The 144179-nt window shown below is 43.5% G+C and overlaps 1 protein-coding gene across 1 annotated transcript; it reads left to right on the top strand.

Moving 5' to 3' along the window:
• Positions 1-56186: 56186 nt before the first annotated feature.
• LOC132820771 (RING finger protein 175-like) lies at positions 56187-116465 on the top strand. The gene is made up of 9 exons (XM_060833067.1): positions 56187-56288; positions 65259-65299; positions 69987-70128; positions 73258-73412; positions 101780-101887; positions 102485-102605; positions 102705-102838; positions 111760-111861; positions 115133-116465. Exons 1-9 carry the CDS (start codon positions 56238-56240, stop codon positions 115251-115253), a joined length of 975 nt encoding a protein of 324 aa, XP_060689050.1. The 5' UTR covers positions 56187-56237; the 3' UTR covers positions 115254-116465.
• Positions 116466-144179: the final 27714 nt, after the last annotated feature.

Raw genomic sequence — 144179 nt, 5'->3', positions numbered from 1 at the left:
CACAGATCTGAAGTACCCATTTAATTCTTCTGCCATTTCTTTGTTCCCTGTAATATATTCCCCTGTTTCTGTCTTCAAGGGCCCAATTTTAGTCCTAACCATTTTTTTGCCTTGCACATACTTGAAAAAGCTTTTACTATCCTCCTTTATATTATTGGCCAGTTTACCTTGGTACCTCATTTTTCCTCTGCGTATTTCCTTCTTAGTAATCCTCTGTTGTTCTTTAAAAGCTTCCCAGTCCTCTGTTTTCCCACTTATCTTTGCTATGTTATACTTTTTCTCTTTTAACTTTATATGTTTCTTAACTTCCCTCGTCAGCCATGGCTGCCCATGCCTCCTCCTGGGATCTTTCTTCCTTTTAGGAATGAACTGATCCTGCAACTTCTGCATTATACACAGAAATATCTGCCATTGCCCCACCACGGTCATCCCTGCTAAGGTATTGCACCATTGAACTTTGGCTAGCTCCTCCCTCATAGCTCCATAGTTCCCTTTATTCAACAGAAGTACTGTCACTTCCGACTGTACCCGCTCCCTCTCAAATTGCAGATTGAAGCTTAATGTATTATGGTCACTACTTCCCAGTGGCTCCTTCACTTCGAGGTCTCTGACCAATTCTGGTTCGTTGCACAATACCAGATCCAGAATTGCCTTCTCCCTGGTCGGCTCCAGCACCAGCTGCTCTAAGAATCCATCTCTGAGGCACTCCACAAAGTCTCTTTCTTGAGGTCCAGTACCATCCTGATTCTCCCAGTCTACCTGCATGTTAAAATACCCCATAACAACTGTAGTAACATCTTTACCACAGGCCAATTTCAGCTCCTGATTCAACTTACATCCGACATCCAGACTACTGTTTGGGGGCCTGTAGATGACTCCCAAGAGGGTCTTTTTACCCTTAGTATTTCGCAGCTCTATCCACACTGACTCTACATCCCCTGACTCTAGGTCCCCCCGCGCAAGGGACTGAATATCCTCCCTTACCAACAAGGCCACTCCACCCCCTCTGCCCGTCAGTCTGTCCTTACGATAGCACGGGTAGCCTTGAATATTCATTTCCCAGGCCCTGTCCCCTTGAAGCCATGTCTCAGTTATCCCCACAATATTGTATCTGCCAATTTCCAAAAGAGCCTCAAGCTCATCCATCTTATTTCTAATGCTTCATGCGTCCATATATAGTATTTTTAATTTGTTACTGTCCTCACCCTTCCCATCAACTCCTATTTCACTCAACCTTACAGCATGATCCCTTTTCGAGTTTTCTGCCTCATTGATACAGTTTCTTTCTTGACTTCTCTTGTCCTAACTTTCCCTTCAATTTCCTTTTTATATATCCAGTTTGTCCCCTCCCCCCCGCTACTTAGTTTAAATGTAGCAGTGTTGCAGTAGAAAACCTGCCTGCCAGAATGCTGGTCCCTAACCTATTAAGGTGCAAACCGTCTCTCTTGTAGAATTTATGTTTACCACAAAATATACCCCTGTGATTCAAGAACTTAAATCCTTGCTTCCTGCACCAGTTTCCCAACCACACGTTCAAGTCCGTTATCTCCCTGTTTCTGGCCTCACCAGCCTGAGGAACTGGAAGCAAACCAGAGATAACCACCTTGGACGTCCTGCTTTTCAGCCGCCTTCCTAGTTCTCCAAAGTCCCGCTGTAGTATGTTCCTCCTCTTCTTTCCGACATCATTTGTGCCGACATGTACCACCACCTCTAGCTCTTCACTCTCGTCCTTGAGGATTTCCTGCACTATGTCCGCGATGTCTTTCACCCTGGCACCAGGAAGGCAACACACCATCCTTAAATCCCATCTGCTGCCACAAAAACCCTGGTCAGTTCCTCTCACGATGGAGTCCCCTATTCCCACGGCTCTGTGCGATGTCCGACTCTTCCCCTCTGCCTCTGCGCCAACTTTTGATTGACAGACCTGGCCGCCTCACTGACTGGCAGTGTCATCACTCTCTACTGTTTCCAAAAGCTTCAACTTGTTCCTGACAGGTACTTCTCCCAGGGTCTCTTGCGCCTGTCTCCTCTCTGCCTTCCTCATCGTCTACTCTCTTCTGCTCTCTTCTGGCATGATTGGTGTAATAACCTCGCTGAAGGTCTTGTCCAGAATGATCTCGTTCTCTCGGATGAGCCTAAGGTCCTCGAGTTCTTTCATCAGTGCTGCAATATGCTCGGTCAATAGCTGAATGTGCACACACTTTCCACACATATACGAGCCAGACACACCAGAGTCGTTGACCTCCCCCATCAAGCATGTAGTGCATTGAACCAGCTTGGCAGTTATGTCTTCACCCTCTTCAACTGTGGCGTAATCACTTCACTCAACCTCCTTGTCAAAGACTCCTGAGCTGAAGCCTCACTCTTCGATTAAAAACTTCCTTAGACCCTCGTTTTGTAGCAAGTCTGTGGACTCTTAATTTAGGTTAGAGGAGGAGGGAGGGAGGGAGACCCTACTTTGTAGGACCTGGGGTTTAGAACACACCCACTCTAATAGCAATTACTTACCTTCCCGACCGGCTTTGCGCTCCACCTGAACTTCCGCCCAGCTCCCGCTGCTCTCTGGTGCGAAAAGCTTTAGCATGGCCAATTCACCTAACCTGCACATTTTTGGACTGTGGGAGGAAACCGGAGCACCCGGAGGAAACCCATGCAGTCAGTCGCCTGAGGCAGGAATTGAACCCGGGTCTCAGGCACTGTGAGGCAGCAGTGCTAACCACTGTGCCACCCACCTATCACTGTGCCACTGTGCCACCCCAGTGGCACATATTCTCATATCCTCAGGATGACCGTAAGTTTTTTGTAGCCCTTAATTTGGGCTGCAGGTGAATGCATAAACCAATTATACAGCAGGGTCCCCAAATAACAATGAAATTTATTATCTTTGGTGGCATGATGGAATAGTTAGTGCTGATGAGAACAGGAAATGTCCTATGATCTTCTTTGGAAAATGCCATAGAATCCTTTGCAGCTACTTGGTTTAACATCTCAACCTAAAATGGCAATGCAGCAAATCCTCAGTATCACATTCAATTATCATCTTATATCGTGTACTCAAGCCTGGGAATGAGCTTTGAACACACAATTAGACTTGTATGAAAACGATAGAAGACACTGTACAAGTATGCTCATAAGTGAAAACTCTTATTAATAGATAAAATTTCAGTCCATAGCAGTGATAAAAAATTAATACTTTGAATTACATCATCAATATCTATATAGTTAAATTGTCATGAATACAACTTACAATAAATGTTCCAACTGTCCCATCCAATTAAAGCCCATCCTTATCTCTACAGATGTAATGTCGGTGCCTTTTCTAAATGGGAAATCATTTGTTTGGCAGTCATCTGGGAGATTTTAGTTATCAAAGCTTCCTACTGCTTTATCATCTTTACAAATGGATACAATAGCAAAGGAAGTGCAAAGATGGGTGATGGAGAGGCCAACATCTGTGAGGAGAACATCTCTGAATTCGTGGGACAGGATCAAGACTGCAAACGTGGGGAACCAAGATCTCCACGTCCACGTAACCAAATGAGCTTCAGTGGGTAGTGCTGAGCTGCTCTCCCATTACCATCACTGTGGACATATTTGGAACATGTCCAGGTTTCTACCTCTATCGCACAGCCAATTCCCTGTCTTGTCTTCTACTAGCACCAATATCACCCACACAGCTGCTGCCTGAAGTGGCCAGCCCCTTGACCACCACCTCTTTGTCCACACTCAAAGGATACACATACAAAATTCCCGCTGCACCTTCCACCAGGTCAGAAACTTTCATCATGCTGGGTTTCGTAATAATCATTAGTTTAATTTGCAGATTTTTGATGAAATCAAATTCCAAATCTGCCATGGTGAGATTTGAACTCAGGTCCCCAGAAGAATACTCGGGTGTCTGGATTAATAGTCAAGTGAAAATACCATGAGACCATCACCTGCTGTAACACTGTAACACTGCTCCAGATGGACCCAACCAATTTAAACTCACGTTGAGGATCCCTATTGTTTAGATTAGATTACCTACAGCGTGGAAACAGGCCTTTTTTCCCGAGAAGTCCACACTGACCCTCCGAAGAGTAATCCACCCAGACCCATTTGCCTTCCCTGTATTTACCTCTGACTAATTGACTAATGCATCTAACACTATGGGCAATTTAGTATGGCTAATTCACCTAACCTACACATCTTTGCATTGTGGAGGTAACCAGTGCACCCAGAGGAAACCCACGGGGAGAATGTGTGAACTCCACACAGACAGTCGCCCGAGGCAGGAATCGAATCCGGTTCCCTGGTGCTGTGAGGCAGAAGTGCAAACCACTGAGCCACTGTGCTGGTATCACGATGGCCTTGGTGAGAGAGTGAGCTGTATCATATCTTTGTTCTGCATCTGCCAGTGGGTTCTTAAAGGAGTCATAAGACATGGCAGGAGGAGGCAGCAACCATCTCCTGGCAGCCTACTTCATATGACATTTGGCGCTTTGAATGAGGCAGGAACTTGTGAATGATCAAGAACATAGGCATCATAGCAGCTTCCAGGATACCTGGAACAGGCCTTTAAGATTTGGCAGTGATAATCAGACTGGAGTTAGACATAAACTGAATGGATCACTCTGTTGTTATTGAGCCATATTGTAATGTGGCACTCTCAACGTGATGTGCATATAATTCCACAGAGCCCTGCATGTGGGGGAAACCAATGATGTTTGCAAATCGCACCACCCAGACTAGAGCACTGTGCTTTCCTCTTGTCATGGGATGAAGAGATGAAGAGGTATGATCATGTGCAAATTGAATTTGTAACATTCTTGGTCCTATTGATGGTTGAGGATTAGGAGATGGAGCACAGGTCCCCAGTGGATGTTTGCAATGAGGCAGTCACAAAAACATTAAATACTGCTGCCCTCTTTGGTGGTCATCTCATCTTCAGATCGCAAGCCTTCCTTATTTTTTATGTTATTATTTTATCCCTCTTCACATTCATTATCTCCTCTGAGTCACAGATTAATGGCTCAAATTCCCACACTTGAGTCTCCCACTATCCCCAAAGCAGCACAAATTAACCTCCGATAGTCCCATTGATGTCTACTGCTGAATCCCTGGACTGACTATTAGGCAGACTTAATTGAAGATGGCCCAGCCCCTGACTGATGTCTCCACAGCACCCAACCAACTCGCCTGTGATACTTGGATTGGTTGGACCTGGCCTCCAGGACAGAACACGGCCCAAGCCCCAGACTGGAAGGGCACAAGTCCCCAAATCCTGGTTAAACCAGCACTAGATTGACCAACATCCCTAACTGAGATCAGGCAATACCCCTGACCTAGCGTGTCAGTCTCCCTGACTGACAATTGTCTACCTTCACTCGACGAAGGGCTACTTCCTTCAGACATTCAGGCATAGCCATTTAGTTGAAGCTCATACAGTGCATATGGAGGCTGATGGCACAACTGTAGGTTTGACATTAACATACCATGGTGCCTCACAGCAACATGCCCAGTCCCTTAACTGTTTAGTGCAGACAGCATGACAAACTGCCTGTGCTGAAAGGTAACGTAAAACAGAGACGTTGTGAATATCCAAGTAAGTGCTGATAAAGCAAACTAAAAGCCTTGAGCTGCATCCTCTGCAGATGGTTGGGATAGGAGCATGCCCCTATCCGCAAAGCAATCTAACGGGAGCATAGCAACATAAGCGGTCGTTGAGCTCCAAAGTTCAGTGGTAAAGTGTTGAAGTGCCTTCTGAGACAGTCTGAGATGGGCCATGATGATGTGTTGAGATGTTTTGCCAATGCCAAATTCTGAGGATGAGAAGTGGAGACAGTTACTGCCCTTACAGTATGCCATGAAATGAAAGGGAATGATGGTTAAAATGGGGGCTGGAGCACACATTGGTGTGCTGTTGCTGCTGGGTAACTGCTTGGCTTTTCAAGCCAGGAATTGACATTGTGCAGTTTCTCACTGGTTCCTGAGAGAACCACGCACTACCTAGAAATAAACTGAGATCAGCCAATATTGAGATGGTATAACATAAGCAAAAAGGATCCTCACCATTCACTAATGAGATTCTCATCCAGTCACCTGAACCTTGAGGGGAAAACCAGACTTTCTTTTCTGGACATCGTGAATCTCATTTTTCAGTTTTGCTATATTTTTCAGATTTATCACTGCTTATGGGCTCAAGTTCTTGGATCTCAGTTAGTTAAGTATTTCTTCATTAACAGATTTAAAGTTGTACTCTCTCGTTTGCAGGGCTCTCTCTCCCATCTTGAAAACTCCTCCAAACCTCTCTTGTATGGTTTATTCTTTCTTGAATTCTCCTGCTTCCTTATATCCCTCTTGCAACTGCCATTTCCCCACATCATCCACCTCTTGCAGCTTCCTCTACCCCTTCTCATCTCTTGCTGTCTGTTTTGCTGCTCATGCACCTCTTCCAGCCTCCTTTTCCACCCACACTCTTTTTGGAGTTTGCTTCTAACCCCACCCAACATTGCAACCTCTCCCCAATCCTCCAGCCATCCCTGCCCCACTCTGACTAATGCTCTGCACCAGACCCAAGTCAGTGGAACTCTTGGAGCTGGCAAAAGACACCACTTGCTCTTGACTCCCCTGCTCTTGGTCTTCATCTATCCCACACATTATCCCCCACCTCACAGGCCCTCAGCCTCTTTAGATCTAGCTCACAGCCTCCAGTATCCAGACCCCAACCCTTGTATCTTCATCCCAAGCTTTCAGATCCACTGCAACCCCAGTAAATCCCTCAGTGCTGGCACTGACTTTCTGAACTGCTCACGGCTCCTCCAATCACAGCTTGTTCCTGCCCCACATTTGTTACTGAGCCTGAGCCTATCAGCATTAGGAGAGGACTGGCCTCTGATTGGTGGAGAAGCTTCTCCCCATTCAATTTACAGGAAGGCTTTTCTCTGGTTGGTCATTCCCCATGAATGAATTTTCCTGCAGTCTGGGACCTTCTGATAGTGGATCCACCCAGTATCCCCATGAATTTTGAGCATTGCACAATCTCCATCCGATCTCTTCATCAAGCGTCTTTGTTCCTGCATCAAAATACTCTTTAGATCAATCAATTACAATCTTCCTTTTACAAGTCTCTGCTGGTTCACTTTAAATTAACTCGAATGTCTCATATTGATGTTTTTCTCTCATGAGTAGGCATTCCAAAACCTGACCAATCACAGGTCCGAACTGGCCTGGAGTTGTTCGGTCTGTCCTTGCAGGCTTTCCTCACGGTGTCAAATCTGCCATTCTCCAGTTCTCGGGCACCTTTCCAATAACTAGAGAAGCTTAAAAAAAAACCAAGGTAATCTAGTTCCGCCCCTACTTCCTTTATCAACCTTGGACACATGTCATGTGGGACACGTGGGAGGCTGGAGCTGACTGCCTAAAAGGCTGGGAGAAGCAGAAACCCTGAACACATTTACATTTTGGATTTGCACTTGAAGGAACATAATTCACAGGGCTAAGGAACCCAAAGTTGAACATGGGATAAGGCTGGATAGCTTTATTGCTGACATTGACATGATTTGTCAAATGGCCTCCTTCCGCAACATGAATATTCTATATTTCTATTTTTACACAAATCCTACAATATCTGGAACTCAACCAGACTCAATAATCACTGCAGCTGAAGGCACTCCTATCTTGATCAAGCTACACAGGCAGCTACTTTCAAATGCAAACAAAACATGCATTTATAGTTACTTCAACATAGAAAAAATATCTCAAGGCACTTTACAAAGAAATAAGACAAAGCAGATGCTGAGCAAAAGGAAATATTATCAATGGTAACTGCAAGATTAGTTAGAGAGGTATGTTTTAGGGAGAAGAAAGAGAAGAAATTAAGGTTAATATATTTAGGAAGGGAATTCCAAAAAATTAGACTGGTGGACTGAAGGGGTGACCAGCAACTGTGAGTTGGAGGTAAGATTGTATTGTGCAGGAGGAACGTTTAATGGTGTGGTCACTGCCTCAGTATGAAAGATTATGGCAGTTAGAGGCATAGCAAATAGACAACATTTCATGTTTGTGATCTGCGAACAACTGGACATCCATTAAGTAAAATCCTTTATTGTTAATGAAGTTGTTTACATTCTGAAAAGGGAGATATAGTGCACAGCAAATGTTATGGTTGTTGTGTTGAGCAATGGACAATCATGACCTTTTAGTACCAGCCAGGATTCGGAGAGGAGTCAAGTGACTGCAAAAATTTTGCAAATCTCTGCTTTCATCTTACCGCCAGGCATTTTCCAGAAGGCAGGGAGGAGAGAGGTCTGGGCTGGACTTGGGAAGCTGTTAGTTAACTGAACCAATGAAAGGCCTATTGAACCTTGTTGTGAGAAGCTACCTGGATTTCAAGCCTGCCTCCAAGCTCCTGCATGCTATGGCAGACAGTCCAGCTGTCAGAAGACCGCCTCCTAGTGGAGAGATGGGGAGATGTGTCCTACATTTCCAGGTTCAGCAATGGATATAGGCAAAAATCGCAAAAGTACTTTTTTATTTTGAAATTTGAAAAAAGATGAAGAGAGGTTACCTTAGATTTAGGCATTATCTGGGCCACTTACTTGCCACAGCGTTCTGTTGCTGCTTTCAAGTCTGGATGCCTCCAGTCTAGTTCCAATAGCCTGCATGCCATCCTTAATTTAAAAGCTAGCCTACCCTTTGGCTATGATTTAGCATATTTGGGAAAAACCACGAGTGAATAACAGTGACTTCTGACCATCGTTTGAACCTGAAGGCAAACTCTGAAGCCCAGGGGTAAATCCTGCCCCATGTCACATGGTAAAAATGGACATTTCTCTCATGCCAAACAATGTCGGTACTCAACTTGTAGAAGACCTGTGTTAACAGATGGTTATTATTACAATAAAAAAATCAAGACATGTTTGTTTTAACACTTAGCTTTTGAGATTGGAATCTAGTAAAACTGGATGAAATCTTAAACTGAGTTGCTACCTGCCTCTCAGGAGGATATAATTACATCCCTTTGTATTAAATGGGTAACAAGAAATGTCTACTGGTGCCTTAACCAACATCTAGGCCTCAAACAACTTAGCTGAAAACCAAAAATCTGGTCTACAAAGACCTCAACTGGGACAATAAACCAGGAGAAATCTGAAAGACTATTTCCTGTGTTGTTAGTAAAGCATTGAGACAATCACCTGAATTCAAGCGTTGGGAAGAGAACATTAAAATCAAGCCACCCTGAGTCAGGAGCTATGGCTAAGCTAAGTTATGCAGACGTGAACTATCTATTCAAACGTACCATGGATTTTTGGACTTCTGATGACTCTTCACGAGAGGTCATGTGACCAGCCAAACATTTTGTAGGTACACTTGGACTTAGTCTGGGAGAATCAGCAGCAGTAGTGAGGAAACGTTGCTCTTCCTATCGCGACAATCCAACAGCTAGGGTTTGAGTTTGTTGAGCTTTGAACTATCTACATGCCTGCTAATGTAAAGCCTCTGGATATCTGCAGCAAAACCTCAAGAAGAAAAGGAACACATCAGCCACTCGAAAACCATCATCTTAGAATCAATAGCCTTTGAATTTTACAACTGACCCAGACTCTCAGCTCTAAAATTGTGAGTGGATTGTTTTATTTTTCCATGGTGACCATACTTACCATCTGTGTTTTAATTGTAATTATGTTCATGGAAGAATGCTTGTGTTGTATTTTTGGAGGATGTGTATTATCTTTTTAAAGTTATCCCCAGGTTAGATTAAGAATAATAAAACCTGATCTCTCACTTTGTTAAAATCTCAAGCAAAGTGCTCTAGCTAATCTTTACAACTTGCACGTAACAAGTCAATCCCCACAGTTGAATACTTCAGCTTCCCTCCCATAGCAGTGCCATCGATAATCCTCTTTGACTTTTAATAGACAGACTCTTAATACTCATCATGGCCCATTCTTCGAACGATCTGAACAGACAATCCTGACTCAAGAGTGAACAGATTGCTGACTGATCTCTGTGCAGCCCCTGACTGACTTCCCCTGACTCCCCAGACTGGTTACACTGGACCTGCAGGAGTGATCATGGCCCACTTCCCAAACTATAGAAGTACAGAGCCCGACTACTCCAAGTGGCCGACTGACTATGCCCAAGCCCCCAAACTGATGTTGACTGTTGCCTTAGACTTATTGTGCCAGAACCAGCAGATTGAAGGCTGTCTCCATTGGCCTGATTGAGGACTATTCCCCTTAGACTTTGGGCTATGGCCAATTTGTTGAAGCACAAGTAGTAGGTTTTCCACGTAAGCTGCTGGCACATGTTACAGGTGTGAGATTGGCATTGTGCCTGGTCATACAGCAATATGTTCACCTGGTTGACTGATCACTGCTGACAACCATGTTAGACTGCCTGGCTTAGTGTTTTAGCCAGACAGAAATATTGTGAGCTTCAATCTCAGGTTGAGGTTGCAAAGTGGGTAAAAGGCCAGGCTAGGCAGAGATGCTGTGACCATTGAGCTAGGTACAAAATGAGCGAACACAAAGAGAGTTGTCCAGGATGTTGATGAGGCCTCCTCTGGAGTACTGTGTGTAGTTCTGGTTGCCTTTCTATTGGAAGGATATTATTAAATTGAAGAGGGTTCAGAAAAGATTTACCAGGATTTTGCCAGTTATGGAGGGTTTGAGTTACAAAAATAGGTTGGGACATTTTTTGCAGGAGTGTCAGAGGCTAAGGGGTGACCTTATAGAGGTTTATAAAATCATGAGGGGCATGGGTAGAATAAATAGATGAGGGTGGGAGAGTTGAAAGCTAGGGGGCATATTTTTAAGGCAAGAGGAGAATGTTTTGAAAAGGATCTAAGGGGCAATTTGCTTGCACAGATAGTAGTTTGTTTGTGGAATGAACTGCAAGAGGAAGTGGTGGATGCAAGTACAGTTATAATATTTAAAACTCATCTGGAGAAGTATATGAATAGGAAAGGTTTTGAAGGACATGGGCAAAATACAAGCAAGTGGACTAGTTTAGTTTGGGAACGTGGACTAGTTGGTCCGAAAAATCTGAATCCATGATATATGACTCTACGACTCTATTAGTGAGGATACCTGGGCGAACCCTGCTCCAATCCATGAATTGGTGTCTGTTCCTGTGCACAAAGTGACCTGACAGTATTACAATGAAAGCTATCAGCACATTCTAATGTGCAGCATTAAATAGCTCAACTATATTGTCTGTAGTTCAGAAATAGGTTGTGGATCAGTGGTGCTGGAAGAGCGCAACAGTTCAGGCAGCATCCAAAGTGCAACGAAATTGACGTTTCGGGCAAAAGCCCTTCATCAGGAATAAAGGCAGAGAGACTGAAGCATGGAGAGATAAGCTTGGGGAGGTTGGGGGTGGGGAGAGAGTATAGAGTACAATGGGTGATGGGGGGAGGAGATGAAGGTGATAGGTCAGGGAGGAAAGGGTGGAGTGGATAGGTGGAAAAGGAGCTAGGCAGGTCGGACAAGTCATGGTGACAGTGCTGAGCTGGAAGTTTGAAACTAGGATGAGGTGGGGGAAGGGGAAATGAGGAAACTGTTGAAGTCCACATTGATGCCCTGGGGTTGAAGTGTTCCGAGGTGGAAGATGAGGCGTTCTTCCTCCAGGCGTCTGGTGGTGAGGGAGCAGCGGTGAAGGAGGCCCAGGACCTCCATGTCCTCGGCAGAGTGGGAGGGGGAGTTGAAATGTTGGGCCACAGGGCGGTGTGGTTGATTGGTGCGGGTGTCTCGGAGATGTTCCCTAAAGCGCTCTGCTAGGAGGCACCCAGTCTCCCCAATGTAGAGGAGACCGCATCGGGAGCAACGGATACAATAAATGGTATGAGTGGATGTGCAGGTAAAACTTTGATGGATGTGGAAGGCTCCTGTCGGGCCTTGGATAAAGGTGAGGGAGGAGGTGTGGGCATAGGTTTTACAGTTCCTGCGGTGGCAGGGGAAAGTGCCAGGATGGGAGGGTGGGTTGTAGGGGGACGTGGACCTGACCAGGTAGTCACGGAGGGAACGGTCTTTGCGGAAGTTGGAAAGGGGTGGGGAGGGAAATATATCCCTGGTGGTGGGGTCTCTTTGGAGGTGGCTGAAATGTCGGCGGATGATTTGGTTTTTGCAAAGGTTTGTAGGGTGGAAGGTGAGCTTTTTACCAGAAATAGGTTGTGTTGAGGCATTGAGTCTGTGCTAACTTCTGTGGGCATGATGTGAAAGTGGTTGCTTCTCATAGAGCGTACCCGGAGATCTTGGTGACTGCTGTTAGGATGGAGTCCAAAAGGAGCAAGCAGCAAACCAAGTTCCAACTCAGATTTTCATGTCCATTGTCACTGTCGTGGAAATTAAATTGACTTGACTCATCTATTAGTAAGAGCAAAGAAAGGAGCTTTATTGTTACCTCTGCAGAAGTGACTCCAGTACACAGATGCTAGATGCCTTCATGTAAAGGAGTGTCTTAACATGGTACAAACTCTTGCTTTATTCTGTTTCTTATCACGCTCTCAAGGGCGAATCCCCTAGTCTTAGACATGGCAGTTCTTTAGCTTTCGCTGAGTTCGCCTATTGCAAGGTTGGGTTGAATGTTTACAGAATTCAGAGATAAGGTGACTATAGGCCTTTATCAAAATATTGTTTAACTTATACGGCATTAAGTTAAAGAAAAGCATTCTGTTTCAAATTTCACAGTAAGTGTTTAATTAATTTCACAGTAAATGGATAATTTTCCATTACATTTTCTCCCTTTTTGTCATTTTATGACAACAAGGACAACTACAGCAACAATAAAAATACAGAGCCATAATAGCTATACATCAGAAAATGTTAAGGAAACACCAGGCCTTTCCTCAGATACACCTACCCGAAACACAGCTTTGTGGTGGTATCGTCACTTGCTCTGGTATGCCCTGTATACAGCCCATGTTCACACATCACACTTGTCAAAGCCATGGTACAGTGGGGTCCACGCAATGCCCCTGCCCTTACGAATAGTTCTACCAGGGCACTTGCTAAAAGTGTGAGCTGGGACAACGCACATTTGTATGAGGCTTCTAATCACTACTTGCATTTAATTGGTTCTGGTGCTGTCCGATGTGTCCTCAGGCCCAGCTACATGCTTGCAATGGTTGGTGTGTATCCACGTGGCTCTTTCTGCGATCTTAACTGCTGTCTGTGTTACAAGGAGCACTTGAAATGGTCCTGGCCAACTCTTCACCTTCCAGTTTTTCCTCCTGAAGTCTTTCACCACTATCCAATCTCCAGGTTCGAGATTGTTCGAGCTTCCCTCCTGCTGGTTGGGGTAGTGCTGCTTTCACTTGATTCTGTATTTGAGATAAAAGTGCAGAGAGTTTGATGCAGTAACACAACATCTCATCCTCACAGTGGCCTGTTTTCTGTCTTACCTTAGGTCTTGGGCCAATTCCTGTGTTGGGCGGTCTACCAAACAAAATCTCAAATGGGCTAAGATTAGCTCTTCCTCTCTTCCTAGATCTCATATACGTCAGCACAATCGGAACTGCCTTTGTCCATGTCCCCCCTAGTTCCTCACAAAATTTTGTCAATTTATTTCTTAGGCTAGCATTTTCTGTTTCCACTGCCCCACCACTCGCTGGGTGATACGCACAGTAATGTCTCATGTTTATTCCCAAGTAATCACTGATCTGCTGTAAAGCATTATTGACAAATGGTGTCCCATTGTCGCTACTAAGCCTCTCAGGGATGCCCCCATCTCGGAATTATCTCAGTTAGCAAAGTTGTGGCTACTGCACTGGCATCCTGTTTAGATGTGGGGATCGCTTCCACGCATTTGGAAAACATATCAACTATTACCAGACAATAACTTCCCCCTTCACTGGGCGTTAGTTCAATGAAATCCATCTGTAAATGTTCAAAAGGTTTTTGGGGTTGGGGTGTGCTGCCTGACTGATCTGTATTCCCCTCCCCACATTATTAGTGGCACAAATAACACAATGCTCACAATATTTCTGGGAGTAATGAGTAAATCCCTTAGTGTACCAGTGTGCCGAAATACTGTCATACATCCCCCCTTTTTGACTCATGGTCCTTACCGTGTATCAGTTTGGCATAGAATGGAAATAATGATCGTGGTAGACAGGGTTTACCATTGGGACCAAACCATACTCCTTCCATCACACTGTATCCTGCTTTCGTCTACTCACACTTTCCTTCCAGTGTGGCCTGTGACTGTAACTCCCATACGTCTGCTGTTAGGGTATAAATTTTTGTCATACACATGCCAATCTGTTCACTTGTTGGCTGCTGGGCTGCTGTTTTTGCTGCTGAGTCTGCCCTTGCATTGCCTTGAGAAATAAAATCATTATTTGTTTGTGTGGGCTTGACACTTGCACACAGCGACTGATTTAGGCAATAGGATCGCTTCCAGGAGGTCAGAAATCAGGCCACAGTGTGCGATGGGTTTTCCGGTGGAGGTCAAGAAGCCCCTGTGTTTCCACAGGGTTCCAAAATTATATACAACCCCAAATGCGTATCTGCTATCAGTGCAAGTATTCACTGTCTTTCCCTCAGCCAATTTACAGGCCTCAGTCAAGGCAATCAGCTCTGCTACCTGAGCTGACAGATGAGAAGGGAGTGATCACCCTTTGACTATCTCGTAGGTAGTCACTACAGCATACCCAGCACAATTCTGGCCTGTCTCCTTGCTCCCGAAGGCTGACCCATCCACAAAAAACTCCATATCTAGATTCTGAAGCGGTGAATCCTGCAAATCTGATCTAGGGCTGCAAATTTGATTAGATTAGATTACTTACAGTGTAGAAACAGGCCCTTTGGCCCAACAAGTCCACACTGACCTGCCGAAGCGCAACCCACCCATGCCCCTACATTTACCCCTTACCTAACACTACGGGCAGTTTAGCACGGCCAATTCACCTGACCCGCACATCTTTGGACTGTGGGAGGAAACCGGAGCACCCGGAGGAAACCCACGCAGACACGGGGAGAATGTGCAAACTCCACACAGTCAGTCGCCTGAGTCGGGAACTGAACCCGGGTCTCAGGCGCTAGTTACAGCGACACAATCATGTGGGTCTCCATCTCCTTCAGTGGGGAGAAGGCTAGCAGGGTTAAGGATGTTACATCGCCTTATTGTAATGTTAGGCATCTCCAATAACACAGTATTGTATTGGAGCCAATGTGCTGCTGACGTGTGCAGTTCTTTGCTCGGAAAGCAGTAAGGATACTGCATGTGGGACCAGAAGGGTTAATTCACTGTAGCCGACTATATTCCTGGACACTACAACAGCCTTTTCAGCTGCAGCCACGGCTCACAGGCATTTCGGCAATCCTGCCGCTACGGGGTATAGATTAGCTGATAAATATGCCACCGGCTTCAACCTTCTGCCATGATCCTGCAACAGCACAGCTGTCATGCAGCCACTCCTCTCATCCAGTGTTTGTACACAAGGCTTGTTTGGGTTTGGAATCCCAAGTGTTGGTGTAGTTTGGAGCACTCTTTTTAATTCAACACAGGCACTCTCGGCCTCTGGGGTCCACTGCAATGGACTCTGGTTCCGCAACCCTTTTCCATGGGCTATGTCACTTAGGGGCACCTCAAGAGTTGCAGGAATGCGGGATGAACATTCTATAGTAGAAGCACATGCCCAAAAAGGATAGCAATTGTTTCTTCGTGTGAGGCTTTGGAATTTGCTGGATTGCTTGAACTCTGTCTAGACCAGTGGCCTTTTCTTGTTCAGATAGTAAGTGACCTAAGAACTTCACCTGTTATTGTACAAATTATAGCTTTGCGAGACTAGCTTTGTGCCCTTCCCTTGCTAGATGGCAGAGCAACACAAGGGTATCCTTCTCACGTTGTTCCTTTGTTGGTGCCGCTATCAAGCAATCATCTACATACTGCAAAAGTGCTGACCCCGGGGTTAGAGCAAGAGTCTCCAGACTCCTGCGCGGAGCCTCATTATATATTAGATTAGATACAGTGTGGAAACAAGCCCTTCAGCCCAACAAGTCCACACCAACCTGCTGAAACACAACCCACCCAGACCCCATTCTCCTACATTTACCCCTTCACCTAACACTATGGGCAATTTAGCATGGCCAATTCACCTAACCTGCACATTTTTGGACTGTGGGAGGAGAATGTGCAAACTCCACACAGTCAGTCGCCTGAGGCGGGAATTGAACCTGGGTCTCTGGCACTGTGAGGCAGCAGTGCTAACCACTGTGCCACCCACATGCATACGGTGGGGGATTCACAGTAACCTTGCCAAAGTCGCATGAAGGTGTATGATTTTCATTTGAATGAAAAAGTGAACCAGAATTGACTATCTGGGTGCACCGGTACACGAAAGAAGGCATTTGCTAAATCCACAACAGAGAACCATTTGCTGTCCAGTGGAATTTGAGCCAGTATAGTATAGGGGTTAGGAACATTTGGGCCATGTGGAACAACAGCTTTATTGACTGCCTGCAGGTCTCAAACAAACCTCCATTTCTCCGGTTCACTGGAATGTTTGCCTTTTTGACCGGAAAAATGGGGGTTCTCACCGGTGAGTTTTCACAGGGGATTATACTCCAGCCTTTAGGAGGGATTCAAAGACTGGAGTCATTCCTTCTGTGGCTTCAGGTCTTCATGGGTATTGTGCTCTGCAAGGACGATACTCAGACTTCGGGGTTATCCTTATGGGCTCACAGCCCTGTATGAGCCCCACATCATGTTTGCCCTTTGCCCACAACTCAGTAGGGACCATTTTTAATCTTGGGTCCAAGACCTCTATCTTAGAGAAACTCCAGGTTATTCCCCTAGGCTTCTCAGGGCTAGCGGGGGTTACCTGGACTGTCCTATCTGCCTGAGTTAGCCAATTTAGTTTCTTTTTATATGTTCGCATATCTGCATTGAACCAGACACCCACATCTTCCCTGAAGACCCAACCTTTCGTTCTTTGTGCCTTTAGGACTCATGGTCCCAAATCCTGCCACCTGTCACCAGACACCTTCGCCAGTGACACATGAGGAGCAGACCCTTCCACATCAAAAATATAGGGTCTGCTTGCTGTTACAGATACCTTAGATAAGTTCACACTGACTGCACATCTGTGATCGCTCCAATACAAACAATAACAACTGATCTGGTCTAACCACCATCCTGAAGCAATCCTTCTCATATGGTTCGTCAGGGCCGTCATGGTGTATGTGTGCTGTACAGTGCAACATGTCTCCAGCAAGAAAGTCGGTGTTAATAGGATTAACATAGTCACTTGCTTCCAGGATGAGTGAATCGCTCACTGAGCTTATTGCTCTCTGGCCTAATCACCATTCATAGACATACATCAGGGGTCGTGGGTCATATTCTACAGCCTGCACTGGTAAATCCTCCCTTTGAATTACCTGCAAGCCGGTCGGAGTATTGACCAAGTCCAACCCCAGTCTCCCTGTGAGGTTCCGACCCATCAGATTTAAAGACAAAATTCCGATAACAAGAAGGAGAATTAGAGTGTTTCCCCGTTAGTAGTTCCGCACAATAGAGGTGCAGGAAATCACTCCCCCACCATGACTCCTGATGCACCCACTGTGTTCAGGAACCTTTCACTCATCTTTATTTGTGTTAATTGTGTGAACTGGCTTAATGTAAGGACTGAGTATGTTCCCCTGTATCTACCAAAAAGGTAACTGATGTACCTTCCACATATAACATAGAGGTGAGCATTGACTTATACGCATCATTGTGATATTGGACATACTATCCACACTCCGCAATCTGAGCACTCAACGTAGAGGTGTGAATTGTCTCAGTGCCCGGAAGGTTAGTAGAAGAGATTAGCATAAGTGAATCTTCATTGCCAAGCATAAAGGAAAGAGGCTTACTGGTACCTTGTGGGTTGCCCAACTCCACCTCAGCCTTCCCCCGTCAGTCACTCTGTCACTCAGCCTCCAGGGTCGATTGGGACTGTCTGTGCGGGCACTGTCTCGCCCAGTGGTTCATTGCTCCAACAAACAAAGTACCTGCCAGATCTACCTCTGCCAGCGCCTCTTTCGCGGCCTCTTTTCCTGCAGCACCTTCCTCCAATGGCTGGGTGACCATCTTTTTCACTATTTCATCCTTCATTCCATTGGTGAAGCTGTTCCTCAGATGTGCTTCATACAGCGTGATTTCTGCTGCCGTTATGTCTTCAGGTGATCTCAGTCCATTGTGGACATTATGGACTTCAGTGAGGCACGTAAGGTACTGGGACACTGTCTCATCTTCATGTTGTTTGCACATTGCTATTTTAGTCATGTCCATTCACACTGGGAATGCCTCCCTACAGGCGGTTGCCAACGCTTGCGGGTTGGCTACTCTGGCATGGACATTTATGGCTGGCCAGTTATACTTCTCTTGGCCTTCTTGCTTCGATCTGTTGGGGATACGAGCTGCTACTGGTGATTCAGGAGACCTTGAGACGGGGCCGCTGACTTGGAACCTTCGCCAGGTGGATCTCATAGGGAAGGCTGTAGGTCTCAGAGGGCAGTCATCAAGGTCAGGGTCTGAAACAGACTTACGACATTGTACAGCTTCATTAGGTGGTTTTCTCACACGTGTCTGCATGTGCGCTGGTGTTTGTATGCGTATTTGATCTATCTTTTACTTAAATTTCCTTTCCCTGATATCAGCCTCAGCCTTCCACATGTTATGAGCACTCCAATTTACAGATTCTATTTTTCTCTTCTTTTTCTCCTTTTCTCTCTCTTCCTACGTCAACCTCAACATTTCTAGCTGTCTTTTACTAACACTTTCTCCCTCTGGAAAACCACATTCCTTGATCCACAATTCTCACTGTTTCACAGACTCTGGGCCATGATTATTTAACGTGTATTGTATTTTTGGTTGGCCATTCCAAGTCCTGTGTGGACTTTCCCTTTGTTTGCTCTTGCCGGAGCCCATTTTTAGTGGAACTGGAAAAGTGTTCAGCTCTCTCTCTCTCTCTCCCTCCCTCTCTCGCTCTCGTGGTACCGTTATCTTTTCCCTTTGACTTGCTTTTACCTCTGGAGGTCCCCTCTCACATTGGGCACGTCCACCTCAAGGCCTTGGTTTTCGTAAACCAAGAAACCACGTACCCGGTACGTCTAAGGCGAGTCCATCTCAGTCAGTGGTGGTTCCAAGTCTAAAACCGCCCTTAATCTTGCTGTCTCCTAACACTCTTGAGACAGCAAGCCCCTTCCCTCGGGGTTTTACTCTAATACCATGCAAGAGTTCACTGAACCCTTTTCCTGCTGTATTTGTTCTCTTAGAATGAGTCTGTATGCAGGATTACTTAATCCATGACTCTTACTCCGACCTCAGTTGATTCAAAACCCCGGCACTAGGGTGATCCAGATTCCCAGTCCTCTCACACAAAAGGGCCAATTTAGTGCTCGAGATGAAGTGAAAGACCTTCAAGGCGCTGGAGCCTGCGCCTCCTGGGAATCTTCAGAATCTCACCCAGTCGCGGGGTTCCGGGACGAGCCCCCAAATTTACTGTCGTGGAAATTAAATCGACTTGACCCATCTATTAGTAAGAGCAAAGAAAAGAGCTTTATTGTTACCTCTGCAGAAGTGACTCCAGTACACAAATGCTAGATGCCTTCATGTAAAGGAGGGCCTTAACATAGTACAGACACTTGCTTTATTCTGTTTCTTATCACGCTCTCAAGGGCGAATCCCCTAGTCTTTGACATAGCAGTTCTTTAGCTTTCGCTGAGTTTGACTATTGCAAGGTCGGGTTGAATGTTTACAGAATTCAGAGATAAGGTGACTATAGGCCTTCATCAAAATATTGTTTAACTTACACAGCATTAAGTTAAAGAAAAGCATTCTGTTTCAAATTTCACAGTAAATGGATAATTAATTTCACAGTAAATGGATAATTTTCTATTACAGCCATCTAGTTTCTCTCTCTGGCATTACAAGTTTGAAAACATGTATTTGAATGAGGTGAGATTAGGCCATAATGGCGAGTAAATACACACAACTAGGCCCCTCACTGCTTGCTGGCAAACTCTCATCTTACCAATCACAATTTGGCTGCATCATCAGACATTTTTTCTCAACATTGAGAACCTCATCACTGCCATCTCACCTTATTTTTCCAACTGACTCACCATTACCCACATTATTCAGTGTTGGGATGATTCCACCATAATGTCATCTTTCCGTGATCATGTTAATTAAGCTGAATGCAAGTTGCACACTCTAAATAGGACCACTGATTTAAAATTATTCCAGCCCTTCTTTGCTTAATATCTAAACTAATGCATTTGAAACCCTAACAAGCTTGACTCATAAATGTACATTTTACTCTAACATTATTAAAAACATATTTCTCAAATTCCACATTAAAACTCAGAGCAAATTTTTAACATGCATCAAAAAGATTATAATTTATGGTACCAATAAAACATTGTGACATCTGTTTATAGGAGTAAATTTCTGCAATTGCTGGAATCTGTCCTGAAGACAACAAATGCTGGAGATCACAATGGGTCAGATAGCATCCATGGAGAGAGAGCAAGCAAACATTTCCAGTCTATATGACTCTTCTTCAGAAATAATAATGCACTGTGCACTGTGGTCTCCAGCATTGGTTGTTTTCAGGACATCTGATTATAGTTGTATTATCCTCCCAGCTGCCATTAAACCTGGACAAGTCAGACCTAATATCACACCTAGTTTGATCGACCCTAAATTTATATTTTTTCTTTGGAGGTCAGTTACATTTACAAGAAGTTGCCTTGTTTAAAACAAATATATGTTTAAAACAGATATCAAAATACTTACCAAGCCAAAGAAAAGGAATCATACTAGACAAAACAAAATGTTGGGAAGATTTCATTATAGACATCTAAAATGATTCAAAATCACACTGTTCTTTTTATCCAATATTCATAAGAACACTCAAAATTTCCCAATATCTCTAAGGCACTTTTCTCAGACTCAAACTGACACAGCTGCAATTAATCTCCTTTTGGCAAAGTTTTGTGCAGTTACAAGATGCTTTTTTCATTCTTCTGGTATCACTCTCCAAGACAGTAAAACTGGAATAACTGCCCAGAGGCTAGTGTCCCATCACCAAGTCACCCTTTCTTTACTCGTGCACAATACACTGGCTGTGGCCAGTCAGCTCGGAGTCAGTCCTGTCGCAAAGCTGGCCCCCTTTTTCTAAAAGCCTTTCCTTTTCTCAAGGATACTGTGTCCTTGATTTTTTTCAGAAGAGTCGTAAGGGGACCAGGCTATGATTAAATTGTTTTAGTACAGAGATGAAAAGGAATTTGAGAGGCCTTTTGTTTATATGTAGACAGATGAGACTACAGACCAAAGTGGTCATGTTTTAGAAGTGACCTGTATAATGAAAGGGGAGTGGTCAGCTCTCTAGCTGAACAGTTCAGTCCAGAACCACGTGGGAGTTCAACAGTGACTTATGTGGAAACTCTCTCTCTTTTTCTGCCCTTCTAACTTTAACCTGTAAGCACCTATTCTATTTTTCTTACTGGTCTTTAAGGGGGTTTGCTTATTGGGACTGTTGTGTATATTCGGAACAGCATAGTTAAGACTAATTTGGATAGATTGAGTTCTGTAGGGATTCTTCATTCTGTTTGTTTTGTTTCATTGTGTAATTTTGTGAATAAATTTCTGTCTGTTTTAAAATCTAGTAGTCAACCTAACTAGCTTACTCTGGGTAATTCTCACTGTACACTTACTGAAACAAATTGCAAAGTAATGGCCTGGGTTGCCTGCTCAAGAATGTTTTGAGTGGTCTGGCATAGTCCATAACAGTCCCCTGAACTGAGGAGATTCTAAATGTTCTGGTTATATATTTTTTCTAAATTCCCTGTTTATAATTATTATTTATTTTTCTTTTCCATCCCTACCCTACTGCCAAACAGCAGTAGTGCTTACTTTTCCCAGCACCCATATTGTTTGGATGCAGGTGTTGGACACAGTGAAAAAACAATGAGTGTAGAAAGCGTTATTCATATTCCACTGCCAGGAGGAAAGGAAATATTTGAGTGGCCAGTAACAGGCAGAGCCCCGTTATCTCCTGGTTATATCTTTCTTATATATCAGTCCCCTGAACTGAGGAATTCTAAATCCCCTGTTTATATTTTTCTTTTCTTTTTCTTTTTGTTTTGTCATGTACAGACAGGTGTAGGACACAGTGGAGAAACAGTGAGTACAGAAAACCTGCTGACATTCCACCACCAGGAAGAAAGGAAACACCCGAGTGGCCTGTGACAAGCAGAGCCCCGTTATCTCCCCGTTTTGTTCTTTTTTCTCTCAGCACTAGTGGTGGTGTGGCTGCTTGTGCAGCTGAACACAGCTGGGTGAAAGAAAAGTAAATTAAAATACAAAAACAAAGAAGAAAAAGGAAGGTAAATGTCTCCCTCGTCCAGAGAAGTAACTTTTTCCCCACTGGCTGTGTCCCTGAACTGAGGCAATACTAAATCTCCTATTAATATATATTATTTTTCCTTTTATCAACCCCCACACTGCCGTCTAACAGTGGTGGTGCTTATTTTTCCCCAGCAGCCATGTCGTGTGTGAAGGTTTAGGACACAGTAACAAAAACAATGAGTGCAGAAAACTGTACTGACATTCCACCACCAGGAAGAAAAGGAATACAGAAGAGACCCGTGACAAGCAGTGCACCTGGCTATATTATCTCCTGGCTATTTTTTAAAATTGCTTTTTATTTTATGAAATGGTACAAAATTCAAACAGTTAACAATAACCAGTAAGCAGCAGTTCAGAAGAAACAGCACTTAACAGGGAAAGGGGCAGCAGTGCGAAACCGCAAACACAGCTCCAATTAGGTTAACAGGGAAATGAGGGCCAACCTCAAATCCCACCTTACCTTATCAAAAAGCAAACAGTAACACAAACTCACACAAGACCGTCCAGTCAAACAAACAATAAAACAGCACATAGAGCACAGACACCCCTGGCAACCCAGCAGACCATCCACTCCTCTCACCTTCCTGTCAAAAGGCAGCCCCAGCCCTTCCAACTCTCTATCCACACTGACACACCTGCCAGCCACGTCAAGGACAGCCCGTCCTGTTTCCCCCGCACCCCCGTCCTCATTTTTAAATTTTGTCAGTCCCCTGTTTATATTTTACTTCCTTTTTTTATCTTCTTGTTATACATTTTTTATAAACGCACACACACTACTGTTGTGTGGGACACAATGAAGAACAATAGGTGTTTAAATCTTTATTTATATTTCACAACCAGGAAAAGAGCCGGCTTTGGCGTTCCTGCTGCTGTTTCACCCTCCCCCCAACCCCCACATCTGGAAGTATCAGATTTAACCTGGTGTGGAGTTTTCTCCCCATCAGCAACTCTGCTGAAGCAATCCCCGTTGTTGTATGAGGGGTTGTCCTATAATTGAACACGCACCGGGACACTTTGGTATCTAGTGAAGCTGTAGGCTGCTTCAAGTCTGCCTTCAATGTTTGGACCACTCTTTATGCCAGAACATTGGATGATGGATGGTATGGAGCTGTCCTAATGAGCCAAATGCCATTTGACTTTAGGAAATACACAAATTCACTCCTGGTAAATGATGTCCCATCGACCATGACCAATACACCTGAGAGTCCCGTGTATTGTGAACAATACTCGCAGCTTCTCGATCATCATCCTTGAGTTTGCCAAATGATCTTTATGCATCATCTAACCACTTTGAATGGGCATCCACCATGACCAGGAACATTGAGCCCATGCAACTGACTCCAGGGTTTACCTGGCCATTCCCAGCAATGTGGGGCCACTGCCATTGGCAATTGTTGTCCTTATTTGCACTCTGGGCATTGTCCTACCAATGCAGCTATGGCGACATCCAACTCTGGCCACCAGGCATAGCTTCTTGCTAGCTTTTTCATCCCAGAAACCCCTGGAAAACCCTGGTGGAGTTATGCTGGTATCTGACAGCAATCTTTACTTGAGAAAATCATTGATGTTCCAAACAGTAATATGCCGTCCTCTACAGTGATCTGGTGTCACCAGGTCCAAAGAGGTTCCGATCCTGGTTATAACGGCCCTTTATTTTCTCACACTACCACCAGCTGTTTTAGTTTCACTAGGATAGGTTCTTTTTGTGTCCAATCAGATATTGTCAGCGATGACTGGAAGAGTGTCCAGGAAGTTTAAAACCAGAACAGACTCTTCCAGGGGAGGCACTACTGATGGAGTATCTGTGTGTGGGAGGTGGCTCAAGGCATTCACATTAGCCACTTGGTTTCCTGGGTGGTGTTCTAACTTGTACTTATACACACTGAGAATAAGGGCCCAATGCTGAATTCTACTGCAAGCTGTAGGCAGCACCACCTTGTCTTCATTCAGTAACCCTAGCAGGGGATTGTGACCTGTTACTATGACAAATTCCCATCCATAAAAGGTACTGGTGGAACATCCTCACACCAAATATGATCTTCCTTCTCTATCTGGGCATATTTGCCTTCAGCATCGGCCAAAGTCTGGGAAGCCTACATAACTGGGCGTTGCTCTCTGTTGGGCCACCGGTATGTCAACACGACCCTGATACCCATATGGGGAGGCGTGGCAGGTCAGTGCTAGCTCTTGCTTCAGATCATATCGGGCCAACTCCTTAGATGTTACATACAATATCACATCCCTCAGGCAGGTGCCATCAAAAATCCAGATACAGATCTTCCCAGTTCTCTAACAGCCAAATAAAATTGATAGCGCCTCAGAATTAGAGGACGTTTGGGGTCACAATATTCCTTTATCAATTCTGGAAGGTTTTAGTGTCTGGTGCTTCTAGGAAAGTTAAGTCCCCGATAACCAAAAATGCTGTGGGTCCACAAGCAGTCAGAAGGATTATTCAGTCCTTTTCATCTGCCCCAGTGTCATTTGCTTGGAAAAAATATTGCCTTCTTTCCACATGCTGGGCCCAGTCTTTGATGTTAGAATTCAAATGAGTCTAGCTGCCCAAGTACAGGCACAATGCCAGAAATGCTTACCCCAACTCCAAGATGACTGTTACAAGCATACGAGCATGTAATGTTTTCTCCTGTCACCACTGAAATAGCTGCACAGAGGCCAGTATTCTGTCACCAAGTCCCCCTTTAGTTACTTGTGAACAGTTCATTGGCTGTGGCCGGCCAGCTCAGAGTCAATCCCCTGAACTGATGAGATTCTTTTTTTTCTTTTTCTTCTTTTTTTTCTTTTTCTTCTTTTTTTTAACCCCCACACTACCTCCTAACTGTGGTAGTGCTTATTTTTTCCCCAGCACCCATGGTGTGTGTGTGTGCAGGTGTGAGACACAGTGAGAGACACAAAGTGCACAAATCTTTATTCAATTTCCACCACCAGGAAGAAAGGAAACACCCGAGTGGCCAGTGACAAGCAGTGCCCTTCACCTCAAAGGGCAATGCTGTGTGATCAAACAGTGAAGGGGAGGGCAGGGACTAAATCAAAATAGAGTTGGAGGAGGAAATGATGCACTCCACTCCCTGCGACGCCCACCTCTCCCTGAACAACTCCAGGGTGTTGGTGGACACCGCGTGCTCCTTCTCCAAGGACCCCGGGCCCTACCGTAACCGCGGAAGTGGGGCACATCCCCTACTTATATTGGTCAACCAGGGCATCCTGATTGACCCAGGTTAACAACCCCAGCCAAGAATCTTGGAGTCAATCAGATCCATCCGGTTCCAATCACTACAAAAACAAACTACAAACTAAACTCACGAAAGGTCACAGCAATAACAGGAGTTCCTGAACCCAGTGTATAGTGCATCACTCCCTCTGGTGTACATCACATAGACATCTCGACAAAATTAAAATGCAAAAATGATGAACCAACCTTTTCCTTTACCTAACACACAAAACAGAATTTAAACTAAAAGGTATGCGTTGTCCATGAGGACCTGGTGGAATCAGCATCATAGGACATCAAAGGAATTGCCCAGGCCAGGAAATTGTAGATTCCAATGAGCATTTAATAGGTGGCCCATACAGCTAAAAAAGATTTCCAAGATAAAGGGTGGCGCGGTGGCTGAGTGGTTAGCACTGCTGCCTCACATCACCAGGTGCCTGGTTCAATGCTAGCTTTTGGTGACTGTCCCTGTGGAGCTTGCAAGTTCTTGCTGTGTCTCCATGAGCTTCCTCTGGGTGCTCCAGTTTCCCCCCACAATCCAAAACTGTGCAGGTTAGGTAGTTTGATAACGCTATAGTGCCCAGAAATGTGCAGGCTCAGCCGGTTCGCTACGGGAAATGCAGGGAATGGGTGGGATGCTTTATCGGATGGTTGATTCAGACTTGATGTGCCAAATTGTCTCTTTCTACAATTCGGGAATCTATGATTTGAAGATTAGTTTCCTAACTGTAAGAGGATCTATTCTAACATCAGTATCACCCAATCGTTCTTCCAAACACCAGCCTTTTTTTCAGGTCCATCAGCAAGTCCATTTTTAGTACAAATGTACTTACATGACAAAGCTGTTCATCACTTACCTGAGAATCAACTCCAAACTTGCTCCAACTATCTAGTTGCCTTTAGTTTGCATCTTTTATTACTTTATCCTCAGGTTTATCAGTCGCCACCCAAACTTCACACCATAGAATAGAATCTCTACAGTGCAGAACCAGGCCATTCGGCCCTACAAGTCCACACCCACCCTCTAAAGAGTAACCCACCCATACCCATTCCCCTACCCTTTTAGTCTACATTTCCCCTAACTAATGCACCTGAACACTATGGGTAATTTAGCATGGCCAATTCACCTGACCTGCACATTTTTCTTTAGACTGTGGGAGGAAACCAGAACACCAGGAGGAAACTCATGCAGACACGGGGAGAATGTGCAAACTCCACACAGTCACCTGAGGCTGGAATCTAACCCGGGTCCCTGATGCTGTGAGGCAGCAGTGCTGACCACTGAGCCACTGTGTCGCCCCCTCATGATGAAAGATGTCCACATCTAGTGTTGTTTTGATTCTATTTCTTAGTTCAGTTTTTATTTCACTGTCTAATCTGTTCAAGTTACAGTCTCTGATTCCACATGCAGGACTATTGCCATGAGATCTGTTCTTTCTCCGGTATGTGATTGATATAAGAATCAAGACACATTAAATACTTGAACTGTACTTTCTTACTTTCTACTCTTTTATTCCATTTTGCTCATCCTGAGAATCGCCTTTTGGCATCTGGCTGAACACTTTTCCAATGTCGAAAGTTGTCAGTAGCTTTCCTCCACTTGCAACAATTGTCACATCCCTCGACTCACTGACCCCCACGAGAATTAATGTCACCTGAGTACTCACACAGAGTGATCACATCCAAGGCCAATTGCCCAGTCACATGAGTCATCATCACTTCCATTATCTGGCCAGCTCTTGTCATATTCTCTCCCTCAGGGCCTTCATCACAAGTGAACACTTGACAAACAAGGTGACCTATTTACTTGCATCAGCTGCTCAGAAACCAAAATAATGTAATTAGTTCCAACGAATAATGAAGAATGAATTTTGACAGTTTGATGTTTGGTATACATTGTCTTACTATGATAATCTATCACTGAATGAGGGCTTCTCTATCCACTGTGCCTGTCTCTTTTAAATGGCACCAAATCTCCTGAATTGAATGATGCCCCAGATGGTTTTGATGCTTCAATGCTCTCTGAATTATCACCAAGGTCTCAATCAGAACAGAAGCTGGTTTCCCTGCACATAAAACACTCAAATGGATAGATAAGCTGGAAATAATATGCAGTTTGATTATTGCAGAGCAACTAATTGATAGGGAGTGTATGCTCTAACCATCTGAAGCAAATTCTTGACGTGAACTGGTCTTGTCAGGGCAGTTGTCAGCTTGCAGTCTGGTTGATCAGCTAAACATTCTTTTAGCATGTTATCGATCAACTCACAATTCGTTTCATTTATTGTAGAAATCTGCCGCAGTTATTACCATGTTTTCACTTGTCTCTGAACTTATTATTGGCACATTCCCATCCATCATCAGTCTGAAACTTTGCTGATGTTCCAAATGGATGCCTCTACATTCATTTGTGATTTTGTCTATAATAATCTTTTACTAAGTATTTTGTAGAAAGCTTAAATCTAGTCATCAAGTCTATAAAATGTAGAATAAAAAAAATGTCTGGCTTTGTCCCATACTTTTAAAATTATGGCAACTCTCTTGTTGAATCAAAGTTTACAATAGGGCACGGCAGTGTCCAATACATTTTACAGAACTTTACATTCTTCATTTAGCTCTTCTATTGCTCTCATAGACTCTCTGACTACAATTGCTTCTTATTGTCAGTTGTTTAAATGTTGACAATTACATGTCTCTGTAATTTACTTTTCTTTCTGACTCTTATCATCTGAAAACATGAATACTAATACTGATCAAAGACATCAAGTTATATTTAGGAGATACAATAATATCCTGACTGGCTACATTACAGATCCAGTTATTCCAAAAATAGTTGCTTTATTCTGCTCCATGTCAAGTCCTATTGGTGACTGATGGAAGGCTGGAGGAGCAAGTGGTGGTTAGAAGTCACCATGTTACTGCACTGACTTTCACCTTGGGAATTGTTGATATCTATCTAGCACATTGGGAGAGTGGGAAACTATGTATCAATGGAATGAGATGGTGTCACAATGAGAATATTACTATACACTGTAATAGGTCTTTCACTGCTCACTGGGGGAATCTTGTCTTGCCTTTCAGTATTTGGCTGGAAAATGGGCCTTTTTGGTTTTAATATTGGGAAGTTCCTCATACAATTCTCTCCACTTACTTGCCATTGTCCAGGCTGGAAGATACTGTCCTTTGTAATTTGCAACAAATGGCAAAAAGGCTTAAGAAAACCTATCATCCAGGATTTAAAAAAAACAAGATGTAGACATATCTGAAATGCCTATCAATCATTTCCAGATCAATCTTTACCACATTTCGTGCTCCCTCCTGCTCCCTCCTGCCCACTCAGTCACAAAAGATTGAACTCTGGTGAGTGGAAAATCCAATACTTTATTAATTTATTCATCAATATGGCAATAACTACCAAATTCTGGCTCTATGAGTGGGATTGGGAGGGAAGGGGAAGGAATCAGCTCATTTGGTTCGATGGCTGGTTTGTAGAGTACAGTGACACTGCAGTGTGGGTTCTCATTACCAGACCAGTTGAGGTGACCATGAAGGACCCTCCTTCTCAATATTGTCCCTTGTCTGAGACATTGTGACTTTCAATGAGAACAACCTTCATTGGTACTATCATCCGTGCTCAATGGGACAGACTTTGAGCAGATCTAGCAACTCAAGACTGGACATCCACAAAGCACTTTGTGCTGTCAACAGTGGCAGAACTGTACTCCAGCACAATCTGCAACCTCACGGCCCAACATATCCCCCACTCAACTATTCCCACCAAGCCAGGGGTTCAGCCTTGGCTCAGTGAAAAGTGCAGGAGGGCATGTCAGGAGCAGCATCAGGCATACCTGAAAATAGCATGCCAATTTGGTGCAGCAAGAAAACAGGACTATTTGTGAGTCAATTAACAGCAAGTGATAGACAGAGCTATGTGGCTCCAATGGGATCAGATCTAAGCTCTGCACTTTCACCATCTGAATGGTGGTGGACAATTAAACAACTCACTGTAGGAGGAGGCTCCACAAATATTGCCATTGTCAATGATGAAGAAGCCCAGCACGTCAGTGCAGAAGATAAGGCATTCACGGCAATCCTCAGGCAGAAGGACCAACTGGATGATCAGTGATCTCCGGTGGTCTCCAGCATAACAGATACCAGCCTTCATCTAATTCAATTTACTCCACATGATATCAACAAATGCTAGGGACACTGGATATTGCAAAGATATGACCCCCCTGACAATATTCCTGCAAAAGTACTGAAGATGTGTGCTCCAGAACTTGCCGCTCCCCTAGCCAAGCTGTTCCAGTGCAGTTCCAACACTGGCATTTACCCGACAATCTGGAAAATTGCTAAGGTACATAGAAATCATGACAAATCTAACCCAACCAATTACAGCCCCATCAGTCTATTCTTGATTGTCAGTAAAGTGATGGAAGGTGTCATTAACAGCACTATTAAGCAGCACCTGCTCAACAATAACCTGCTCAGTGATGCCCCATTTGGGTTTCCCCAGGAACACTCAGCTCCTGACCTCATTACAGTTTTGGGTCAAACATGGACAAAAGAGCTGAATTCCAGAGGTGACCGCCCTTGATATTAAGGTTGCATTTGATCAATTTTGGCATCACGGAGCCCTGGCAAAACTGGAATAATTGTGTATCAAGGAGCAAACTCTCCACTGGTTGGAGTCATATCTGGCGAGTAGGAAGATGGTTTTCATCATTGGAAATCAGTTATCTCAGCTCCAGGACATCTCTGCAGGAGTTCCTCAGGGTAGTGTCCTAAGCCCAACCATCTTCACCTACTTCATCAATGATCTTCCTTCCATCATAAGGTCAGAAGTGAGGATGTTCGCACAGTGTTCAGCACCATTCGCAACTCCTCAGATCCTGAAGCAGACCATGTTCAAATGTAACAAGATCTGGATAATATCCAAGCTTGGGCTGACAAGTGGCAAGTAATATTCATGCTGCCAGGCAATGACCATCTCCAATCCAACCTCAATCCCTTGTCATTCAATGGTGGTACTATCATTGACTAACCCACTAGCAATACCCTTGGGGTTACCATTGACCAGAAACTCAATTGGACTTGCTACATAAATATGATGGCTACAAAAGCAGGCCACAGGTTAGGAATACTGTGGCAAATTCCTCACCACCTGACTCTTAAAGCCTATTGAACCATCTACAAGCCAAAAGTCAGGAGTATGATGGAATACTCCCCACTTGCCTGGATGGGTGTAGCTCCAACAGCACTCAAGAAGCTTGACACCATCTAGGACAGAGCGACCTGCTTGATTGGCTGCCATCTGTCAGTGTCTGCTTCACCTTAGTGATATGCTCTTCTCAAGTTTCTGTGCACACCCTTCAAGCCATCATCCCAGCACCTTCAGATAATCTGACCTGATGGTGAAGAGGATAAAGGAACAGGGGGTCTAGTTGCCAAAGAACACAGCCTGGCTCTTGGCTCAACTTGGCTCCGAAGGCCAGCTCGGTGCTTACCAGTCTGCCCACTGACAGCGGATCCGAGCAGAAAATGGCAATGTCATCCATGCACATGATTGTCTGGAATAGTCACCCCTCTCAGGCTCACTTCCTTCCTGATGGACTCAGCAATTGGCTCTATATGACACACAAACAAGGCAGCAGAAAGAGTGGGCAGCCCTACCTGACTTCAAATCTGATCGGGAAACTTTCTGATTCCCAGCCATTGTTTGAGACTGTGCTATTGATGATTGTGCAGAGCAGTCGGATCGAATTGTGAATTCCCTCCCCTAAGCCCATTTTGGAGAGCAAATCCCACATGTAGGTGTGCGATATCCTGTCAAAGGCCTTTTCCTGGCCCAGACTGATGAGGCAGGTGTCCATTCCACCCCTGTCCTACACATAGGCAGTTGTATCCCTGAGGAATGTGAGGCTCTCTGCGATCTTCCAGTACAGCATAGATTTGGTTGAGGTGAATCAATGATCACAGAGCTGACCTGATCTGGTTGGTGATGACCTGAAGCTGGATTTTGTAAGACACTTTCAACAGTGAAGTTGTTCACCAATTTCTAATTTCCTCCCCCTTCCCCTTCCCCTTGTAGATAAAGGTAATGATACCTTTCCTCATGGATTCACACAAGCAACCAGAAGCATACTGTCATCCATCTCCAACCAATCACGTCCTGCAAAGCTGAATATAACTTGGTCAGTAAGCTGTCACGTCCAGGAGTTTTAATTTTCTCCAAGAGACTTGAGGGCATTGATGAACTCATCCAGAGCTAACAGTTGGTCATCATAGACCTCCATGATAGAGGACAGGAATTTATCTCTGGGCTTTGTGTCGTTATGAATACCTTGTTGGCATTCCACCTGACCCTGAAGTAGAAGTGTGTAGGCAGTCATAGCACCATCCAGGACGACATTTGGTAACGTATGAGTAATTTTGTGATCAATTTGTAAATTATAAATTTTTATATGTTTAAAACAAGTCTGTATAGCAGGATGTCTGAGAAAACATCACAGCTGTTGCAAATTTCCTTAACTGCAAGATAAGTTTTTCATTGGAAAGTGATTAGACAACATACCCTGTGGATAAAAACGTTTTGTAAAATATGACAAGTGAAGAGTGACATAAAACAATGAGGAAGAAGAAATAAAAATCTATCATTATGGAGGAAGACAATAAATTAGCACAAAGTTAGAAGTTAAAGAAAAAAAGATGTTCCTAAAAGACGTTTTATTAATTATCTACAATATTATATGTTAATGACCTTAAGTCAGCTTGTACACCCAGTTAACCTTTCTACTATAAATTTTCTTGTCCATGGTTTCAATGGGAACTGCATAGATTAGCATGTTATAATTATTCTCTTTTACTAATGATGGTAGTGTATCACATCAGTCATATGTGTCCAAAGTCCTTTGTCTGTACTGCTGAGAATTTCAATATTCCAACAAAATTGAAAACCAACAGTCCCCTGCATGCTGCTATTTAAATGATAACATTCCATCAGAATATGATTGTCATATTTTGGTACTTCTGACCATGGAACCATAGGGGACTTCTGTGTAATATATGGTGAAAGAAAACTCAAGCTAAACTTGCCAAATGGGATTAAATTTGGGTTAAAATCACTGGGAAGAAGGAAAACCATTTGGAAATTCAATGATAACACAAGCAGGTCTTCATAGAGTCGCAAACACATTTATATAGAGAAAGCAGTGATGGCTCTCCCCTATAATAAAAGGTTAGAAATGTTCAACTGGGCACTCAGCTTGTTTAGGTCAATCACCTATCAATGGTCTTTCTTTTATAAGATACTCCTTAAAACCTAATTCCTTGACTAAGCCTTGAGTCTTGAAGTATTGTCGTCTCTGGGTTAGTGGTATGCTGTGGGACATTTTCTTATCTTAGAAATGTCATAAGTGAAAGCAGTTTAAGTTGTTCTGAAGTTAAAAATCGCACAACGTCATTTCATAGTCCAACAGGTTTATTTGGAAGTTCTAGATTTCGGAGCGCTGCTCGTTCACTTGGTATTGTGTGATTTTTGACATTATCCACCCCAGTCCTACACCAGCACCTTCACATGTTGTTCTGAAGTGTTCATCCTACTGAGTAGTTAAATAAATATAGCATTTTCAAGTCTCATCTTACCAAACACTTGTTTGGTCTACCTACAGTGTAATTTACCAGTACATGTCCAAATTTGGAATAATGATAAACATAAGGAGAGAATGTATACATTTAAAATTGAGATTGAATTGTATCTGTTCATCATGGTTCAAGTATTCATCACTTCATAAAACTGTTTGACCTGAAGACAACATTTCAGGTTTTTTTTCGATAATCAATCAATTTTATTTGATTTGAATTCAGGAAATATCATAACTGGCTGTATACTGTATATCACCACAGTTAATGAAGGAAATTAAAAGTCTTTTCAGTAGGCATCCAGTAATCAACAATACTTGCAAAGTGCTCCATACCAAGATGAAGTTGATGTATGACATTACTTTAAGAAGAGCATTAATTAAACACTTACTTCGCTAAGATGTTACAATTCATAAGCAACAAAATGCATAGACTTCTGATGTCATGCCAGAGCAGGTGACTGAGTCTACATTAAGTTTCATCAAAGCTCTACTGAAAATTACAATAATTCTGTGCCAGTACTACAAAGAATAAAAAGGTTTCTGTCATAAGCATTTTTGGCTTGATCATTCTAGAATTCTCAAATTAAACTAATTTCCCCCAGCACAGTTAAACAACTAAAGCTTTTAAATAATAGCTTCCCTCTTCTGCAACATCTGTCAAGTGACGAAAGGTCTTTTTGATGAAACTGGATAATAGAACTGAGCAATTAGACTGTTTTTTGTGACTAGGAGAAAGTGAGGTCTGCAGATGCTGGAGATCAGGGTCGAGAGGGTGTTGCTGGAAAAGCCCAGCAGATCAGGCAGCAGCCGAGGAACAGGGGAATCGATGTTTCAAGCCGGAGCCCATAATTCCTGATGAAGGGCTCTGGCCCAAAACATCAATTCTCCTGCTCCTTGGATGCTGCCTGACCTGCTGTATCTCGTGACTGTAAGGTTCTGCTTGGTGGGATGTGTATACAGGATTAAATTCAAGAGATGTAGGAAAGGGAAAGGGGATAGGTATTTACCTTGGAGATTGTGAATGATTGGAACAGAAATTACCTGCTCACTAAATTATAGATTAGCTAGATGATTGAAGGAAAGGTGAATACATGGGTATGGGAATGTGTTGAGTTCAGGGCATAGACTGGAATGAATAACATTTCCAGTTCATTTGTGTGTTCTTCAAATATTTACCATTGCCCATGTCCTGTCATCCCTTTCAGTAAGGCTCCCCTGTTTATCGTAACTAGCTCATGTCTCATATATCAATACTGCCTTTATTTAAATTCAGGACCCGAGACTCAGAAACAACTATATCACTCTCCACCTTCATAAAGAATTTTATCCTGCTGTGGTCACTCGTCCCTAAGGGTCTACTCACAAGATTATCAATTATTTTGAACCCATTACACAATAACCAGGTCAAGGATTGTCTTTTTTCTAGTTGGTTCCTCAACATATTAAAACTATTGCATATGCACTCCAAGAATTCCTCTTCTATGGTATTGCTATTCATTGGATTTGGCCAATCCATATGCAGATTGAAGTCACTACTGATTACAACTGTAATGTTATTACTTGCATCTTTAATTTCCTTTTCAATGCTTTCCCTAATATTAGTACTACAGTTTGAGCGTATATGTACAACCCTTCGTATTGTTTTCTATCTCTTTTAAGATCAACCCATTCAGATTCTATTTCACCAGAGCTAATCTTCTTCTATTATTGCATTCATTTCATTCTTAATCAGCAATGCTATGCCACCTCCTTTTTCCTTTTGTCAATCCTTTCTAAAAACTGAAAATCCCTGGCCACTCTGCAGCCACATCTGTAATCCCAACTACATTGTACCCCATTTAGATCTATTTGCATGATTAATTCATCCATTATATTGTGAATGCTAATGTTAAGGCACAAAGCTTTAAGGCTTGTCTTTTTAACATTCTTAGTCTCGTTCACTGTGGCCCTGCTCAATCCTCGCACTTGAATTCTCTGGCCTATTGTTTTTCCTATTTTCCGTTTGGTCTTTTCTTTTGGTCCTCATTTCACCATCATCCGTCTCCCTCTACAGGTGCTCCTTCCCTGTCATTTTCGATTAACCCTCCCCAACTGCATTGACAAATACATCCCCTTAGTCATTTGTTCCAGTCCTGCTCAGGTGCCACTTTTTCCAATATCCCAGTAATCTGAAACTCCACTTTACACCATCTCTCCAGCCATCTGTTCATCCAATCAATCCGACAGTTTCTACTCTGACAAGTACCTGACACTGGTCGAAATCTCAAGAGCTGTTCCCTTTACTATTGAGTCTCGTATTACTATAGCATTCCCACTCCTTTTGCCACTGTCCAATGCAGCAGAGCCATCTGTGCTGCAATGAGTTTGGCTACTGCCAGTTTTCTCTGAGAGGCTATTCTCCCCCAAAGGGATAACTTACAGGGGATTTTTGCACTACTTGCCTAGTCCTCTCACTCTGTCTAGGGATTACCCATTCCTTTGCTGTCTGTGCAGTTTTAGCCTGTGGTGTGACCATCTCTCTGTACCTGCTACATACAATACTCTCAGCCTCGCAGATGCTTCAATGTTCACAGCCGGCTTGTAGCTGCAGACAGTTCACGCACACATGTTCATCTGTACACCACCGTCACACGAGTTTCCCTGGGGTTCCGTTGTTTCTAGAGTTTTATTATTACAGAAGTACCCTGTTCCATCATTTTCAGATCCAAGGTGAACAATCTTACACTCACCTATATTGAAACTCATTTGTCACAGTCTAACCACATTAACTATTGATATCTCCTTGTACTCTTAAACATAAAAATTCCTGATCCAAAAGGGATGCAACCCAAATTGCTGAAGGACATAATATAAAGGATTCCAACATAATCTGTCAGTTCTCCTTGGATGGCACAGTGGCTTTGGAGGACTAGACAGCTGGAAATATTACATGTCTGATACTTGCTCAAAGGAGGGACGTATGAGAAGCCAGGTAACTGTAAGTCAGTGTAATGTACACCTTCTGGAGGCCATAATCCAGAACAAAGCTGTCACTTGAAAGAACATGGGTTAATAAATATCATCCCCCCGATTTTATTCAGGATAAATTGTGGTCTGATTAGCACAATGTGAGTTATTTGTTGAAAGAACGAAAAGCGCTAATGAAGGTGGCGCAGCTGATCTTCCTTTATTGATACTTTCAAATAACTTTGATAAAGTATCACAGAATAGACTTGTTAGCAAAGTTAAAGCCCACAAACTTGAAGAGGCTGTGAAACTGAAATTTATTCAAGGAACAGATAGCCATCATAGAATCTCTACAGTGTGGAAACAAGCCCTTCAGCCCAACAAAGTACACACTGACCCTCTGAAGAGTAACCTGCACAGACCCATTCCCCTTCTACTCTAACATTTACCCTCTGACTAATGCCCCTAACCTACACATTCTTGAACACTATGGGCAATTTAGCACAGCCAATTCACCTAACCTGCACATCTTTGGATTGTGGGAGGAAACTCACACAGATACAGGGAGAATGTGCAAACTCCACACAGAGTGTCACCCAAGACAGGAATTGAACCAAGGTCCCTGGCACTGTGAGATAGCAGTGCTAACCACTGAGCCACCATGTCATCCCAAGCCATGAGCGGTACATTTTCAAACATGAGGGAAGTATGCAATTATGACTCCCAGATGTTGGCATTAGGACCAATGTTCTTTTTGATATATATTAGTGACCTGAACTTGGGAATGAAAAATGTATTTCAAAGCTGGCAGATGACACAAAATGTAGAAATGAAATATACAGCAACCAGGAGGACATTGACAGACTGATCAATTGGGCAGCTACATGACAAATGGAATTTAAGAGGTATGAAGTCACTCAGTTTGGATGGAAAGGTTTTGATAGGCAGTATAAACTAAATAGTGAAGTTTTCAATATTCATAGGAACAGAGAGACTGGGCTGGAAGTGGGGAGGAGAGGGTGGGATTCCAAAGATTCAAATCTTTGAAGGTGATGGTGCAAGTTAGATTAGATTACTTACAGTGTGGAAACAGGCCCTTCAGCCCAACAAGTCCACACCGACCCGCCGAAGCGCAACCCACCCATACCCTTACATTTACCCCTTACCTAACACTACGGGCAATTTAGCATGGCCAATTCACCTGACCCGCACATCTTTGGACTGTGGGAGGAAACCGGAGCACCCGGAGGAAACCCACGCAGACACGGGGAGAATGTGCAAACTCCACACAGTCTGTCGCCTGAGTCGGGAATTGAACCCGGGTCTCAGGCGCTGTGAGGCAGCAGTGCTAACCACTGTGCCACCGTGCCGTCCACAAGTGACATAGTTAATTTATTTTTAAATTGTTTTTGTAAGTAGAGGCATAAATAATGAATGAAAATAAACTCTGCTAAATTCTTATGAATTAATAACTAAACCTTAGCTAGACTATTGTGTCCAATTATAAGAACTGCTTTTATTTGGAACCTTATCAAATGTTTATGGAAGTTCGTATAAATAACATCCATTGTCACAGTCATGTCTGCCACAATAGTTGGCTCCTCAAAATATTAATGAGGACCACTTTACAGAACTTACCCTTTCCAAACCCAAACAAGCTGTTCCTGATCGATTTATCTTTATTCAATGCCCAATCACTGTGCTCCTAACAACACTGTCATGACTTTTCTATATTAGGCTAATAGACGGATAATTTCTTTGTTTATCTCTCCCATCCTGCTACAACAATGGAAGGCATTGTTTCCTAAGGTATAATTCCTGAAACAAGAGAGTTGTTTTATGAAGATTTTACCATTTTCTTACCTGCTTCTTTTTATGTACTGGATGGAAACCATAATATCTTGGAAATGTGTTTGTTTTTAGGTTAATTATTTTTACTATTACCATTTCTTAATTTATTAAATTATATTAAATCTAATAAATTTCTCCACTTGCATTGCTTTTCATTTTCTTTGTACTTGTGGCATGCTGTCCTCACCTTTTCTCGTGGAAGGTAAAGCAATGCAAGCCCCTCTGACATTTCCTGATTTTAAATCACAGTACCATCTCTGTCTGCTTTTAGCTGAATGATTTTTTGCGAGGTGTATCGGCTGTACTTTGTGCATGTGGTCTCATAATGGGACTGACCTAGTACACCACCCACTGTAATCATGTATGGACACCATATTCTTGATCATGCTTGTACCTTGTTGACATTTGTGATCTGGACCACACATTCTCCATTTCTTGCCAGAAGAGAAAGTCAGGGAGGCTGGAGAGGGAGAAAAGGTGGAACTGGGGCCTCAGGAGAAGACGTTCTGCAACTCGTAAGGGTGAGGGTTGACAGTTGAAGGCTTTTAGAGACCATATATTCCCGGGGAAAGCAGAAAGGATGAGGACATACAAATAAAGCTAAGTAGTATCATTTCAAAAGAGGTGCAGGAATAGAGAGATATGTGGGTATACTAAATCAGTCTTTGAAGTTGAGAAGACTGTTTAAAAATGATTAAATCCTCTGCTTTATTAAAAGAGGTGTAAGAAGTTATGTTAAACATTTATAAACACTGCTTAGGTTTCACCTCTGATGCTGTGGCCAATTCTGAGTACCACAATTTAAGAAAATATGTTAAGGTCTGAGAAAAGCTATCAAGGAAGTTTACAAGAGCATTACTAGGGGGAAAGAGTTTGGTTATATGGAGCAACTAGAGAGGTCAAGATTGTTTTCCGTAAAAAAAAAGAGTCTGTTCTGTATTCCTACTAATATGCACACACTGCAGTTATGGGCTATTTGCCAGACTTGACTTCTCCAATTTTCTCATGTCATCCCCAACCTCTTGCCCAATGTTAGTTATGGTTCAGTTGAGAACACGCTCACCTTAAAGTCAGGAGGTTGTCAGGATATACTACAAGGTATGAATACAAAAATTAAAACTGGCACACCAGTCAGGGAATTCTGCAATGTTGGTGATGCATGTTTTTCAGACGAGACTTAAATAAAGCTGCATCTGCCCTCTCTGATGGACATGAACACCTTGCACAATTACAAAGCTGGGGGTACTTTCCAGTTTCCTGGCCAGTATTTATCCTTCAAATGACAACACAAAACAAAATTATCTGGTCATTATTGCACAGATTTTTGGAATTTGCTATGTGCAAATTGACAAATTAATTTCCTAAATCACAGAACTGCTATAGTGCTGAAGGAGGCCATTTGGCCCATTGTATCAACATCAACTCTCTGACTATTCTGACACAAACAGCTACTTTTTCCCCACATCCCCACACATTGTTTCTATTTAAAGAATCATCAAATGCCTTCTTGAATACATCAATTGTACCTGCCTCAACCACACTTCCAGGTAGTACATTCCAATCCAGGGCAACTTATTGTATGCAAAAGTTTTTCTAATCTCTATCTGCTTCTTTCAGGAAGCACTTTAAAGCTGTGACCTCTATTTCTCAATCCTTTAGCAAGCAGCAGCAGCTTCTTTTACCTCCTCCACCCAGACATCCACAGGATTTTGAAATATTCTATCAATTCTCCACTCAGTCTTCTGTTCTCCAAGAAAAAACAGTCCTAATTTCTCCAGGTTCTCATGACCCAAGGAAGAGGGGTTCATGGAAGTGTAGCAAGCAGATGATAATTATACCTGTGAAGATTCAAAGTAGAAACTGTTGTCAGATATGACTCCTGACCCACCCTGCATGAAGAATAAACAGCGTATAATGGAACCGTGCGCTGTGGTTATGTAGTGTCACATTTCTGCATGCAAATCTTTATGATTGCAGAAGATGTGTCTTGTTATACTTAAAGAAACACTTACCCTTTTATTTACCTGAATTCCCAGTATATTTGACACATTATTTCTGCCCTCCTTGGTAAAGACAGAACCTGAATGTGTGTTTACTTGGTCTGTCCTCTCTTTGTTCCCCACGGGAATGACCACAGATTCTGCTATATTTGTTTTCATTAATTATTTTTCTCCTCACATATTTACAAAAACTTTTACAATCAGTTTACCTACAAGCTTACTATCTTATTTTCCCCCAATAATTAATCCTTTCCTTTTAAATGTTGCAATTGTACCAGCTTCCACTATTTCCTCTGGCAGCTCATTCCACACGTGCACCACTCCCTGTGTGAAAAAGTTGCCCCTTAGGTCTCTTTTTCCCCTCTCACCCTAAACCTATGCCCACTAGTTTGAACACTCCACCCCAGGGAAAAGACCTTGTTTATTTACCCTATCCATGCCCTTCATGATTTTATAAACCTCTATAAGGTCACCCCTCAGCCTCTGAAGCTCCAGGGAAAACAGCCCCAGCCTATTCAGCCTCTCCCTATAGCTCAAATCCTCCAACCCTGGCAACATCCTTGTAAATCTTTTTCAAACCTTTTCAAATTTCATAACATCTTTCCATTTGGAAGGAGACCAGAACCAGAATGTCCTGTACAGCCACAACATGACCTCCCAACTCCTATACTCAATGGTCTGATCAATAAAGGACAGAAAACCAAACTCCTCCTCCACTATCCTATCTACCTACGACTGTATTTTCAAGGAACTATGAACCTTCACTCCAAGGTCTCTTTGTTCAGCAACACTCCTTAGGACCTCACCATTAAGCATATAAATCCTGCTCTGATTTACTTTTCCAAAATGTATTTATGTGAATTAAACTCCATCCGCCACTTCTCAACCCATTGGCCCATCTGATTAAGATCCTGTTGTAATCTCAGATAACCTTCTTCATTGTCCACTATACCTCTAATTTTGGTATCAACTGCAAACTTACTAACTATACCTCCTATGTTCACATCCAAATCATTTATCTAAATGATGAAAAGTAATGAACTCAGCACCGATCCTTGTGGCAGTTCACTGGTCACAGGCCTCCAGTCTGAAAAACAATCCTCCACCACCACCCTCTGTCTTCCATCTTTGAGCCAGTTCTGTACCCAAATGGCTTGTTCTCCCTGTATTCCATGACCTTACTAACCAATCTCCCATTGGGAACCTTGTCGAACGCCTTACTGAAGTATATTTAGATCATGTCCATTGCTCTGTCCTCATCAATCCTCTTTGTTACTTCTACAATAAACTCAATCACGTTTGTGAGACATGATTTCCCATGCACAAAGCCATACTGACTATCCCTAATTAGTCCTTGCCTTCCCAAATACATGTACATCCTGTCCCTTAGGATTCCCTCCAACAACATGCCCACCATTGACGTCAGGCTCACTGGTCTATAGTCCCCTGACTTTTTCTTATCACCTTTCTTAAATAATGACACCACATTAGACAATCTCCAGTGTTCCGGCACCTCATCTGTGACTATCGATGATACAAGTATCTCAACAAGGGGCCCAGCAATTATTTTCCTAGCTTCCCACAGAACGCTAGGGTCCTGGGGATTTATCTACTTTTATGCATTTTAAGATATCTGGCATCTCCTCCTCTGCAATATGGACATTTTTCAAGTTGTCACCATCTATTTCCCACATTCTATATCTTCCATGTCCTTCTGCACAGTAAAGAATGATGCAAAATATTTGTTTAGTATCTCTCCCAATTCCTGTGGCTCCACACAAAGATCGCCTTGCTGATCTTTGAGGGGCCCTAATCTCTCCCTAGTTACCCTTTTGTCCATAATGTATTTGTAAAAACCCTTTGGATTCTTCTTAATTCTATTTGCCAAAGCTATCTCATGTCCTGTTTTTGCCCTCTTGATTTCCCTTTTAAGTAAATTCCTACTGCCTTTATACTTTTCTAAGGATTCACTTGATCTCTCCTGTCTCTACCCAACATATGCTGTAACGTTCCCCAATTTCTCAGGGCCAGACGATATCATTACAATTTGCTTTAGTTAGATTCAGGAGCCTAGTTCCAGATTTCATCCAAACTTTTAAGCAATGATCTCTGTAGCATCAGATAATGGACATTTAAAGTTTTGTATATCCAAATCCTGGCTTGTATAAATCTATCAAATTGCCTCTCAATCTCTTTGCTTCAAAGGACAAAATCCTTATCGCTTCTCCAGACTAACAATAATAACTTCTGGAACCATGCTGGTAAATCTCCCCTGCAGCTGCTCAAAGACTGTCACATCCAACTCAAACAAGGCAAAAACCAAACACAAACAATCCAGTTCTGGCTAAACCAGTGGTTTATAAAGGTTCGGCAAAAGATTCCTGCTTTTGGCCTTAATTCTGCTATTTATGAACCTCTTAAGGCGTTTTCCATTTTCATGTTTAAATGTGTTTGCTCTGCTTATCTACAGCACGTGCCTCATGAACCACTTTACACATAGCACTACTCACTCTTAACTCGATATAATTTCAGGTTCTAAAGGAAGTGCAGCACATTTTGATTTATGTGACACCTTATGAACCAGCACTCTCTGTAAACTGGCACAAATACTGCTAAGTTTACTGTATTATTCTGTCCAGTTATTACAGTTTTTAAATGTATTTATTTACCTCAATGTAAATATACTTGTTGTTCAACTGAACAGCCACACATAATATCAATAATTGATTCAATTTCGAGTCAACTTCTCCGGAAATATCCTGAAGTCCAAGTAGTCAGTTGAGGATGTGAGCTGAAAATATGTTGCTGGTTAAAGCACAGCAGGTTAGGCAGCATCCAAGGAACAGGAAATTCGATGTTTCGGGCATAAGCCCTTCACCAAGGAACAGGAAATTCGACGTTTCGGGCTTATGTCCGAAACGTCGAATTTCCTGTTCCTTGGATGCTGCCTAACCTGCTGTGCTTTAACCAGCAACACATTTTCAGCTGTGATCTCCAGCATCTGCAGACCTCATTTTTTACTAGTTGAGGATGTGAGGATAACTGCCAATAAGTTTTATTTAAGGTAACATTGCATTATTATGTAAGTGATTTATGCTGTAAATAAAGTATAACAATGATGTGTATACTCCCTACATTATGTTTTTATCACTTACCGTCTATTTTTACAATGATTGTGTGGACCTCTTGATCAACTGGAGTATTGATCAACTGATTAATTGGCACATTAATGGTCCCATCATAGCTGGATAATAAAACATTTACTGCTCCAATTTAATAACTGGCGTCAATAGTGGGCTCCAGCTCACAAACTGTGTTCAAAGACCATTCTTTGGAGGATATGTTGCCCAGACTTTGGAAACAGTATGGGATTAAGGAGGTAACATTGAGGGAAACAGCTGTGAGGGGACTTGGGCCACAATCAACACCAGGAAAGAAGGTACTCAGTGGGGAGGAGGCTGAGAATGGTGGTTGTGAGGGGACTGGGGCTGCAGGCTGAAGTAAAGGGCATGCATCCGTGTGCTCCTGAGGTTGTTGTGGGGAGCAGTTCAGTGCTGATTCGGGCTGCGGGTGACACCAGGGAGGACCAGTATGCTAACACAGTCAGTGAGGGCACAGCTAAACCTGAGACGGTTCACCAAGGGGACTCAGGCTGCAAACAGCTACTAGATTCAAACAGTGGGAAAAAGATCCACCACCGGGAAAACAAAATGGCAGGCCAGTTTGGAATGATGAAACTGTTTGTGGAAGAGTCAAAAAATTGGACTTTATACATGAAACACTTTAATATTTCTTCTTAAAGGCGAGCAAAAAGGCTGAGGACATCATGGTATTAGGTTTGTTTTTAAGTACCATTGGGAGCAAGACCTTCATGATTCTGAGGAATTTGGTGCAACCAGAGAAATATTCCAAGAGCTATGTGAAATGATAGGAGATTATTCCACACCAAAGCCACTGAGGACCACAGAATGTTTCCATTTTTACAAATTGGTACAGCACAAAGGAGAGTCCATCACTCAATTCGTGGTCACCCTAAAAAGGTTAGCAGAACATTGCAAATTCAGAGAGATCCTCCGAGATGACTTGCAGGACTGTTTGGTGTTATGACACAGTGGTTGACCCCTCTGTTAATTAAACCAACCACCCATAATAGCTCATCTCACATTGGAATCTGTTAAAATATGAACCATAGAATCCCAAAGTGTGGAAACAGGCCCTTCAGCCCAACAAGTCCACACAGACCCTCCGAAGAGTAACCCACCCAGACCCATTAGCCGAACCAATTACTCTAAATTAACCCCAACTAATGCACCTAACCTACACAACCCTGAACACTACGGGCAATGTAACATGGCCAATTCACCTAACCTGCACATCTTTGGATTGTGGTAGGAAACCAGAGCACCTGGAGGAAACCCAGGCAGATGCTGGGAGAATGTTCAAACTCCACAGACGGTTGCCCAAGGCGGGAATCGAATCCCGGTCCCTGGCATCAGTGCTAATCACTGAGCCACTGTGCCGCCCAGTGCTGCTGAGAGACAGAGAACTCCCAAATTCCATTATTTAAATAAAATAATGTCAGTTTATTCTTTAACTTTGAAGTGAACATTAAACAGCAACTATTCACAACAGTAAGCTCCCTTTTTCTTAACTGCTTATTACCTACCTCCAACTCTATAACAATATACTGTTCCAATAAAACACTTATTAGAATTACATCAACTTAAGTTCAAAAACCATACAGATACTGTCATCTTTGATACCCTTCTTCTTCCAGCTGAAGATCTCCCTGGGTCAACTTCTTTCTTTTTACTATGAAAATATTTCATACGTAAAGATACTTTTGATAGATAGTGTTCCTAAATTCTTAGCTCTCAATAGCAGTTACTCTGCCTGATTTTCAAAATGCCCAACATCAGATCATCTCATTGGTTCGGTGTCGGCAAAACAATAAATTTAAACTCGATTGGGTTTTAGTATCCTGTGCCATAATTTAAACTGATTGGTTAAATTCCAATTGTTGTCAAAACAGCAACCAACACAGATATCTATTTCACAGCCAAATGTTACATATTTTCAATTTTTTAGTACACTCTGACACTGCCCTTGTCAGCTCTCAGTGCAGAACAGCATTCACTCTTTCTTAAAGGTACAGTACACGCTTTTAACTTCATGACATTGGTTTGGCACCTCCAACATGGAGCCAATCAATAGAAGTCACTAACAAGGAGAGAATGGATTTCAAAGCAGCTTTTGAAATTGCTGGAGCTGGCCACCAGCAAAGCAAAACCAGTGGAATGACAATGGCTGGGTGCATCAAGTCATGAAAACTGGGCAGAGTGAGATACCAACTGTAGAATAAGTTGATAAGGAAAGGAAACGACATGTTAAACTGGAGAAGCTTAGTGTCGTAGGTGTAAACGAGTCAGTCATATTGCCTGAAATTTCCAAATACATCCAAACAAGAGAAGGGAGATCTGGGAGAAATGACCCTGAGGACAAGACATAAACTACATGCCACCAGCCAGGGAATAGACTGGGAGTCAGCCAGGCCTGCAGAAGGCCCAGAATCAGCAGAGTGTTTTCTTTTCAAATTAGAGGGGAAGATAGTAAAAATGGAAGTGGAGATGGGTCCCTGACTCCCAAACTAAACCATTGCGAGAAGTTGAGGGCATGACAATTCAAGCATGGCAAGATTATGGGCAGTGCAGTGGCTCAATGGTTAGCACTGCTGCCTCACAGCGCCAGGTGCCTGGGTTCGATTCCAGCCTTGGGCGACTGTCTGTGTGGAGCTTGCACATCCTCCCTGTGCATGCGTCCAGGTGCTCCGGTTTCCTCCCACAATCCATGCTAAATTGCCCATAGTGTTCAGGGATGTGTAGGTTAAGTGCATTAGTTAGAGGTAAAATGTAGAGTATTAGGGTAGGGGAATGGGTCTGGGTGGGTTACTCTTCAGAGGGTCTGTGTGGACTTGTTGGACCAAAGGGCCTGTTTCCACACTTTGGGATTCTAGAAGACCATAAGACATAGGAGTGGAAGTAAGGCCATTCAGCCCATCGAGTCCACTCCGCCATTCAATCATGGCTGATGGGCATTTCAACTCCACTTACCAGCGTTCTCCCCGTAGCCCTTAATTCCTTGAGACAACAAGAATCTATCAATCTCTGCCTTGAAGACATTTAGCGTCCCGGCCTCCACTGCACCTTGTGGCAATGAATTCCACAGGCCCACCACTCTCTGGCTGAAGAAATGTCTCCGCATTTCTGTTCTGAATTTACCCCCTCTAATTCTAAGGCTGTGTCCACGGGTCCTAGTCTCCTTGCCTAATGGAAACAATTTCCTAGTGTCCACCCTTTCCAAGCCATGTATTATCTTGTACGTCTCTATTAAGTCTCCCCTTAATCTTCTAAACTCCAATGAATACAATCCCAGGATCCTCAGCCGTTCCTCATATGTTAGTCCTACCACTCCAGGGATCATCCGTGTGAATCTCCGCTGGACACGTTCCAGTGCTAGTATGTCCTTCCTGAGGTGTGGGGACCAAAACTGGACACAGTACTCCAAATGGGGCCTAACCAGAGCTTTATAAAGTCTCAGTTGCACATCGCTGCTTTTACATTCCAACCCTCATAATTCTATGATTATACTCTGGCCATACACGGAACAAATGGTCCCACTAAGGAGCTAGGTAGTGTGAGAGTACGGTTAAGAGACCAGTGTGGAGAACTGCCACTTTATGTACTAAAAGACAAATACCCTGCATTATTCAGACACTCCCGATTACAAAAGATTAACGTTGTCCTGGGTGTCGTTAATAGGTTGGCAGCCTCAAACATGAGCTGGCGAGAGATCCTGGACAAGTACAAAGATGTCTTCAAAAAAACCCTGGGGGAACTGAAAGGAGTCAAAATTAAATTACAGCTGAAGCCAGAGGCTGGTCCTAAGAGTCTGAAAGCATGTTCAGTACCGGACTCTATCTGGAAGTGGAGGTGGAATTGGAACGGTAAATCTGGGAGTGTTGGAACTAGTCACCACCAGTGAATGGGCCGCTCTCACCATCCCGGTTGGCATGGTGAGGATTTGTTGTCATTTTAAGATCACAGTCAACCCCGGCCTGCATGTGGATCAATACACCTTTCCACTCACAGAAGCCCTCTTCTATGGACTGGCTAGGGGAAACAAACTTTCAAAAGTGAATCTATCGCAGGCCTAGCCACAGAAGGGAGTCCCAGCCACTGATGATAGTGACAGACAAATGATTGTCATTTGCCATCATGCCAGCACTGGCTCTGTTCCAGAGGTCCATTGATCAAATATTAACTGGGTTGCCAGGAGTCATAAAGTCATAGAGTTGTACAGCCTAGAAACAGACTCTTCATTCTAACCTGTCCAAGCCAACAGATACCCTAAATTAATTTAGTCCCATTTGCCAACACTTGGCCCAACCCCCTCGAAACTGTTCCTATTCATATACCCATCCAGATGCCTTTTGAATGTTGTAATTGTACCAGCCTCCACTCCTCCCTCTGGCAGCTCATTCCATACACATACCACCCTCTGCGTGAAATGGTTGCACCTTAGGTCGCGTTTAAATCTTTCCCTTCTCACCTTAAACCTATGCACTCTTGCGCAGTCTGCTATCCTGGGGAAAAGACTTTGGCTATTCACCCTATCTAAGCCCCGAATGATTTTATAAATCTCCATAAGGTCATCCCTCATTTTTGAATGCTCCAGGAGAAACAGTCCCAGCCTATTCAGCCTCCCCCTATGTTCAAATCCTTCAACCCTGGCAACATCTGTGTAGATCTTTTCTGAACCCTTTCAAGTTTCACAACATTCTTCCTATAGCGGGGAGACCAGAATTGAACACAGTATTCCAAAAGCAGCCTAACCAATGTCCTGTACAGCTGCAATGTGACCTCCCAACTCCTGTACTCAATGCACTAGAACAAAAAACATAGAACATTACAGCGCTGTACAGGCCCTTTGACCCTCAATGTTGCACCAACCTGTGAAACCAATCTGAAGCCCATCTAACTTACTTTATTCCATTCTCGTCCATAAGCCTATCCAATGACCATTTAAATGCCCTTAAAGTTGAGAGTCTACTACTGTAGTAGCTAGTGTGTTCCACACCCCTACTTCTCTCTCAGTAAAGAAACTACCTCTGACATCTGATCCACATCTATCACCCCTCAATTTAAAGCTATGTTCCCTCGTGCTTGCCATCACCATCCGAGGAAAAAGGCTCTCCCTGTCCACCTGATCGAACCCTCTGATTACCTTATATGTCTTTATTAAGTTGCCCCTCAACCTTCTGCTCTCTAAAGAAAATAGCCTCAAGTCCCTCAGCCTTTCCTCATTAGACCATTCCTACATACCAGATAACAACCTTGTAAATCTCCTCTGAACCCTTTCCAAAGCTTCCACAATCTTCCTATAATGCAGTGACCAGAACTGCACAGAATACTCCAAATGTGGCCACATCAGAGTTTTGTACAGCTCCAGCATGATCTCATGGCTCCAAAACTCAATCCCTCTAACATAAAAGCTAACACACCGTATGCCTTCTTGACAATCCTATCGACCTGGGTGGCAACTTTCAAGGATCTATGTATCTGGACACCGAGATCTCGCTGCTCATCTACACTACCAAGAATTTTACCATTAGCCCAGTACTCTGCATTCCTGTTATCCCTTCCAAAGAGAATCAATTCACACTTTTCTGCATTAAACTCCTTTTGCCACCTCTCAGCCAAGTTCTGCAGCTTATGTATGACTCTCTGTAACCTGCAACATTCTTTGTCAATATCCATAACTCTACTGTCCTTAATGTCATCCGCAAATTTACTAATCCATCCTTCTATGCCCTCATCCAGGTCATTTATATAAATGAGAAACAACAGTGGACCCAAAACAAATCCTTGAAGTACCCCACTAGTAACTGAACTCCAGAATGAATATTTCCCATCAGCCACTATCCTCTGTCTTCTTTCAGCTAGCCAATTTCTGATCCAAACCCCTAAATCACCCTCAATCCCATACCTTTGTACTTTGTGCAATAGCCTACTGTGGGAAACTTTATCAAACGCCTCACTGATCAATAAAGGTAAGTGTACTAAATGCCTTCTTCACTATCCTGTCTACCTGCAACTTAGCTTTCAAGGTCTCTTTGTTCAGCAATACTCCCCAGGACCTTACCATTAAGTGTATAAGTCCTGACCTGATTTGCCTTTCCAAAATGCAGCATCTCACATTTGTCTAAATTAAATTCCATTTGCCACTCCTCAGCCCACTGGCCTGTCTGATCAAGGTCCTGTTGTATTCTGAGGTAACCTTCTTCACTGTCCCACGTTTGTGTTATCCTAATCATACCTCCTATGCTCACACGCAAATCATTTATATAAGTGACAAAAAGTAGTGGACCCAACACCAATCCTTGTGGCACACCACTAGTCACAGGCCTCCGGTCTAAAAACCAATCCTCCACCGCCACCCTCTGTCTCCTACCTTTGAGCCAGCTCTGTATCCAAATGGTGAATTCTCCCTATGTTCCATGTGAGTTAACCTTGCTTACCAGTCTTTCACATGGAACCTTGTTGAAAACCTTACTGAAGTCCACATAGACCATGTTCATGGCTCTGCCTTCATCAATCCTCTTCGTTACGTCTAAAAACTAAATCAAGTTAAGTGAGACGATTTCCTATGCACTCAGCTTAGTTGACTATCCCTAAGTGGCCTTTTTCTTTCCAAATACATGTAACTTCTGTCCTTCAGGATCCCACCCAACAACTTGCCCACCACTGATATCAGGCTCACTGGTCTATCATTCCTAGCTTGTCCTTACCACCTTTCTTAAATAGTGACACCACTTTAGCCAACCTCCAGTCTTCCAGTACCTCACCTGTGGGCATCAATGATACAAGTATCTCAGCAAAAGGCCCAGCAATCACTTCCCTAGCTGCCCACAATGTTCTCGAGTACACCTGATCAGGATCGGGTTTTATCCACCTTTATGTGTTTTCTGTCATCCAACTCCTCCTCCTCTAGAATATGGACATTTTCAAGATGTTGCCATTTATTTCGCCAAGTTCTATAGCTTCCATATCCTTATCGGCAGTGAAGACTGATGTAAAATACTCATACACTCCCCAACTCTTGCTGTTCCACACAAAGGCCACCTTAAAAGGGTCATATTCTCTCCATAGTTATCCTTTTGTTCTTAATATATTTGTAGAATCCATTTTAATTCTCCTTAACTCTATTTGTCAAAGCTATCTCATGTCCTTGTTTTGCCCTCCCAACTTCCCTCTTAAATCAGGGCAGCACAGTGGCTCAGTGGTTAGCACTGCTACCTCACAGCGCCAGGGACCCAGGTTCAATTCCAGCCTCGGGCGACTGTCTGTGTGGAGTTTGCACATCCTACCCCTGTCTGTGCAGAGTTTCTGCCGGGTGCTCCAGTTTCCTCCCACAATCCAAAGATGTGCAGGTTAGGTGACTTGGCCATACTAAGTTGCCTGTAGTGTTAAGTGCACTAGTCAGAGGGAAATGGGTCTGGGAGGGTTACTTTTTGGAGGGTCAGTGGACTTGTTAGGCTGAAGGGCCTGTTTCCACACTGTAGGGATTCTAATCAAATATACTCTCATTGCCTTAAGACTCTTCTAGGGATTCATTTGATCCCTGCTGTCTATATATGACATATACTTCCTTCTTTTCCTCGACCAAAACCTCAATTTCTCAAGTCATCCCAGCATTCCCTGTACCTACCTGCCTAACCGTTCACTCTAATAGGAACATACTACTTCTGGACTCCTGTTATCTCATTTTTGAAGGCTCCCATTTTTCAGCTGTCCCTTCACCCGTGAACATCTGCCCCCAATCAACTTTTGAATGTTCTTGCCCAATACTGTCAAAATTGGCCCTCCACAAATTTAGGACATTAACTTTTAGATGTGGTCTATTATTTTCCATCACTACTTTGAAACTAATAGAATTGTGATCACTGGCTCCAATATGCTCTCCTACTGACATTTGCCTTGCCTTATTTCCCAAGAGCAAGGTCAAGTTTTATTCCTCCTTGAGTAGGTAAATCCAAATACTGAATCAGAAAATTTCCTTGTACATGCTTAACATGTCCTTAGCACTATGGCAGTTCCTGTCTATGGCTGGAAAGTTAAAATCCCTTAATGTAACAACCCTATTAATCTTACAGATAACTGAGATCTCCTCCCAAAACTGCCTCACAATTTCCCACTGACTGTTTGGGGGTACAAAGTTAAAATCACACATCAGGTTATAGTCCAACAGGTTTAATTGGAAGCACTAGCTTTTGGAGCACTACTCCACAACCACCTGATGAAAGCTAGTGCTTCTAATTAAACCTGTTGGACTATAACCTGGTGTTGTGTGATTTTTAACTTTGTACGCCCCAGTCCAACACTGGCATCTCCGAATCATGACTGTTTGGGGTGGGGGGGGGGGGGGGGGGGGGGGGAGTTGGTGAGGTGGATGGCTATACTACAATCCCAATGAAGTGATCAGCCCTTCCAGTTTATCTGGATGATATTTTGATTACTGGATCCTCTGTACAGGAGCATTCAGAAATTTAGAAGGAACTCTAAAATAAATCACAGCACCTAGACCTGCAAGGAAAAAGAGAGGAATCTGAGTTTTTTAAGAGTGCCGTTGAGTATCTGGGCCGTCTAATTAATGGAGAAGGATTACACAAGACACCCAGGAAGATGGAGGCTGTCATGAAGGCCCCTCGACCCGAGATTGTGTCTCAGCTGAGATCGTTCTTTGGATTTGTAAATTACTTTGGCAAATTTGTGTCTGATCTGGCAACCATGCTGAAATCCCTGCATTGTTTTCTGGGAACATTAAGCCTCGGAAATGGACCCAAGAATGTGAGGAAGTTTACTGGGAGGCGAAGCAAGCTCTGTAAAGGTTGGAAGCATTAACACATATCAACTGGAAGTTGCCACTGCAGTTTGTGTGTGACGACTCACCTTATGAGATTGGCCTGTACTGTCACACATCTTGCTGAATAGAAAGGAAAGGCCCATTACGTCTGTATCGAGGGTCATTAACAAAGCCAAAGGAGAAGCATGTCCAAATGGAAAAGGATGGATTGAGCATTGCATTCGGCGTTAAGAAATTCACCAATTTCCTTTACACAGGCACTTTGTGCTACTGAGTGACCACAGCCCCCTAACCTCCCATACACGGGAATACTGTCAATGGCAGCTGCACACCTGCAAAATGGGCACTGGGTTCTGTCAGCCTATTCATACGAGATCAAATACTGACAGGTGGAGAAGCACAGCATGCAGATGCTGTATCAATGCTGCCACTGCTGGAGAAGAAAGATTTCCCAAATGGAAAGTGAAAGTTATGTACTATTCCCAGGATGAAAAGGTGCTGGTGTCAGCAAATTATGGATCGAACGTAATATGGAATGATCTGGGTGGTGAGAGGGAGGACCATTCATACAAACTGCCCAGATGTATGCCCTTACCTGTCCAAGAGGTGGGAGTTGTTTGTATCAGACAGGCGCTTAATGTGAGAAATGAGAGTTGTTATTCCTCCCCCATTAAGAGGAAAGGTGCTACAATAAGTGCACCCAATGTGGTGCAAATGAAGGGAATATCAAGAAGCTATTTTTGGTGGTTGAATGTGGACTCCCAGATTGAGGAGAAAGTCGGATCATGCAAATCCTGCCCAGATTCATGTTGATTTTGCGGGACCAATAGAGAGACAGTGTTACTAGTGAACATGGATGCCCACTCCAAGTGCCTCAACGTGTTGATCATGAAGGCAGTACCATCGGAAGCAATGAAAAACCAACTGGTGAAATAATTGCCAGGCTCAGGAACACTAAACAAGTTATGAGTGATTATGGGTGCTGAAAATGTGTTGCTGGAAAAGCACAGCAGGTCAGGCAGCATCCAAGGAGAAGGAGAATCGATGTTTCGGGCATGAGCCCTTCTTCAGGAATTCCTGAAGAAGGGCTCATGCCCAAAACATCGATTCTCCTTCTCCTTGGATGCTGCCTGACCTGCTGTGCTTTTCCAGCAACACATTTTTAGCTCTGATCTCCAGCATCTGCAGTCCTCACTTTCTCCATGAGTGATCATGGCCCAGTTTGTGATGCAAGTGTTCAAGTATTACCTGGAAAATCACGTAGTGAGACATGTGAGATCCACTCTGTACTACCCTGTGATAAATGGTCAGGCGGAGAGATTTGTTCAAACCTTGAAGTAGGCCCTAAAGCCCTACCAGGGACGGTGAATCAACACGTTCTTCAGCATGTACAGAAACACACCTCGAGGGATGACAAAGTGCTCAGTAACATACTTAATAGAGTCATAGAGTCATCAACTTGTACAGCACGGAAAAAGATACTTTAGTCTAACTCATCCATGCCGACCAAATAACCTAAATAATCTAGTCCCATTTGTCAGCAGTTGGCCCATATCTTTCTAAATCCTTCCTATTCATAGATCTATCAAGATTCCTTTGAATTGTTGTAATTGTATCTGCTTCTACCACTTTCTCTGGCAGCTTATTTCATACATGCACCACCCTCTCCGTGAAAAAGTTGCCCCTTAAGTTCTCACCTCAAACCTCCGCCTTCTCGTTTTGGAGTCCCCTACTCTTAATGTTCAACTGCCAGCTGAGAATCATATTTGCCTTACTGTGGTTGGATCAGACCAGAGAGATGCTAGAGCAGGGCGGCACAGTGTCTCAGTGGTTAGCACTGCTGCCTCACAGCACTAAAGACCCGGGCTCGATTCCAACCCCGGGCAACTGTCTGGGTGCAGTTTTCACATTTTCCCCATGTCTGTGTGGTAATCTTCCGAGTGCTCTGGTTCCTCCCACAACCCAGGTTAGGTGAATTGGCCATGTTAATTGCCCATAGTGTTCAGGGCTGTGTAGGTTAGGTGCATCAGTCAGGGATAATAGGATAGGGGAATAGGTCTGGGTTGATGTGGACTAGTTCAGCTGAAGGGCCTGTTTCCACACTATGAGCTCTATGAAAAAAATCAAGAAGGATACATGGTCATAAGGGCAGGAATCTCAAGGCCGAGAGCATTCCAAAGAGGAGAGATCATGTTAGCCTGAATTTATGTCTGTGGAAAAATGGATCATAGAAGCAGTGGTGGCTCAAATGGAACAGACTAAGGATGAACTGGTCTGGAGGAGACCTGAGAACCAGCTGGTCACCGTACCTCACCAACAGGGGCATGTCCCTCAAAATACAGGACTGGTCCAGATGGAATCAGGGGTTTGACAGAGTCATGTGTCTCCAGTCCAGAACTGATCATACCCAGGGAAGATACAACAGCAACATCACAGGGCAAATACAGCCAGTCAGAGAGGGATATAACCAAAAGAGAAAATGCTGGAAAATCTCAGCAGGTCTGGCAGCATCTGTAAGGAGAGAAAAGAGCTGATGTTTCGAGTATAACTGACAAAGGGTCAGCTCTTTTCTCTCCTTACAGATGCTGTCAGACCTGCTGAGATTTTCCAGCATTTTCTCTTTTGGTTTCAGATTCTAGCATCTGCAATAATTTGAGAGAGGGACATATCTGTGGAAGAAAGGAGCTTATGGAAGCTGAAGATACTACAGTATAAAGGCTCCCGAGATGAGGAGATGGTGTTCTCGGAATTGTTATCACCCAACAGGCTAATCATGTCAATGTAGTCTACGGACAGAACATCTTGTGTAAAGGGGAAGTGACTGTTTGTCCATTGTTTGGCTATAACGTGTACAGATCATAGGATGGGTGGAGGTGGGTACTGCAGATGCTGGAGACTAGAGTCAAGATTAGAGTGGTGCTGGAAATGCATAGCAGCATCCGAGGACCAGAAAAATTGACGTTTCGGGCAAAAGCCATTCATCAGCCCCCAGAATCAAATGATCCTTACAGTGTCAAAGCAGGCCATTTTGCCCATAGAGTTTATACTAGCCCTCCAAAGAGTATCACATTCCTTTACTGTATCCCTGTAATCTTGCATTGCCCATGGCTAATCCACTTTGCCTGCACATCCCTGAACACAATGGGGCAATTTAGCATAGCTAACCAACCTAATCTGCGCAATTTTTTATTTGATAATCTTGATAATTTTTTTTTGGTGGGATGTGGGTGTCACTCACTGGCCAGCATTTATTGCTCGTACTAGTTGACCCATAACAGGTGGTAGTGAGCTATCTTCTTGAACTGCTGCTGTGGGCTGACCCACAATGTGGAGGGAAATGTGTATTAATGGGAACTTTAAAATAACGGGGCAGTTGTGTTCTGTATGTAGTTGGGGGTCGGCCCCTTTAAGCTGGTCCAGTCTGGAACTGACTGTGGGAGTGTGAGTATCATCAATAAAGTGTTCCGGTTTACAATTTGTCAAACATGGGGAAAATTCCTGGTTCCCAAAGGAATAGAATCACAGAATCCCTGCAGTGGTGATGCAGGCCATTCGGGACATCGAGTCAGCACTGACCCTCCCAGTAACATCCCATCCAGGAACACCCTATGCCCAAAACCCAGCAGTTACCATGGCTAACCTAACCTAGTTTACACACTACAGGACAATCCACCAACTCAAACACTGTCACATCCCACCCCACACACTCCCTCTCCAACCTTCCCACCTCCCACATCGCCACACCCCCGGCCCCGCCCCGTCCATCCAGCCACGCCCCTCCCGTCCAGTGCTCCGCCCCTTCTCCGGCCCCGCCCCCTCTCCGGCCCCGCCCCCTACCGTCAGGTACGGCCCTCCCGTCCAGTGCTCTCCGCCCCTTCTCCGGCCCCGCCCCTTCTCCGGCCCCGCCCCTTCTCCGGCCCCGCCCCCTCTCCGGCCCCGCCCCCTACCGTCAGGTACGGCCCTCCCGTCCAGTGCTCTCCGCCCCTTCTCCGGCCACGCCCCCTCCTGTCGCGAACGACTCACCCTTTCCGGCCACGCCCCCTCCATTGTGTTCGCCCCGCCTCTTTCCAAGCCCCGCCCACCCACCCCGCCGACGCAATCGCCCCAACACCTCTAGCTCCGGTCCCGCCCCTCCAGCCGCATTCGCCCCACCCCCAACCTCGTCCCTCCCGTCGTATTCGGCCCCGACGCCTCCCCGGCTCGTGGGCGGTGTGTGCGCAGGCGCGACGTCTCAGCCCCGCCCCCTCACCCAGTCAGAGGCTCGAGATGGCGGTTGTGGCGGCTCAGGTGGTGGAGCTGGACATCGAGGAGCAGCAGGTAACTGTGGGCCTGAGCCCCGGGAGCGGCCTGCTCCTGCTGTTACCGCATCCCCGACACTGCGAGGGTCAGGCTCCAGGTCACCGGCGCGGAGGGAGGAGGAAGAGGAGGAGGGCTGTCAGGGGGGGGAGGTGATGTCGGAAGAGAGAGAAGGGGGATAGTGTCAGGGGCAGAGGTGGAGGAGTCAGGGTGTGGAGGAGGAGTCAGGGTGTGGAGGAGGAGTCAGGGTGTGGAGGAGGAGGAGGAGGAGTCAGGGGGTGGAGGAGGAGGAGTCAGGAGAAGGAGGAGGAGTCATGGGGAGGAGGAGGAGTCATGGGGAGGAGGAGGAGTCATGGGGAGGAGGAGGAGTCATGGGGAGGAGGAGGAGTCATGGGGAGGAGGAGGAGTCATGGGGAGGAGGAGGAGTCATGGGGAGGAGGAGGAGTCGGGGGGAGGAGGAGGAGGAGTGGGGAGGAGGAGGAGTCGGGGGGAGGAGGAGGAGTCGGGGGGAGGAGGAGGAGTCGGAGTCGGGGGGAGGAGTCGGAGTCGGGGGGTGGGGGAGGAGGAGGAGTCGGGGGTGGAGGAGGGGGAGGGGGAGGAGGAGGAGGAGTCGGGGGAGGAGGAGGAGTCGAGGGAGGAGGAGGAGGAGTCGGGGGGAGGAGGAGGAGGAGTCGGGGGGAGGAGGAGGAGACGGGGGAGGAGGAGGAGGAGTCGGGGGGAGGAGGAGGAGGAGTCGGGGGAGGAGGAGGAGACGGGGGAGGAGGAGGAGTCGGGGGAGGAGGAGGAGGAGTCGAGGGAGGAGGAGGAGGAGTCGGGGGGAGGAGGAGGAGGAGTCGGGGGGAGGAGGAGGAGGAGTCGGGGGGAGGAGGAGGAGACGGGGGAGGAGGAGGAGGAGTCGGGGGGAGGAGGAGGAGGAGTCGGGGGGAGGAGGAGGAGACGGGGGAGGAGGAGGAGACGGGGGGAGGAGGAGGAGTGGGGAGGAGGAGGAGACGGGGGGAGGAGGAGGAGTGGGGAGGAGGAGGAGTCGGGGGGAGGAGGGGGGGAGGAGTGGGGAGGAGGAGGAGTGGGGAGGAGGAGGAGTGGGGAGGAGGAGGAGTCGGGGGGAGGAGGAGGGGGAGGAGGAGGAGGAGGGGGGGAGGGGGAGGAGGAGGAGGAGGGGGGGAGGGGGAGGAGGAGGAGGAGGGGGGAGGAGGAGGAGGAGGGGAGGAGGAGGAGGAGGAGTCGGGGGAGGGGGAGGAGGAGGAGGGGGGGAGGGGGAGGAGGAGGAGGAGGAGGGGGGGGAGGAGGGGAGGAGGAGGAGGAGGGGGGGAGGAGGAGGAGGAGGGGGGGAGGAGGGGTCGTCGGGGGAGGAGGGGTCGTCGGGGGGAGGAGGAGGAGGAGTCGGGGGGAGGAGGAGGAGTCAGGGGGTGGGGGAGGAGGAGGAGTCAGGGGTGGAGTCGGGGTGGAGTCAGGGGGAGGAGGAGGAGTCAGGGGGAGGAGGAGGAGGAGTCGGGGAGGAGGAGGAGGAGTCGGGGGAGGAGGAGGAGGAGTCAGGGGGAGGAGGAGGAGTCGGGGGGAGGAGGAGGAGGAGTCGGGGGGAGGAGGAGGAGGAGGAGTCGGGGGAGGAGGAGGAGTCGGGGGAGGAGGAGGAGTCGGAGGAGTCGAGGGAGGAGTCGGAGGAGTCGGGGGAGGAGTCGGAGGAGTCGAGGGAGGAGGAGGAGTCGAGGGAGGAGGAGGAGTCGAGGGAGGGGGAGGAGGAGGAGGAGGAGTCAGGGGGTGGAGGAGGAGGAGTCAGGTGGAGGAGGAGGAGTCAGGGGGTGGAGGAGGAGGAGGAGTCAGGGGGGAGGAGGAGGAGTCAGGGGGGAGGAGGAGGAGTCAGGGGGAGGAGGAGGATCGGGGGGAGGAGGAGGAGTCGGGGGGAGGAGGAGGAGGAGTGGGGAGGAGGAGGAGTGGGGAGGAGGAGGAGTGGGGAGGAGGAGGAGTCGGGGGGAGGGGGAGGAGGAGTCGGGGGGAGGGGGAGGAGGAGGAGTCGGGGGGAGGAGGAGTCGGGGGGAGGAGGGGGAGTGGGGAGGAGGGGGAGTGGGGAGGAGGAGGAGTCGGGGGGAGGAGGAGGAGTCGGGGGGTGGGGGAGGAGGAGGAGTCGGGGGGGGAGGGGGAGGAGGAGGAGGAGTCGGGGGAGGGGGAGGAGTCGAGGGAGGAGGAGGAGTCGGGGGGAGGAGGAGGAGGAGTCGGGGGGAGGAGGAGGAGGAGGAGGAGTCGGGGGGAGGAGGAGGAGAGGGGAGGAGGAGGAGTGGGGAGGAGGAGTCGGGGGGAGGACGGGGGGAGGAGGAGTCGGGGGGAGAGGGGGGGGGGGGAGGAGGGGGGAGGAGGAGGAGTGGGGGGGAGGAGGGGGGGAGGAGGAGGAGTGGGGAGGAGGAGGAGTCGGGGGGAGGAGGAGGAGGAGTCGGGGGGAGGAGGAGGAGTCGGGGGAGGGGGAGGAGTCGGGGGAGGGGGAGGAGTCGGGGGAGGAGGAGGAGTCGGGGGGAGGAGGAGGAGGAGTCGGGGGGAGGAGGAGGAGGAGACGGGGGGAGGAGGAGGAGGAGACGGGGGGAGGAGGAGGAGGAGTGGGGAGGAGGAGGAGGAGGAGTGGGGAGGAGGAGGAGTGGGGAGGAGGAGGAGGAGACGGGGGGAGGAGGAGGAGGAGTGGGGAGGAGGAGGAGTCGGGGGGAGGAGGAGTCGGGGGGAGGAGGATGAGGAGTGGGGAGGAGGGGGGGAGGAGGAGTCGTCGGGGGAGGAGGAGGAGTCGGGGGGAGGAGGAGGAGTCGTCGGGGGAGGAGGAGGAGGAGGAGTCAGGGGGAGGGGGGAGGAGGAGTCAGGGGAGGAGGAGGAGTCAGGGGGAGGGGGGAGGAGGAGTCAGGGGAGGAGGAGGAGTCAGGGGGAGGGGGGAGGAGGAGTCAGGGGGAGGAGGAGGAGTCAGGGGGAGGAGGAGGAGTCGGGGGAGGGGGAGGAGTCGGAGGAGTCGGGGGAGGAGGAGGAGTCGAGGGAGGGGGAGGAGGAGGAGGAGTCAGGAGAAGGAGGAGGAGTCAGGAGGAGGAGGAGGAGTCAGGAGGAGGAGGAGGAGTCAGGGGGTGGAGGAGGAGGAGGAGTCAGGGGGGAGGAGGAGGAGTCAGGGGGGAGGAGGAGGAGTCAGGGGGGAGGAGGAGGAGGAGTCAGGGGGAGGAGGAGGAGTCGGGGGGAGGAGGAGGAGGAGTCGGGGGGAGGAGGAGGAGGAGTGGGGAGGAGGAGGAGTCGGGGGGAGGGGGAGGAGGAGTCGGGGGGAGGGGGAGGAGGAGGAGTCGGGGGGAGGAGGAGTCGGGGGGAGGGGGAGGAGGAGGAGTCGGGGGGAGGAGGAGGGGAGGACGGGGGGAGGAGGAGTCGGGGGGAGGAGTCGGGGGAGGAGGGGGAGTGGGGAGGAGGGGGAGTGGGGAGGAGGAGGAGTCGGGGGGTGGGGGAGGAGGAGGAGGGGGGGTGGGGGAGGAGGAGGAGTCGGGGGGGGAGGGGGAGGAGGAGGAGGAGTCGGGGGGGGGGGGGGAGGAGGAGGAGGAGTCGGGGGAGGGGGAGGAGTCGAGGGAGGAGGAGGAGTCGGGGGGAGGAGGAGGAGGAGTCGGGGGGAGGAGGAGGAGGAGAGGGGAGGAGGAGGAGTGGGGAGGAGGAGGAGTGGGGAGGAGGAGTGGGGAGGAGGAGTCGGGGGGAGGAGGAGTCGGGGGGAGGACAGGGGGAGGAGGAGTCGGGGGGAGGAGGGGGGAGAGGAGGGGGGAGGAGGAGGAGTGGGGGGGAGGAGGGGGGGAGGAGGAGGAGTCGGGGGGAGGAGGAGGAGTCGGGGGGGGAGGAGTCGGGGGGGGGAGGAGGAGTCGGGGGGGGGAGGAGTCGGGGGGGGGAGGAGTCGGGGGGAGGAGGAGGAGGAGTCGGGGGGAGGAGGAGTCGGGGGGAGGAGGAGGAGGAGTCGGGGGGAGGAGGAGGAGGAGTGGGGAGGAGGAGGAGGAGGAGTCGGGGGAGGAGGAGGAGGAGGAGTCGGGGGAGGGGGGAGGAGGAGTCAGGGGGAGGGGGGGAGGAGGAGTCAGGGGAGGAGGAGGAGTCAGGGGGAGGGGGGAGGAGGAGTCAGGGGAGGAGGAGGAGTCAGGGGGAGGAGGAGGAGTCAGGGGGTGGAGTCAGGGGGAGGAGGAGGAGTCAGGGGGAGGAGGGAGGAGGAGTCAGGGGGAGGAGGGAGGAGGAGGAGGAGGAGTCACGGGGAGGAGGAGGAGGAGTCAGGAGGAGGAGGAGGAGTCAGGAGGAGGAGTCAGGAGGAGGAGGAGTCAGGAGGAGGAGGAGGGGGGAGGAGGAGGAGTCGGGGGGCGGAGGAGGGGGAGGAGTCAGGGGCGGAGGAGGACGAGGAGTCAGGGGGCGGAGGAGGAGGAGGAGTCAGGGGGCGGAGGAGGAGGAGGAGTCAGGGGGCGGAGGAGGAGGAGGAGTCAGGGGGCGGAGGAGGAGGAGGAGTCAGGGGGCGGAGGAGGAGGAGGAGTCAGGGGGCGGAGGAGGAGGAGGAGGAGTCAGGGGGAGGGGGAGTCAGGGGGAGTCAGGAGGAGGGGGAGTCGGAGGGGGAGTCAGGAGGAGTCAGGGGGAGGAGGAGTCAGGGGAGGAGGAGTAGGAGTCAGGAGGAGGAGTAGGAGTCAGGAGGAGGAGGAGGAGTAGGAGTCAGGAGGAGGAGTAGGAGTCAGGAGGAGGAGGAGGAGGGGGAGTCAGGAGGAGGAGGAGGAGGAGTCAGGAGGAGGAGGAGGAGGGGGAGTCAGGAGGAGGAGGAGGAGGGGGAGTCAGGAGGAGGGAGGAGGAGGAGGGGGAGTCAGGAGGAGGGAGGAGGAGGAGTCAGGAGGAGGGAGGAGGAGGAGGAGTCAGGGGGAGGAGGAGTAGGAGTCAGGAGGAGGAGTAGGAGTCAGGAGGAGGAGGGGGAGTCAGGAGGAGGAGGAGGAGGGGGAGTCAGGAGGAGGAGGAGGAGGGGGAGTCAGGAGGAGGAGGAGGAGGGGGAGTCAGGAGGAGGAGGAGGAGGAGTCAGGAGGAGGAGGAGGAGGGGGAGTCAGGAGGAGGGAGGAGGAGGAGGGGGAGTCAGGAGGAGGGAGGAGGAGGAGTCAGGAGGAGGGAGGAGGAGGAGGAGTCAGGGGAGGAGTCAGGGGGGCGGAGGAGGGGGAGGAGGAGGAGTCAGGGGAGGAGGAGTCAGGGGGCGGAGGAGGAGGAGTCAGGAGTCAGGGGGAGGAGGAGGAGTCAGGGGGAGGAGGGAGGAGGAGGAGGAGTCACGGGGAGGAGGAGGAGGAGGAGTCACGGGGAGGAGGAGGAGGAGGGGGAGGAGGAGGAGGAGGAGGAGGAGGAGGGGGAGTCAGGAGGAGGGAGGAGGAGGAGTCAGGAGGAGGGAGGAGGAGGAGGAGTCAGGGGAGGAGTCAGGGGGGCGGAGGAGGGGGAGGAGGAGGAGTCAGGGGAGGAGGAGTCAGGGGTCGGAGGAGGAGGAGTCAGGAGTCAGGGGGAGGAGGAGGAGTCAGGGGGAGGAGGAGTCACGGGGAGGAGGAGGAGGAGGAGTCACGGGGAGGAGGAGGAGGAGGGGGAGGAGGAGGAGGAGGAGGAGGAGGAGGAGGGGGAGTCAGGAGGAGGAGGAGGGAGGAGGAGGAGGGGGAGTCAGGAGGAGGAGGAGTCAGGAGGAGGGAGGAGGAGGGGTCAGGGGAGGAGTCAGGGGGGCGGAGGAGGGGGAGGAGTCAGGGGGGCGGAGGAGGGGGAGGAGTCAGGGGGCGGAGGAGGAGGAGTAGGAGTCAGGGGGAGGAGGAGGAGTCAGGGGGAGGAGGAGGAGTCAGGGGGAGGAGGAGGAGTCAGGGGGAGGAGGAGGAGTCAGGGGGAGGGGGGAGGAGGAGTCAGGGGGAGGAGGAGGAGTCAGGGGGAGGGGGGAGGAGGAGTCAGGGGGAGGGGGGAGGAGGAGTCAGGGGGAGGAGGGAGGAGGAGGAGGAGGAGTCACGGGGAGGGGGGAGGAGGAGTCAGGGGGAGGAGGAGGAGTCAGGGGGAGGAGGAGGAGTCAGGGGGAGGAGGAGGAGTCAGGGGGAGGAGGAGGAGTCAGGGGGAGGAGGAGGAGTCAGGGGGAGGAGGGAGGAGGAGGAGGAGTCAGGGGGAGGAGGGAGGAGGAGGAGGAGTCAGGGGGAGGAGGAGGAGTCAGGGGGAGGAGGGAGGAGGAGGAGGAGTCAGGGGGAGGAGGAGGAGGAGGAGTCAGGGGGAGGAGGAGGAGGAGTCAGGGGGAGGAGGAGGAGGAGTCAGGGGGAGGAGGAGGAGGAGTCAGGGGGAGGAGGAGGAGGAGGAGTCAGGGGAGGAGGAGGAGGAGTCAGGGGGAGGAGGAGGAGTCAGGGGGAGGAGGAGGAGGAGTCAGGGGGAGGAGGAGGAGGAGTCAGGGGGAGGAGGAGGAGGAGGAGGAGGAGTCAGGGGGAGGAGGAGGAGGAGGAGGAGGAGTCAGGGGAGGAGGAGGAGGAGTCAGGGGGAGGAGGAGGAGGAGGAGGAGGAGTCAGGGGGAGGAGGAGGAGGAGGAGGAGTCAGGGGGAGGAGGAGGAGGAGGAGGAGGAGTCAGGGGGAGGAGGAGGAGGAGGAGGAGTCAGGGGGAGGAGGAGGAGGAGGAGGAGGAGTCAGGGGGAGGAGGAGGAGGAGGAGGAGGAGTCAGGGGGAGGAGGAGGAGGAGGAGGAGGAGTCAGGGGGAGGAGGAGGAGGAGGAGGAGGAGTCAGGGGGAGGAGGAGGAGGAGGAGTCAGGGGGAGGAGGAGGAGGAGGAGGAGGAGTCAGGGGGAGGAGGAGGAGGAGGAGGAGGAGTCAGGGGGAGGAGGAGGAGGAGGAGGAGTCAGGGGGAGGAGGAGGAGGAGGAGTCAGGGGGAGGAGGAGGAGGAGTCAGGGGGAGGAGGAGGAGGAGGAGTCAGGGGGAGGAGGAGGAGGAGGAGTCAGGGGGAGGAGGAGGAGGAGGAGGAGTCAGGGGGAGGAGGAGGAGGAGGAGGAGTCAGGGGGAGGAGGAGGAGGAGGAGTCAGTGGGAGGAGGAGGAGTCAGGGGGAGGAGGAGTCAGGGGGAGGAGGAGGAGTCAGGGGGAGGAGGAGGAGTCAGGGGGAGGAGGAGGAGGAGGAGGAGTCAGGGGGAGGAGGAGGAGTCAGGGGGAGGAGGAGGAGTCAGTGGGAGGAGGAGGAGTCAGTGGGAGGAGGAGGAGGAGTCAGGGGGAGGAGGAGGAGGAGGAGGAGGCGGAGTCGTCAGGGGGTGGAGGAGGAGGAGGAGGAGTCAGGGGGAGGGGGAGGAGGAGTCAGGGGGAGGGGGAGGAGGAGTCAGGGGGAGGAGGAGGAGGCGGAGTCGTCAGGGGGTGGAGGAGGAGGAGGAGTCGTCAGGGGGTGGAGGAGTCAGTCAGGAGGAGGAGGAGGAGTCAGGGGTGGAGGAGGAGGAGGAGGATTCGGAGTCAGGGGATGGAGGAGTCAGGGTGGAGGAGGAGTCGGAGTCAGGAGGAGAAGGAGGTGGTATCAGGGGGTGGAGTAGTCAGGTGGAGGAGGTGCCAGGGGGTGGAGGAGATGTCGGGACAGGGAGAAGGGGGAGAGTGTTAGGGATAGAGGTGGGAGGAGGAGAAGAAGAAGAGGTTGGGAGGTGAGTCGTACAGCACACAACAGGCCCTTCAGCCCAACTGGTCTATGCTGACCAGGTTTCCCCAAACTGTACTAGTCTGATTTGCCTACGTTTGGGCCATCTCCCTCTAACCTGACAGAGGAAGTAGTAGATGCAGGTGCTGTTATGACATTTAAAAGACATTTGGATAGATGCACAATAGGAAATGTTTAGAGGGACAGGGGCCCAAGCACAGGCAAGTGGTTCTGGTTTAGTCTGGGAAACTTGTTTGGCATGAATGGGTTGGGTTCAGCAGTCTGTTACTGTGCTGTATGACTCTCTGATTCTCCTGCTTCTGGTAGCTCATCCTATATGCACATCATCTGTGTGAAAATGTTGCTCCTCAGATCCCTTTTTAAATTGTTCCCTTCTCACCTTAAACCTACGTGCTCTCATTGTGGACTCTCCTACCTTGGGGAAAAGACCTTGGCTATTCACTTTACCCATAAACCTCTGGAAGTTCACTCCATCAGCCTCTAATGCTCCAAGGGATAAAAAAACCCGAAATCTTCCAGTCTCTGTAACATCCTTGTAAATCTTTTTTGCATTCTTTCCTGTTTAATTAAATCCTTCTTTTAGCACGATGACCAGAACTGTGCACAGTAATCCAAATGTGGCCTTGTCATTGTCATGTACAGGTGTAACATAGTGACCACCCCTGTATTAAATACTCAGACCAATGAGGAAGTGGTGGTAGGGGAGAGGGCACACTGGTGACTAGAGGAGATGTAGAGAGGGTGGGAGAGGAAGGGGAAAGTGAAGGCAGGGGAGAGAAGAGGGTATCAAGTGAAGGAGGCCTCTTGTAGGCTGAAGTACTGAACCTTCTGAAAGTGGGCAGTGATGTTAAAGGGTACTTAAAGCTTGTCATCTACCCTGTGCCTTTTAGCAGCATTAGTCCAGTTGGTCCAGGGTGGCCTTGCCAGAGCCTCTGGACTGTGTAGTCTTCTCTCCAGTCACTGCTGCTACTTGAGAGGATGGGCATCTTAGGTTGTGACCCACAATTTGGGGAACCCTGATGTAATAATTTGAACCTGAAAATAGCAAGAGTTTGTACTTAATTGATATAATTAATCCAATCCCCTGCCTTGTTACTGTGTAGACATTTATCATTCAGGTGCTTGTATAGCACAAATTGCTGATTGGAATACAAATTTCAGGTCCTATTGGTATGCATAACAAATTTGATTTCTTTTCCTCTTGGCACTAAAAACCAAAACACAAAATTCCATATTGTTACCTTAATAGTTTTATAAGATGTATAACTGAAGTACATCAGATACAGAGACAGATGATCAATATCTTGTGAAACTGTGAATTCTGTTGTGACTTCACTGAATATTATGCAAACCTAACAAATTCTTTTGTTCATAGATAGATTTCTTAAAATTTCCTTCAGATGACGACCAATGGAGGTAAGCAATGCTGTGATCAATACATGGTCGGTTCTGCTATAATGTGGTTGTTCCATTCTCGTGCAATCCCATGTTATAAGAAAATATTGCAATAGCAATACCATTTGAGCTAATAGGGCTGGAATCATATTATAACCAATACATGCTTTAAAAGTTCACGCTTTAGAAAGTGTCCCCAACTCGTCTATCATGTTATCCTGAACTCACATTAATCAAACACATATTATAGCAGAATGACCTGTAAATTTCTTTTATAAAATTTAAATGTTGTAAAGAGCTTTTTTCTTGTATTGGCGCTAATTTAGAATATTACACAAGTGCAATATTAGTGTGCATCCTGCTTAAAACCCAAGTGAAAATTTCTAGTTATAAGAAATCTTTTAAAATCTTGCAGGTACCTGTAAGAATAACAAAGTTTTAATGGCAGGCGATTTTAACTTTCCAAACTTAGACTGGGACTGCCGTAGTGTTTAAGGCTTGGATGGACAGGAATTTGTGTGTACAAAATTTTCTGATTCAGTATGTGGATACACCTGTTAGAGAGGGTGCAAAATTTGGCCTTCACTTGGGAAATAAGGCAGGGCAAGTGACTGAGGTGTCAGTGGGGCCAGTGATCATAATTCTAGTTTTAAACAGTTATGGTAGAAGATTGACTTGATCTAAAAATTGAAGTTCTTAATTGCACTAAGACCAAATTTGACAGTATTAGGCAAGAACTTTCAAAAGTTGATGGGGAGAGATTATTGACAGGTAAAGGGACAGCTAGAAAGTGGAAGATCTTTAAAAATGAGATAATGAGAGTTCAGAGATAGTTTTAAATCACACAACACCAGGTTATAATCCGACAGGTTTAATTGGAAGCACATTAGCTTTCGGAGCGACGCTCCTTCATCAGGTGATTGTGGAGGGCTCGATCATAACACAGAATTACGATCGAGCCCTCCACAATTACCTGATGAAGGAGCGTCGCTCCGAAAGCTAGTGCTTCCAATTAAACCTGTTGGATTATAACCTGGTGTTGTGTGATTTTTAACTTTGTACACCCTAGTCCAACACCGGCATCTCCAAATCAGAGAGAGTTTGTTCCTGTTTGTGCAAAGGCCAAGGCTGGTAGGTGTAGGAATGCTGGATGACTAGAAAAACTGAGGTTCTGGTCATGAAAAAGAAGGCAATCGGGGTGGGGGGGGTGGTGGGAGGAGGGAGGGGAGGAGAAAGAGGGACCTGAGATGTCTTTGGAAAATAGGGTTAATGAAAATCCAGAGATTCTACAAATACATTAAGGGAAAAAGAGTAACTAGGGAGAGAATCAGTGCCCCTTAAAGATTAAAAGGCCATCTATGTGGAGAACCAGAGGAGATGGATGAGATACTAAGTGAGTGTTCCACGTGAGTGTTCCACGTGAGTGTTCCACGTGAGTGTTCCACGTGAGTGTTCCACGTGAGTGTTCCACGTGAGTGTTCCACGTGAGTGTTCCACGTGAGTGTTCACTCTGGAGAAGGATATGGAAGCTAGAGGGGGAAATAAATAGTGATATTACGAAGGGTTTCCATGTTACAGAAGAGGAGGTGCTGGATATCTTAAAAGCATTAAGATGGCTAAATCTCTGGGACTTGATCAGGTGTATCCCAGAACTTTGTGGGATGCCAGGGAAGAGATTGCTGGGGCCCCTTGATGAGATATTTATGTAATTGATAGCCATAAGCGAGGTGCCAGAAGACTGGAGATTGGCTAATGTGGTGCCATTATTTCAGAAAGGTAGTAAGGAAAAGCTGGGGCACTATAGACTGGTGAGCCTGATATCAGTGGTGGGGTAATTTGTTGGAGTGAATTTTAAGACAAGAGTTGCATGCATTTGGATAGGCAAATTAGGGATAGTTGGCATGGCTTTGAGAGTGGGGATTTGTCTCACTGGATAGTTTTTGAAGAGGTAGTGAAGAAGATTGATGAAGGCAGAGCAGTCGACATGTTTGGACTTCATCAAGGTGTTTGACGAGGTTCTGCATGATAGACTGGTTAGCAAAGTTAGTTCAAATGGAATCCAGTAGGAGCTAGCCAATTGGATACAAAATTGACTTGAGGGAATGAGACAGAGGGTGCTAAGGGAGGGTTGTTTTTCAGATTGGAGGCCTGTGACCAACAGTGTGCCATCAGGACCGATGTTGGCTCCACTGCTTTTTGACATTTATAAATGATTTAGATGTGAATGTGGGAGGTAGGATTAATAATTTTGCGGATAACACCAAAATTGGTGCAGTGGCCAGTGAAGAAGATTATCTCCAAATGCAACGGGTCCTTGATCAGTTGGGCCAATGAGCAGAGTGGCAATGGAGTTTAATTTAGTTAAATGCAGGTGTTGCATTTTGGAAAGACAAATTAGGCCAGGACATGTACAGTAGGAAAAAATAAGGGTTCAGAGAAGATTTACAAGGGTGTTGCCAGGATTGGAAGATTGGAGATATAGGGAAAGACTGAATTCCCTGGAACATCAGGGAATATAAGGGGTGATCTTATAGAATTTTATAAAACTGAGGGGCATGGATAGGGTGAAAAGCCAAAATCTTTTTCCCAGGCTAGGGGAGTCTAATTGTAGAGGGCATAGGTAAAGGTGAGAGAAGCATGATTTTAAACAGACCTAAGGGGTAGCATTTTTTCATGCAGAAGCAGCTGCATGTATGGAGTGAGCTGCCAGAGGAAGTGGTGGTAACGGGTACAATTACAACATTTTTTAAAAGACATGGATGGGTACGTGAATAGGAGTGGTTTAGAGCAATAAACGGCAAATGCTGGAAAATGGGATTATATCAGTTTAGGATATCTGGTCAGGATGAACAAGTTGGACTGAAGTATCTGTTTCAACTCTAATCAATTGTTGACTAATTTAAGTCTTTGTGTTCTTTCTCCAACCTTGACTTTTTTAAAATTCCAAGGTATTCTGATACTCTTATTGATTTGAAAATGTTTTTGCAAACTCTGTATTGATTTTTAGTGCTTCTGTTATTCAAAGATGATAATAGTAGTTTAGTGTTTCACTTTTTGTCTAGGGACTTGGATGATTCACTAGTGTTTTGGTGGTTTGTCAGTCAGCTTGCTGTCTGTTCACCTTGCCAAATGTTGCTGTTGGGCTACCTTGCTTGTCTCTCACTTGTCCCCTCTGTCCTCATATCTGACGACTTCATTATGCCCATTGTCATCCAATTACCTCTGTTTCCTCACCTATCCTCTCCTTGATGGGAAAATCTGCGTGATGTGTTATGTAACAATATTCTGTTGCCATTTTTTGATTGTTAGGTTTGAATTTGCCAGCTGCATCATGTAGAAAATAAAATTTGCTTTCAGAATAATTCATTCTTTGCTGCACACTGTATGGGCATCAGGTTGTTATCAATTTCTGATTGTTATTATTGCTACATTATGTTTCAGTATCTCTCATCTGCTTGGTCTGCCATATTCCACCCTCTATTTTCTAGCTAGGATCAAGTCCCCTTCACCCTGGGTTAGTTAAACTACATTGACTCAACGTTCCTTGTTTTTTTTAGTGATTATATTTGCTTTCAGATTACTTCATCATGCCCCACCACACATCTGTAGTCTTCTGCAGCCTCTCAATTTTCTCAGATATGTTACCCTCCAGTTCTGTCTCCTTGCATTTCATGATTTTAATTGCTTGACCACTGGTATTCATGCCTTCAGCTGCTGAGGCTCTAAGGTTCCTTACCTAAACTGCTGTCTCCTCTCTACTTGTGTCTCTGACTTGATATGAATCAATTTTTTGATCATCTGCCTTAACATTTATTGAACCTTGTACTAATGATTCTGAATCACTTAGTGTCAGATTTTGTTTGATAACATTCCTGTGAAGTGCATTTGGGGTCTTTTACTCTGTTTAAAGTGATATAATTGTAAATTGTTATATTGTATCTTGCTGTTAGAGGTAAAATAATGTTTGGGCCTTATTGAGCAAATTTCATAAGTTGGTAAAATACAGAACTAGTGTATAATTAGCTAGTGAGAAATTGAAACTGTCTGTATGAGACAAGTGAAAATGGACATTGTTGAGCTACAACAGAGGAAATGTTTACATCTACTCTATCCTATACTGAATGTATGAGAGCTTGATGCATAGTACAAAACAAAATAATTAATTCCCAATTAGAATTCTTCATCTTGAACACCAAGTAAGAGAGTACTGGAAGTTCAAGTACTGTCAAATAATAAGGTCACAAGACAAATTCTTTTGTCTCCAGGTTTTTTAAATTCTTGAAAGTCTTAAATTTGAGGCAAGTTATCCTGATGAAAATAGAGACATTAACCCCGGCATTGTAAATCTGGGAGTTATCTGTTTCCATTCGTGTCATGTAACCAATTGGATACATTTTGCTTTATATAGTGAAAGATCATATTTTTTTCTGTTGAAAGCATTACAGTAATGTTGATTGAATATTTTAGCAAGCAGTGAAAAGATCTTGTTCAAGAAAAATGTGTAGGAGAAGCCACATTAGGAATAAACATGACCAATTTCATGGGCCCTTTTGCGGTAGATATGAACATTTTGGAGAAATTACAGAAAATTAATCCTTTTTTGTAAACAGAGGCCTTCACCAGAATATTACCTAATTAATTTGAAATGTTCAGCTACTTTTCTTAAACAATATGCAATTCAATATCAACTTTTTTGCAACCTTTGTAGAGTGCATAATGCCAAGGTACATGCAAAACACCGTGGACATGAAGCTATGCATGCAGAAATGGTGCTTATTCTTATTGCCACCCTCGTAATAGCTCAGATTGTGCTAGTCCAGTGGAAACAGCATCATTGTAGATCATATAATGTGAGTTTTATTTTCAATCTTATGCCTTCAAATTTACATTTTGTTGATATACAAGCAAACACCAATTGTTTCTCCCAGTTTTTAGCAGTCTTGTTGCTCAGACCAGCAGAAGGTATCATAATAACTTTGAGATGAGGCAGACTGATTAGCCAGAGTTTTGTCCTGTGCTGCACCTGATCTGGAATTGATAAATATTGCGTCATGGTACTGTACCCAGCTTTGTCATCCTTCACCAAAAGTTAAAATCAAATATTGTAAGTCTGTGTATATAAACAAATTTGTAACAGTTCTAGCTACTTGGTTTAAATAAAGATTGTAATTTCACAGTTTGTACGTGTTAAAATCTTGACTACACAGTAAGAGGAAAGCAATCAGAAGGAATAGGAAATTGAACTGTGACTTATGACCAAAAGTTATTAATTGTGCTTAATTATTCTTGACAATTTTTAAATGAGCTATGCCAATACACCCTGTTAATTGTACATACACCAGATTTGTGTGAAGGTTTAAAAATAAATTTGTATTTTTTATGCAGCAATATGTAAGGCAGCTATGACCATGAATCCATTGATTTTTTTTTAATAAGTCATATAATTTCTGTGCAAACTGAACATTCACCAAATGTTTCTTTTGTCCATCTCCTTGTTGCTTTTTAATTGCAAGTATAAATATCTAACAAAGCTATGATCTGGTAATAAGAAACGTTAATACTGATCCTGTTGAAGCCTGCATACAGATGTCAGGTGGCTGTAGGCAAGTTAAGAAAATGTACCTGTTCGCAAACTAAGTTTGAACTTAACAGATGACTTGATCTGAATTGGTTCTTTATGTTTCATTATTACTAATGGCTTTAATAGAACAGCTTGTTCATATCCTGGAAATTTTGATTGGGTTTGTGCAGCTGTGATGCAGACAAACCTGTAATCATAATGGTGTGAAACATGGATCTTAATTTGTATGCACTTTGTTACTCAGATTTCAGTTAATGTAATGGATCTAATGTTTGTTGCTGTTGTGAAGTTAATGGATAGCTTATTTTAGCTGTAATGATGCAATATCTGCTGTTAGAGCATGGCATTTCACAATCGAATGTGTTGTCCATTTTTAAAACACCTCATTTTAACAAGTAATTTCAATTGATATTTGCCAAAAAAAAGCATTCATTCTTGTTTTGAAATAATGGTAATAAAAAGAACAGACTTACTTATTGGAAAGGAAATTGGGAGGGAATGCCATCTTATTCTCAGACCTTTCTGGATCGTAATAATTGCTGCCATTTAACATAAGTTATTGCAAAACAGTACAGTAGTAAAATTGTGTGGCCCGTGGCAAAATGTGACCAGGCATTTTGCAGACTTGGTACTCGGGCATTGTAATTGTAAAACAAACATTTTGAGTATTCTTTGATTTGTTTTTTAAAATTGTGAACTGTTTGTTTTACTGCCACCTTTTTTAAAAACAATCAATTTTTAAATTATATATGCTGTTGGATTATCCCTGCTAGCTAAGTTTGTATTAGTTGCAGAATGAGCTGCTGGTGGTAAAAGAAAACTAATTTTCTCCTCCTTAACCATTGGCTTACCAATCATTCACAATAAATATTATAAACTTAACGTAAAGCAATTAAAAATGTGAATTGCAACTGTTATTTATGTCTGTACACTCGCCAAACTGTAAATTCAGTCAACTTTATGAACTTCATTTGCAAGACAAGCCAGACTAAAAATCAGTAGTGATAAATTTAAAATCCTGCTGCCATCTAATTATTTAGACCCCCACTTTCGGATTTGCTTGAGTCCAGGTCCTGTTTAGCTCATTTAAGCCATTTAATGAGAAAAACATTTAGCCTTTGGGCAACAGTCTGATTTGTCAGGAAATTCCATGGGATATGATGTATGGATAAGTAAAATTTGTGCTAATATAATCCAGATGGTAATGGTGCCATTAAACAATAAAGTAGATGATGTGTTTTTCTATATCCAGATGTTGACTGTAGCAGCACCAATACTATTGAGCGCAGATGCACAACTGTCTTGTTTTATCAACTACTGAATTTTGCACAGTCCAGCGGAGAGCCTATCCATAACACATTAATTGTTCTAGAAATACATATTAACACTTTTTCTGGATTCTAGAGCATTGCATAAGTTAATGTATTCCATCACACAGTTGAAATAAATTGATACCTAATTCACTTCCCCTGTGAAATGAGCTTGGAAACTTTGAAATTTTCCTGAAAAGAATGTATATCTTGATCAAAATAAGTATATTTAATTTCAGAAGTTGTTTACCTATTCTTCCAGATAATAGCCGTTTTTTTTGGAAATAAATCTATTCCTACACTGGTGTTGTGAGGCTACAATTAATCACAAGTATATTACTGCATTACAACTACAGTTTTTAAGAAAAAGTTCCTGGCTCATTGATCTAAATGAATCAAATTATGTTGAAAATACAAAAGACACATCCATACTGTACAGCAATGCTAATATTGTAATCTAAATGCATTTTGTGCTTTGATTTGGATAAAAAATTACTTAATGAAGATAAAAAAACCTGGAATTTTTAGGCAAGGGTTACATCACAATTAGATTCATATTCTGACCTGGGTGTAGATTGACTGACTCCAACTTACTAAATTAAGATGAACACGAAAAAGCCCTTGCCCCAAAATACCAGTTTTTCTGTTCACTAACTATTTTTATCCAAACCAAAGTGCAAATGTATTTACATTACAATAATGATTGCATTGCTGCATAGTGTTTAAGTGCTTCTTGTGTTTTCAACCAAACCTGATTCATTTAGTTGGTAAATCATCAATGAGCCAAGTAAGGAACAGTTTTTCAAACTGTAGTTGTAATGTAATCAGATTATACTAGCAAGCCATCAGTATGATTAGTGAGATTTGGTTAGTAGATTTTCTGTAATTTTATTTTTTCAGACTTTTGAAATCCTAAATATCTTTAACATGAATAGCAAATTCTAATTGTGGCATGGTTTACAACAAATTCATGCCAGGATAAAACTGGGTCATTAAAATGGATAATTTGTCAAGCTATGAAAGTAAACTGGATATACTAACTTTGTTTAATAAATGCTCATAATGGACTTATGCATTTTCTTTGACAGCTGGTCACCCTGCTGCAGATGTGGATTGTTCCTTTATATTTCACAGTAAAACTTTACTGGTGGCGCTTTCTCTCCACATGGGGAATGTTCTCTGTTATAACCAGTTATGTCATCTTCAGAGCTACCCGCAAACCTCTTTCTGGAAGAACACCACGGTATGTACTCAAGTGAAAATTGGAGTTTTTTTTCTCAGCATTGATTTCTTCTGCCTTATTATAGATTGATTGACCAAATAATGAGCAATTTATAATTAACATTGGTATAAGTGATACAGGTAGATGCAGTTTTATTGCACACCTAGAGCATTTTTGAATTCCTGATGACTAGCAAGAAACAAGAGTGGACAACTCAATGATTAATACAGCAGGCTCAAAGCATTAAGATTATAGCTGATCTGATTTTTAACCTCCACTCTGTTCCTGCATACTCCAGATAATCATTCACTCCATTGATCTGCATATTGCTAACAAAACATTTTGTTGAAAGATCTGTAATTTTATGTACATTTTAAAAATTCTTCTTTGTGATGGTTTAACCAAAGAAGTTATTAGTATTTGTAAGGTACTATTATTGAAATCAACATTAAGCAATTCATAATCCAGCTTGCAATTCTTGTTTAATCTTGTTTGTTGCAACTGTGTTTTTAAGAGCTGTATTCTCTACTCATTTGAGTATTCAGATTTTGTTTAAAAACAATTGGAACGGTTCCACTAGCTTGTATACTAACCCTTGACAGTTTTAATCTACTTGCATCTTTTAGTCATGGTTTATTCTTTCTTTAGCTTCTTGATGTAAACAGAATCTTGGGTAACATTTGTTCAATCAATTGACTAATGTCTGTGCATCACAATTTTCTAATATACATTTATTGAAAACCTGCCGCCATAACCTGAAGCATTGTATTTAGAATACAAATAAATGTTTGTATGTGCAATACATATTTGGAGATGCTGGTCATTGAGTCAGAAGGTATGTAGTTTGCAAGCATATGGGACTTTTATGTTGTGTAGGTATAAATATCTAGGTATTGATTCACTTTGAGGAGAAAGTGAGGACTGCAGATGCTGGAGATCAGAGCTGAAAATGTGTTGCTGGAAAAGCGCAGCAGGTCAGGCAGCATCCAAGGAGCAGGAGAATCGACGTTTCGGGCATGAGCCCTTCTTCAGCATTCTTGCCCGAAACGTCGACTCTCCTGCTCATTGGCTGCTGCCTGGCCTGCTGTGCTTTTCCAGCAACACATCTTCAGCATTGATTCACTTTGACCAAATAAGTCCTATTCAGTTTGTTTTCTCATTTATTTGACCCCCACTGATGACTTTTTAGGCAAAGAAATGAAAAAGAATGAACAAGTGGTCTATGAAGCACCTTTAACCTCCTGAGCCATTCAGCAAGATCAGAGATGATCTTTGGCCTCATTAAAAGCTTTTTGAAAAAAATGGCAAGTCATTTTTCACCGTACGAACAATTGCTCATTTATGTGTATAGACTAGCCATCAGTGAAGATTTTAGGTTTTTTTTAAGTCTACTTTAGTTTTAATTCCAGAAGTTGTTTATATTTTCTCCTAATTAATGCAATCAGTTTTTAAATAGATCAGTTGTTATGAATGATGCAGTTGTTATGCTACCATTAACTCTGTAAATGACACCACCAGATTTGGTTCCATATTTATGATCTGGTGGTGAAAAGTGCTGTAATTTTATGAAATACTTTTACTGATTTAAGTGGATATTTAATGTGCTGTGTGCAAAAATACCAATTTTTCTGGTATTATTGTTTTTTGTATGGATCGAAATTCAAAAGTACAAGTGTTAACGGTGCCAAATAAATTAATATTGCTGTAATATTGTAATGCTTTGTTTTCCCCAGCAAGCTTTGATTGTATTCCCCAAATTTATGTTAGCCAATAAGTCATTAAGCTAAGATCCAACTTTTTTTTTGAGACCTTCTGCATTGTTGAGACTGAAAGTAAATGCTAGCTGAAGATGATATTGGCACAAGTAGCCAGAAAGTAATCTATTTTCTGTTATTTCTTTGGTGATTAAGAAAATACAGTTGTTTGAGAAAGTCAGTATTTATTTTTAGTATTGTGATTTTTCGTGATGGTATTATTAGACCAAGTCATATCCCAGAATGAAATCTAGCTTGATCGTTTCGTTTTAAATGTGGTATACATTTATTGAAAACATAGTCACAAAAGTCTACAAAGTTTAATTAATAACAGAACAAAAATGTTATGTAAAGGCAAAAACAGAAAAATAGGTTGAGATATAAAACACATTCAGACAGAAACCTTAAATTCAACAATCCATTTTCGAACACCAACAATTCACATCCATAGAGATTGTTCCTCTATATCATATATCAAATATCAAATATTTAAGTTCAACTTAGATTCTTCCCAGTTCTTTCCTGTGAGTTGTGAAGTCCACTTACTGAATACTCACAAAACGGAGTTAAAAATCCCACAACACCAGGTTATAGTCCAACAGGTTTAATTGGAAGCATGAGCTTTCAGAGCACCGCACCTTCTTCAGGTGATTGCTGCACAACCACCTGATGAAGGAGCAGCGCTCCGAAAGCTAGTGTGCTTCCAATTAAACCTGTTGGACTATAACCTGGTGTTGTGAATTTTTTAACTTTGTACACTCCAGTCCAACACCGGCATCTCCAAATCACTTAGAAATTTGCAGGTTACTTAATGCTGAAAAAGTCTAAACTCCTGGTCTGGAAGGTGCACAAACTAAACTTTTCTCCGAATAAAACCATGCGAGCACGTGTGTAGGAAAGAACTCGAACTGCTGCTCTTGGAATTTGGCTTTGAGCTGGATTGTTGACTGGGGACACTGGAGCGTCCATGAAACTGAGAGAATTGTGGATAGCATATACAGAACAGTAGAAATGGTAATACCGCAGGTTAAGATTCCACAAGGAGAAAGGGTTGGGTAACCACTAGCCAGAATAAGAGGACAAAGTGAACAATGTAGGGATTCCCATTGCTATTCCTTTGCAAAACAGAATGCTACTTTGGATACTGTTGGCAGGGGGACAATAGCCTTCCAGGGGAAATGAGTAACATCCAAATTCTTTGCACAGCAGTTGGCTGTACTGCACGGGTGAAGAGAAAAAAAAGTGTGAGAATGAAATAGTCTGGGGATTCAATTGTAAGGATAATAGCTAGATGTTTCTGTAGCTGCAAACAAGACTTCAGGATGGTGTATTGCTATTCTGGTGCTGAGGTCAAGAAGGAGAGAGTGGACAACCAGTGGTCATGCTACACATTGATATCCATGACAGGTTTATAAAGTAGGATGAGGTGCTAAAAGCCAGACATAGGGCTAAAGGTCAATTGAAATATAGAATCTCAAAGGCGGTGATCTCAGGATTACTGCCTATGCCATGTGCTAGTCATAAGGTATCGATTGAATGTGTGGCTAGAAAGATTGTGCAAGAGGTTGGGGTGGGGGGACAATCAGATTCCTGGGATATTGAGACGGGTTCTGGAAGAGGTAAGTGCAGTACAAACTGGGTGGGTTACATCGAGACAGGACCAGAGCTGAAAACGCAGGGCGCAAATTTGCTAATGTGGCTGGAGCGAGTTGAATTTAGAATGGCAGGGATATGGGAAACTCACCTGAGTGACAAAGGTGGCACGGTGGCTCAGTGGTTAGCATTGCTGCCTCACGGCGCTAGAGTCCCATGTTCGATTCTAGCCTTGGGCCACTGCCTGTGTGGAGTTTGCACATTCTCCCTGTGTCTGTGTGGGTGCTCCGGTTTCCTCCCTCAGTCCAAAGATGTGCAGCTTAGGTGAATTGGCCATGCCAAATTGCCCATAGTGTTAGGTGCAGGGATAAATGTAGGGGAATGGGTCTGGGTGAGTTGCTCTTCGGAGGGTAGGTGTGGACTTTTTGGGCCGAAGTGCCTGTTTCCACACTGTCGCTAATCTAATCTAATCTAATCAAAAAAAAGGACAGTTGTAAAAGAAAGAACAGTAAAATGCAAAAAAAAAACTGGTAATCAAGAACAGGAAGCAAACAGGACTATTACGATGATTAAAGATTCGCAGAAATATACAGTGCACAAGAGGCTCATTGGATCTGCATCAAAAAAAACCTTCTCTAAATCTGCTAGTCCTACTTTCCAGTATTTGATCCATAGTCATTTCAAGTGCTCATCCAAGTATTTAATGGCAAGAAGGCAAGTTTAAAGGCTTGGTATCTTAATACACAAAACTTTCAAAACAAGTTAGAAGAAATGGCAATGCAAATCAAGGTAAAAGGATCTGATGCTGCAGTCATTATAGTGATATGGTTAAGGAGATCAGAACTGGAATTTTGGAAAGACAGAATGGAAGGAAAAGGTGGTTGGATAGCACTGTTAATAAGATGAAATAAAGACAGTTGGGGTGGAGAGAATAGAGAGAATCTAGGTTTGGAGTCCATTTGGGTGGAGATTTTAAAAAGAAAAAGCAAGAAAAAGAAGATATTGACAGGAATAGTGTTTTAGCCCCCAAATCAGTATCCTCACTATAGGAGTGGATAGAAATGTGAATCCGGGGCAAACATTTGGCTGGAATTGTACCTGGCATATAGGAAGATGATTCTGCTTGTTGGAGGTCACTAATCTCAGTTCCAGGGCATCTCTATACGAGTTCCTCAGGGTAGTGTCTTAGGACGAGCCATTTACAGCTACTTCATCAAAGACTTCCTTCCATCATCGGGTCAGAAGTGGGAATGTTCACCAATGAGTGCACAATGTTCAGCACCATTTGTGACTCCTCATACTGAAGCAGTCTGTGTTCAATATTCAGGTTTGGGCTGACACATGGCAAGTAACATGCATAGAACAAATGCCAGCCAATGACTACCTCCAATAAGAAACAATAACCACCACTCTTGGACATTCAGTGGTGTTACCATCAATGAATCCTGCATTCTGTAGATTACCATTGACCTGAAACCCAACTGATTTGCCATAAAAATAGGAGCTACAAAAACAAGTCTCAAAGCTGCACTGGATGAGTGCAGCTCTTAACAACACTCAGAAGCTTGACACCATCTAGGGCAAAGCAACCCACTTGATTGGCAGCACATCCACAAATATCCACACTCTTCTTCAGTGCTGTGTACATATTGCTGCTGTTAAATGTGAAGCTGAAATTCACCAAAGATATTTGAACAGCACCTTCTAAGCTCAGCACCACTTTCATCTTGAAGGATGAGGTCAGCAGATACGTGGAAGACAACAAGCTGCAAGTTGCCCTCCAAGGCATTCACCATCCTGACTTGGAAATACATGACCATTCTTCACTGTTGCTGGGTCAAAATCCTGGACTTCCCTCCTTAAGCGCATTATGGATCAATCTACAGCACATAACTGCCCTGTTGACCCACTGCACTCCACCATCAGCTTTAAGGGCAGCTAGCAGCAAGCAATAAAAGTGCTTGCAAGCTAACGCCACCCAAGTCCCATCAGTGAATAAAGGAAAAAAAAGCCATAGCAGCATGTAAAAAGATAGAGCTATAATTATGAGTGATTTTAACCTTCATGTTGATTGGGTTAATCAAGTTAGAAAATGTAGCTATGAGTGCATGAGTATTTCTTGGAGCAATATGTCATGGAGCCAACCAGGGAACAGGCTATCATAAACCGGGCAATGGGTGATGAGGCATATTTAATAAATGACCTCAGCAAAAGATCCCTGAGGAAGTTGTGCACATAACACGACAATTTAATATTTAGTTTGAGTAATTAGACTGAAATGAGGATAGTTAGCTAAAATGGATTGGATGAGAAGATTAGCTGGAAAGATAGTAAGCAAGAGGCGGCTGGCGTATGAGGTGAATCATGATTCTCAGCAAAAATATATCCCAGTAAGCAGGTAAGACAGAGGAATAGTCCAACCATGGCTAACCAAGGAAATTAAGAGTATTAAGTTGAAAGGAGAAGCATGTAAAGATGCAAAAGTCAGTGATCGTCCTGACGACTGAGGTGAATTCAGAATCCAGCAAAGGAGGACTACTACAATAACAGCTGAAAATGTGTTGCTGGTTAAAGCGCAACAGGTCAGGCAGCATCCAAGGAACAGGAAATTCGACGTTTCGGACATAAGCTCTTCATCATGAAGGGCTTATGCCCGAAACGTTGAATTTCCTGTTCCTTGGATGCTGCCTGACCTGCTGCGCTTTAACCAGCAACACATTTTCAGCTCTGATCTCCAGCATCTGCAGACCTCACGTTTTACTACTGCAATAACAGGCAGGGAAAAATTGATTGACACCACATCCACAAACATCCACTCCCTTCATCACCACCACTCTGTTGTTAAGTGTAATGTTGAAATTCAGTTAGCGAGGAATATAAAAGCATAGTCAAAGTGAACATTCGCGAATGAGTGGGGAGGTACTGTTTTTAGGATCAAGGAAATGGCAGAGGAGTTGAACAGATATTTTGCATCAGTCTTTATTTGCTCATTTTGGAAGGAGAATAAAAACATAACTCAAATATAAAGACAGCTGTACATGTTGTTTGGGGAGACATGGTGTGCTTAAGTCCCATGGTTAGGGTCAGAATCACACTGCCCCTCTCAAAAGCTTTTGATTTAATAAATTTGATTGACTTGCTCCTAAATTTGAGTTTTATTGATTTTACTACAACTGTTTGTGGACCACCCCAGTGACTCTGAATCCATAGATCAGCCTTACACTAATTACAATCTTACATCTACACCAATTCTTCCAAGAGAAAATGGGGATATTGGTTAAAGTCTGCGGTTGTTAATCTCTCGAAGGCTAGAGGGCTGCAGAGTACCTAATAGACAGAGGATGCTGTTTCCCAAGCTTGTATTGAGCTTCAAACAAGCCATGAAGAAGACGAGATATCAATGTGTGAGAGAGATGGAGAATCAGTGGTACTTGGCTGGAAGAGTCAGATCTATGGCACAGAATAAAGCCTTTCAGCCTATCAAGTCTGCACCAGTCAAAAACACCTAAGTATTCTAATCTCACTTTCCAGCACTTTGCCCATAACCTTTCATGCCTTGGCATGGCAAGATCATATCTAAATACTACCTGAGTGTTTTAAGGGTTTCTGTCCTCTACCACCCTTTCAGCTAGAGAGTTCGTGATTCCCACTCGCCTCTTTTCCTCACATCCCCATAAATCTCCTGTCCTTCATCTTCAACCTAATGCTCCCTGGTCTCTCCACTGAGGAGAAAGGTCTCCTCATCTACCTGATGCCCCTCATTTTTATACATCTTTGTCATGCCACCTCTCAAACTTGTCTGCTCCAAAGAACACATCCCCCATTATCCAGTCTTTCTTCATACTTAAAACTGTCCAACCCTAGCAATATGCTGGTAAATCTCCTCTGCATCATCTTTAGTGCGATCGTTTCTCTCCTATAATATAAGAGAAAGTGAGGACTGCAGATGCTGGAGATCAGAGCTGAAAAATGTGTTGCTGGTTAAAGCGCAGCAGGTCAGGCAGCATCCAAGGAACAGGAGAATCGACTTTTTGGGCATAAGCCCTTCTTCAGGAATGAGGAAGGTGTGCCAAGCAGGCTAAGGGAGGAGGGACTTGGGGGAGAGGCGTTGGGAATGCGATAGGTAGAAGGAAGTTAAGGTGAGGGTGATAGGCCAGAGAGGGGGTGGGGGCGGAGAGATCGGGAAGAAGATTGCAGGTCAAGAAGGCGGTGCTGAGTCTGAGGGTTGGGGTTGAGATAAGGTGGGGGGAGGGGAAATGAGGAAGCTGGAGAAATCTGCATTCGTCCCTTGTGGTTGGAGGGTTCCGAGGTGGAAGATGAGACGCTCTTCCTCCAGGCGTCGTGTTGCCATGGTCTGGCAATGGACGAGGCTAAGGACCTGCATGTCCTTGGCGGAGTGGAAGGGGGAGTTAAAGTGTTCAGCCACGGGACGGTTGGGTTGGTTGGTGCGGCTACACTGGCACCACCCCCCACCACTCTCCACCGCATCTCCTCCACTTCCCGCTCCTCTGCCCTTGAACCCCGCCCCTCCAATTGCCATCAGGACAGAACCCCACTGGTCCTCACCTACCACCCCACCAACCTCCAGATACATTGTATCATCCTTCGTCATTTCTGCCACCTCCAAACAGACCCCACCACCAAGGATATATTTCTCTCCCCTCCCCGATCAGTGTTCCGGAAAGACCACTCCCTCCGCGACTCCCTCTTCAGGTGCACACCCCCCACGAACCCAACCTCCACTCCCGGCACCTTCCCCTGCAACCGCAAGAAATGCAATACTTGCGCCTACACCTCCCCCCTCACTTCCCTCCAAGGCCCCAAGGGATCCTTCCATATCCATCACAAATTTATCTACACCTCCACACACATCATTTACTGTATCCGCTGCACCCGATGTGGCCTCCTCTACGTTGGGGAGACAGGCCGCCTACTTGCGGAATGTTTCAGAGAACACCTCTGGGACACCCGCACCAACCAACCCAACCACCCCGTAGCTGAACACTTTAACTCCCCCTCCCACTCCGCCAAGGACATGCAGGTCCTTTGCTTCCTTCATCACCAGATCATGGCAACACGATGCCTAGAGGAAGAGCGCCTCATCTTCCACCTAGGAACCCTCCAACCACAAGGGATGAATGCAGATTTCTCCAGCTTCCTCATGTCCCCTCCCCCCCACCTTTTCTCAGTCCCAACCCTCGGACTCAGCACTGCCTTCTTGACTTGCAATCTTCTTCCCGACCTCTTCGCCCCACCCCCTCTCCGGCCTATTACCCTCACCTTAACCTTCTTCCACCTATCGCATTCCCAACACCCCTGCCCCAAGTCCCTCCTCCCTACCTTTTATCTTTGCCTATTTGGCACACCCTCCTCATTCCTGAAGAAGGGCTTATGCCCGAAATGTCAATTCACCTGCTCCTTGGATGCTGCCTGACCTGCGCTTTTCCAGCAACACATTTTTCAGCCCTCCTATAATATGTTGAGAACTGCAAAGAATATTGTACTTGAATGTTTTATACAGTTCTCGTATAATATCACTGGTGTTAGAATTTGTGCCTTGTCTAATGAAGTCTGGTTTCCCATGTGTTCTTAATCATTTTATCTATTCCATTACATTAAAGGACTGGTGGACATGGATACCAAAGTCCCTCTGATCCTCAGTGCTCCCCAGGGTCCCGTTGTTCATATATTTACTTGCCTTTTTTGTCCAGCCCAACTGCATCATTTCACACTTATCTGGACTAAATTACATTTGTCACTGAGCAGTCCATCTGACCAGACTATCTATATACTCCTGTAATCTGAGGTTATCTACCTCAATATTTATTATCCCATCAGTTTTTGTAACATCAGTGAATTTACTGAGCAACCCTTCTACGTTCAAATATAAATTATTTATATTTACCACAAACAGCAAAGGCCCAACAGACATTCCTACATGACCTCGCTGGACACTGGCAAGTCACAAACTCCTCTCAACCATCACCCCCACTTCCTGCTTTCAGTCAATTGTGGATCCAATTTGCCAAATTTCCTTGAACTCCATGGACTCCTAGCTTTGCTTTCGGCCTCCCATATGAGCCTTATCAAAACCCTTGATGAAGTCCAAGTTATGGGCGGCACGGTGGCACAGTGGTTAGCACTGCTGCCTCACAGCGCCTGAAGACCCGGGTTCAATTCCCGACTCAGGCGACTGACTGTGTGGAGTTTGCACGTTCTCCCCGTGTCTGCGTGGGTTTCCTCCGGGTGCTCCGGTTTCCTCCCACAGTCCAAAGATGTGCGGGTCAGGTGAATTGGCCATGCTAAATTTGCCCATAGTGTTAGGTAAGGGGTAATGTAGGGGTATGGGTGGGTTTCGCTTCGGCGGGTCGGTGTGGACTTGTTGGGCCGAAGGGCCTGTTTCCACACTGTAAGTGTAAGTAAGTGTAAGTCTAATCTAAAGTACGTGAAATGCATTACCCTCTACACATGCAATAACTACTTTGAAAAATTCAATCAAATTGGCCAGACATGACCTCACCTTAATAAAACCATGTTGACTGTTCTTGATTAATTTAAGTGTAGGTTAATTTTGGACCTCAAAATTCCATGCACTAGTTTCGCCAGCACTGAGGTTAATCTGACTGACTTGTAGTTGTTTGGTTTATTCCTTCCTCCCTTCTTGAATAACAGTACCACATGGCTCTCCTCCAGTCCTCTGGCACTTCTGCAGTGGTCAGAGAGGAATTGAAAATTGCCAGTGCCTCTATTCCATTGCTTGCCTCTCTCAGTAGCTAGGGTTACACTTCTTTCTTGCCAATTTCCCCTTTGCCTTAACTGGCCTGTACTTCTTATGCCTCTCTGACTCGCTTACTGTTTCTAATTTTGGCTCTGCATCTCCCCCTGCTGAACCTTTTCTCTGGATCCCACCCTTCTGCTCAGTTACTTCTCTACTTCGACATGGAACCAGAATCAATCCAGAGATTACTACCTTTGAGATCCTGTTTTTTTTTTGATTGACCTCATAGCTCCCCAAGTTCTATTTGCAGAACCTCATCCCTTTTCTACCTGTATATACCTCAACCTGTTTGCCTTCTCCATTTCAGGGTGCCCTGTTAGCCAGTGACAGCCTGATCCTGGTACCATGGAAATAACGTGCCCTGCTGTAGCCCACTTTATAGCTATCTATTCCTGTCTGTTCCCCTAACAACTGAATCCCCCACCACTCTAGTCCTGCCATTTTTCATTCTCTCTTGTCCAGTTGATCCTCCCATTATGCCACGAATTTGGCGGCAACTGTTTTCTCCTGCACAGTCAATCTGCCCCACCAGTATCCAAAACTATATATCCTTAGAAGTGAGATGACTGCAGGGGACTCCTGCATTGCCTGCCTTCTGCCCTCTAATCTGGTCCAATAGTCACCCATGCCCTTCCTCTTTACCTGTGGTGTGAGCACCTCACTGAATGTGCTGTCCATGACAAAGAATTGTGGTTGCGCCATGGTGAATTCACCAGTAACTCTGAAATGCTGATAGCCAGTAGCTGCAGCTCGACACACTTCTTGCATGCATGGTCACTATGGGAGACTGGTTAGCAAGGTTAGATCTCATGGAGATATCATTTGGATACAGAACTGGCCCAAAGGAAGAAGACAGAGGGTGGTGGTGCAGGATTGTTTTTCAGACTGGAGGCCTGTGACCAGTGGAGTGCCACAAGGATCAATGCTGGGACCTCTACTTTTTGTCATTTACATAAATGATTTGGATACGAGCATAACAGAGGTATAGTTAGTAAGTTTGCAGATGACGCCAAAATTAGAGGTGTAGTGGACAGTGAAGAAGGTTACCTCAGCTTACAACAGGATCTTGACCAGATGGGCCAATGGGCTGAGAAGTGGCAGATGGAGTTTAATTCAGATAAATGTGAGGTGCTGCATTTTTGGAAAACAAATCTTAGCAGGACTTATACACACAATGATAAGGTTCTAGAGAGTGTTGCTGAACAAAGAGACCTTGGAGTGCAGGTTCATAGCTCCTTGAAAGTGGAGTCGCAGGTACATAGGATAGTGAAGGAGGAGTTTGGTATGCTTTCTGTAGTGGTTCTGTTCACCGAGCTGGAAGTTTTTGTTGCAAACGTTTCGTCCCCTGGCTAGGAGACATCATCAGTGCTGTGGAGCCTCCTGCGAAGCGCTTCTTTGATGTTCCTTCCGGCATTTATAGTGGTCTGTCCTTGCCGCTTCCGGGTGTCAGTTTCAGCTGTCCGCTGTAGTGATTGGTATATTGGGTCCAGGTCGATGTGTCTGTTGATGGAGTTTGTGGATGAATGCCATGCCTCTAGGAATTCCCTGGCTGTTCTCTGTCTGGCTTGCCCTATGATAGTAGTGTTTTCCCAGTCGAATTCATGTTGCTTGTTGTCTGAGTGTGTGGCTACTAGGGATAGCTGGTCGTGTCATTTCGTGGCTAGTTGGTGTTCATGTATGCGGATTGTTAGCTGTCTTCCTGTTTGTCCTATATAGTGTTTTGTGCAGTCCTTGCATGGTATTTTATAAACTACATTAGTTTTGCTCATGTTGGGTATTGGCTCCTTTGTTCTAGTAAGTTGTTGTCTGAGCGTGGCTGTTGGTTTGTGTGCCGTTATGAGTCCTAAGGGTCGCAGTAGTCTGGCTGTCAGTTCTGAGACGCTCCTGACGTATGGTAGTGTGGCTAGTCCTTTTGGTTGTGGCTTGTCCTCGTTCCGTGGTCTATCTCTTAGGCATCTGGTGATAAAGTTGCGCAGGTATCCGTTTTTGGCGAATACCTTGTATAGGTGTTCCTCTTCCTCTTTTTGCAGTTCTGGTGTACTGCAGTGTGTTGTAGCTCTTTTGAATAGTGTCCTGATGCAGCTTCGTTTGTGTGTGTTGGGGTGGTTACTTTCATAGTTTAGGACTTGGTCTGTGTGTGTTGTTTTCCTGTGTACCCTTGTGGTGAATTCTCCGTTCGGTGTTCTCTGTACTATCACGTCTAGGAATGGGAGTTGGCTATCCTTTTCTACTTCTCTCGTGAATCGGATGCCTGTGAGTGTGGCGTTGATGATCCGGTGTGTTTTTCTATTTCCGTGTTTTTGATGATTACCAAAGTGTCATCGACATATCTGACCCAGAGTTTGAGTTGAATTTGTGGTAGGGCTGTTTGTTCTAACCTTTGCATAACTGCCTCTGCTATGAGTCCCGAGATTGGTGATCCCATGGGTGTTCCGTTGATTTGTTCGTATATCTGATTGTTGAATGTAAAGTGTGTAGTGAGGCACAAGTCCAGTAGTTTAAGTATGCCGTCTTTGTTGATAGGTTCCGCCTCCTGTTTTCTGTTATGTATGTCCAGTAGGTTGGCTATTGTTCCTCTGGCTAGGGTTTTGTCAATCGAAGTGAACAGTGCCGTCACGTCGAATGAGATCATGGTTTCTTCTTTGTCTATGTGTGTATTCCTGATGGCGTCCAAGAATTCCTGTGTTGATTGTATGGAGTGTTTGGATCCGCTGACCAGGTGTTTCAGTTTCTGTTGTAGTTCTTTGGCCAGTTTGTATGCTGGTGTCCCTGGTAGTGATACTATGGGTCTGAGTGGGATGTCTGGTTTGTGTACTTTGGGTAGTCCATAGAATCTGCACAAAACACTATATAGGACAAACAGGAAGACAGCTAACAATCCGCATACATGAACACCAACTAGCCACGAAATGACACGACCAGCTATCCCTAGTAGCCACACACTCAAACAACAAGCAACATGAATTCGACTGGGAAAACACTACTATCATAGGGCAAGCCAGACAGAGAACAGCCAGGGAATTCCTAGAGGCATGGCATTCATCCACAAATTCCATCAACAGACACATCAACCTGGACCCAATATACCAATCACTACAGCGGACAGCTGAAACTGACACCCGGAAGCGGCAAGGACAGACCACTATAAATGCCGGAAGGAACATCAAAGAAGTGCTTCGCAGGAGGCTCCACAGCACTGATGATGTCTCCTAGCCAGGGGACGAAACGTTTGCAACAAAAACTTCCAGCTCGGCGAACAGAACCACTACAACAAGCACCCGAGCTACAAATCTTCGCACAAACTTTGGTATGCTTTCCTTTATTGGTCAGACTATTGAGTACAGGAGTTGGGAGGTCATTTTGCGGCTGTACAGGACATTGGTTAGGCCACTGTTGGAATATTGCGTGCAATTCTGATCCCCTTCTTAACAGAAAGATGTTGTGAAACTTGAAAGGGTTCAGAAAAACATTACAAGGATGTTGCCAGGGTTGGAGGATTTGAGATGTCGGGAGAGGCTGAACTGGCTGGGCTGTTTTCCTTGGATCATCGGAGGCTGAGGGGTGACCTTATAGAGGTTAACAAAATTGAAGGGCATGAATAGGATGAATAGACAAAGTTTTTTCCCTGGGGTTGGGAAGTCCAGAACTAGAGGGCATAGGTTTAGGGTGAGAGGGGAAAGATATAACAGAGACCTAAGGGGCAACCTTTTCACACAGAGGGTGGTACGTGTATGGAATGAGCTGCCAGAGGAAGTGGTGGAGGCTGGTACAATTGCAACATTTAAGAGGCATCTGGATGGGTATTTAAATAGGAAGGGTTTGGAGGGATATGGGCCGGGTGCTGGCAGGTAGGACTAGATTGGGTTGGGATATCGGGTCAGCATGGACTGGTTGGGCCGAAGGGTCTGTATCCATCTCTATGACTCTATAACTGAAACTTCTGTGATTTGCCACATAGTACACGAGGGGCATTGTATGGTCTCTGTTGCCATGACCTCTGTTTAACTCTTTCGTTCGTTCCCTTTTTTTAAAAAAAAAGAAGTGGCTTGTATCAGATTATTGTAATGGCTCTGAATCTTTAATCTAAAAGGAAGTCCAAAAAGGTATGAGAAATACACTCCAACCACTTAAACATTGTGTTGGACTGGCGTATTCACTGCATTGCAGGACTGCTGCTATCTGCCATCTTTCTTTCCTGTAGTGGAGGAAGAGCTCATTCCTACAGGGCAGGATAGCTGAAAGGACAAATGCAAACAAACACATCAGCTTTCCCACTCCCCCACCCCTCACTGTCCAAACTCAAGACATCGGTCTTCAGCTTCACTTGTTTGCCAGAAGCTCTAGTTCATGCATGAAGACAGAACCAGAACAGTCCTACCATCTGTGTTTAATCTTCCCAATGTAGAGGAGACCACATCTTATACAACCAGTATAGTACAGTGAATTGATAGTTGAATAAGCAAACCTTTTTTATTCAGCTGAACGAGTGTTTGGGGCCCTGGAGAATGGAAAAGATCTCCAGAGAGGGATATGTGTACAGGAGTTGTACCTTTGCTGAGGATAGCTACTGAACATGTGCAAATGGAACAATGTCATAGTGATGCCAGATCACATGGAACTCGAGCCTGGATCTATGGGACTGGAGATATGGCCCTTCTTACCATCTCCTGTATACAGTAATGTTCAATAAAGTTTGTTACTGTTCACTATAGAAGGTAGAAAGCATATTAGTATATAGTAGCAATGGTAATTAGACCTATGAAACCAGAGGTGAGTGATTGTAAGAGCTGAAAGTGAAACACAGTAGCAATAGTATCATGGGAGAAGCCATTAGGCCAGGTCAGCGTTCTGAACCCAGAAGTGAGGGAGTAATGCTCAACAGTAATTGAGGGCAGCAAATGTTGGACTTTCAGGGTCATTTGGGCACTGAACCACAGAAATGGAAAGATGTACAGAAGCTGTAAAAATAAAAGCATAGGAGCAGTGGCAGGGTACACAGGAAGCAAGAGGGAGCAATCAATAGGCCACAGTGAGTAACAGACCTCCGTAAATCTGAAGTCCATGGAGATGAATCAACTTGAGAGGAAATCAGCATAATAATTGGTAGGAAAGAAATGAATGTTTCTGACACCATAGTCCACTTTGCAGGTTCACCAATGATGGAGAGAGACTTGCCCTTACCAGGTCACATAGAAAACAGGATGTCCCTGACGATACTGTGCATTGGATAAACTAGTGACAGCTAGTGAAGCATTAGGGATGGGCAATACTGACAGCCCATGAATGTGTTTTTTTTTAAAATCTTTTTTTTTAGGAGGTACTTTTTTTTTTGGAAAAGGGCAGAAGTATGATTTTAGGAGAAAGTGAGGACTGCAGATGCTGGAGATCAGGAAGAAGGGCTCGTGCCCGAAACGTCAATTCTCCTGCTCTTTGAATGCTGCCTGACCTGCTGAGCTTTTCCAGCAACACATTTTTCAGAAGTATGACTGAGCTCGTTGACAACATGCAGCACCCATTGCAAGCAGAAGAATAATGTTCCATGAAAGAGATATTTTAACTCTAATTAAAATCACATAAAAGCTGCAATGGATTCATAGCAAACAATGAAAAGACCTACAAGAGCTAACTATTCAGGTTCTGGAACCACAATCTGCCTTGGAAAGGCTTAACGTTGAGTTTCAAACATCTTGATAATTTAGCAGGTACTGCTGACCAGAAAGTCCAGCTGTTGGCAATAGTAATGCAGCAATGGGAAGAAATGTCTTTATTCAGGGGCACAATTCTTTTGCTCTCAAAGGCAGTCTTTCGGTTTTCGGATAGCCTTTTACTTAAAGTGGCAGTTCACCCAATGATTGTGTATTTGTGTTACAGGGATATTTGGATTCAGCAGAATTATTAGAAGGGTTCATCAATATCCTCCACAGTTAACACACGTGGAAAGAATTAATTTCCTAGACACCACACTATTTAAGTTGGTGCAAGACAAGAGGCATTACTAAGCAACAAATTCTCTTTTCAAAAAAATTGACATTTATACACACAAATTCTATCACCATATGCAGGTCTTCTGCAGACCGGATGTTATGTTTCTGTCACGTATCTACAAAGCTGGAACACATTTTAACCAGGCAGTTTATGACCCTTTTCTTCAGCACCCAAGATCTTAACCTCAGATTTATATTTAACGCTTAACACTCTCAATCATATCCAGCACACTTTTCTCTGGGAAAGTGAGGACTGCAGATGCTGGAGATCAGAGTCAAGGAGTGTGGCGCTGGAAAAGCACAGGCGGTCAGGCAGCATCCAAGGAGTAGGAGAATCTGTGTTTTGGGCATAAGGTGGGCATTTTCAGGCATCATTCCTGATTAAGAACTTACGCCCAAAACATCATTTCTCCTGCTCCTCAGATGCTGCCTGACTGGCTGTGCTTTTCTAGTCCAGTTTTCTCCCCATATGATAGACCTTGAACATAGTTTTAAATTAGAGATTCCACATTTGTTTTCAAGAAATTACTGAATTAGCAAATTACAGGTTTTTCTGGCTCCAAAATAAAACAAAGAACTGCAGGTGCTGGAAATATGAAACAAAAACATAAATAGTTTAGGAAACTCAGGTACAGCAACATTTGTGGAGAGAGAGCCGAGTCAACAGTGACCTGCCTTCAAAACTGTTAACAGCTGGCAAAAGGTATATGAGCTGAAGGCAGGATGAGTTGGAGGGTAGAGGTTGTGAAGTGAGTGAGTAGGTGGAGACAGAGAAAGACAAGTGGATAAAGGGATGGGTAATGGTCAGCTAGAGAGAAAGAAAAGCTGATAATGGGGACCATAAGTAGGTGGAAATGGGTTAGCTGCACTGAAAGCAGATCATGTCATGTTGAGGCAAGGAGTCTGGGGAGTGGGTAAAGGACAAGAGGAAGGTGCTCAGGTTGTAAAATTATTGAAGTCAATATTAAGTTCTGACGGTTGAAAGATCCTCGAGGAAAACAATATATTCGTCTTCCAGATTGTATTGGCCCTCGCTAGAGCACTGCAACAGACCCAGGACAGAAATGTTGGTCAGGGTTGTTGAAGTAACAGGAAACTAGAAGCTTGATCATTTTTGCTGACAGAACATAGCTTTTGTCTCCCCTGTGTAGAGGAGACCACAGTGTGAGCAGTGAGGAATTGTGACGTTGTGATATCTGATCACATGGAACTGAAGCCTGAATCTATTCTCTCTCCCCACCTGTGTGCAAACATCGGAACATAGGTGCGCTGCCCTGCCATTCTAGATCATTGCTGATATCTGTTATATTTTCCAGCCCTATGTCCATAACCGTTAAAGTCATTAGTCTCCAGAAACATACCAATTTCTATCTCATTAATTGATACTGCTTAATGATTAAGCTTCCACAGAGCTCTGGGATGGAGAATTTGAAAGGTTTACCATCCTCTGAGTGAAGAAACTCCTTTTCTCAATGGCCTGCCCCTTATCCTGAGGAATTGACTTGGATTTTCCAGTGGCCAGATAATTGCTTTTGTCGTGTCGGTGGGAAATGCACACCAGAACCCTACAGAATCCCCACTATAGACTCCAAGGAACTACCTGATAAACTGAAGATTCCAGTGCGCAGTTCCCCTGCACTTGGATTCTCCATAGAATCCATTTAAATTGGAGATTTGATTGCAGTTATTATTGGTTGGGAGAAGGTAGTTGACCTAGGAATAACAATTAAACTGACCTACCCCCAAAACAAGCCTCATCATTTGAGCCCACCCCCTACCCACACTACATCTACTTGATCCCTTACACCTCTGACAGTGACTTGAAATTCCCATACTACACCCAGTTGCTCCCGGTCTCTCTCTATTTCTCCTCTCTCCCCACAAAACATACTGGACTCAATAGTGAAATCTGCCTGCAGCCACACCAGAATCTCCTTTCTTGCTGTAAGCCCTGATGCACTTCTTTTTTCCTTCACTAGAGCCTAAATGCCAACATAACGTTTGCCTTCCCACCTGTTTACTGCACTTGAATGTTGAGCATGTTGGAGATGTCTGTAGTTAAGGATGGATTTGGCAAAATTTAAATCTGAAATCTGTGTGGAGTAAGCTGGAGCTGACAGTTGCTAAGAAAAGAAACGAGTATGAAAATAGGTTTTAAAGCCACGTTAAGCATAAAGAAGGAAGTGGAGAGCAATGAAGGTGAACAATAAGAGACAAAAGTCCAGTCCCAGAAAAAAGCAGAGCCTCTTCAAGGTGGGTATTTCTGGAAGGGAAGTGATCAGAGTTAATGCTAAACGAAAGCAAAATTCTATTGAAATAAAAACAAAACATGCTGGAAACATTCAATGTGAAGCAGCATCTCTGGTAAATGACATTTTCATAAAATTTGGAAGATGTTGGGAATAAACAGCTTTCAAGTAGATGAAAGACCAAAGAGAGAAGAGAGGGCTGGGCCAAAAATCGACAGAAGGAAGATTGGTGAGGACTGAGGCATGGACGATGAAAGGGCAGAGTCGTTATGGTACAGGTTGTATTGAAGTGATAATCTAATTACAGAAACAAACATCGAGTGCAAAGAAGGTGTAAATGTTGACAGAAGAGTAGCAGAGAAGAAAAGCAATGAAAATCTGGTGAAGCAAGTGTTTCCATGACCCAGAATATGGCAGAAGAATTAGCTAGGTAAAAACAATGACTGCAGATGCTGGAAACCAGATTCTGGATCAGTGGTGCTGGAAGAGCACAGCAGTTCAAGCAGCATCCAAAGTGCAGCGAAATCGACGTTTCGGGCAAAAGCCCTTCATCAGGAATAAAGACAGTGAGCCTGAAGCGTGGATAGATAAGCTAGAGGAGGGTGGGGTGGAAAGAAAGTAGCATCGAGTACAATGGGTGCGTGGGGGAGAGGATGAAGGTGATAGGTCAGGGAGGAGAGGGTGGAGTGGATAGGTGGAAAAGGAGATAGGCAGGTAGGACAAGTCCGGACAAGTCATGGGGACAGTGCTGAGCTGGAAGTTTGGAACTAGGGTGAGGTGGGGGAAGGGGAAATGAGGAAACTGTTGAAGTCCACATTGATGCCCTTAGGGTTGAAGTGTTCCGAGGCGGAAGATGAGGCGTTCTTCCTCCAGGCGTCTTGTGGTGAGGGAGCAGCGGTGAAGGAGGCCCAGGACCTCCATGTCCTCGGCAGAGTGGGAGGGGGAGTTGAAATGTTGGGCCACGGGGCGGTGTGGTTGATTGGTGCGGGTGTCCCGGAGATGTTCTCTAAAGCACTCTGCTAGGAGGCGCCCAGTCTCCCCAATGTAGAGGAGACCGCATTGGGAGCAATGAATACAATAAATGATATTAGTGGATGTGCAGGTAAAACTTTGATGGATGTGGAAGGCTCCTTTAGGGCTTTGGATAGAGGTGAGGGAGGAGGTGTGGGCACAGGTTTTACAGTTCCTGCGGTGGCAGGGGCAAGTGCCAGGATGGGAGGGTGGGTTGTAGGGGGGCGTGGACCTGACCAGGTAGTCACGGAGGGAACAGTCTTTGTGGAAGGCGGAAAGGGGTGGGGAGGGAAATATATCCCTGGTGGTGGGGTCTTTTTGGAGGTGGCGGAAATGTCGGCGGATGATTTGGTTTATGCAAAGGTTTGTAGGGTGGAAGGTGAGCACCAGGGATGTTCTGTCCTTGTTACAGTTGGAAGGGTGGGGTCTGAGGGCGGAGGTGCGGGATGTGGATGAGATGCGTTGGAGGGCATCCTTAACCACGTGGAAAGGGAAATTGCGGTCTCTAAAGAAGGAGGCCATCTGGTGTGTTCTGTGGTGGAACTGGTCTTCCGGGAGCAGATACGGCAGAGGCGGAGGAATTGGGAACACGGGATGGCATTTTTGCAAGAGGTAGGGTGGGAAGAGGTGTAATCCAGGTAGCTGTGGGAGTCGGTGGGTTTGTAAAAAATGTCAGTGCCAAGTTGGTCGACATTAATGGAGATGGAAAGATCCAGGAAGGGGAAGGAGGTGTCAGAGATGGTCCATGTAAATTTAAGGTCAGGGTGGAATGTGTTGGTGAAGTTGATGAATTGCTCAACCTCCTCGCGGGAGCACGAGGTGACGCCAATGCAGTCATCAATGTAGCGGAGGAAGAGGTGGGGAGTGGTTGTCAAGTGAGAATGTTTAATGACTTCCAGTGTAGTTTGGCCAATCATACTCCTATGTAAATAAGTACAGTCTTGTATACCTTATTTTTCTGATTAATGTATTTTTAGAAGACCTGACTTTTAGATTCACTGCACAACAAACATTAATATAGTGTATTTAACGTCTAAAAATAGTTGAGGCTTTTCACAGATGTGTTTAAAAAAAGTTGAAGCTGAACCAAAGCAGCTAAGATGTAATAAGGTGGATGATCAAAATGTTGTTCAAGGATATGAATATTAAGGAGGATTTAGGGCATTTGCATTTGAAAGCATGTTGCGGCATGGTGGCTCAGTGGCTAGCACTGCTGCCTCACAGCATCAGGGTCCCAGGTTCAATTCCAGCCTCTGGCGACTGTCTGTGTGGAGTTTGCACATTCTCCCCGTGTCTGTGTGGGTTTCCTCTGGGTGCTCTGATTTCCTCCCACAGTCCGAAGATGTGCAGGTTAGGTGAATTGACCATGCTAAATTGTCCATAGTGATAGGTGCATTAGTCAAAGGGAAATAGGTCTGGGTGGATTACTCTCCGGAGGGTCGGTGTGGACTTGTTGGGCCGAAGGGCCTGTTTCCATACTGTAGGGAATCTAATATTAAAAAATAAGCACAGTGCTAATGACCAGAGTGCAATAGGAGGTGTATCCACAACCAAAAGTAGAGGTGTTTGATTTTCAGGGTTAATCTTCAGCTGAAAGAGTTTTAAAACTTGAGGTTAGAGATACTGATGATGAAGTGTGTCTGGAGATGTTTTTTGAAAACAACAGTTTTTGATGTGAAATTAAACAGCCCTTCACAGTTCTTCAGATGACCTAGAAACAGTGGCCTGGACTTTGCAGCTATGTGAACATGAGAATGTCAGCATTCTGCATCATTACTTCTCCAATATGGACTGCAGGTTCTCTGTCTGCAAATGTGCAGAATAGTGAAAAGCTACAAGTTACTGTCCATGATTATTATAATCTCCTTGGGATGCATTGGCAACCATCACTGCTGTGTAGTCCTTAAACACTCTGCAAATTGACTGAAGTTTATACTTATACACTATCTCACTGTAAATATCCTTGAAAAAGTCACACCTTGTTGAATGAAACATAACTTCATAATTGTTGATAACTACCCTCAATGACTAGGAAAAGTTCACATTATGTGACACATCACATTCCTCCATTAGGTTACATTTCCAATTAGTATTCTTTTTAAGTTGGCTTTTATCTTAGTCCACTCAATTTATTTGTTTTACACTCTCAGCATTTAAGTTAAAATTTAAAGATAATTAAATACTTTAATTTCCTGATTGAAACCATATTCACTGACAGTCAATGTGGTTAGCTCCTTCATCCCATACTGACATCACTGTTGCTGGGCTCCTGAAAATCCCATGACTTTGTACCAGTTTAACTACCATCAGACAAATGGTACTCCTTGTCTTGGAGACTGCTAAATCTTTTATAGGCAGATTTTCTGGAAGTCAAGGATGAACAATTTTGCTGCTGACTGTTAAATATAAATGCAACATTCTAACAATGGAACTTCATTTTTAAGAATTTTAAGAAAACCAGATACATCGTTATGTTTTGTTCAATTTTAAAAATTTTCTTGATGTTTCATTGAATTGTTTTTCTTAAATATTTCACTGTTAAAGTCAGACCAGACCCCATTGACTACACAAGTTTAAGAACATAGCCTCAGAATTTGAAATCTTGATTTCACTCCATCATGGTCAGTGTAAGATATATTACTTGTGAAGATGTCATTTAAATGAAGAAGGCCATCACATTGTACCTCAAGTCTGTGGGTTGTTTGGAAGCATGCAATGTGCATCTGCTAGCATGTGACCTCCAAAATTGTCCTAAATTTCAATAAGTAATAAAACAAAGAATTTGGATGTTGGAGTTCTGAAAGAAACAAAAACAGAAATTCATGGAGAAACTTAGCAGGTCCAGCAGCATTTGTGGAGAAAGATTTAATGTTTTAAGTCTGGTGACTCTTTCAATAAGGAATGATTTTATTTATGTCATTACTGATGCTCATGCCAAACTTCTTTTCAGATACCCCATGATCTCAATTGTCCCTCCCTAACTGTAACACCATCTTCAGCCCTACAGCCCACAATAATCTCTGCTTTCCTCCAGATATAACTACCTGCTCATTCCTGATATTCATTGCTTCACCATTGGCAGCCATGCCAGCAACCACACAGCTCATAAGCTCGAAGAGCCACTGCCTCTCTGCCTTTCTGTCCTCCTTTAAGGCGGTCATTAATACCTACTTCCTTAAATCAGCTTTTGTGCGTATTCTTATATGCCCTTTATGGTTTCGTGTCAGAATTAGTGTGATGATTGCTCTTGTGAACTACCTTGAGATATTATCTTATATCAAGTTAATAGCAAGTTCTGAGAAGATTTGTAGCTCAGGTTGAGGTTCTGGATATAGGTTTGCTCGCTGAGCTGGAAGGTTCATTTTCAGACATTGCATCACCATACTAGGTAACATCTTCAGTGAGCCTCTGGATGAAGTACTGCTGGTGTTTCCTTTCTATTTATGTTTTTAAGTTTCCTTGGGTTGGTGATGTCATTTCCTGTTTTTTTTTCCGGGGATGGTATATGGGATCCAAGTCAATGTGTTTGTTGCTGGAGACAAACAAGCAGACAAAACTGGTCCAGAAACCCTAGCCACTCTCCCCTACATCAAAGACATTTTAGAAATGACTGTCAGACTACTCAGACCCCTTGGCATCATGGTAGCCCACAAACCCACCAACACACTAAAACAGCAGCTAATGAACTTGAAAGACCCTATGCAGACAACAAGCAAAACTAATGTCATTTACAAAATATCATGCAAGAACTGTAACACACGCTACATTGGACAAACAAGCAGAAAACCAGCCACCAGGATACATAAATATTAAGTAACTACAAAATGACATGACCTTCTCTCGTTAGTAGCCTTACGTACAGATAAGGAAGGATACCATTTCGACTGGGACAATACATCCATCCTAGGACAAGCTAAACAAAGACACGCATGAGAATTCCTAGAAGCATGGCATTCCAACCAGAACTTTATCAACAAAGACATCGAGTTAGACCCCATCTATCACCCCCTGAGAAAAGGAACAGGAAATGACATCACCAACCCAAGGAAACCCAAACATATATATAGAAAGCAGGAAACATTAGCAGTGCTACGTCCAGAGGCTCATTGAAGATGCTTCCTAGTATGGTAATGAAACGTCTGAAAATGAACCTTCCAGCTCAGCGAGCAAATCTCCATCTGTATCAAGTTATTAGATAATACACTTTGTAATGCAGGCAGCTCTCCTATAACACACTTTTATTAAAAGTGATTTGGTGCAATGCGATTTATGAATTGCGGACTTACTTTTTTAATAAAGCGAACTCCTGTTTGCTGTTACTGCAATTCTAATCCCTGCACTAACTGGACAGCAAAATCCAGCCTCAGGATCCTCTGTGTAAAATGCACCCTCAGTGTGTTCAGCTAAAACAGGAATGCAATCAGCTCTGCAAACCTTGAAAACCAGCTTGTAACTGGGCATTGTTGTCTACATTTACAAGGAACTTTATTTGAAACTGGGGAAGAATCTTGAGGATTACTGGACTTGCGTGTTGGTATCATGTAGTTAGTTGGCACGTGTCCTCTCTGGTGAAGAGCTTGGTGAAAGGTACAGTGCTGTAGTCAGTGACTGTAATGTTAAAGTGTTGCATTTGCTGTATAATCTCATTAAAATGTATGATTTAAAGATTTACTTAGATTGTGTTATATTTTGTGTTAGGTTAACTACTACTTTTGTTTTGATTTTTACTGATATTTTTGGTGGTTCGCCCCAACCCTGTTTTTCCCATAGGCCCCATTATTTATATTGTGCAATTTTTCATAACACTGTGTCGCACGGGAATGCAACTACTGCATTATAGAAGAATGACCTGTATATTTAAATTTGAATGTGCATGATCCCTATCAGTATTTTAAATTGTTTCTATTTATGAAAATCTGGAGTAATGTCAAATTGGGAGGTTCTGGAGCAGTTCAAACTATCAAAACGGTAAGCTACCTTTATTTTCACTTTGTGGTGCCAAAGCAGCGTGGTGCACTTGTTGAGAATAATTTCTATATTTAAAAATTTGATCATCTCCTTGCTTCCGTCACAATTCACTTAGCAGCACTCTTGTCTTTAAGTCAGATAGTGAAGCCTTAATCCAGAAATTAAGCATCCCAATCTGGGTGACATCTTAATGCAGCACCAAAGGAATGCTGCACTTTAAATAGATGCTGTCTTTCTTTTGAGATGCTAAGTCTAGGCTTTGGCTGGCCTTTCATGTAATCTATGAGATTAACATGACACTGTTTGAGGAAAAGCAGGCAAGTTTTCAAATATTATCTCATACTTTCTGTGAAACCTTGCTTTTCTTAAATTGTATTTTACATTTTATAAAGATATTTAAAGGATTGTGGAGGAAGGAATTTATTTCAAGTTTTGTAGACGTACCTGAAGTAGTTTCTTTAAGAGTTCAATGGAAATTTAGTGGGCATTGGCAATACTTAAACAACCTCTCCAAAACATCATATGGCTGATGATTACTGCTTTCCTACTGGAATTATTTTGAATAGTGACTTCTTGGAGAGGTTCCTGTTTTATCTGGTTTATTGGAGAAAAGCTCATGAACAAGCAGTAGAGTTGGAGGGAAGCCGGGTTAACAGTTGAGGTTGTGAAGCTTATGAAGAACAAGCTGAGTTGGAGGAAAGGTCATACAAGCTGTCCAGCTGATCTCCCGTTTCTGAAAATAAAGCCCTCCAAATAGGTTTGGGTGAAACCTATTTATTCTTTTGAATAAGAAATTAAACAACACATCGCAAGATTGTATGTCCTTGGCAAACTGTCTGAAAGACCTTTTGAAACAACCGTGCATGATTAGTGGTATAATCGCTTGTGCCGAGAGGTCAAAGCAACAGCCTCCATTAATTACATCCTAAACCTGATACCTTTATCTTCAAAAATGAACAGTTAGCTGAAGTTTTTCAGAAAGCCAATTTCAGCAGAGAAATCTGTTGTTTTAAAACTAATTTTTCTGCAGAGAATGAGATGGTTAATGAGGTGGGGTATGTGTTCATTTTGTATTTATTTCATTAAAATATCAAGGCAGGTGAGATGGCCAGAAGAAAACTGGCTCTGCTCACGCCAAGCAGCCTAATGGGTGATGCTGATGAAGTTTATGCCTTGCTTGCTAAGAAGGCTTCTGTAGTTTGAGATGGCATGAAAGGCTGTACAAGATGCCTACAAGCTTAATTTAGATAAATCTGAGGTGGTGCATCTTTTAAGACAAATCTTTTGTACTCTTAATGGTAGAACCTTAGGGAGTGTTGCTGATCATAGAGCTCTTCTGGTGCAGGTTTATTCTTTGAAAATGGGGTCCCAGGTAGACAGAATAGTGAAGAAGGCATTTCATACACTTGCCTTTATTGGTCAGAGCATTGTGTACAAGAGTTGTGATGTCATTGTTGATTAGGTCACTTTTGGAATACTGCATTCAATTCTGGTCTCCTTGCTATAAGAACTCGAAAGAGTTCAGAAAAGGATGTCGCCAGGGTTTGACCTATAGGTAGAGACTGCATAGGCTAGGGCTATTTTCCATGGAGCGTCACAGGCTGCGGTGTAACCTTATAGAGGTTTACAACATCATATGGGACATGGATAGAGCAAATAGACAAGCCTTTTTCACAGAGTAGGGGAGTCCAAAACTAGAGGGCATAGGTTTACAGTAGGAGGGGAAAGATTTAAAAGAAATCTGAGGTGCAACGTTTTTACACAGAAGGAGCTGCTAGTGAAAGTGGGGGAGGCTGGTACAATTACAGTATTTAAAAGGCATCTGGATAAGTACATGAATAGAAAGGTTTGGATAGATATGGGCCAAATGGGGCTAGATTAATTTAGGATCTGTTTCCATACTGTACAGCAAACAAGTCGTTTCCTGGTGCTTACAGGCAGAAATTTAAGAACATGCAGCCTGGGCAGACTTCTATAGTATTTGAGAGGGTAAAGCAAGATAGCTGATCATTGGATGAGGTTGTTAAAGATAGAGACTACATTTGAGTCCCCTAGTGAAGTAGTTTGTCCATAAAGAACATAAAACTTCAATCCCCACATTAGTAAGACCCCTTAAAACCTGTAAAAACAAGAAATTTGCAAAAGCAAGATCGCAGCAAAATGAACTACTATGAGCTGGTCCAAAAATCCAAGTTTTTTTCGTCAGCGTATAAACCTGAAAAAGTTAGAAGTGGCAAGGTGAAAGGAAAACAAGTCGCCAGGGATGAGAAGGGAATGCTGGGAAGACAGCAGGATCTCACCCTCGGCTCAGAAAGGAAGGTGGTGAGGTTAGAAGCGATGTCCAAAGGCCCAAGAATTTTAACTGTCACAAGGTGGGGCCCCTTTGTGCACATTGCTGGAAGGTGTGGGTTTTGGGGTACTTAAGATCAGTATGAAGAAGGAAGCCCTGCCTGAGAACACTCTGGACTAAGCTATAGCTCTGACTGCAGCTGAGAGAGCAAAAATAAACACTGCTGTCAGTGCAAGGAAATTAAAACAAGGTGCTTGGGCGTTGCAGGGAAAGTAACTCATTCCTGAAATCAAGTATACTTGGAGATACCGGAGCCACTCAAGACGCTTGCTGGGGAAAGGCATGACTTTACCAATAGACTAACATGAATGACGACAGATTTTTTAAAAATTGGTTTTAGCAAAGAGTATATATAACTACCTTTATATTGGGTGCATCAAATGTGTAACCTAATGTCTGGAATAGTAACTGCATTCCAGGGTTTACCCATACATAGAGTTGACTTTACTCCTGAGGAAGAATCGGGCAAGAGTGAAGGTTGTAGCTTTTTCAGCTGTAATGGGAAGGCCAAGTGAAATAAAGGAAAAAGAGCAGTTGTGGGAGAAAGTTTGTATTTGTTTTTCATCATGAATAGCAACCCAAGCAATTGTTAAACAAAGTCCGTCGTTGGAGGTTGAACCAATGTCATATATTTTTAAGATACTTTAGATACTCTGAAGGTCATGCTCAATGAGTCCTCTCTAAGTGACATTTCTGAATCTGTTAATATGCTGTCTAACCTTGATTTATCAATTGGAAACAGAGATTGTCAACTTTCAAACGGACATTCAATAGAAATCAAAACAATCTGGTATATATTTATGGAGTCTTGTGGTTACTAAAAAGTCCAGTGACTTCCGCAAAGCAGCAGTGAAAGTGGCTTTCCTGTTTGGTTCTACCTAGCTTTGAAAATTTGTCCTTTCCAACTTGAAATTCATCTTATCAAAATTTGAACCTACCTGAGTGACAAGCATCTTATTGACTTTATCAGAGTTACATTCAAGTTACACACTGCATCAACTGTGGACAGCGTGCAGTGCCATTTTTCACATTGAATTAAGGATCATTGTCAACTTTCCTTCATTTTCAGTATATTTTTGTAATTCAACTGTAATGGCTGAATATGTATCCTATCAATTCCTATATCTCCCATATATGTTTTAGTACATCATAATACTTTTCATTATTCAGAAATAGCTGTCATTAAGTATAATGTTGGTGACCCCTGGTCTTGGGAGTAAGAGTTCACTCCTCCAGCCTCAATCATGACTTATTTCATATTTTATAATCACATCAAAGCAAATCTCCAACATGCTCGGACACATCGTGAATTTGAGAAAAATGTGATAAGTTTCTACCCCTTTTGTTTTCTTCAAGTGCTATTAATTTGGGTTGTTTTATTTTGGTATCAAATCATTGTCAGCTCCATTGACAGTAAATAACTTTTATACATCTGTCACCTTTGCTATTTGATCATGTAAATGCATAGTAATGCACTCACATCCTGATGCTTGCTGTTGTTTTTAACTCCTGTACACCGTATAAAGTTTTGCCATTTTTTTGATTAGCTTTAATAATTGTTTCTTCATTCTGCAAATTGTAAATGCTTTTAAGACTTCAAAAATTAAAGGGTTCAGATCATTGTAAAGTTCATGCCTTTTTTTTTGTTGTCAACATTAAAATGTGGAAGACTTACTCCTGAATCTTCCTTTAAATCAACAGGATGGTCTACAAGTGGTTTCTTCTCATCTACAAAATAAGTTATGCAGTGGGCATTGTGGGATATTTGGCAGTAATGTTCACAATGTTTGGCTTCAATTTATTCTTCAGGTATGGTATTTTTGGGATGCTTCATTAACTATTTAAAATGATGCCTTTGTTCATAAATGCAAAACAGTGTTTAATTTTTACCCATGTTTCAGCCACAGAATTTATTGAAGCATCGATTGTTTCATGAGACTGCTTTTCAATCAGCTTCAGTTTTTCTGCCTCATCAAATTGTAGTACGATATACTGGTGGCTGATGCTTTTTGGTGTGGTTTTTCATTCATTGTCCGAGTTTATCAGTGCAGCGATTATAATTAGTTTGTTTCTTCTAAGAATTTGTGTCACCAAACAAGTTTTCTGTAGTTAAGACTTTGGAATTATTGTATGTCCTATAAATAGGTAGAGTACTAAGAAATTCATGGCTTTATCACTTCAGTATTTCTTGACTTTAAAGTAACAGCAATCAAGGACATTTTGTGAAAATTATAGGGCAGAGCCTGAAATGGAACGTGATTTTTTATTTGTCTTCGATAAAGTTTAAAAATTCAGCCCAGGATACATGATTCCTTGTTTAAGAATGTATTAGAAACATTGTCATTTGAGCACCAACCACTGGAGCTGAAAAGCTGATGGCTCAATTTTCGTTTTCATTGAACATAGAATAAAGACTGAAGACTCCATGGATTTTGGTGTAATTTTGCTGTTCTATGGCTTGTATTACGGGGTTATGGGAAGAGATTTTGCTGAGATTTGTTCTGACTATATGGCTTCCACTATTGGAGTAAGTAATATTTGTCTAGCAAGGGATTTATCTCTTTTTAAAATAAAATCAATTTCATATTTTGCTCCATAATAATTGCTATTGTTTTTCCATGTACAGTTCTATAATTTTGGTAGATTGCCATCCAAGAATCTCTCTGATGACATTTGCGCCGTGTGTGGTCAGAAAATATTTGTGGACATCAGTGAAGAAGGAATCTTAGAAGATACATACCGTCTCTCATGTAATCATGTGTATCCTTTTTGGGCTGTGTACCCCTTTTCAGGTGCTATTACAAGAATTACTTTATTCAGGATTTCTGGTTTTGCATTTTAGGAGGAACAAATGTGTGGTGGCCACTAGATTCAAATGTACATGATATAAAAAGCTGCAGTACTTCTTTATTTCTGGTGATGGTGCTACCAAACTATCAGAGTTTCAGAATTCAATGTTTTCTGTTTGTCATAGTTTAGTTTCTTAAATTTTGTTCTGTATATTGGAGTCAATATTGTGAAATTTATTTTACTTAATACAAGTAAAGTTGCCATAGTCCTACCAGATTGTATGGCTGCTCTCTCATGAGAGAGGGAGTGGGGTAGGAGGGGGAAACTGGTGTTAATTGTGAGGGCCGCCGTGCCTCAGGTGAAGAGAGTAGTTGAGAAGTCCTTCACAGTAACGTCAGCTAGTATAGATATTCAACCTGCACTGTTCGCATTACTGTACATTACAACCAGCCATTCAGCTAACTGAGGTAACCAACCATTAATTTCATTCACTATAATTTAACTATATTTGTAGGGCACATTGGCTCATGGCCAACTTTTAAATATTAAGTCACTGCCTTTTTCATAGACTTACTGGTCTTCAAGTACGATGAGCCTTTAGATTATGCTGCCTAGAGTATGTATATACAGCTCTGCATACTCATTGTTAATTTTTTATATTAGAAGCATTTGGAACAGCTTGGATTTTCCAGTAACTAAAAAATAAAAGTGGGAAATTAACTTTGAAGCTATCAGGCCTTCCACATAACAGCCTGGAAGCTTTAAAATAATTTTTGAACTCGTTGCAGTTATAGCACATTTGGTGTGATGCAAGTCCAAAGAATTTAATATTTCTTAGTTTCTGGAATGTGGGCATCACTGGCATGGTTAGCATTTACTGTCTATCCTTCAATGATCGAGAGATAGTACTGAGGAGTTGTTGCTGGGTCAGGAATTTGAAAACCTTGACTCAACAATGATAAAGAACTGCTGATATGTCCAAGTCAAACAGAATGCTTGAACGGTCCTTGAAGGTTTGTCTAAGAATTACTGGTGAGTTGTTGCACTGCATCTTGTTGTAGGTACACACGACAGATGCCACATCATGCAGATAGTAAGTGGAAAAGGTGGTTGACAGCTTGCCATCAAGTGTCAAATGTGTCTTGAATGTGTCAGGATTCTTGATGCTTGCATCCCTAGCAACAATCTAGTTGAGTAGAATAGCCTTTATTGTCACATATTAGAGTCAAAAGTGTGGCGCTGGAAAAGCACCACCAGTCAGGCAGCATCCAAGGAGCAGGAGAGTCGACGTTTCGAGTATAAGCTCTTCATCAGGAAAGCTCAATGTCGACTGTCTGGCTGCGCTTTTCTGGAACTGCAGTTTTTAACTCTGATTTCTAGCATCTGTAGTCCTCACTTACTCATTGCTTGCAGATGGCAACAAAGGAGTATATTGAAAAGTTTAAATGTCACCAATTACAGTGCCAACTTTAAATCCAAAAGTACTTAAGCACAGCTTCAAAAGTTTCAAGTCTCAGAGAAATAAAATGTCCAGCATTACTGATATAAAAGTTCAGTCCAACAGACCATGCTGGCACCTCAGTTCTGACTTCTGCTTTGATAAATGGTGGAAAGGTTTTGAGTCATGACAATAACACCTGAGCCATATTATTGCACAATGACCCAGACCTTCCCATTTGGCTGCACACAAGTTGACTCTTTAAATGACATGCCAATTTAAAGGAGTCCTGCACACCAGCAAATCATACTTTTCAAAAACAAAATGGAAGGGATGTTGATCAGAAGGTAAATCACTCCCTGCACAATACCGAGCGTTTGATCTTAAGAAGCTACAGTACTTGCAGGCTTCTCTTTGAAATCTGTTATCACCAATTTTCTCAACAAATCAGTCTTTGACCCCTACTGACATTGCAAACCTTTACCCTGCCAACCTTACTTTTCATTCTCAAGTCTTTGGAAGTGTTGTTGCTTCCCAAATTCATTTACATGTTTGAATTTCCCCAGTCAGGTTTGCATGTTTATCATGGCACAGAAACCGTTCTTATCCTTGTTACATGACATCCTACGTGAATGTAACATACCCTTGACCTGTCTGCAGTCTTTGACACTATTGACCACGCCATGCTCCATCAATAATCCTCCAGCTTTATCTACCAACCAGGTATTCTAAATTAGTCTAGTCCCATTTGACAGCATTTGGCTTTTCCTTACCACCTTTCTTAAATAGTAACACCATGTTAGCCAACTGCCAGTCTCCCGGTACCTCAATGTGACTATTAATGATAGAAATATCTCAGCAAGGGGCCTAGCGATCACTTCCCCAGCTTCCCACAGAGTTCTAGGGTACACTTGATCATGTCCTGGAGATTTGTCCATCTTTCTGCATTTTAAGACATCCAGCACCACCACCTCTGCAATATGGACATTTTTCAAGAAGTCACCATCTATTTCCCCGCATTTTATATCTTCCATGTCTTTCTACACAGTAAACACTGAGGCAAAATACTTGTTTCGCATCGTCCCTATCTCTTGCTGTTCCACACAGGCTGCCTTGGTGATCTTTGAGGGGCCCTATTCTCTCCCTTTATTTGTCCTTAATGTATTTATAGAATCCCTTTATATTCTCCTTAGCCCTATTTGCCAAAGCTATCTCATATCCCCTTTTCTGCCCTCCTGATTTCCCTCCTCTAAGGAATCTCTTGAAACTTGACATACCTCTCATTACATTAGGACTAGTGTCAGTACCAGAAACTTGGCTGGTGGTGCTATATTCCTCTAAGAGTCCATCACCCCTGACACTTTCCAGAACTGCATATTTGTTTGAGATGGGGATTTTCACGGCAGAATCCTGTACTACCTCCCTCTTCTCCTCCCTCTCTCTTTATACTTTTAAAATTTAATCAAGAGACAGATCTCAAAAAAACTTATAATCAAAGAAGAATCCACTCTTCTCACTATTGTAGATTTACATAAAACAGCAAGGTTACACTTAAAAACCACACACTTCCCTGCTCCCATGCTGTGAGCTCCTCCACATCGGTTCCTTCAAGGTCAGCTATGAATTTCACTGTTAATTTTTCTTCGATGCACTGTGATATCCAAAGTTCCTTTAACTCAAACAGCAAAGGCAGTAGCTGTGCAGATTCACTACTGTGTCAGACAGCAGTGTAGGTTTCTTTTTCGTTCGATTCACTGACCATGTGTTCACTGCCTTTATCTTTCTTCCTCCTTTTAAAGTGCCATTCTTTTGATTATTTTTCCCCCGAAGTTCCAAACCAATGCAACAGCTCATGAAACAGTAAGTACTGCTTCTGGAGCTCTTACAGCCACTGTTTTTTCCCCATCCTCCATCCAGGATTGCCCCAGTTTAATATTGCTGCATCTCCCAATTTGCAGTAGATTTTAAGTTAGTCATGTCTGTTCAGGCCATTTCGAGCTTCAATGATAATCCCTGGGATACACTTTTTATCTACACACCCCACCCTTAAACTTAAACAAATAAACCCTACTTACTTCAACCAAATTGTTGTGGTTCTGTTCGCCGAGCTGGAAGTTTTTGCTGCAAAACTTCCAGCTCGGCGAACAGAACCACAACAACGGACACCCGCGCTACAAATCTTCAACCAGACTTTCAACCAAATTCTTATTACATCTGAATTAGATACAAACAACTGAACAAGGAGCTGGAGTTGGCAGTTCAGTTTCTCAAGTTTACATATGACATGGCTGATCTGATTGTAGTCTCAAATCTATGTTCCTGCCTTTCACGTCTTGCTCAACAAGATTGGATGCTGCCTGACCTGCTGTGCTTTAACCAGCAACACATGTTCAACAAGAGTCCATCTACCTTTGCCTTAAAAATATTCAGGGACTCTGCTTCCATTGCCTTCTCAGGAAGAGAATTCCAAAGAGAGACAACCTTCTGAAAGAAAAACTTATACCTCATCTCTGTTTTAAAAGGGTGATCCCTGAATTTGAAACAGCGACTCTAGTTTTCTAGACGGTCAGGTTAGAGGAAACAGCCTCTCTACATCTAATATGTAAAGATCTCCCAGGATCTTGTGTTTGAATCTTACTGTTCTAAACTCCAATGGTTACAGCCCTACTCTGTCCAACTTTTCCTCTGAAGACATCTCACTCATTCCAGGTATTAGTCTGGTCAATCTTTGTTGAACTGCTTCCAACGTATTTAAATCCTTCTTTAAGTATGGTGACCAATACTCTGCAATACACAGAATTCTGTGTTATGATCGAGCCCTCCACTATCACCTGATGAAGGGGCATCGCTCCGAAAGCTAGTGTACTTCCAATTAAACCTGTTGGACTATAACCTGGTGTGTGTGATTTTTAACTTTATCCAAATATGTAGTCTCTGAACACTGCCTTACTGTTTTCTCCTTAATCAATTTTAACAGTCTCTCATTTCAATGCCCAAAAGCTAATTCAAATCGGCTGAATTTGGTTGATTCATTTGCTGCATCTCTGATCACAGAAAGTACAAACGGAATTCCCTTATCCCAATCATCTGGATAGTCTTGACTATAAGCCCTCAACCTGGTCTTTAATATCTGATGCTACCTTTTAGCACTCCCTGCAACTCTGAATGGTTTGCAGTAGGCTTGAATTGTTTCATTCCTAAGCTGTCCGTAACTTCCTTGATTAATTTTGATGTAAGGTTTGACCCTTTTAAAGTTTGTATCTCTGTGGGTAGTCTGTATCTAGTGAAAAAATTGAGTAATTCCTCTACAATCCTTTTAGCTGTGATATTGCATATGAAATGGCCTCTGGAAATGTAGTGGACGCATCCATTATTGTTAACAAATAAGGATTCCCACTTTTTGTTTTAGGTAGTGGTTCTATACAATCAATTAAGTGTTGTAAAGAGATCTTCAAATGCTGGAATAGGTTATTAAAGGTGCAGGTTTTATTACTGCCTGTGGTTTTCCAATTACATGACATGTCTGGCAAAATGCAACTACATCCTTGTGCAGTCCAGGCCAGTAAAAATGTTTTTGTATTTTTGGTGGAGCTTTTTGCACTCCTAAGTCACCCCCCCAACTGATAGTTCGTGCACCACTTGCAACATTTCCTTTCCATAACCCACTGGCGATATGACTTGATAAATTTCTGCCCATTTCACATCTGCCTGAATATGCGATGGTTTACATTTCCTCATTAAGGCATCATTACTACGATAGTAACATTCAGGGATACATTCGGATTCTTTTTCTGTGTATGCTTTTTGATGTAATTGCTCTAAATTTTCATCATTCTGCTGTAACCCAGTGAATTTATCTGAGTTAAAGATGTCTACATTGTCATCTATTTGCTGCTGGTTTATGTTAACCATCTGATCAAACAGGGTCTCTGCTAATTCTGCTTCACCTTGCTTAGCCATACTCTTTGATCTCTCTTGTTTCAACTGATGACTTTGTGACCTCATTACCACACAGTCAGGAAAAACCCCAGGATATGTGTCCTGCAATAAGTTCAGTTGCCTGAGTTTCCTCTGGCTTTTCAATCACAATAGGTAACACACCTACGTGTGAACCAGCTATATCGTTAGCAAGGACAAATTGTATTCCTGGAGCTCCGAGTTTGTCTCGTACTCCTACCCTGGCTTCTCTACTCTTCACTGGACACTCTCTAACCTGACTTTACATAATTGAGTGCTTCTTGTCTCACTGAATTCCTGTTACTAGCACCTTTTCTGGCAATAGTCCTTCTTTCCTATATCTGGCTTCCTAGTGCTTTTCCAAACCCACCAACACTGATTTCATGTAGCCTGCTTGATTGCAGTGAAAACACTGGAGCTTTTTAACTTTTTCTTTCCCCTTCAAGAGTTTCCTTTTATCCCTATGTAAAAGTATCCTTATGATCTTTACCAAGACCCACCTTTCCCTTTCCATGTGAGGATTTATCTTTCCCAATTTCTATCCCTCATTGATTGACATTAATTTTGGAAGCCAAACTTTGATTTATGGATTAACTCAATTTAGTCAGCCATTTCAGCTGCTAATCTTCCCATTTTAACTCTGCTCTTCCACGAGTTCTCACTATATCAGGAAGTGAATTTTTGAATGCCTCCAAAATAATCCTCTCTGTAACAGCAGCATAGGTTTGCTGTATTTTTAATGCCCTTATCCACCTATCAAAATTACTTTGTTTGATCCTTTAAAATTCAAGGTAGATTTGACCAAAGTCCATGCTTAGATTCCTGAAATGTTGTCTGTAGATTTCTGGAACAAGCTGATATGCATCTGAGATGGTTTTCTTCACCTTATACGCCTCAGATACCCCTCTGATAGTGATGCAAATACCTCACTTGCTCTACCTAAAAGTTTTGTTTGGTTCAATAAACCCACATGGTCACTGGCCACCGCATTTGTTTAGCCACCTTTTTCAAATGAAATGAAAAAGACTTACAAATCCTTCTCAACAAATTTTAGGCAATCCATGAATATAGTTAAACAGTTTCTCACTAGGCCTTTGGCTACCATGCGTTTGCTCATCCTTACTCTCTCCATCTCTAAGCTTACCTTCAACCTTCATCTCCATCCTTCAAAGTTGACTTTCCTGTCTTAAGTGCCAATTTCTGAAGTTCAACCTCCCTTTCTTCCTTTCCCCCCTCTCCTTTTCTCTCTTTCTCCCTTTTTCTTTTTGTTCTGCTAAAGTGATGCATTCTTTTTCTCTTTCCTCTGCTTTTAACCATAATGCAAATTGTTTTTGTTCTGTTGTTCTTTCCATGTCTTTTGCCTCTAACTCGAGCTGCTTCATTTTCAATTGAATTTTAGCCATCTCTAAAGATGGTGACTTCTTTACCTGTTGCTCCTGGCCTTTCACAGGAACATGGTTTAAGAAGATCTGGCACTCCCTCCTTAACCAACCTCCAACCAGGTTGTACATTCTGGTGCAGCAAATTTAAATGCTGAGCTATTGCTATAATTATCTCTCTTTTGCCTCATGGCAGAAGACAGCTCCAACCCCAGCTTGGCCTTAAACACCTTTTGCAAAACCTCCTAAGTCACTTCTTCCACCCCTACAAAACTCTAGGTGACTGAAAGGGCCATTGTTATCCCAAACACTGTTTAAACCAAGTTCAACACCCAGAACAAAAGACACTAATGTCTACCACTCACTGCCTTTGAGTCCAGCAACCTTAATCCGAAATCGGAACGATGGAACAAATTCGGATGAGCTGCCAGTCTGCTATGGACCAGCCCAGACCCCCTCAAAATATTTCAAGAAAGTAGCCTTTTTCTGCAGAAAATTCGCTTGACCATCAGAGTTACAACAATTCTTTTCAAACAATTTATTTCCTGAATGGGGTTTCCATATTTCCATTTTATGAAGTAAGCTATGAAGTAAGCTTCTGAGCAGTACTTGAGCCTGGGTTGTCTGGCCCAGAGGAATGGACACGACCACTGCACCACAAGAGTTCTCACATCGTAATATAAACTTCTTTTTTTGTGGTTGCTAAATTGGGCTGCTAAAGATTGAAACCAGCAAGATTTCTTCTACATGAGTACAAATCAGAGTCAGTGTTGATCGAAAAGTAGCAATACAATGCAAACCAATTTGTACCACTATAAATATTTGTATACTTCTTGTGAGGGCACATTTAAGTTTCTGAAAAATTGAGTCTTCTCTTCTGCCAAATCATTGCTAAGCATTTTTGATACCTAAATGATAGATGAATTACTATCTTTAAGACCTAATGAACAAGTAACTCTCTTTGGACAATTGTGCTTATTAGTGTATAATGAACTTGAAGCTTAAACAGTAGACTGAACCTATTAAGTTACTTTTTTAGTAGAGTTACACGTCATGTTGTAATGTATGTGTCTGGATTGAATTGTAAAGCGAGTAGTATAGGTAAATTTAAAAATTATTTTTTGTTTGAAAGAACCAGAGTAGGTAATGCAATGTTTACTCAACACCATTTTTAGTTCACCATTTATATCTATTGCATGTTTTATTTCATTACCTTCATGTGTTGTGCTACACAAGTGGGTTGTAGAGTTTTATTCATAAATAATTAGTTTCAATTTCTTGTATAGCTGAAGGTAGGAGAAATGAAGCAAAACAAACGAGATCCATTTTAAGTTCTCAACCCAAAGAAAAAAAACCATCTTCTGAGATCTCAGAATTCACTCAATCTGGAAATGAATAACATCACAATTTAGACCTCAAATTTGAGGATCAGCAGTCAAGTCCTAAGCTAACTGCTATTGTGTAATTTAGGCATATTTTGATGATAACAGCTAAAAAGTTGAAATAGCGCTTGTTTTGCAAAGATTGACTGGATAACTTACTTTGTACCCTGTTTGGAGGTCAAAACATTGTACGTATCCAAACGGTAATTCATTAAAATAGAACAAATCTGAAACAAAAACAAATTGCTGGAGAAGCCCAGCAGGGGTCTCACGGAACTTGAGGAAAAAACAGTTAATGTTTCCATTCCAGTGGAAGACTGAAGAAGAAAGGTCACTGGACTTGAAACATTAACTGTTTTCTCTCCACTAATGCAGGAGACCTGTGTTGCTCCAAAAATTCAGTTTTTGGTCGTTCGTTATTGTGTTTTAAAATAAATTTTTCACAAATGTCTCCCACGATTTCAGAAATTGTTTACATAGCTGTGTTTGTCAAATAATGTTTCTTCAGTTAGTTATGCATCTCCGGCTTTGGCCTCGAGTTACTATTGATAACAGGATTTTGGAATACTGTATGACTGCAAGCCATTTGCATCATTAGAACAATTATTATTACATATAGTTCTAATGTTTTACTGTGCTCATCGATGGTAGTTAAATCGTGAATTAGCAAAACAGGGATTGCTACTGGAATTCAGTTATGCACAAATAACAAAAAAGACTTAACTAAACATTCAGATTTCATGAATTCTGCATTCGTGGTTGGTGCATTGTAGGTAAAAAGCAGACGTGCCCGTACTGTAATGAGAAGGTGGACCTTAAAAGAATGCTGAGTAATCCGTATCCTTTAAAAATTAGTTCATAAAGTTTCTGGTGAATTGTTTAATATAACTTGTAAACACCTGCACAGTTTTTTATTTATAATTTTATGCAATGGTTTTAATTTTAGTAAACCTGCTCAAAAAAAGGCGCATCTATGTCTGTCACAAAATACAGTAATGACATGCTGTAAAACATCTCAGAAATATAGGTCCATCTCATTAGTATTAGCTTCCATAAGATCATGAAAGACAACTCGATTGTACATGAAAGTTTTTGAAATGCCGTTTTTAAGGTGACTGTAGACGGTGACCTTAGGACATGTATTAGCTGTATCTCCGCTCCCCATTAGCAACCCAACTCACAATAGTATTTGGGAACAATTTTGTCAACTTGATAAATAGCACTATCAGCTGTAATTGGCAAAAATACCATGTGGATCTGTCTCCAATGAGATATTTTGTTCTACTAACTGATTTAGATCTGTAATCTGTCTCTCACATCAGCCTTCATTACTTCAAAGGCAAGTTAATGACAAAGCAAGCGACTTCTGAACTCTTTGATTACTTGTAATGAGAATTATATAATTGCAGGTGATATTTTGCGCAAAAATCTGTAGATGTATAACAGATTTCTTTTGGGAACTTAAAAGACAAATTCTGAGTCAATACATTGGATGCAAAATCTTAATTAACATCTGAAATATTAATCTATATTTTCTCTTTCAGGTTCTAATAGATCAGTATATTTCAGCTACTGGTACTTAGGCATAGAATCCTTACGTTGTGGAAACTGGCCATTTGGCCCATTGGGTCCACACTGATTCTCTGAAGTGCATCCCACCCAGACCCACTTCATCCATGTAGCCCTGCATTTCCCATTGCTAACCCAACTAGCCTGCTCATCTTTGGACTGTGGGAGCAAACCAGAGCACCTGATATACCCACAATGCCATTAGGAGCTTTGACCCAGGGACAGTGATATATTTCCAAGTCAGGACGGTGAGTGACACGGAGGGGAACATATTGGGGAAACCATGTCTACAATTTTCTCTCCAAGACTCTTACTACCTGACTTGGAAATATATCACTGTTCCCTCAGGGTCACTGGACCAAAATCCTGCAACTCTGTTCCTACTGGTATTGTGGGTGTACCTAAATGGGCAGCAGCAGTCACAAAGGCAGCTCATCACCAACTTCACCAGGACCACGAGAGATGAGCAATAAATGCTGTCTCAGCCAGTGATGTTCGCATCCAACAAAGAGTCCTGCTAGCAATACAGTTTGCTAAGACATGTTTTGCTTTTTGTTAGGGTTTTGGGACAAACCGGACAATGGAATTAAGACCACAGCCAAATCATCCATTATCTCATTGATTAGCAGAGCAGATAAAAAGGACTTACTCCTCCTGAGTCCTATGTTTCTATGATTCCTATTTGATTTGCCAACATGAGGAAGTTGAGAGGTGACCTTACAGAAATTTATAAAATAATGAGGGGTATAGATAGCGTTAATAGTATTTGTGTTTTCCCTAGAATGGGGGATTTCAACACTAGGGGGCACATTTTTAACATGAGATTTAAAAAAGACATGAGGTATTGTTTTTTACAATGAGGATGGTTTGCATGTGGAATGAACTTCCTGAGGAAATGGTGGATGTGGATAAAATTACAATGTTTAAAAGACATTTGGATAAGTACGTAAATAGGAAAGGTTTGGAGGGATATGGGCCAGGAGCAGGCAGGTGGGACTAGTTTAGTTTGGGATTATGTTTGTCATGGACTGATTGGACTAAAGAGTCTGTTTCCATGCTGTATGACACTGTATGCATTTATTTGGTTCTGGTCTTTCTTACATGGAAGAAAGAAATACAATCCATTACAAATGTTGCAATGGTGTTACAATTTGCAGGTTTACTAAGATACAAAATTTAAAATAAGTTGCTTATTATTTGGTTTTTAACCCACTTCCTACTTATGATGCCCTTCTGTTAAAGCAAGCTTTCCTGGCAATTGACTTTGACATGGAGTCCTCTTATCTTGTCTTTCTCCTTTCAATTGCAAAGTTAACAGTGCTGATTTCCTTTTGTTTACTTGATATTATCATCTTCTCCTTGAAGTTATATTTTCTAAGCACAAGGTGTCAGAGTGTTCCTGGTTTGTAAAATGCTTTGCAATTCCATCAATTTTCTTTTCAATCTTGACCAGGTTATGGGTATTAATTTTACAAAGTAGTGATCCACCCCACAGTACTTCGCAGTGTTTTCTTAAAGCTATATTTTCCACTGATTTCTCGACTATCATATAGTAGTACTTTCTTCAGCTCCCACCAGCTATTGCTGTTGTAGATCATTCTAACAGTTGATGTGCACATACACATTTTTCAATCTCCCCAAATATTATTGTAGAATCATTAAAAGCTATAGTATAGGAAGAAAATATTTAGTTCATTTTAAATATTTGAAAAAAAATTACACATACTGTTTTACTGCTGCCTTTTTATTTTTTTCCCTGTAATTTCCTCAAGTATCTGTTCAACTCCATTTTAAAAATTATTTATGGAATCTGCTTTCTGCAGGTATTCCGTTTCAGCATTTGAGATTCTGACAACTTCCTCCCCAAACATATTTTGGTTGATTTTAATGTCGTAATTTGAGAGAGGGAATAGGTTTTTTCTGTCTAATCAATGAAAACCTCATATCGTGTTGAGAATCTGAGGTTATATTTTCTCCTTCTGTTCCACAGAAGAATATCCTAATTTTCCAACATCTTCTCATTCCTGAAGTCCCTGGTCAAACCTCTGCATGTTTTAAGGCATTTTATATTGATTCTGAACATTACATTTTTGATTAAACACTTCTGCCAAATTATGTTTAGATGCAGACACTTTAATGTTAATATTAGCTCAAGTTTCAACAATTTTAATAAATCTTTAGTAGTCACATACTGTTTCTTGACATTACTGTACTAATTTAACCATTTATACTTCTAAGTATCTTAAGAACAAGGATGGGAACCATTTCAATTGATTATTTGAGAGAAAAATGGTCTTTTGCATAGAGCATTTTCAATTTGTGCATTTAAAATTGAATATCTGAATGTATATGAACAGTAGAAATAGAAGCATGAATTGCTGATATAATAGAGTTAATTGACAGTAAATGTTCACATCTCCAAAAAAGTTGCTTTCAATGTGAGAGCTGCTGAAGCAGCTCTTGTCATAATTTCACTATTCAGTTTTAACCAACGTTGTTTTAAGTGTATACAAAATGTTTTCGTTAACTTTAACTTCAGGTGGGAGCGCACACATGTTTTATATGGCCAGCTATTAGATTGGCTGCGTTATCTAGTTGCATGGCAGCCTGTAATTATTGGAGTTGTACAAGGTATTAACTATGTATTGGGTCTAGAATAAGAAGCTACCAATTTTTCTGGCACATGCATTATAAATAAACCATTTTAAATTATGTATATTCTAGAAAATGTTTACTCTGAATTTGTCATTTAGAATTGCATAACTACAACATGTTTTGTTGGTACCTCAATGACTGATTATGGTGATTATGCTGTCACTTAACTAACATGCAATAATGTGCATTATTTTTAAATAAGTAATGTCAAATTTTGTAAAAGGGAGCCCTCAGTTCTTTCACAGACAGATTGTGTTTCCTTACGAAAATGTTGAAAAAAATTAATGCATTCAAAGTTTGGGAGAAGATTTGTAGCTCAGGTGCTCGTTGTTGTGGTTCTGTGTACAGTTGTGTAAAAAATCCCATGCAAGGACTGCACAAAACACTACATAGGACAAACAGGAAGACAACTAACAATCCGCATCCACGAACACCAACTAACCACAAAACGACATGACCAGCTATCCTTAGTAGCCACACACGCAGATGACAAGCAACATGAGTTCGACTGGGACAACACTACTATTATAGGAGAAGCCAAACAGAGAACAGCCAGGGAATTCGTAAAGGCATGGCACTCATCCACAGATTCAATCAATAAGCACATCGACCTGGACCCAATATACCGACAACTGCAGCGGACAGCTGGAACTGACAACCGGAAGCAGCAGAGGCAAACCACTATAAATGCTGGAGGAAATATCACAGAAGCGCTTCACAGGAGGCTCCCAAGCACTGAGGATGTCACCTAGACAGGGGACGAAACATCTGCAACACAAATTCCCAGCTCGGCGAACAGAATCACAACAGCATGGATGCATTGTTGATCACCACTTATGATGCTGATTTGGAAATTGTAATTACTATTTCAAAGAAAATTTGACCATGAGCGTCTCTATATAATAGTTTATTAAACATAGAATGAAATTTGTACTTTTTGTTATGTCACCATTAAGTAATATTTTGGAAAAAGTGTTCTGGTTTCATTGGCTTTATGAATCAGTAGAATTTGATTCATGCCCCATAGTGATTTATTTTTCTGGTACTTAATGTTGAGAACTAATGAAGTATTGAGTTGTGTTTTTGCTTCTATGTTTATTCTCTAAGATGTCATTTATTTAGTTGTTCAGCTGATAATAAATGCAATATGACTTGTTTATTACTATGCATATATTATTTTAAATCTTATACTTTTGGTATTTGTATTTGCAAATTTTATTCACCTGAAACGTGACACTTTATCCATCTTAATGCAGTTTAAAAGTAATAACTTGGATGAAATTTGATTTGGAGCCTAATGTTACTGTTTTCTGATATGTTAATTCTGAAAACTGCTTTACAATGTGGAGTATGAATAATATTTAGAAATGTTTAGATGTGCCCTTACAAATATGTACATCATTTTTATTAATTTACAAATATTATCTAAACCATGAACGATGTAAATCAAAATAATTATTGAGCCTGGAAATCAAAGATAAATGAATCAATAAGTTTAAATTATGACTAAATGGTGTATTCTGCAGTAAACCTACGTTTTATATGTTTGATGGGCAAAATATGAATTGAAAATTGGCTTTAGACATTCATAGCTGGGAGAAAAGGTTCAAAAAGCAGTTATATTGAACTTGAAAAGCTAACTGTTTTTCTTTGTGGTTGCTGTTCGTCCTACTGAGTTTCTTCAGCACTTTATTTTTATTTGTGGGGGAAGAAAATCTATCTTTGTTTCTGTAACTGGGATTTGTCAGAACACAAAACTGCCCTAATTTATCCATGGTTTGATGGAATGGCTGATTTTTAGTGATTGATTTAATTCTGAAAGTTGGTGGTCACATTTGTTTAATGAGAAAAAATGATTTGAAGTGTTAGGATGTGCAGGTTTGGATAATGAGGGCAGTCAACAAAATTATTAATCTATGAATGAGGCAGCAGGATATGTGGGGTAAAAGATAATCTTGGAAGTCTAGTCAAGACATTTTTAAAATTAGCTCATGTGATGATAGAGGTATTGGGCTGCCTTCTTGAACTGCTGTCCTTTTGGGGGCTGAGTACATCAATCCTAGCCCTAATTCTGTTCAGGAATTTTAATCCAGTAATAGAGAGGATATGATAGTATACTTACAGTGGTATCTGTGACTTAAAGGTGTAAATATTTAAACTGGCAGATGGGATGCTCATCAAACTTGCTACTATATCCTGGAGAGTGCTGAGCTTTCTGAATGTTATTGGAGTTGCAAATATCCAGGCAATTGGAGAGTAAGCTAAAGCTTCCATAGTCTTATCACAGTGAGATGACTGGTGGTGGCTTAACCTGAGGGTCACCATGCCTCTGGCAGGTAAGAGTCCTTCATGGTAACTTCAGCAGTGTAGGAATTGAACTCAAGCTGTTGCTGTTACCCAGTACTGCAAAGCAGCCAACTGAGTTTTAGTGTCCTAACTTCTAGCATCATAGAGAGGTACATCTCAGAAACCGACCTTTGGTCCAACTTGTCCATGATGACCAGATATCCTAACCTAGTCTCATCCCACCTGCCAGCATATGGCCCATATCCCTCTTAAACCCTTCCTATTCATATACCCATCCAGATATCTTTTAAAATCTGTAATTGTACCAGCCTCCACCACTTCCTCTAGTAGTTCATTCCATATATGTACCACCCTCTGTGTGAAAACGTGATCCCTTAGGTCCCTTTTATATCTTTCCCCTCTCACCCTAAACCTATGTCCTCTGGTTCTGGACTCCCCCACCCCAGTGAAAAGATATTGTCTATTTACCCTATCCATGCCCCTCATGATTTTATAAACCTATATAAGGTCACCCCTCAGCCTCTGATGCTCCAGGGAAATTAGCCCCAGCCTATTCCGCCTCTCCCTATAGCTCAAATTCTCCAACCCTGGCAACATCCTTGTAAATCTGTTCTGAACCCTTTCAAGTTTCACAATATCTTTCCGATAGCAAGGAAATCAGAATTGCATGTAGTATTCCAAAAGTGGCCTAACCAATGACCGGTACAGCCGCAATATGGCCTCCCAACCCCTATACTCAATGCTCTGACCAATTAAGAAAAGCATACCAAACACTGGCTTCACTATCCTATCTATCTGTGATTCTACTTTCAAGGAACTATGAACCTGCACTGCAAAGTCTTTGTTCAGCAACACTCCCCAGGATCTTACCATTAAGTTTATAGTCCCTGCCCTGATTTGCTTTGACAAAATGCAGCACCTCAATTTATCTAAATTTAACTCCATCTGACACTTGTCAGCCTATTGGCCGACCTGATCGAGATCCCGTTTGTAGATGATTTATATGCTTTGAGAATTTTGGTGAGCTACCTGCCGTGGGAGTTCTAGCTTCTGACATTGTTTTGTAGCTGCAGTATTTATATTGTTGGTTTGGTTCAGTTTCTGATCAGTGGTAGCTCACCAGGGTTTGATGGTGGAGCAATGCTAATGTCATTGAAAGTCAAGGGGAGTCTGTTAGATTTTCTCCTGATGGAGGTGGTAATTGTCAGGTACTAACATGGATGTTATTTGCCACTTTGTAACCCAAGCCTAATGTTGTCCAAGTCTTGTTGCAATTGGACACAATACTTCAGTACCTGAGATGTCATGAATGCTATTGAACGTTGTGTAAATTATCAGTGAATATTCCCATTCTGAAGTTTTGATGGAGGGAACAAGCAGCTGATGAAGCGGCTGAAGACTGTTCAGCCGAGGACATTACCCTGAGGTGATGTCCTGGAACTGAGATGATTGGCCTCTAATAACCCCACACTTTTCCAAGATATGACTCCAACCAGCAGAGCTTTCCCCTCAATTCTAATTGACTGCAGTCTTGATAGGCCGCCTTGATGTCATACTTGGTTGAATGCTGCCTTGATATCAAAGGCAGTCACTTAGCATACCTTTGGAGTTTAGCATTTTAAACATTGGTTGGACCAAAGTTCTAATGAGGTCAGGAGTTTCAATCGACTGACCTTGTTCAACTTACATTCAGTTCTTCAATAATGTGTACTTGTGCAAGCCCGCGTTATAGAAAGATTACGCTTTAGAAAGTGTTTAAAATGTGATTGCATTACAGTCAACACAAGCTTTAAAAGTTCGTGCTTTAGAAATAGCGTCCCCAATTTGTCAATCATGTTACACTGAATTCACATTATCAAAACATGTTATAGTAGAATGACCTGTATTTCAATACAAAATGGTATAGGTTTAAAAGGTATTCCTAATGTAGCGCCTGTTTTCTGTGATCAACAAAGGTTTAGAATACGAATCCAAATGCAGTTGAAAAATGATTTTCAAGATGTCACGGCAGCTGCAGGCAACAAATTACAGAATAAATTCCAAACCTTGTTTCACTCTACGTTGTGGACCAGGATAACAACAAGAGTGGTTTTACAAAATTCAATGGATACGAATCACTGTAGGTAGCTGCTGACTGTTCTTATATGATGCTTTTTTTCATTCTTGCTAATTTCCCTCAATGTTCAGGACAATTGTCTGATTGTAATTAAGATCTTTAGAAGCTTTATATATGGGTGTCTCTAATAGAGTTGTGAAGACATTTGATGAATTCCCAAGTTGATAACAGTTGCCTCCACTCTTGTAAATTGTATTGTTTAAAATAACATGCAAGAGACTAGGTTTCAGGGCAAGCTTAGACATTCTAAACTCAACTTTCAAGGTGGAGAACATAACCCAGAAGATTCCCTGGCTTTGCACAGCCTTTAGAGAAAGGTATCAATTGTTCTGGTGCGTTAATACTTAATTGTTCTTAATTACTTTTTTTCCTTTCCAGTGTTCTAATGCAAAGGAACACAGAGGAATGTATTTCTGCTGTAATGCAGATGAATGCTTCTGGAGGGTATTGTCAGATTTTCAAGGGATTCAAATTTAAAACCAATTAAATACAGCAAACCCTTTATTAGTACATGAGATTAACACATTACATGTGGGTAATTTGCAATTCCACTCAGATCAACTGCTAGATTACTGGACGGGGAGTTGCATGTGCTGTCTATTCATTATCAAAATAGACATTAGACTCCATGTAGCATAATGTCCATCCATACAAGCTAAGGTACTTTTTAAACTTGTCTTCTCTGTGACTCGCTTAATTATTTTCATGAAAAGTGATGTTTATTTTACTCAATAAGACTAATTGTTTTTGTCCACACCAGTTCAAGTTTTGTGTTTACTCAACAAATTCACGCATCATAAACTCAATTTTATATATGTATTTGCCTATAAAATATTTGAAAAAACACATCTTTCCCATGTTTGGACTGAACCAACTACACGTACTAATAGTATTTGTAAAAGATTTTTTTTTAAACGTGCATCAATTGCTGATATGACTTGCAAGTTTCAGTTATCACTTCTGCAGAAGACAGCGCCAATGGGAGGAATTGCAGTCCAGGAGCAAACGGCCCAGCTTTACACCTTCAATTCAGCAGAGAGAGAGAGAGAGAGGAAGCAACAGGTTATATTGAGGCCTACAGAAAGGGGTGGGGGCAGTATATAGGGAGACACATTCAACAAGTGCAGCTGCAGGAGAGTGCTGATTGGAGTGCTTTGATTTAGTTATGATTTTTAAAAAGAAGTTTTTGGGAGAGTGGATTAACTTAGAAATGTAAGTAGGGAGAGAAGTAAAATTAGCTTAAGGGAATTAAGTTTATAGCATTCTATATAAGCATCCTTTTCTTTCAGAAAGGATTAATGAAGAAGCTTAAGGGAAGTCATTGCAGCAGAGTTTGCACCTCCTGTGTTACATTCCAAATCATTGAAGCTTCAGTTGTCCCTAATGGCCGTGCAAAAGGGAAGTATATCCGTTGTAATTGGTGGACCTCATTTGGGAGATGGAGCCATGGGTGAATTCTCTGTGGAGTAGCAGTGATGCTGCGTATGTCGTGAATAGCATATTCAGTGAGGTGGTCACACTATAGTTGAAGACTGAGCAATTAGAAAAGGCATGTGTGATCACTAGATAGTACAGGAATGCAGATAGTGCAGGAATCCCTGGGGCTAACCACACCTCCCACTTCCAATAGAGACATTGTTTTAGATACTGTTGGGGAGGTGACTGCAAGGGAAAGCACTGGGACCCAACTACATGGCACCATGGATGGGTCTGCTGCATAAGTGGGGAGCAGAAGAATGACAGGTCGGTAGTGGTAGAAGATTCATTCCTAAGGGGAACAGGTGGGCATTTCTGCAGCCATGATACAGACCGCAGCTTGATATGTTTGAGATCAAAGTGGTGCTGGAAAAGCACAGCAGGTCAGGCAGCATCTGAGGAGCAGGAAAATTGATGTTTTGGGCAAAAGCCCTTCATCAGGAATAGAAACAGGAAGCCTCCAGGGTGGAGAGATAAATGAGGGGGTGGCGCTGGGGAGAAGGTAGCAAAGAGTACAATGGGTAAATGGGGGTGGGGATGGAGGTACTAGGTCAGAAGGGAGGATGGAGCAGATAGGTGGGAAGGGAGATTGGCAGGTAGGACAGGTCATGAGGATGGTGCTGAGCTGGAAGGTTAGAACTGGGATAAGGTGGGGGGGAGGGGAAATGAGGAAACTGGTGAAGTCCACATTGATGCCCTGGGGTTGAAGTTTTCTGAGGCAGAAGCTGAGGCATTAGCTTTGGGACCTTGGATGGCGGTGAGGAAGGAGGTGTGGGTGCAGGTTTTGCAATTCCTGCAGTGGCAGGGGAGGGTGCCCGGATGGGAGGGTGGGCTGTTGGGGGAGTGCGTGGACCTGACCAGGTAGTCACAAAGGGAACGGTCTTTGTGGAAAACAAAGGGGTGGAGAGGGAAATATGTCTCTGGTAGTGGAGTCCGTTTGGAGGTGATGGAAATGTCAGCAGATGATGCAGTTAATGTGAAGGTTGGTGGGGTGGAAAGTGTGGACTGGGGGGTTCTGTCCCTGTTACCTGGTCCAGGTCGATGTGTTTGTTGATGGAGTTTGTGGATGAATGCCATGCCTCTAGGAGGCATGTCCTTGAGGCATGGCATTCATCCACAAACTCCATCAACAAACACATCGACCTGGACCCAATATACCAACCACTACAGCGGACAGCTGAAACTGGCAACAGGAAGCGGCAAGGACAGACCACTATAAATACTGGAAGAAACATCAAAGAAGCGCTTCGCAGGAGGCTCCAAAGCACTGATGATGTCGCCTAGCCAGGGGACGAAACGTTTGCAACAAAAACTTCCAGCTCGGCGAACAGAACCACAGTAAGTAGGGATGGTTTGGCCAGAGTGGATTGGGACCAGATGCTATTAAGTAAATTTTTCAGAGCAATGGGACATGTTTAAGAAAGTAATAAGGAGGGTGATATCTTGGGGACAGTCCACATTGCAGTAGAGGAGGTGTTGGATGTATTAGAATGTAGGAAAGTGGATAAATCTCCTGGTTCTGACCAGATATATACAAGAACCCTGTAAGAGGCTAGAGAGGAACCCTGGCTGATATTTTTGCATCATTGTTTGCCATGGTTGAGGTCTTGGTAGACTGGAAGAGAGTGAATATTGTGCCATTATTCTAGAAGGGCTGCAAAGGAAAACCTGGGGACTTTACACTGTGAAGGTTAACATATGTGGTGAATAAGTTAGTTGGTAAGATTCTGAGGGATCAGATACACAAGCATTTGGAAAGACTGGGATTGATCAGGTGTAATCAGTATGGTTTTGTGAGTAGGAGATCATGCCTCACAAATTTGTTGAGTTCTTTGATGAAGTGACCAAGAAGGTTGACAAGGGCAGGACAGTAGATGTAGACTTTATGGATTTCTGTAATGCATCTGATAGGATTCCACATGATAGCCTGCTCTAGAAGGTTAGATCTCATGGAATCCAGGACAAGGTGGCAAATTAGATACAAATTGGCTTGAAGGTAGGAAGCAGAGGGTAATAGCGGAAGATTGCTTGTTGGACGAGAGGCCTGTGACTACTGGGGTACCTCGGTTCAGTGCTGGGCCCATTACTGTTTGTTATCTATGTCAATGATTTGGATGAGAATGTGCAAGGCATGATTAGTAAGTTTGCTGATGACACTAAAATAAGCGGTATTGTGGATAGTGAGGAAGGTTATCAGAAATTGCAGCAGGACCTTGATCAGCTGGGGAAGTGAGCTGAGAAATGGCAAATGGAGTTTAATATAGATAAGTGTGAGATGTTGCATTTTGGAAAGTCAAATCAAGGTAAGAGTTTCATGGTGAATGGTGAGTCTTAAGGAGTGTAATGGAACAGAGTTCAGGTGCACGGTTCTCTGAAAGTGGAGTCCCAGGTAGACAGGGCAGTGAAGAAGGGTTTGGCACACTGACCTTCTGTCAGGGCATTGAGTATAGAAGTTGGGAAGTTATGTTGCAGTTATACAGGATGTTGGTGAGACTGTACTTGGAGTATTGTGTTCAGTTTTGCTCACCTTATAGGAAGGATGTTGTTAAACTGGAAAGAGTGCAGAAGAAATTTACAAGCATGTTGCCTGGACTCAATGGTCTGGAGTTATAAGGAGAGGTTGGACAAGCTGGACATTTTTCTTTAGCGTGTAGAAGACTGGGGGGGACCTTTTTAAAGAGGTCTACAAGATCATGTGAGGCATGCATAGGGTGAATGCACTCAGTCTTTTTCCCAGGGTTGGGGAATCAAGGACTAGAGGGGCATCAGTCTAAGGTTAGCGGGGAAAGAATAAAAGGGAACCTGAGGGGCAACGTTTTTACAGAGGATGGTATGCATATGGAATGAGCTGCTAATGGAAGTGACTGAGGCGGATATATTAGCAACATTCAAAGGTATTTGGATTAATACATTGATAGGAAAGGATTAGAAGGATACGGGATACAAGTGTAGGGAAATGGGGTCAGCAAGGAGCAGTTTGGCCCAAAGGGCTTGTCTCCATGCTGTAGGACTCTGACTATATGGGTATAGGGCCCATGAAAGATAGTGAGTAGGACCATATTGTGGGACTTACGACATTGGATAAAGAAAAAAGGAGGCTTATGGCAGATAGTGAGCATTCCAAACAACAGAACGCCTAGAGGAGTACAGAATGTATAAAGAGGAATTCGGAGAGCAAAAGGGAGGCATTAAAGGATATGGCAGGTAAAGTAAAGGAAAATTCTGCGTTATTTTGCCAGTACATTTAAGATAAATAGGAAAGAGTAGGCCCCATGAAGGATCTCAGTGGTAATTTATATGTGGAGAAATTGAGGACTGCAGATGCTGGAGATCAGAGTTGAAAAGTGCACTAGAAAAGCACAGCAGGTTAGCCAGCATCCAAGGAGAGGGCCAATCAATGTTTCGGGCATAAGCCCTTCAGGAATGTGGCAGGGGGAGTCGAGCAAAGGGGCTGAGAGATGACTAGGAGGGTGGGGCTGGGGGGAGGTAGCTGGGAAAGCAATAGGTAAATGCAGGTGAGGGTGTGATGGTGATAGGTTGGAGGGAAGGGTCGAGTGGATAGGTGGGAAGGCAGATAGACACATAGGGTCCTAATTTGTATGTGGAGTCAAGGACGTGGGTAGGATTCGAAATGAATATTTTGTGTTGGTGTTTATTAGTGAGCGAGCCGATGTAGGTATAGAAATCAGCAAGGAGCACAATATAATACTTAAAGAAATTAATAAAGACAGGAGGTTCTAAATGGTTTGGCATGCTTAAAAAATACATAAATGTCCAGGGCTAGATGAAATGTATTGCAGGCTGTTGAATGAGGCAGGGAAGGGAACAGCAGGCGTACTGGCAATTATCTTCAATTTCTTCCTGGCCACAGGAGAGCTGCCAAAATGGGCAAAATGTTATTGGATGGGAGACAGGCTGTACTGGAAACAAAATCTTATTAAGGCATGACAAATAGCAAATTTCAACGTGGTTTTCCACATTACATGTAAGTTCAAATCCTGGCATTGAACTTAATAGGTAATCCTGCAACTTAGTCTGCGTAAGTGGAATTCACAAAGGAAAGTAATTGTTGTTATTTGTTTGAAAATCTCTCGTACAATCAAAATGTTCTGCACTTGTTATCTATTTTGCTCTATGTGTCAGCTGTCAAAGTTTGGGAGAGCATCAAATTTTTATTTGCAATCTTTTGGCATTACATCCTAATGGCTGATGCGATTGAAGTAGCACCATATTAATATAGAAGAGATAGATGTAACTCGAATGCTATTACATGATTTAGTATAATTTTGTAGCACTAGAACTGGTTATTAAACCCGTACTGATTCTCAAAGAACTGTACATGGAGTCTCATCCCACTATCCATAGCCAATATTTTTCACCTTTTCAAATATCCACTTTTTAAGCATTTATGTATTCTCCTACCACTATTTTTAATATGGAAGTTCATTTTTTATAGCTTGCACATTTTAAAAATCATCCTGATGACCCCTCAATGCTGATCATAAGTTGTTGTCCTCTATTCTAAAACTCCCTAATCAATGAAGTTAGTTCATTTTCACAATTTATCTTGTTGATCCTTCATAGTTTTGTACACAGCTTGTAACTCGCTTTGTAATGAGAAGAACTCCATTTTCTCTAGTCAGTACCTTGATGTTCACCTTAAATTGTGGCATTAAAACTGGGCACATTAGAAAAATGTAGTTCAACCAGTAATTTTTCGTTGACTATTACCTATTTGCTTTTACACTGAATATCCCTGTTTGTAAAATCTAGGATTCGGTCTCCTTTTTTGAATGGCGTTATCAGTTTGTTTCTTCACTTTTAGAAGTTTCATCTATGTGAGGTTTCTTACTACTTTCTCTCATTTGAAGTTTATAGTTCAGTATTTATGATCTTATTCTCCCAGAATGTAAACCATAAGACTAGAAGATGTAGAACCAGAATCAGACCATTCACCCCAATGAATGACAGCATAGACTCAATGAGGTAAACACTGATTTGATAATCCTCAGCTTCACCTTCCAGCCTCTTCAGCACAACCATTGATTCTTTTACTGATTTAAATTTTCTCAATCTGAACCTTGAATGTGCTTAATTCTACAGACCATACAGCTGTCTGAATTAAGGAATTCTATAAGTTTACCGCCCTCAGAAGAAATTCCTCCTCAACTGTCTTAAAAAGCTGACCCTTATTTGGTGATTATGCCCTCTGGTCCAGGATTCTTCCAGAGGAGGAAGTAACTTTTCCGTATCTAATCTGTCAAGCCCCCCAAAAATCTTGTATGTTTCAATAAGATTTCCTCTAATTCTTCTAAACTCCAATGATATAGGCCCAACCTATTCAATCTCTCCTCATAAGACAGGTCCTCCAAACCCAAGATCAGCCTAGTGTAGGAGGAGAAAGTGAGGTCTGCAGATGCTGGGGATCAGAGCTGAAAATGTGTTGCTGGAAAAGCGCAGCAGGTCAGGCAGCATCCAAGGAACAGGAAATTTGACGTTTCTGGCATAAGCCCTTCATCAGGAATTCCTGATGAAGGGCTTATGCCCGAAACGTCGAATTTCCTGTTCCTTGGATGCTGCCTGACCTGCTGCGCTTTTCCAGCAACACATTTTCAGATCAGCCTAGTGTAGGTGTTTTTGGATTGCCTGTAATGGCAGTATGTCTTTTCTTAGATAAGGAGTCCAAAACTGCCCACTGGTTACCAACCAGTTCTAGTTTGATTAGTTTTTCACCTTGACTTCTTAATTTTTTAATATACTTTCTTTCATTTGGAATAAAGGCCAGCAATCCATTTGGCTTGGATTTTGCTTGCTGAACTTGTGTGCTAGCCTTTTGAAATTTACTCAGGACAACTCCCAATCCCTCAGTGCTGTAGCTTTTAGCATGTCTTTTCACATTTAATTTACTCAGCTCTTCTATTCTTCCTTTGAAAGTGCATAACCTCACATTAACCAACACGTTATTTCATCTGCCAAGCTTTTGCTCACTCGCTTAACCTATTTAAACCCACTGTAAATGTTTGTCATTTTCAACACCTGCCTTCCCATCAATTTCGTGTCACCCACAAACATGGCTATAATACATTCACTTTCCTCCTCCAATTGTAAATAATTGTGGTCCCATCACTGATCCCTCTGGCACGCCATTAGTTACATGTTGCCATCCTCAAAGTGGCCCCCTTATCCCAACTTTGTCTTCTATCAGTTATCCAATCCTCTATTCATGCTAATCGATGACCTCCAACACCATGGGCTCTTTGGCCTAACATGTGGTACTTTATCAAGCATCTGCTGAAAACTTAGCTATATTATACCCATTGCTTCCCCTTTCTCCTGTTTGTTACTTCCTCAAAAAATTCTAAGAATCTTGCCAGGCATGATTTCCGCTTTGTGAAGTCATGCTGACTCTGTTTGATCATATTATGCATTTCCAAATGCTTTACAATTGTATCCTTTATAATAAAATCTAACATTTTCCCAATAATCCACATTAAACTAGCTGGTCTGTAGCTACCTGTTTTTGTCATCTTCCCTTTTAAAATAAAGCTATTATGTTACAAAGTGGAGGTTGAGCCCCTGCTGTGAAAAGTAAAACTGAAACTCTCAGAGTAGCACCTCACCCTATAAATCTATAAAAAGGTGTGTGAAACATGGTGTAACCTGTCTTTCAGCAACTTTTATTGGTTAAATAAAATAAATCCCTGACACTCACTTTAAAAGCAATAAGTAACAATTTATTTATCTTACTCTAAAAATGGACATATTAACAAACTAAAACAAACAAATCCCTACTAAATATTAACTATTCCCAAGTAAATGCAGGTTCTAATTGTATGCTGTTCCAAAGAATACAAGTTCCACTCATACAAAAAGACAGAATTTAGACTCTCAATTACAGCCAGGTTATGTTTCTTCCGGAATGTTCTGTGTCTTCTCCATCGATTCTTCTGTCAGGAATGCCTCCTTCATTGTTGGTACCACTATTATTTGGATGGAGTTTTCTCTAATATGTAGATGACTGTGAGAGCCAATTTCTCTCAATAGCTGAGGGCTGGTAGCTCTGGCGGATGGCACTTAGCTCTCTGGTCTTTCAACAACTGCCCCCTTTTATACTGTTGATGATATATCAATATTTCTTACAATAGGATTGGTCCTATGTTGTCAAAACCATCAGATTTAAATTTAATAGGTTTTGATATCTAAGTGCCTGGTTTAAATTGATTGGCTAAATTCAAAAGCGTGTTGTATTGGTAAAGTCTGCTGCTTGGCCTACATACTGTATGACTTTTCAATACAAATGTTTCAGTTCGGACTCTCTATGTCCTTGCAAACTTAAGCTGGTGCTCTAAGACATCCATTTTAATGTCTCAGCAGAAAAAAATCACCATCTTTTAAAGGGACGATGCAATGCCTTCCCTCTTAGCATTTTACAATTTCACAGACAGCAAATTCCAACACCCTGCCTCCCAATCTACAATTACTGTACCCAACTTCACAATAATTCCATTGGCAAATTTTCGAAAATCGTAAGTGTGCATCCACTATTTCTGCAGCTACCTCTTTTAATATCCTGGGGTGCATCCCGTCAGGTCCTTTTCCCTATTAGTTTCCCTAGCACTTTTTCTCTGCAAAGTATTTATTTACCTTCTCTGCTATTTCCTGGTTCCCCATTATCAGTTCCTCAGCCTCATTCTCTAAGGAGCATGTGTTAACTTTGGCCTCTTTCTTTTTATATATTTAAAGAAGCTCTTGCTGACTGCCTTTATTATTTGCATGTTTATTCTCAAATTTTACCTTCCTCTTTTTTCTCCCTTTGGTCATCATTTGTTGATTTTTACATTTTTCCAATCTTCTGTCTTACCACAAATCTTTGCCAGATTATATGTTTTTCTTTCAATTTGGTGCTATTCTTAACTTCCCATGATTGTACTATCCCCTTCCAGATACACTAGAATGTATCTTTGCTGTGAGCCATGAACTATCTTCTTAAGTACCTGCCATTATCCCTCCACTATCCTTGCAACTAAACTCCATATCTCTGTGATGCTATTAGAGTCATAGAGATGTACAGCATGGAAACAGACCCTTTGGTCCAACTCGTCCATGCCAACCAGATATCCCAACGCAATCTAGTCACACCTGCCAGCACCTGGCCCATATCCCTCCAAACACTTCCTATTTATATATCCATCTAAATGCCTCTTAAATGTTGCAGTTGCACCAGCCTCCGCCACATCCTCTGGCAGCTCATTCCATACACGCACCACCCTCTGTGTGAAAATGTTGCCCCTTAGGTCTCTTTTATATCTTCCCCCTCTCACCCTAAACCTATGCCCTCTAGTTCTGGACTCGCCGACCCCAGGGAAAAGATTTTGTCTATTTATCCTATCCATGCCCCTCATAATTTTGTAAACCTCTATAAGGTCACCCCTCAGCCTCCAATGCTCCAGGGAAAACAGCCCAAGCCTGTTCAGCCTCTCCCTGTAGCTCAGATCGTCCAACCCTGGCAACATCCTTGTAAATCTTTTCTGAACCCTTTCAAGTTTCACAACATCTTTTCGACAGGAAGGAGACAAGAATTGTACGCAGTATTCCAACAGTGGCTTAACCAATGTCCTGTACAGCCGCAACATGACCTCCCAACTCCTGTACTCAATAGTCTGACCAATAAAGGAAAGCATACCAAATGCCGCCTTCACTATCCTACCTACCTGCGACTCCACTTTCAAGGAGCTATGAACCTGCACTCCAAGGTCTCTTTGTTCAGCAACACTCTCTAGGACCTGACCATTAAGTGTGTAAGTCCTGCTAAGATTTGCTTTCCCAAAATGCAGCACCTCGCATTTATCTGAATTAAACTCCATCTCCCACTTCTCAGCCCATTGGCCCATCTGGCCCAGATCCTGTTGTAATCTGAGGTAGCCCTCTTCGCTGTCCACTACACCTCCAATTTTTGTGTCATCTGCAAACTTACTAACTGTACCTCTTATCCTCTTATGTAAATGACAAAAAGGAGAGGACCCAGCACCGATCGTTGTGGCACTCCACTGGTCACAGGCCTCCAATCAGAAAAACAACCCTCCACCACCACCACCTGTCTTCTACCTTTGAGCCAGTTCTGTATCCAAGTGGCTAGTTCTCCCTGGATTCCATGAGATCTTACCTTGCTAATCTGTCTGCCATGGGGAACCTTGTCGAACGCCTTACTGAAGTCCATATAGATCACATCTATTGCTCTTCCCTCGTCAATCTTCTTTGTTACTTCTTCAAAAACTCAATCAAGTTTGTGAGACATGATTTCCCACGCACAAAGCCATGTTGACTATCATGAATCAGTCCTTGCCTTTCCAAATACATGTACATCCTGTCCCTCAGGATTCCCTCTAACAACCTGTCCACCACCGAGGTCAGGCTCACCAGTCTATAGTTCCCTGGCTTGTCTTTACCGCCCTTCTTAAACAGTGGCACCATGTTTGCCAACCTCCAGTCTTCCGGTACCTCACCTGTGACTATCGATGATACAAATATCTCAGCAAGAGGCCCAGCAATCACTTCTCTGGCTTCCCACAGTGTTCTCGGGTACAACTGATCAGGTCCTGGGGATTTATCCACCTTTAACCGTTTCTAGGCATCCAGCACTTCCTCCTCTGTAATCTGGACATTTTGCAAGATGTCACCATCTATTTCCCTACAGTCTATATCTTCCATATGCTTTTCCATAGTAAATACTGATGCAAAATATTCATTTAGTATCTCCCCCATTTTCTGTGGCTCCACACAAAGGCTGCCTTGCTGATTCTTTGAGGGGCCCTATTCTCCTTAATTCTATTTGCCAAAGCTATCTCATGTCCCTGTTTTGCCCTCCTGATTTCCCTCCTAAGTATACTGCTACTTTCTTTATACTCATCTAAGGATTCACTCGATCTCTCCTATCTATACCTGACATATGCTTTCTTCTTTTTCTTAACCAAACCCTCAATTTATTTAGTCATCCAGCATTCCCTATACCTACCAGCCTTCCCTTTCACCCTGACAGGAATATACTTTCTCTGGATTCTTGTTATCTCATTTCTGAAAAGGCTTCCCATTTTCTAGCTGTCCCTTTACCTGCGAACATCTGCCTCCAATCAGCTTTCAAAAGTTCTTGCCTAATACCATCAAAATTGGCCTTTCTCCAGTTTAGAACTTCAACTTTTAGATCTGGTCTATCCTTTTCCATCACTATTTTAGAACGAATAGAATTATGGTCGCTGACCCCAAAGTGCTGCCCCACTGACACCTCAGCCACCTGCCCTGCCTTATTTCCCAAGAGTAGGTCAAGGTTTGCAACTTCTCTAGTAGGTACATCCACATACTGAATCAGAAAATTGTCTTGTACACACTTAAGAAATTCCTCTCCATCTGAACCTTTAACATTATGGCAGGATCATACCAATTTATCTGTATTTGGGCTGTTAATTCATATGTTTCAAAAACTACCAGCATTCAGTTAAAGAGCCATTAATTTCACCTTTTTACCATTTTTCTTTCTTTGACCCTAGTATACTGCTGCTTTTCTGTGTATCACTTCACATTTCTGTTCTTAAGTGTTTAAATTCAGTTTGTTTCATCTGCTGACCTATTATCTTTTGAATTCTCTAAACAGTTAACCAATGTTCACTTTTTATTTTGCATTTGAGTATGACCTCGAAGGCCAATTCCAGATGTGTGTATCTGTTAAGTTTTTAAAGCATATTAATAGCCTTGGGCGACAGCAGTATTTGCATTATTCCATTTTAAAAACAGCCACTGCATGTTTTCTATCCTTGAACCTGCTTCCTAGTCATGCTGTCAAGTTACCGTTAACAGAAGGGCTTTAATTTTAACAAGCCTCCAATGAAGCATAAAAAGTCCTTGAAGAATCAATATACAGCATTTACTTGGCAGCAATATAGGTATATTAAAACTAGTTTTGAAGTTGAATCATAGTTGAAATATACTTGTCCCCATTAAAAAAGCTCTAAATTTGAGTCAGGTTTTGCATCTGTTCTGTGAACCTGTTAGTCTAGTTGCCAACAGAGAACTAAAATTTGTGCTGCTTATTTAGTAAAGGTGATCCAAAATTGGATACATCCAGAGTGCTGTTGCTAAGCTCAGTCAGTTGTATCTTTGTTGCATGGCACATATTTTGCTAGTCTTATGTGCCTCTGACCAATACAGAAGTGCTGCCATTTTTGGAAACGGCAAAACTTGCTGATATTTAAAATAACTGGTAAAAGAGCAGAATGAACGTTTCAGAATAATTAACTTGCTGTGTAACTCTTTGAAGCTTCTTGAGGATCTGAAAGATGTTAAATAATCAGAGGGTTGTTTCCTATTAATCTGGGTTATTTGCTCAAAAAGAAGTCATTCTGCCCATCCTCCTATCCACACTGGATTCTTCTGGATGTGGTTTGAAGTAACAAGTAACTTATAATTCCAGAAGTGACACTGAATTTTGGTTCCATATAAACATGAAACTGAAAGCTTTTATTAATTTGGTATTCAAGCCATGAATCTTTTACGTTACAGTGGTGTCATTGCTTTCAATATTTTATATAGTTTAAAGATAAATTCTAAATCAAAGCTTTCATGAATCATTGATGTTAAATAGACATTTTGCTGAGCTCTCCAGAGTAATTTGGAATCTCTCAGCCAATCAGGTTTCGATCATGGCGGGTAATCACCTGTTCAAGTTGCTGGTTGTTGGAGATTTAAGTTTTAATAAATGCATCTGCACTGTGTTCCACCAGAGGATACTTCAAGGGCACACTTAAAATATCATATAAGTTTGTGAAGTCGTAACTGAATGACATTGTTACCATTGAACTAAATCTTTTCAGTATTGGTAACATGTAAAGGATGAACTGTGTACCTTTTCTGTACAAAAGTAAAGGCTGATGAATCGCCCAAAGATCTTTATCATTGAGATTTTGAGAATGTGGAGATGGTATGCCGCCATTTAAGGGGAAGATCAAAACTGGAGGCCATTGTAATGAGATACTTTAGTCAGAATAATCAAATGCAGTTTCAGCAGAAACTACTTTACCCAAAAGGCAATGCAAACACTGAACTCTTCTTAATCACCAAGACCTTCAGAACCAAGTTCTCTACACAAAGCATTTTGGCTCCTCTTTTAGCCCTAACTGATAAGCTCTACTTAGCAATACACAACTATGTGTGTACCCACCACCAAATGTGACACAGATCTGCACAAACCCTTAAACTTGGTCTGGATGGCAGAGTTTCAATGGTCTCCAAGTAAAAAGGGACAGCTGCAGCAGCTATACCTTTCACTCTGGATCTCATGTCTATCATCTTCAGTCTGCAAGCATCACTGGACTCATCACCCACGTTGAGTGCTGATGATTCTATCTCCTTTAGTTTCAACCAGAAATGCTGGTTTCCGATCCCTATCTCAATCTTAGTTTCACTAGCAACTCGGGAGGATCTTTCAAATACCTTCTCCAATTTGTCTTAGAAAATACAAGCTCAGACCTTAGAATCCATTGCACTTCTCCTTTCCCTCCAAAGAGTACATGTTTCTCTAGCAGGATTTCTTGCCAAATCATCCAAAATGCACCGCATTAATTACCCTACCCTGCCCCAATGGCAATGCACTCATCTGATGCCAGCCCAATTCTAGCAAACCTGGAAGAACTCACCACTGCTGGAAAAGACTGCATCCTTGGCACTGGCAGTCTTTAAAAGGAGAAAGTGAGGTCTGCAGATGCTGGAGATCAGAGCTGAAAATGTGTTGCTGGAAAAGCGCAGCAGGTCAGGCAGCATCCAAGGAGCAGGAGAATCGATGTTTCGGGCATGAGCCCTCCTTCAGGAATGAGGAGAATGTGCCAAGCAGGCTAAGATAAAAGGTAGGAAGGAGGGACTTGGGGGAGAGGCGTTGGAAATGCGATAAGTGGAAGGAGGTTAAGGTGAGCGTGATAGGCCGGAGTGACAATGCTCTTCACAGCATCTCCTCCACTTCCCATTCTTCCGCCCTTGAGCCCTGCCCCTCCAATTGCCACCAGGACAGAACCCCACTGGTCCTCACCTACCACCCCACCATCCTCCATATACATCGTATCATCTGTCGTCATTTCAGCCACCTCCAAATGGACCCCACCACCAGGGATATATTTCCCTCCCCTCCCCTATCAGCATTCCGAAAAGACCACTCCCTTCGTGACTCCCTTGTCAGGTCCACACCCCCCACCAACCCAACCTCCACTCCCGGCACCTTCCCCTCCAACCGCAAGAAATGCAAATCTTGCGCCCACACCTCCTCCCTCACTTCCCTCCAAGGCCCCAAGGGATCCTTCCATATCCGCCACAAATTCACCTGCACCTCCACACACATCATTTCCTGCATCCACTGCACCCGAAGTGGCCTCCTCTATATTGGGGAGACAGGCCGCCTACTTGCGGAACATTTCAGAGAACACCTCTGGGACACCCGGACCAACCAACCAACCCAACCACGGCATGGCTCAACACTTCAACTCCCCCTCCCTCTCCACCAAGAACATGCAGGTCCTTGGACTCCTCCATCACCAGACCATGGCAACACGATGCCTGAAGGAAGAGCGCCTCATCTTCCGTCTAGGAACTCTCCAACCACAAGGGATGAACTCAGATTTCTCCAGTTTCCTCATTTCCCCTCCGCCCTACTTGTCTCATCCCAACCCTCAAACTCAGCACCACCTTCGTAACCTGCAATTTTCTTCCTGACCTCTCCGCGCCTACCCCCACTCTGGCCTATCACCCTCACCTTAAGCTCCTTCCACCTATCGCATTTCCAACGCCCCTCCACCAAGTCCCTCCTCCCTACCTTTTATCTTAGCCTGCTTGGCACACTTTCCTCATTCCTGAAGAAGGGCTCATGCCCAAAAGGTAGCAGGCTCCTGCTCCTTGGATGCTGCCTGACCTGCTGCGCTTTTCCAGCAACACATTTTCAGCACAGTCTTTAAAAGACAATTGTTCATTAGACTGAGCCTAGTCAGTCTGGTATTGCCAGATATTTGTCCCAGAAAGATCAATTACACTGGAGAAATTTAATTTTTAACTTTAAAGTCTGCAGTAGCAAACTTCAAAAAGCAATCAGCGTTTCATGTGAAATTCTTTTTAAAGATCTGGCTGGATTACAATCAATATGAAATAAAGTGTCTCCTTGGTTTTTTTTATGAAACATATTTTAAATTGGATCAAGGTAAAATGTCATCTTTTGAACAGTTTTATTGGTATGTCGTCTTGGAAAAAAGACTGACATGCTCTATACTGTACTGATACAATAATGTGACGACACAACTCATGCCCACAATCCTAAAATCAATAGCTGTTTTGAATGTTTTATTGAAATTTGCCACAACCAAACAGGTTCTTTTAGTAATTTAACCTTTAATCTTTCAAAAGCTGTCCAGTTAATATTTTCTTTGAATTAATTAATTTACTACTGTGATGATGTTTGCCCCAAATTCCATTAGAGTCACAACTTCTAAATACCTCAAGTAACCTGTCTTGTCTTCAGTACCAAGGGAAATATTTCATTCTGCATCCTGTAGTGGGGAAGCAATGGCTTAGTAGCATTATTGCTAGATTATTAATCCAGAAATTCCGCTAATGTTCTGCAATGTGGGGACCTGGGCTCACATCTCACTACAGCAGATGGAATTTGAATTCAATAAAGAATCAGGAATTAAGGGTGTAATGATGACTGAAATCATTGTCGGGGGAAAAAAACATCTGTTTTACTTCCCTTTAAGGAAGGAAATCTGTCATCCTTACCTGGTCTGGTCTACATGTGATTCCAGACCCACAGCAATGTGGTTGACTCTTAACTACTCTCTGGGCATTTAGGGATGAGACAACGAATGCTGCCCTGGCCAGAGATATCCACATCTTATCAGTGAATTGGAAGAGAACTTGAGGTATTCACTGCTCTTGAGGGTTCTGAAAAAAAATCTGGCAATTGTATTATTGCTGTTGTTTTATCACCCATTTCCTTTATTGGTGCAGTAATTAAAGATTCCCTCATGGCCAATGGTAACTTCTGATTTAACCTTTAGCTTCCAGCAATGTTCCTTATCCCAGTGAACATGTATTGGTTTCTTTACTTTTATATGATCATTGTGATTGACTAGAACAGTTTCTGTATTCTCTCTAACGTTAGGAATTTTTCCATTCCCAAATTTTTGATTTGAGTTTTCCAGTGTGTTTACAAATGGTGATTTATTGCCCCCTAGCTGTCTATGATATACCCTACTGATTTGCCAGAACTGCAGCTTCTCTTATTATAGAAATAGAGTCCAACAGCACAGAGACAGGCCTTACGGCCCAAACTGGTCCATGCTAACCCCATTTCCCTGCACTTGGTCCATATCCTTCTAATCTTTTCCTATCCATGTATTTGTCCAAATGCCTTTTAACTGTTGTTAATGTACCTGTCTCAACCACTTCTGCTGGCAGCTCATTCCATGTACATACCACTCTGTGGAAAAAGAAAGTTGTCCCTCTGGCTCCCTTTTATTCTTTCCCCTCTAACCTTAGACTGATGCTCCCTAGTCCTCAATTTCCCAACCCTGGAAAATGTGCATTCACCCTATCCATGCCTTTCATGATCTTGTACAGCTCTAGAAGCTCCCCCCCCCCCACTGTCCCCCCACATCCTGTCAGTCTCCTACACTCAAAAGGAAAAAGTCCTAGCTTGTCCAACCTCTCCTTATAACTCAAGACCATTGAGTCCAGGCAACATGCTTGTAAATTTCTTCTGCACTCTTTCCAGTTTAATAACATCTTATAATATGACCAAAACTGAACACAACAGTCAATGAACACAATGTCTCACCAACATCCTGTATAACTGCAATGTAACTTGCCAACTTCTATACTCAATGCCCTGACTGATGAAGACCAATGTGCTGAAGTCTTCACTGCCCTGTCTACCTGTGACTCCACTTTCAGAAAACTCTGTCCCTGAACACCAAGGTCCCTCTGTTCCATTGCACTCTTAAGGCCCTACCATTCACCATGAAATCCGTACCTTTATTTGACTTTGCAAAATGCAACACCTCATACTATCTATATTAAACTCCATTTGTCATTTCTTGGACCACTTCAGCAGCTGATCAAGGTCCTCCTGCAGTTTCTGAGAACCTTCCTCACTGTCCACGGTACCTCTTATTTTAGTGTCATCAGCGAACTTACTAATTATGCATTGATATAGATAACAATAATGGGCCCAGCACCGACCCCTGAGGCACCCAACTAGCCATAGGCCTCCAGTCCAACAAGTGTCCTTCCACTCTTACCCTCTGCTTCTTACCTTCCAGTCAAGTTTGACATCCAGGGCGAGATGGCAAATTGGATACATGCAATCTAACCTTCCAGAGCAGCCTTCAATGTGGAATCTTATCAAAGACCTGACTGAAATCCATATAGACTACGACTAACATCCTGCCTTGTCAACCTTCTTGGTACTTCATTGAAGAGCTCTAATAAATTTGTGAGGCTTGCTCTCCCACTCTCAAAGCCATACTGACTGCTTCCAATCAAACCCTGTCTTTCAAAATGCATTTATATCTTATCCCTCAGAATCTTCTCAAGTAACCTACCCACCACAGGTGTCAATCTTATTTGTCTACAGTTCCCTGCCTTTTCTTTGCAGCCCTTCTTGGATAATGGCACAATATTCGCTACCCTCCAGTCTTCCAGGACCTCACCCGCGGCTCACTACGATGAAAACGTATCAGCCAGGGTCTCTACAATTTCTTCTCTAGTCTCTTGCAGTGTTCTTGGATATATCTGGTCTGGGCCAGGAGGTTTGTCCACCTTCATACATTCTAATGCATTCAACATCTCTACTGTGTTTATAGACTGTCCCATCAAGATATCACCCTCCTAATATTTTCTTGAAATCTTATGGTCTTCTGTACTGGACTGGCTCTATAAATACAGCAGCTGTGAGAGCAGGTCAAAAGTTTCAGAATTCTGTAATGTGTAACTCCTCATCAGAACTGATAGTAGCTAGGAAAAGAGCTGAAAATGTGTTCAGTTTCCTGATGAAGGGCTTATGCCCGAAACGTCCAATCTCCTGTTCCTTGGATGCTGCCTGACCTGCTGCGCTTTTCCAGCAACACATTTTCAGCTCTGATCTCCAGCATCTGCAGACCTCACTTTCTCCTAGTAGCTAGGAAAAACATGGTATTAATCCTGAAGATGAGATTGAGGAGAACGGAAGGAGAAGTGAGTGAATAGGTGGAGATGGAATGAAGGAGGTGGACAGGCAAAAGGATTATTACTAAGAGACCAGGAGAGAGGAGAAGTTAAATAACAATAGAGAGCTGTGAGTAGCAGAGAATGGATCACTGGACTTGAAGCGTTAACTCTGCTTTCTTCCCACAGATGTTTCCAGGCCTGCTGAATTTCTTCAATTTATTTTTATTTCATTGTTCTTTGTTTTATATTACCTTCCAAATTCACTTCCATTAACTTCTAAGGGCAAGGGCCGCAGATACATGGGAGTGCTATCATCTGCAAGTTTCCCTCCAACTCAGCATCCTGACAAGGAAATATATTGCTGCTTTTACAATTTTGGATCCAAATCTTGAAACTCCCTACCTGACTGCAGTGGTTTAAAAAGGCAACTCAGCACCATCTTTTCAACAACATTCCCTCTAAGTTGAGCATATGTGCAGCCACTTTTGTGTACCTTGCATGGTGATTGGCGTTAGTACACTGATCATAGCATTGACTTCCTGTTCTAGAAATCACTGTTGTACCCAGTCTGTGAAGCCTGCGCAGCTTCTAAGAGAAGTAGATGAAATGTTGCTTTTGAAGGCTAATACAGATTGGCAATAAATAACGGGACAGCCAACTAAGCTCGTGCCTGAACTTGCAAGAAACATTGCTTTTTGCATCTTTGGCAGGCCAGTGCACTGAGGAAAAATGAAGAACTAAGCCTCTCGTTGACAATCTCCTGAATTGCAGTGCACGTCTTTGAAAACTAGCGAGACAGAATGGAGACATGGGGAATGGCTAGTTCAGTATTCTCATTCAGGGTGAATGTAAATGTGGAATAATGTGTAGGCCAGGCCCAAGCGCAATTCTCACACATTGTGTTTAGCTGCTGTGTTGTTCAAGTTTTAAGTATAATGCCTTGCCTACAGTCATCAATGTCACGGTCCAAGAATCCATGATGTCTATAGTTACAACAGTGAAGGAGTCCGTAGTTTGTGATTGATTAGCAATGCTTGGCCATTGCAAACTTTTGTTTACATCCTTGGGACATGTGAAGAGGCTGCTCATCTCCCACATGGGTGCAACTTAACCAAATCTGCTGCAACAAAAACTAGAGCAGACATCTTAAGAGTGCAACTAAAGGTATACAGTATTTATCAAACTCTGAATATTTGCAATTACAGAGGAGCCTCAATTTTCCAGCATTCGATTAACTGAATTTCGGGTTACCCAAACAAGATCGCAAGGTCCCAATACTTGGCAACTATGTTATCCAGTATTCGATTAATTTAACAAAATACACCCCACTCGTGTCCTTTGGGTAATCGAGGTTCTTCTATATCCATAACAGGGCACACAAGTGGCAGGGGTTAAATTCTTTTCTTCAACTCCCTTCCAAGGCTTCTGCCTGTAGTCCTGGCCTCTGTAGTTAGGCTGAAGGGAAATGTCTCTGGATTGGGTTTGTTGATCTGGAACACTTGGGTGGCTATACCTTGGGCTGAGGGGACCCTGGTCTACTAAGAAATAATCTTCCCAGATGTAAGTCAAGATTAGAGTGGTGCTGGGGGAGCTCAGCAGGTCAGGCAGCATTTGAGGAGCAGGACTCCTGATGAAGGGCCTTTCCTGCTCGGATGCTGCCTGACCTGCTGTGCTTTTCCAGCACCGCTCTGATCTTGACTCTAATCTCCAGCATCTGCAATCCTCACTTTTGCCTTCCCAGATGTAAGCTTATCCTTTCAGCTAGAACATTCAGATCCCTGGTAAGCTGGATGGTGGGTGGTATTTCAGTGTCCTGAAACATACTTTCTGATGATTGATGATTCTATGTGTGGCTCCTTCTCCCCTAGGGTGCCTAATGGCACCATTCCCTTTCTGAAAGAGAGGGTCACCTAGAGAGAGGTAAGGGTCCTTTGTCTTCTTTCACTTTGCTATTGATGCTGAGTCATGCAGATCCACACGCATATCCGACAGATGCTGAAGATTCGGGTGGGCCTCCCATGGTGGTCAGCAACCTGTCCATGGAGACCGATCTGTCTCTTGCTGGAGGTATGATAATGTTGGTAGCTTCCATATATTTGGATTCAGCTTACCAACTAGTTTATGAAGCCTGCTTTTGCTGATCCTGCATCTGGGACTCAGACTAGGGCTGAACAGGTGCCTGGTCTCCTCTGAATCCACTGAGCAGCAAAGTCATTGAGCACTTTTTCCTCAATCAACTGCAGGGATATGTCGACAATGTTCTTATAGGTTGTGCTCCCAGTTCTTATCCAGACAGACTACCATTGTGATCAAAGTGAGCTGGTGAAGGTGCAGGGGAAAACTTTGGTGCATCGTCCAAGTGGCTGCCTCAGAGTTGGAGTTAGAGCTTCAGGTCTCCAGGACTGAACACTTTTGCCAAGGTTTGCAGGTGTCACTAGTTCTTGCATATCAAAGGAGAAAGTATTAGTTATGTGAGTGGGTTAAAAGCTTGTCGAGGTCAAGATTTTGTTTGCCTTGTACTGAAAGCACAGCATAGCTCAAATGAACGTAGCGGGTTGTTTGAACATTGATGTGCCCCCATTCACATGAGTAGTCATTCTCTTCTGCAATTAACTCAAGAATTTTCTTTTGATATAGTTTGAGGAAGCTGATGTCCCCTATCCTCTTGTTGGTATTTACCTTCAGGGCCGTTATGAGCCACCTTTTCCTGAGTTGAGAAAAAAGGAGTGCACTTCATATTGAAGTGGTGACATATGAGCAGGAGAGGTAGTGAGGTGTTCGCAGTGAGTGAGCAAGAAGCACAGAGGGCAGGTAAGGATGAATATTTTGGGAAGATGAGATGGGCAGGAACAATTGAGAGGGCATGTATGCAGTTAGGTGAATTAAAATTCCATGAGTCTTAGTAAGCTGTATGTGCAATGGCAGTTTTAGACTGAATGGAAGCCCTGTGAGTTTGAAGTAGCAGAAAAAAGAAGGTGGCAGTTATTCTTGTGGAGCACAGAAAATCATTGATACTGTTTCAACACTTCCATATATTCTTTTGTGCGCACAGCCCAAAACTGACCTGGGCAGCAGTTGGGCTCCTGCAGGTGCATATAGTAGTGTGGCTGCACGTATCTGGGATCATGGGTACATCAAGTCTAAACAACCTGTGCCCAGGTTGTTATGGGGCCTGCTGTGCTTGGCAGGGGACCAATCAATGGTCAAGCCCTGAAGCAGCTCTAGGGTTCGTGATCGGTGTGCCTGCCCCTGGTGGCTTCATGACGATCAGCAGGATCCCCTCTCCTCCATTCCATGTGTTAGTTCCTGTTGGAGACACTGTGTGCCAGCTTTCCTTTCTGGGCTGTGTCTCAGTATGACGACTCTGACAGGAGGTGTGCATTGAAAAGCAAGTCCCACAGCTTCACAAGCCATATCAGAAGTGCAAGTATGTTAACATTTCACCAGAGTAAAGTTATGTTTGTTATCTTTATTAAGATAATAAAGAAGGTGTTTGGTATGCTTTCCTTTATTGGTCAGAGTGTTGAGTACAGGAGTTGGGAGGTCATGTTGTGGCTGTAAAGGACATTGGTTTGGCCACTTTTGTAATATTGTGTCCAATTTTGGTCTCCTCCTATTGGAAGGATGTTGTGAAATTTGAAAGGCTTCAGAAAAGATTTGCAAGGATGTTGCCAGGGTTGGAGGATTTGAGCTATAGGGAGAGGCTGAATAGGCTGGGGCTGTTTTCCCTGGAGTGTTGGAGGCTGAGGAGTGACCTTATAGAGGTTTATAAAATCATGAGGGGCATGGATAGGATAAATAAGCAAAGTCTTTTCCCTGGCTAGGGGTGTCCAGAACTAGAAGCCATTGTTGTGGTTCTGTTCGCTGAGCTGGGAATTTGTGTTGCAGGCATTTCGTCCCCTGTCTAGGTGACATCCTCAGTGCTTGGGAGCCTCCTGTGAAGCGCTTCTGTGATGTTTCCTCCAGCATTTATAGTGATTTGTACCTGCTGCTTCTGGTTGTCAGTTTCAGCTGTCCGCTGCAGTGGCCGATATATTGGGTCCAGCTCGATGTGCTTATTGATTGAATCAGTGGATGAATGCCATGCCTCCAGGAATTCCCTGGCTGTTCTCTGTTTGGCTTGTCCTATAATAGTAGTGTTGTCCCAGCAAAACCAATGTAGTGTACAAAATCCCATGCAAGGACTGCACAAAACACTACATAGGACAAACAGGAAGACAGCTAACAATCCGTATCCATGAACACCAACTAGCCACAAAACGACACGACCAGCTATCCTTAGTAGCCACACACGCAGATGACAAGCAACATGAGTTCGACTGGGACAACACTACTGTTATAGGACAAGCCAAACAGAACAGCCAGGGAATTCCTAGAGGCATGGCACTCATCCACAGATTCAATCAATAAGCACATAGACCTGGACCCAATATACCGGCCACTGCAACGGACAGCTGGAACTGACAACCGGAAGCGGCAGATAGAAACCACTACAAATGCCGGAGGAAACGTCACAGAAGCGCTTCACAGGAGGCTCCCAAGCACTGAGGATGTCACCTGAACCGGGAACGAAACGTCTGCAACACAAATTCCCAGCTCCGCGAACAGAACCACAACAACAAGCACCCAAGCTACAAATCTTTTCAAAAACTTTAGAAGCCATTGTTTTAGGGTGAAAGGGGAAAGATATAAAAGAGACCTAAGGGGCAACTGTTTCATGCAGAGAGTGGTACGTGTGTGGAATGAGCTGCCAGAGGAAGTGGTGGAGGCTGGTACAATTGCAACATTTAAAAGGCATCTGAATGGGTATATGAATAAGAAGGGTTTAGAGGGACATAGGCCAGATTCCAGCAGGTGGGACTAGATTAGGTTGGGATATCTGGTTGGCATGAATGAGTTGGACCAAAGGTTCTGTTTCCATGCTGCACATCTCTATGACTCTACTGCAAACTAAATCAAAAGATATTTTCATCTGATTTCTTCAATAGATTCCATAATAACTTGTTCATTAAGAACAGGCTTTTTCTTTAACCAAGTGGCAAAATGGTTTATCAACTAAGATGTTATATAGACTTAGAATTTATCCCCCTTAATTCTAGAACATATACATTCAGAGACAGGGCAAAATGATACAGTTCTTCAGTCTATTATATTTTGAAAAAGTTAAGGCAAGACTCACCCCTGTGGATCAAGAGTCTAAACTAAAAGAGCAGAATGAGTTGAATTCTCACGTTTATCTCCAGTCGAGAGGAAGTTGCTGTTATTTGAAAAGGAATGGAAGATCTTCTGACCAGATTTCAGATTCGGAAAAGACAATTTCGTAATATCTTAATTTTATCAGTTTTCTCCCCATAATACTCAGAGATCCAGCTTTACAGTTGGTTTTGCTTTAAGGCTTTCTCTTCTGCCTGAGAAAGGGAGAGATGTTCTGCCTGCTACTTTTTCTCTGGTTGTCATTTTTAGAGAGCGAGAGAAATAACATCAGGTCAGGCAGCATCCGAGGAGCAAGAGAGTCAATGTGTGAGGGCGTCAGCCTTTCATCAGCAATGTCAGGGGGCGTGCAATGGTGCTGACAGAAAACATCTGATGGGGCTGGGGCTGGGGCTGGGGGAATGGTGGCTTGGAAGGCAATGAGTAGATGAATGTGATGGTGATAGGTTGGAGCGGATAGTTAGAAAGCAAGATGAACAGGTGAAGAGGGCGGTGGTGAGTTGGAGGGTTGGATCTGGGAATAAGGTTGGGGGAGGGGAGATGAGGAAATTGATGAAATCGACATTGATCTCATGAGGTTGGAGGATCCTAA

Source organism: Hemiscyllium ocellatum, chromosome 1 (genome assembly GCF_020745735.1).
Source record: "Hemiscyllium ocellatum isolate sHemOce1 chromosome 1, sHemOce1.pat.X.cur, whole genome shotgun sequence".
NCBI classification, from domain to species: Eukaryota; Metazoa; Chordata; class Chondrichthyes; order Orectolobiformes; family Hemiscylliidae; genus Hemiscyllium; species Hemiscyllium ocellatum.
The sequence above is the reverse complement of the archived record's forward strand: the minus strand, read 5'-3'. Positions and strand labels throughout refer to the sequence as shown.

Bases quoted from the DNA above. Each gene is read 5' to 3' on its own strand.
- LOC132820771 (XM_060833067.1), top strand. From the start codon at position 56,238: ATGGCGGTTGTGGCGGCTCAGGTGGTGGAGCTGGACATCGAGGAGCAG. The intron at 73,413-101,779 runs GTATGTACTCAA...TTAAATCAACAG, and splicing joins CTTTCTGGAAGAACACCACG to GATGGTCTACAAGTGGTTTC. The intron at 102,606-102,704 runs GTAAGTAATATT...TTCCATGTACAG, and splicing joins ATATGGCTTCCACTATTGGA to TTCTATAATTTTGGTAGATT.